The following is a 134,418-nucleotide window of genomic DNA, read 5'->3' on the forward strand; positions in this document are numbered from 1 at the left end:
TTAAATATAAAATAGCCCATCAACTATGTTACCGAAATATAGGCTTGGAAAGCAGGTAACATTTTTGTTGGTTTAATTTTACGTGCGTGGAAATTATGCGTTTCGTTTATCGTAACATAGAGGCTTTGGTGAAAATTACGGGACATCTTAAAAATAAGCGATTTTTGTGCATTTAAAGTACGCTTATGCATTTCTATTTAGAAATTTTTAAGCGATCATATATTTATAACTTACCTCCCAGATAGGCTTGGCCTGGAATATTGGAGAGTGGCGCACATATTTGGACCTGGCCGCCGCACGTTTGTTGTTGTCCTGCTTGTGGAGATGGAAAAATCGAAGGACTTTGGGTGAATTTTTTGCAAAGAGCGAAGGTAAACTTGCAAGAAGAGCGAACCTACACATTGTTACGGATTTCCCCGTAGCAAATCAAAAATCAACAAAGGAAATTTCTCTACCGTTCTGCCAAAAAAAAATAAAAAAATTTCAGACTATTAGCAGTTTTTTATTGTTTTCTCAAAACCATTGACATGTTTAAAAATTGTTCAAAAGACTGCAAACTTTAGTTCTTAAAATGCCTATTTTTCAGTGTTGTAAACAAGTGATTTTGAAGTGACTTAAGTCCTAGTCAAGTCATTCGTTAAATAACTTAAGTCCAAGTCAAGTGTTTTAGAATAAATACCAAATCCAGTCCCAGTCCAAGTCATCGGTTGCCCAAGTCAAGTCTCAGTCAAGTCAAAGTGAGAGCAAGTCAACTTCAAGTCAAGCCCTTGTCACCAAAATAAAACTTTAAATTATGAAAACTGGCAAAATCTTCCCATTATGAACAATAACTCCAGTAAAAAATAACATAAACGAAACATATAGCAAGCAAATTCTTTTAGGGGCAAAGATTAGAACAAATAACTCAATTTTATGAGTAATTGCTTAATGAAAACAATTTATTTTAACCAAAGTCATTTGCCCAAAAGACTTAAGTCAAGTCAAGTCATTTTGCCCAAAAGACTTAAGTCAAGTCAAGTCATTTAAAAACAGTGACTTAAGTGCACTTAAGTCAAGTCATTGACTTAAGTCATTACAACACTGTTATTTTTGCCTAGTGATACACATGACTGTTCTGTAAAATTTTGACTACAGCGAAAAAAAGGGATATTAAGCTGCAGAAAGCAAAGCCTTAAATCCTCGACACTAGCTTTAGTTCGCGAATCGATTTCCCATTAATCTCCAGTTGCAGGTGTACAGTTTTATACCTGTCGATCGTTGTACGAAACCGCGTGAAAATTGATTATTACAGTTGTAATCAGCGCGCCATGCAACGCGGCTGCAATTTAACTAACTCGTGGGCGCGTTTGGCAATTAACGTTGGAAAGGTCCTTGGGCAACGTTATGCTATAGGCGCAGTCTCGTTGCAAATGTGCTGCAGGCCAGCGATCAACTAGAAACAACAAGCAAAAACTTACCATTGTGCAAAATGATAAAAGGTGTTAAATAAATAAAGTCAAAGTTTACACAACGTGACTCATGATGGCATTAGAAATTGCCGAAACGTTTGAAAATAAAGCATGTCGCTTTTAACGTCTATTTGGGCCGTTATTTTCACCATTAAAGTTATGAACAGATCCGTATATAGTGTTCCAAAATAATAAAAAGGGTTTGTTTTATACTATAAGGTTGCCATACGTCCTGTTTTTTCGGACAATACTGAGTTTAAGTGCTACGCTTTTTATCCTTGAGAGAATGTTTTACCTTGACTGTAGTCAATTATCAAGCATAATTACACTGCGTTGTCCAATTTGACGTCACGACATACGTAACCAGTGTCCACTGAGGTGTGACCAGCATCCGAACCGAGCGTTATAGGCGTTTCGCAATAGATTGTAGGCCTACTTAATGCTATTCGATGAGATGTAGCCTGATGTAACTGCTCTAATTGCTCCGTTGTGTTTTTGTGTGTAGCCTACTGAGCTTTCTGAATATAGCCTATACCAGGGTTTTCAACTGCGGTCCTCGGCCACCCTGGGGGGCCACGGAGCGGTCGTTAGGGGCCCACCGGCATAACTCTCCAGCTAGATATTGCAAAAAACAAAGTGTCACTATTTTCAAAATTTACTATGGCTGTAAACTCTTCTTGTAACGCTTTGTACCACATTTTTCTGACACCTGCTTTGACTAGTCAGTAGGGATGTTTAAAGTAGAATATTGAATCCTTTTTATTCGTTTTATCGCGGAAAGTTACGCCTAATTGGTCGTTCGCGAGTGGCAAGTTTGGTTAGAGACCCGTCGCTGTGGCGAAAGAATTACTGTGCTGCTTTCTATTCATGTATCGTGCGTTTTTTCGAGCGGCCAATTGTTTTATTACTTGCCGAAATCCTTTGCCTAATCATTAGGTGTCCGACAAATGCTGTTAGGCGAGCAACTAGTGTGTATTGCCAGGTGCAACGGTTCGCAATTTCCTTTAAGGGCGTTCAGTTGCAAAAGAAACATTTCGCCGTAAAACGCATGTACGCTACCGGGTTATTCAAAATGTCATTTTTAGGCCAACATTCAGCGGTTTATGCAGTTTATTTGTCAAGTAGGCTAATAGTAACGCGCATTCATAAAACGAAAATCGAGTAATCATCTAGACCAGCGTTTCTCAACCGGGGGTCCGCAAAACATTTTCAGGGGGTCCGCAAAAACTTCAAAATATATCTTTAATAAATTAATTAAAGCTGGGATATGTGCTTAATCACATTCTTGGTAAGTGATAAAATCACATTATAACATGTTTTAAACCGTATTGAGTATGTTGTGATATAACCCAAATCTATTGTAAAATGAAAGGAAGCATTGCAACAGTTGACAGGTACAGGATTTTTGTTTAACTTTACGCTATCGTAGATGCAGCAGCAGAAATCACATTGAAATAAACGTGTCATAATAAAACAATTTGGAGTGTTCTGTTACTTTACTCAACATACGGTGCCCTACGCAGATATTCTGAACTATTAAAAAGAACCAAATGCACATACTGCATTACACCAGAAAATCTTAGGGGTCCGCGACTATTTGACGGCATCAAAAAGGGGCCACGGGTACAAAAAGGTTGAGAAACACTGATCTAGACGAATGTTGTGACATCGCTTGGCTTAGTACAAAACAGAGCCGAATATAAAAAAACCTTGGGGGCGTCGAAGAACAAAATTTGTAATGACTAGCTAAGTTAGTTTAAATTAAAATGCCTTATCTGTTAAATTTTTAGAAAGTAAGTCCATTTATTCGTTGATTAATGGCTGTATTGGTTATTAACTTAAAGAAGTAAAACAAGTGAGGCTAAAAACGACTTTAAACACAATGCTTGGTATTTTTATAAGCAGGGGGAGGGCACGAGGGTCGAGAGCCTTTCAAAGGAGGCCACGAGGCATAAAAGGTAGAGAACCACTGGCCTATACTCAACGATCAATATAAAATAAATTTATGAGTGAATTTACTCTGTTTGGAGTTCAAGATGTTAAGGACAGGTGGATTAGCGGCCTGCTCCTTTGGAGTCGTTACAAGGAACGTATAAGAGATCGACTAAGAACGTATAAGAGATCGACTATCTACCCGTAGCAACTAAACCAAATGGTGACACTTTGCTTTCCACTTAAATTCTGTTGACAGAGTTTTAAATGCAGTATGCATAAATGTTCTAAACACTGTCAACTATAGCTTGGATCATTTAGGTTTAGGTGTTTGGTAAAGGTGCTTTTCGCGAGAAGATAAATTGACTGCGTTAATCAGGTTAGTGTTTTGTGCTCCTAATAATAGGAAGGGATGTAACCATTGTATTCAACATATCCAGACTTACTTACAGAATCAAAACACGCTTTTGGCATAAAGAATCATGCTGTTTAGAAAGGTCACTGCGAATATTTACAAGTACAATTCTGTAAAACTGTGCACAGCACATTGGAAACATAGCCAATTTTGTTGACACATATATACAACTTAAATTGTAGTCTGTTTTAGCCGTAGGAACCCTTTTTAATTAATATTACTTAATAGGGTCGGTTTTCTATGTGATTGGTGTCAACAATCGAATACGGTTCCGTGCCTGAGATATTGAACATCTGAGATATTGAACAGAAAAGTTAAATTAATGAAATATACTAATGCAATCATACAAAATTGTAAATGCAAATATACACGAAAAAGGCATGCAACCCTTAACCCCTCATTATTTTACCACCCGGAACCATTATTTAAACAATGGGACACACTTCTGGAACGTCATAAGTGACGTCACCAAACAGCTCGACGTTCTGCATCGATGGAGCAATGACCTAATCAACTGGGCAGATGCAATCATGCGCAACGGCTCTAATCTCCACCTGTATGTGCACACGGCACTTTTAAGCCAGCTTATCATTCTCTGCACACGGGACATTTAATGAGGTATTTTTCGTGAAGTTATTTTCTTAATCTGACCTCTGGCGATTCTCCACTGGACTTGTAAACTTTCCGTCAATCTCGCAATAATGACTGCCAATCTCGCAAATAATGGCTGCCTTGTTCTGATCTAATCTGTTGGCTGGTGCCAGCCGTCCTCGGACCGAAGAGTAATTTGTTTTTCCCGCATCGCGTGCCATCGCTATTTTTACTATTCCTTTCAAACCGCGTAATTTCCAATAACTGGGTTTCTGTCGTCGACGCCCTTTTCGGCATTCCGGGTCTTACGTAACTGCTGTTTAGAAGGTGTCTATATTAATCGGCGTTTAAACGTCTTTTCGTCCAGTAGTTGGGAAGTGGGCCATTGCGATTAGCGGTCAGCACGTTTGTGTAGTGTTTTGTCTTGTAAGTAACTTTTGCTCACGTATTATAAGCGTTGGTGTGGTGTCTGACATTTTGCTCATCTAATACATGGTGGTTGCTTGGGTTAGTCGTGTGATCTGTAGAATAAACTTAAGTATTGAGGTAAATTAACTCCCGATTATTCTTAAAGAGCTCACTGCGGTTGCGTCCTGTCGGACAAGTATAGGTTAGGCATTAGATTCTAATATACTAGGGCGCGGCAGGGCGTAACACTACTGACATTCGTTGTTAACAGAACAATTGCACACAAGAATAGAAAAGTGTGAACTTTCAGAATTTTCGCCAAAAATGTCGTAACTTATTTACATCTTACCGCGACGTCATAAAGAAATCTACAATGTTAAAATCACATCCTAGCAGAGTAAAATTAAATTTTGTTGGGAGGCTATGTATACCTAGACATCTCTAGGTTGATTCCGAGAAGTGAAAAATTAAATATTTGGTATAGGCTCTATACGGAGAAAAAAAATTACAGTTTAGCGACACTAACATCGACTATTAACAATGATTTCACCTTACTGGAATTTCATTACCTGATAGGATATTAAACTGTCGAAAACGAATGTCTTCCTGTGTGTTTTCTCTTTAATTAGCATAAGTTTAGAAAAAACATTCTTTTTATAGCTTTAAAACGGGGTTATTTAAGAGTGAAGTTAAATTGGTTTTGCTTCATTGTTGTGAATTACTATGCGCACAATGTGCGTCGTACAACGTTGCAATATTTTTTCACACATAACGAAACAACTCGTTCCATTAACGAAGTCTCTCTCTTTGTGCAATCTCTACTATACGAAAACCTTTAAATTTGCATTTTTACCTAGAGGTGTAAAATCTCATTATTTAAATGCCAGTTGGTAGGCTATTCCAATAATTTAAAATGAAATGCTCTTTTTTGATTGAACCCAGTTACGAATTCGCAATACTTAGTTATTTTTCGCTTTCCGATAATTTCGATAACTCGTCCAAAATACCTTTTATTGTAAAAAAATTGGTTCAATTAACGATTTTCTCTCTTTGTATATAAATATATTATAAATATATATAAACATAGTCCAATAATTTCCTTAAATCTTACGTGAATGACTGGAAAGCGCCCAAACCCTCGGCATTTTTTGCACCCTGTTCGTGGCCATATAAAAAGCTTCCACCACTAGATGTTGCCCCTCCAGTGTAAGCTATTGTTTGTCGTATTTTACCGTTCACTGAAAATCCATGCTCATTTGACTCTGAATCGAACCAGGTGCATATGTGGACCTACAAATTGGGAAGGAAAATTTAGGGCTGCACGCCGGGAAAATTCGCAAAGATAAAAAAATGCCACCATCTTCGTAACAAATAAAATATAGTGTTATCGACCGGTTTCGATGTACATATAATGCACAAAGAACAACACGTAATGCATAATTCTTCAATGCTGAAATACCAGACCGTAACCTGCATGAACAAATATAATGATAGCAATTGTACATTTGACGTGTTTGACGGTTTAAAGACATTGGTTTCGCTTATGTTAGTTACTTATAGGGGATGCCACGTAAAGGCTGTCTTTATATATCCGGCGAGAGGCAGCGACCCTAGCCCTCTGTAGAAAAGCACTCTGCAACGAACAACATCTACTGCACAGAGTTCTCACTAATAAGACTTGCCATCAACGCCTAAAATCGAGGCACTCCTTTGCTGCCCAGGCAAAGACGATGCTACAGGTCGTCAGAGATGGCATGTCCAAGGACACCTGGGTAAAAAACCGATGGACGGAGAGGTGGTCAGCAGCACCACAAACAAGATTACATCGCTACATAGCCCTTATGAAGTAACAGGCCTGGACCTTCCACGGCGACAGTGGGTTAATCTTAACCGCCTCCGCACTGGAGTCGGCTGTTTCGGAGCGTCGATGCTGAAGTGGGGCTTGACCGACAATCCAGCTTGCATATGTGGCGCCCAACCCCAAACTGCGGACCACATCGTGGAGGAATGTACCACTTACCATCCACCCCATGGGGAACGAGGCCTCAGAGACCTCGACAATGACACTCTGAAATGGCTCTCGTCAACAGAGCTCCGTGTTTGACACACGAAAGAAGAACCAATTGTACCTAAAGTAATAATATACTAATAGTAGGTGTACCTCAACATTGGTAGGTAAAGGTATATTTGCTTCCGGTGATGTGCGGGTCGATTGTGTTTTGCTGTCCGCCGAAGAAAAAACTCGTTATCGTGGGCACCGGCGTAACTGGCGACTGCAAAGGAATGAGAAACATCGGTCACATTGATCCATGCTTTGAGACTAGGAACGTAGCCTCGGTACCAGACGTAGTCGAGGGTCTGGCGTTTGCGTGGAATCGTGAAGGTCAAGGAAGGGCAGACTAAAAACGATAAAACAACAGTTATAAACTGTATATCATAGGTGATTCGTTTTCCGAATTGTACTTTCATTAAATTTAAGATTCCTACTTAACTGTACATGTTTTATGCGTTAAACATATTCTAATATGTAAATAAATTAAGCGTTATGTTTGGTTATGCCTAATGTTCTCTTCAAGAGAAAAAACACGACATTCAAGGTACCTGATTTAGATTTATCCTTTAATGACTGCACCTCGTCCTTTATACGAGAACAAGACACTTAGTTCAGAAAAACATTCGATGCCATAACACCATGTCGTCACCTCACATTATGAGAGCAACATGTTAATATGAATTAAAATTACCAGAGGAGCTGTTTTTTCATTTGTATTACTATGCCTGGTAGCAACAGTTTATATATGTTAATATGAGCTTTATATTGGTAAAACGACTTCTATTATAATAATTTTATTCAAGTGTGGACAAAAAAACATAGCAAACTTTAACAGCAAACATGTTTTTTACACATCAAAGTAGAAAGGGATCATTTATGCTGCGTCTGACACTACAGAATAAAAAGTTATCGACATTTATATATCAACCAAAATTTTGCCACTCCAACGCGTTCTTTCCCACTATAAACCCGTACTGACCTTGAGACCTTCCGTCTCTTCCAGGAGATCCGGTCACCTTTTTGTCCCCTTAGCCCTGGAACAAATGAAAAAAAATCGTATCAATTAAAATTGGATATAAAATGACGCGCCAACTATGTTACGGAAAAATAGGCTTGAAAACAGGTAACATTTTTGCGGGTTTAATTAATCAATAGAATTTTACGTGCGTGGAAACTATGAGTTTCCTTAATCTTAGCATAGAGCTAAGGTTGTCTTAAACAAAAACATTTCAGACTATTAGCAGTTTTTTTTTTTTGAGTCTTCTTAAAACTATTGACCTATTTAAAAATTCGTTCAAAGGACCACAAGCTTTATTTCTTAAAGTGCTTAAGGCCTAATAACTGCAGAAAGCGAAGCGTACAAGTCCTCAAACACAAGCGTTGACTCGCGGCTCCATTTCTAACTAATCTTCAAATGCAGGTGTTCAGCTTAATACCTGTCAAACGAAACAGCGTAAACCGAGTAAAAATGGATTACAGATAGTGCGCACTGCGCGCCAATGGAACACGGCTGCAATTTAACTAACGGCGCGTTTGGCAATCAACGTTCGAAAGGTCCTTAGTCAATGAAAGTCAACGACGCCATGCTATAGGTCAGGGTTTCTCAACCGTGGCCCTCGGCCCCTTCCTGGGGGGCCACGGAGCTTTCATTGGGGGGCCACGAGCATAAGTCTGTAGCAATGTCGTGGTATTGCAAAACCGTGTCACTATTTTCAATTGTTTCAGTTAAACTCAAACGTGTACCGTTAAACCTTATTTGACCTATTGTAACGCACTTTTTCTTACATGTTACCACCAGCTGTTCGTGAGACGTTTTGCAACAGTGGACCTCAAGCCAGTGGCATAGCCAGCGGAAAATTTGGGTGGGGGGGGGGGCAAAAAGTTTGAACATTTTTGTTTAGCTTTTGTCATTGTATTAGCTGCCGTAACGAAGACAAATAACAATGCTAGCAAACCGTTTCGAGCAGCAACTGACTAAGTGTTAACGCAATACTAAAAAAGCAGTCAATGAGCAAAAACCGTCTAAAAGTAGTAAAACTACATTAATGTATAGGAAACGTTATATTACATACATCGTTTGTGACGTAACAGTTCATGACAATTGAAGGTGTGGCATGTCTGTGATCAACTGTTGTGATACTGCTCATAACTGCTAAAAACACAAATTATTAGGAGTAAAATATTTATAAATTTTTTTGGGGGGCATGGCCCCTCAGCCCCCCCTGACTAGGCCTCAAGCTTGCAATTCTTTGTCTGTCGCCTAATTGCTAAACATTGTACGTCACTTACAACCAACGTTATGTTTTTCTAGTTTACTCAGTTTTTCTTTGGAACGTTTTACCAGCATTCTAAGTAGACTGTAAACGGCAAGTTAGAATGATAGCAAAACTAATACAAGCAAGTTGAACATTTTTTTTACAAAACGTCAAATAACCATATTGCCATTTTGGCTCTTAGAGATAGATTTGTTGTTCCATTGATAAATTTTGTTGTAAAATTATTTGTGTTACGTGGTCAAAGCAAGCTTAACAGAACGAAGAATAGTTGAATTGCACATACTTTCAGAGGTTTACTATTGAAAATACGTTTTTACACATAGCTTAAACAAGGTTTTGTGTTATCAAATGTCGAAAATTTTGGCTTTACAAATGTTGGACGAGAGGGCAATAATTGTGCGCAGTGTCTGCACTGCTCGGTGGTGATGTCAAATGCATCATTACTACCCTCCAAACTTGAAAATCACCGTGATAAAAAGCATCCCCGAACAAAGAATGACGTCGTCACAAATTCTAGCTAATTTTTTTTATAATCGAGGGGGTCACGAAGATTAAAAGCCTTTCGAAGGGGGCCACGAGGCATAAAAGGTTGGGGACCGCTGCTATAGGTGCAGTATCGTCGCGATCGACTAGAAACAACAAGCAAGAACTTTCGACATTTTGCAAAATGATAAAACGTGTTTAATAAACAAAGTCATTGTTTACACAAAGTCTTTGTTTAATCTTATGCCAAGATACGAGTACATGCCCTACAAGTTGAAAACATAGTTAAACGCATCAGGTCATGCTTGAAATGTAGAAACATTAATAAAAGTGTTTCTTTTATGCTATAAGGTTGCCATACGTCCTGAATTTGCGGACATTACTGAGTTCAACTGCTACGCTTTTTATCCGTAATAGAATGTTTTACCTTGACTGCAGTCAATTATTATCAAAGCATTATTACGCTGTCTTGCCCAACTTGACGTCACTACACACTTAACAAGTGTTCACTGAGGTGTGACCAGCACCCGAACCGAGCGTTATCGGCGTTTCGCGATTGATTGTAGGCCTACTTAGTGTTATTCGATGGATGTAACTGCTCTAATTGCTCCGTTACGTTTTTGTGTGTACTGAGCTTTCTGAATATTACCTATACTCAACGAGCAATATTAAATGAGTGAATTACCTCTGTCTAGAATTCAAGATATTAAGGACAGGTGGATTAGCGGCTTGCTCCTTTGGAGTCGTTACAAGGAACGTATCAGAGACTGAGGCAGCCATCAGCTCGTCTTAAGAGCCATCGACTATTTACCCGCAGCAACTAAACCAAATGGTGACACATTGCTTTCCACTTTTTCTGTTGACAAAGTTTTAAATGCAGTATGCATAAATGTTCTAAGCACTGTCAACTAGCTTGGATCATTTAGGTAAGTGTTTCTTAACCTTTACAAACCTGTCGTATCCCAATGTTATTCTGCAAGCTTTCGTTGAACCAAATTTTGTTTTCGGGGGAGATGTCGCAGTACAGTTATGTTTAAACATTACGTCATAAAACAGTCAACCTTAAAAACACCTGTTGTTCTCAAGCGAAACTGAAATGTCGGTATAATTTAAATTTAAACAAAAATGGCTAAAATTGCCAAAACTGTCAATTTATAATGATACATGGCGCCTAAGGCACATTAAAGAGATTCGAATTTACCTTTAAATAACGGCTTTTATATACTTAATAGAAGTTGCACTTTATAGTGCTTTTAAGTCACAAGTCGTAATATGACATATGCCATGTGGTATGCATAGCGTTTATGGGATGATTAAATTTTCTTAAAACAGACAAAGACATAGTAATAAGGGATTAAAAAAGGGAGTCGAACCGGAACTGAACCGGAAATTTATGAACCGGTTTTGGGTCAATCTTTGCCGAACCGTAACCGAACCTGAACCGGTTTTTGTAAGATTTTAAGGAGCCGAATCGGAACTGAACGGAATATTTTGAAAGTACCTGAACCTTAACCGAACCCGAACCTGTAAATATAAGTGGTTCGCCCCAGCATGACGTCGCAACTTCTATTTTACAGAGTCGAGTTACGCCTTGTTCGCAATTTTATGAAAAAAATATGATAATTGAATAAAAAAACGTTGATTTTATATTTTTTAAATATTTCAATAATGAATTGCTGTTTTGACTTACAATCCAAAGATTATGACTTACAATTCAAAAATCATTCTTTACATTTATCCACCCACGTTTTAAAATTTTACGCAACTTATATTGTATCCGAACCGGAATTATGAACCGGTTTTGAAATAACGATGGTCGAACAGGAGCTGAACCGGAACTTTTAAATTCCTCCGAACCGAAACCGGAACTGAACCGTATTCCGAAAAAATCCTTGAACCCGAACCGAATATGAACCGGAAAAGTCAAACGGTTCGACTACCTGGATTAAAGTAAGCGCAAAAAGTATTTAGCCATAGTTAACCTTGGCAAAAAACATAGCTTGGGAGTGGCCATGACCGACTTTAAAATACAATGGTTGATATATAGGTTTAAGTGGGTCGTGTAAAAATGTTTCGGAGGACGTTCTCGCCGAACACTGAAACAGCTCCGTCGAACCCCAAGAATTCGATCAAACCCTGGTTAAGAACCACTGCTTTATGTGTTTGGTAAAGCTGCTTTTTTTTCGGGAAGATAAATTCATTGCGTTGAGCAGGTTAGTTTTTTGTGCTCCGAAGAATAGAAAGGGATGTGGTCATTGCTTTAAACTTATCCAGATTTACTTCATGATGTTTAATCATGCTGTTTAGAAAGGTCACAGAGAATATTTACAAGTACAATTCTGTAAAACTGTGCACGGCACATTGGAAACATAGCCAATTTGGTTGACACATATATACAACTTAAATTGTTGTCCGTTTGTCACAAATTTAACTATTGTAGAACGTTTGTGCCGAACTAATGCGTTTGGCCGCGGGAATCGCCGTTCGGGTTGGCTACCCGCCGCCACGGTTTCCCCTCAGGGATAGAACACGAATTTCGCAGCCTCAGTTTTCCCGGCGCTGCGTGATATCTTTGTGTGCGATTTCGTTTTGGATTGCGTTGTGTTGCATCATTATTCGTCAGGTGGATACCGAGAGAATCGGACGCATTTTGAGGACATTTTGCAATCTCGTTGGTTAGAGGCAAGCTGTAGCCTAATGCGAGCACTTGGTGTGCATGGTTATTGGCCGTACTGATTATCGTTCTGTCCAATAAAGTCTTGCTCGAGAAAGTAAAGTCATTCCTATCCTTTGCAGCTACTTTAGGGATTGTGTCCCGATGTAGTCTGCGACACCGTTTTAGCCGTATAAACTCATTTTTGTTAATATTACTTAATAGGGTCGGTTTTCTATGTGATTGGTGTCAACAATCAAATACGGTTCGGTGCCTGAGATATTGAACATCTGAGATATTGAACAGAAAAGTTAAATTAATGAAATATACTAATGCAATCATACAAAATTGTAAATGCAAATATACACGAAAAAGGCATGCAACCCCTTATCCTTCATTATTTTACAATCCGGAACCATTATTTAAACAATGGGACACACTTCTGGAACGTCATAAGTGACGTCACCAAACAGCTCGACGTTCTGCATCGATGGAGCAATGACGTAATCAACTGGGCAGATGCAATCCTGTGCAACGGCTCTAATCTCCGCTGACGTCAGAACACGTGGCCACATAAAGAAGTTCCCGATTGTACCACTGTTAAAATTTGTTCAATTTGTCATTTGTGTTCTTTTAATTAAAGGAAATGTTGATGTATAGGGTTTCTATATGGATGACATACTTAAAACACACAGCAAAAGCCTTGACGGGGACTTGGTCACTTCAAAATGACTGGTTTACATTACTGTATATAGCTCTTACGTGAATGATTGCTCAGGATCCAGATCCCCGGCATTCTTGGAATCTTGTTCCTGTCCGAGTATAAAACTGCCGTTGCTCCTAATTGCTCCTTCCGTATAACTCTTACTTCCTTGTATTTCCCCGTTTAATGAGAATCCAATTTGGTTCGACTGCGTATCAAACCAGGAACATACGTGGCCCTACAAATCAAACAGAACACTTAAAAACTTAAAAGAAGGTGGTAGTGTTGGGAATTTGTATTTTTGAGTTGACGAGCTTTCGCACAAACCTGCTTAATCATGTCAGAGTAAGAATAAATCAAAGGCGCAAGTAGGCACAGTTAAACTTTTACTCTGACCTGATATAGAACGGTTGCGCAAAAGCTCCTTAACTGAAAATAAATATGTTCACCCGAAAAACCAGATTGGCCAAAATTGAACAAATTACTATCACATTTTATAAATCAGCGGTTCTCGAACGTTTTTATCCTGCGGACGCTTTTACTTCTTAAAATTATAGCGGAGCCTATTAATTGTGGCACAAAAAACGATAAACAACAACCCAGGTATAAACACATTTAACTTTAATTGTTGTACGCCGGCTGTTAAACAATTTATTTAAAGGATGTTTCGCGGAACCCTTTTAACTATCCAACGGAAATGCCGGGCTAGTGTACAACAGTAACAATTGGTTTACCTTTAGGCCTCCTGGGACAAATAGTTGTCCAAATGAAACTTGTGATCCACGGACATATAAACTAAACGAAGTTAGCCCATTGGCAAGAAACAGAAACTCGTTGCTTTGGGCGGCGGCGGCGTAACTGAAGACCGAAAAATGATGAGAAACATCGGTCACGTTGATCCATGCGCAGGCCGTGGCTGCTTTGAGACTAGGAACGTAGCCTCGGTACCAGACGTAGTCGAGGATCTGGCGTTTGCGGGGAAACGTGAAGGTCAAGGAAGGGCAAACTGCAACAGGTAGGCCTACAACTGTTGCCGTTAAACGTTTTTGTGGCAAAGTTCACCAATAAATAATTAAAATATTTGTTTTTTCTGCGTAACTATAATGTTCATATATGTTGTTGTTATTGATTAAACGCATTACAAATACGAGAATGCACGGAAACAGAAAAGCATGTATCATCTGCATATAATAAAATAAAAAAGTTCTTGAAATTGTAAAACATATATGTTGATTTAACTGTTAATATGAACACGTTTTTTTCAGGCTCATATAAAAGGGATTGGTTATTATACTATTAAAAAAAGTTTTCTAAAATATTTGACTTACTGTTTTTATTTTATTTAAACCAATTTTCTCCATGCGTTATTCACTTATTTATTTCAGAAAACCTGTTAAAATGCAAACAAAATCTATTGTAGAAAAGTTCAAGAATATTAAAAGTTAAAAAATAATGATTTACTATAGGTTTTCCTAATGTTGCCTAATTTAGTCCATTTTTTATTTATATTAATCTATACTAGGTTATTTTTCAGGTAATAACCCTTATGCTTAAATATGTTTAACGCGATATATATCGAAATACATAACAATTTTACAAAAGTCACCTGTGTTGCGAAGACCTTGAATCGATTTAATTTGTGCTTTAAGAGAAGTCATTTCGTTTTCTATTCCGGATACGTTCAGTGGAGTGATATCTGGAGGTGTGCGGCGTATTTTTAATTTTGATTAGATATTTTATTATAAATAACGTTAATTTCGACAACTCCAACGTTATGTTAATTATAGATATCCAGAACGTGGTTTAACATTACCGAATAAATAAACGCAGAATTCGAGGTGAAAAGATGTTCTTATAACAAACATAATGGAATAAATAACTAGATATGCATTTGCTTGTTAATGTTAACAAAATAGATCGTTTGGTACAAGATTGTTGCGCAATAAGAATATTGGTTATGAATGATAAAACAAATTTGACGTAAATAATAACAAACGAACACAAATCTGAAGTAGCCCCAAAAAACTATTAAACATTAATAGCCCAAAAACCTGCAATTCGAAAAATTATGCACAATGTTTATATTTACTCAACTTTACATGTCTGTTTTTTATCAGCATTGAAGGCATAACAGCACGCGGACAGCTTTTGGCCATTAAAATAGCTCTACGCAATTAAAAGGGGAACTTTACATTGATCTATACATTACCACATACAGTCAATAAAATGCAAAGGGCTGGATGAAAGTTCATTACCTCCAGGTGGTCCGGCTTTTCCTGCCTGGCCGCGTTCTCCTTTCTGTCCCCTTAGACCTTTAACAAAAAAGACGTTTTAGTGTGATTTCAACCGATTTAAACAAATGCTCTATACTCAGTGATTCCCCACCGAAATGTGCTCAAGCGTGCTGAGAGCTATTTTGGAGCCTTAAGAATTCCAAATTTGCGCTATTGGTACGAAAGTAGGATAATATCGGATCAGAGCAGATAGCTTATGCCAAGTGATAGTGGGTAGTCTTCCGAGTACTAGGGTATCATCGCTGCCGATCCTGTGGCAAGTTTATTTGTTCGTTATAGTCACGTTTTTTTATCCCACGTAGGGTTTTCTACTGTGAACGCTAAATTTCGAAGATAAATGGGCTTTTCCATTTCCTAAGTTTGCACTATCAGTTTTGAAATTTGGTACTGCGCATGCGCACGTCAGACTCGGGTAGCTTTACGTGGCCTTACTCAAGTCCCGACTCCGACTCCAGCGATACAAACCGACTCTGCCGAATCCCGAGTCCCGACTCCGCAGCCCTGTTATGAACTATATAATAAATCGTTAACCGCCTTGGCAAATAATTTGTCTAGTGATTATTGAAAAGCAATTTTCCCACCTTCGAGGTTGGCTTCTTGGCCCGGCAGATTGGACAGCGGTGCGCATATTTGGACCTGGGCACCGCAGGCTTGTTGCTGTTGTGGGCGAAAGGGAAAGACTGGCGGGTTTTGGACGGATTCGTCACCTAGTGCCGCGAGCAAAAAGACCAGAAGTGCAAACTGACACTTAACCATATTATTTAATTCAAGTTAACCTAGAAAGTAAAACGTATAGTTATCTATAAACTTGGATTACCAATCAGAACAACTAAAATGCGTAATGTCTAAGCAACTTTAAAAAACATGCTAATGTAGCGAGTAAGTCTTCAATATGACCGTAGTGTTTCACTCACAGTGACTCGGAGTTTCTCAAACCCTAGTGGCTTGTTTTAATTTTTCAACGGCGCGCACATTAACTCTGTTTCGTATCTAAGCTTAATCGCGACACTAGAATGCAAACATATCACCATCTCGTGCTTGTGCATTGGAAATCACTGTTAAAAACAAATATACCAATTGATATCAACTTCTGACACAAACAAATAAATAAAATTTAGTAAAATTCTTAACGCTGCGTGCGTCGCAAGTCTAAAGTATTTTCAAAAGACGTCGCATGAAAATATATTGAGAACCACTAGACTGGGGAGCTTAAGAAGTTTAAAATATACAGACAAGACACTGAGCTACGACTGCCGAGGCAAGTCGGACGAAAACTTAAAAATTATTGAGTGTCGATGTTTAAATAGTTAAACCCCACAATTCAAGCTACATCTCTATAGCGTAAAACCTATTACGTGAGAGAGGTGGAATCAACAGGAAACCTAGGTGGAATCAACAGGAAACAAAATGCGTGGTCCACTGTTACTCCATTGGAAGGATGGATCGACATCTATTCAGCAAAATCGCGTTTTCCCAAATTTTCTGAGAAAAGGAACACCACCTGACAAACTTTTACAGTCACATTGTGCCAAAACGTTTTGTAAAATTTTCCCAAATTTTCTTAGAAAAGGAACACCACCTGAAAAACATTTACATCCAAATTATGCCAAAGCTGTTTTGTTAAAACAGAAGCGTACACTTCTAACATCAAATCAAATCAACAGGAGATTTGCCTTTAATCGACTTTAGCCTATCAGTTTTTCGTAAAATATTTGCACAAACGACCACAAGCAAATTACAGCATGAAATTTGGGGTACGCAAAGAGCACAAGAATGGCTGTTTTAAAACTCGGCATGTATAGGTCTCCGTTTGAGATATTATTATTGCACAGTTGACTTTATTATGCGACTGACGGACTAATTTGGAACGCTTGTTAAAAAACTTCTAATTTTTTTTTCATGTTTTCTGTTTTTTATGTGTGCAACAGCTCCATGATGCAAAACACATTTACTTTGTGTTAATGAACTTTGAACAATCTCCTAAACATTTTCCAATGTAGATCTTTTAGGTTGTTATGGACCGTGCTGTTGTTTTCCGTCACCATTTTAATTTTTTTAATTTGACAACATCTATATTTTATATAATTACGGCAAATCTACATTTTCTCTATGTATCTTGTTTAGGAAAAAACGTCTATTTACATTTTGGTCTTTAATCGAGATAGGTGGCTTAACAACACTAAGATTGAATCACTTTTTCCAACATGATAACTAGGGATGTTCAAAGTAGAATACCGAATCCTTGGATTCGAATCCAATTCTGCCGTTTATTTCGGGTAATTGGAACCGATATAATTTAATGTTTTACCGCGGATTGTTGCGCCTAATTGCACAAACGCGTGTGGTAAGTTGGCCTGTCGCTGCGGCGACCAATTTACAGTGCTTGCTTTAAATGTAACCTAGTAGTGCAGCGTCAGCGTTTTTTCGGGCGACTAATTACCGCGTCTCGCGATAACGTTCGTCCAATAATTAAGTGTCAATCAAGCGTTATTGGGCGAGAGGCGTGTAATGTCTGGTGTGGAGTTCGCAAATTCCCTAAATGCGTTAAGTTGCAAAAGTAACATAGCGTTGCAAAATGTGCTGGCCGTCCACAAAATGCGCTATGGGGTTACTTAAGGTCAACTTTAGGCCAATATTTAGCGAGGTTATGCAGTTATGCGCAGTGTAATTGTCAAGAATTCGTTAAGTTAATAGTAACTTTGTATTCTTTGCAGTACACTATTTGACTGCATACCAGATAACGTTAGTAAAAAAATAAGCCCCAAGACCAAACAATGCTTGAAAAAACAGGACCGAATTGCTTAAGACTTCTGTGTGCAGTGTTGCATTGTACTCACTATTGGCAAAAATATAAGTTTTGGAACAACCTGGACAGTTGACATATTAAAGTTTACACAACTGCTTCAAATGACAGTTGTTAAGAATGTTAAACATATGGCAGATTTTTTTTATTATAATGTACACAAGTTAGAAAATTGTTTCGGCGATTTATTGCTGTGATTGTGGGCCCTGTAGGGTAGATTAAGATTAATCCCTTCCCCAAACAAAATCGAGGTTAAATAATGTAATAAAAATATACTAGGATTCGCTATTCTGGATTCGTTATTCTGGATTCGAAACCTACTATTCTGGAATACCTTGGGATTCTACTTTGAACATCCCTAATGATAACACCCTAATGCGATTGGTGAAATGATTTGATATGTTTTTTTGTTCGAACCTCGCCATAAGATAGTTGTTTTTCTAGCCTGGTTTGCTTGCACTATAATCCAACTCAGGCTGACTGATTGCGGTTAGCCTTATGAAAGTCATCTCGCGTACTTTCTGTTGGGTGCCGTTGTATACGAGTCCTAAAGTGGAAAAGCGTTATGAGAATCCAGAGATTATCGGTCACCTTCAGGCTCACGTGATCAAGAAGCAAAGCATAGCTATGCGGGACACTATAAGAAGCTGCGTAACGACACAGGGGGTATATAACCAGTGGTGGGATTCAGCCGGTTCGCACCGGTTCTACATAGAACCGACCCACAAAATTTTAAGAGATACGCGAACCGTTTAGCATTCCTATGGTTACTGCCAGTTGATTTTTGCATCTTATCTGAAACACAGATTTTTAAGATCCATGTAGTTCACGTGTTTTTTTTTTCAAAATGTGCAATGGTTAAGGTCGCACGTAACAGTCATATATTGTGTTAATTTTTATAGTTGTAATCATTTTCCTTTGTGACAGTGTGTCTGAATATTCCATTGTTGCGTCATAAGTACAAGTCGTGAGGCGAATGCTGCTTTTTAGTGTGGCGTGGCTGTTAGCAGTGATGGGATGGAGCCGGTTCCAACCTTTCCTGGGTTTGCATCCTGTTATTGCAACTACTTTAATTATTTGGCGAAAATATGACTTTTTGTAACAGAACCGGCTGAAAAATATGACTTTTGTGATAGAACCGGCTGACAAAAAATTTGAATCCCACCACTGGCTATAACCCTGCTATTGGAGACAGTACGAAGGAAAAGTTTCATTTTATTTAAAGGGGTAGCAGTCTAAAAGTTCGGTCTAAACCAGGGTTCCTCTATGGCCCATCCCTGAGAGGCAACGGAGCAGGTTTTGGGACGACGAGCGTCACCAGAACGACTTCAGAGGGGCTTGATAACACAATTTACACCGTATAAATACATTTTGGCTGTTTCAGTTATTTGTATCGATCAAGTGCATTTTAAACTTTTTTCTGGACCTATATTTACTAATATTTTTTTACTTGATTAGTAGGTTGCAAATGGTCCTAGATTTGGTACGACTTTTACTTTTGTATGGTTTCGTCTTTGCTTTGTGTTATGACTGTTATTTGCCGAGTGACATACTTGGGGGAATGTACAAAAGCTATAATTGGACTTTTAAATCAGAGCAGAAATCTAGGTTGATAAGGCAGATTTATCAATTTATTTTATAAATAAGTTATAAATATTTTGGTTGTAGACCGGACATAAAACGACAAAAGCATACAAAATAAATATCAAAAAACAAAAAAAAATCTTAAGATATTCAAATAAATAAGATTTATAAAACTCGTTTTCTAAAGTACAGGTATACTCAAACAAACGTTAACAAGTAGCTTACAATACAAGGGAGTGAAACATTATCGCAAAAATCATAAAAAACACTTGGCAGTTCATAAATAAAAAATAAATAAACAAAATAAGCAACGAACAATACTAAGCAGGCACATTGGGCACGATGTGCACTTGTGAGGCTTAACAATGCAAGGTTGTGGGCTTTTATAAAAATGCGACTTTGCGGACATTTTGGCGAAATTGCGGGTTAAAAATGGCGCACGAAGATTTTGCGTCGAATTTTACTCCCTTTAACTTGCATTCCCGACGAAAGCGTTTCTTCAAGAAGGATCTCATCGTCTGTAAAAAAGGTGAGGGTGTTATAAAATGAGGGAGATTCACTTCCACGATATTCGGTAACAGTGTTGTAAAGAAGTAGTTTTGAAATGACTTGAGTCCTTCAAGTCAAGTCACAATTGGAGCAGGCCAATTTCATTTTCAGCAGACATCCATCAAGCGAGATAATTAAAAGTAACAGCAGCCTGATACCTCCTAAATCTATTTTGTACATTTAATAAAAGGAAGATACAATATATTCTATTTAACTGATCGAAAACTACTCTAACATAAACAAATTCAATCGAAGCATCATATTTCCGACAAAAAATTGATTGTTATAGACAAAAGTGTTTTATATACTCAATTAATGCTTATAAATAAATTTTATCTTTGGTGGTAGCATTAGTAGTTTACCTTACAACTTTTTTTCTTGTTTTCAAAGCAAGGCTTTGTTTTCTGTTTGCCAAGCAAGGTCTCAATTAGTTGATAAGCATCGTTTTGCAGATTTTGAAGGCAGCTGCTGTCCACGGAGAAAGGATTGCACTGTGACTATAAAACAGAAAATGTTTAATTGCCATTCAATTTTTAGTTAACTTTTCAACTTGTTATATAAGCTATTGCTGCCAGGCATAATATCAAGTTTGTAGAGTCAAATGTAATCTGGCAAATGTAATTGTAAAAAATGTAAATTACATTTGCCAGAAGAGCTCCACAAACTTTTTTTTTATAGGTTTTGTTATCTTTCGCTGCAAGGTTGAAGATTAAAATTTGATTCAAAAATATCTTTAAAAAATAGAAAAATACTAAAAGAAGATTTTCGCGCATCCAAAAGTGTAGGCCATTATACGTGCGTTTTGTATTATCGAGAATTTTTCAAGGTTTTCGAAAACATAAATCCAATATGCCTTACCTTTGTGTTGATGGCTCGCTTAGGTTTGCAGTCAAATGGTCGCTTCTGCAAAAAAATAAATAAAAGTAATTATCTAACATTTAAAGGAAACTTACACTTTTTTCACTGAACTATAACAAAAAGGTATCAAAGTTTGTTTTAAAGTCGTTCAAAATCTTATCAATATTTATAGGGACGCCAAACAATAGTTAATCAATTGGCACATATTCTTGAGGAATATTAAAGAAGCTACGAGGAATATTAAAAATTGCAACTTTAATTTATTTGGGCTTTTTTATTCGAGCTTCGACAAAACTTCTCGTGGAGAGGAAACGCAATTTGTTTTGTACACGAAAGACAACATTTCTAATTTGTTTTTGAAATATGTTTTTAGATGTTCTGCGTGGTAAAAATGTTTTCAATATGAAAAAAGATGATTTTCTTCAATACCTTTAGTTTGAGCCAGTTTAAAACTACGCGATACGAGTAAAATCGCAATCACGTGAAAACTATCAAATTAGCACAGGAAATCGAGATTCTCTTACCTTTAAGCTTTTGGCGACTTTGGCGTACCATTCTGCCAGCCTGAAAGTATTTAAAGCAACAACGCCGGCTTTTCCGTGTTTTTTCAACACTCTTTGGTACTTCTTCGACTTTTCGGTGAGGAATATTTTTTGGATGTTTTCCGAGGTGTTTATTTTCGTCTGCCTTGGCAACTAAAGACGTACAAGAATATCAACATAAGTTGGTTTTGTAATATATTTAGATGGTAATGCTTGGCCACTCCTATATATACTCAATTAATTCACAATAGTTTACCACAGGGCTCGGGTGGGATTCGAACCCGAGTTAGTGGAAATAAGTAAGTTTGACGGTTAGCTATTGTTAACAATTTTAACGCATTTTGTAAGACGGCTAATTTGAAAAGTTCAAGTTAAAGAATAGAAAAAGCCTTAAAGATAAAAAGTGTATCAAATTGCAAAATAACTTTTACTAAAGCAAGTTGATTCCTGTTGAAATATATTAATTGCTGCAATCAAAGTATTTGAGAAGACTAGAAAGGGTTGGTACTTTTTTCCGAAAATTAAAGAAAAAAAGTCAAAAACTTAGGCGCGAATATATGTGTACTTGACTTTGCACTTTTTTCCTAATAAAGCGTTTCTTTTACTCGGCAATATAAAAACGATATTTTACCTTTATATTGGAAAAGTTTTGGTGAATTCCCAGATGTTCAAGTTGCTTTCTGTATTTTGTCAAGTTACTGTCCTTGAAAGTCTTTTTCCTGGCTTCTGAGCTACTGAAAAACGTCGCTAACACAACTATAATAGCAAAGATCGGTAACTTTCTAGAACTCATAGTGAAGGTTTTTTCGTTTGAACTGTTTCTTTCTGTTTCTTATTCGAAGCTGGTCGAACGGTGCAATGTGCTCTACCCTGTCTCGCATAGTCCCTTATATATCCTCGCCTCACCACTTTTCACACGCAAAAATACATAGTGCACATTTAGATAAACATAGCAAAATAAAAAACTGACGGAAAGAGCTGCGAGCCGCAATCGCAAAAAACTACCTTTTTCCCAGGCCAAAATGAGCTACGACCTTTTTTTGCTCCGTACGATGTGTATTTACCTTCGTGTCATAAAAAGTAATCTATAAATAAAAGCGGCCGTTTCTGGAATATCCCGGCGACCTGTTTACTTTGGGTTTCTAAAACCGCGGCGCCGAATTATGTAGCATTCGGATTGATTTTGTCCGATCTGGTTTCGCTAACACGTGTATCACGCAAAATAATCCACTGTACGTGTGGAGAGCGCGCCAATACGCTAAAGTAGCAATCGGATTTTAGCCAACTCAACATTGAAAAGCCTAAATCAATAAGAGCCTGAAACGCAACCAGATATTTCTTTTTTACGGGCTATTCCCTTTACTAACAGAATTAGCGACAACGGAAGATATTGGATCGAATCGACATAAAGTTCGCGGTCAACAATGCGTCATACGTAATCGACAAGGGGGTCGCGGTCACTTCGATCCATATACGTCATTCGGTGCGTGCTAAAAAGCCTAGCCGTTAAAAAAAAACGTTTAAAAAGTCGCTAAACATACCGAAACGGGCCCAAATTCGGACTAAGATAGATTGAATGTATTTTCGTCGGGTTTTAAATAATACGCCTAACGAGTTTCACTTTACGCAACGGGAATAGTAAAACATTTTTGGCAACTGGTAACAAATAGAACCCTTTGGCCATTCATGTATAATATGTATTTAAATATTCTCGTCTTGTGCTACTGTATTTGAAAGAAAGCGTTTTAATTACTTTCCCATTCGTTCTAAATGAGGCATATATTTGGTAAATTTTGACTTGACAGGTTGTTTGTCGTGCATATCGAGAACAGGTGAAATGTTTGCCCTTGTCGTGTTCATTTATTCTGATAGTGATAACAATTTTACGATATTTGTTTAAAAAACTATAGAAACACAGAAAAGATGTCCGATGCTTACACTTTGAGGAAATATGATACCAAAACACAAAAACTATATACTAACAATCATATCCGGTAATATATTACGTCATTATTTTAATCAAATAAGGAAAAATGACTAAATTAAAACGTATACAAACGCGTTTTTTTCACGGTTGGTAAGAAAAAAGTTTTAGTGGCTGGAAATTTAGATGCTGGTATAGTTATATTCTGTTTAAAAACAAACTTGTGAAAAACGCTAAATTATCTAGATCAGTGTTTCTTAATCAGGTGAATGGTTCAACCCAGGGCGACTAATTTTTTTGCATGAGTGAACCAACCAAAAGGAGTGAATAAGGGTGAACCGCCAGAAATGGATAATAGCTTGCGAGCAGGGCTGACATTCCGGGCGTTCATTTTGTGCTGTACATATAGACGAGATAGATGCCAGGGGTGAACAAAACTAAAAGAGTTAAAGAAAGCACTAATCTAGATTATCTTGGTACCGTATCAGTACTGACACGACTATAGTCGGATGGGTATATCAATACGATCGCTTGGCAACGGGCATCGATTCCGATCTGATAGTATCGCACATCTCTGAAATAACGACGACAGAAAACGTAAAGCGTTGACGTAAGCGATGGAAATTGTCATTTGTGCGTAAAACTTGTGCGTAAAGAAATTGTTGAAACAGATTCCAACGTAAACTACAGCGTCAAACGTCAGTTGCTGGTTATAGTCGATTACGCAGCACCGAAGCGGCTTTACCTGACATAAAAATCACTTACTTTTTTCTGTTGACTTTCAGTTTTGCAGCTGGTGAAAATTGTCCCTGACGCAAACTTCAAACAAAACGTAAAATTCCGATCGCGACGCAAAGCCATTAAACTTGGGCCGGATTATTCTGCCTAACGCTAAAGCCGGGTTTGCGCAGCAAATAGAGTTTTATTGTTCCGGTGATTTTCGTGGTTTAACTCGGGCTCCCCCGTAGTTTACCTTGCGGTAGTAGTCGTGGCAAAGTTGACGTTACTTTTTTCCCTCAATATGATTGTCTGTTTATTGCTGTTTCTATGCCGACGACGTATTACACCTGTTTACCGCTATTTCCATGCCAACCAACTTTTTTTAACTTAAGGTTATGATGCCTGAAGCGATGGCATAGAGATATTTGAGATATTTGAGATATTTTTTTTTTCTTTTAAAGGCTTTTGGTTCAGCACAATTGAAGTATTATTGTAATATTTTTTGTATGGTTGTATAGTGATCAATTTGATTGCCTTTTCAACCGTGAACTCTGTTTACAGAAGTTTTACCGAAAATATGTTTGATCATTTCATCCTTAGACTTTGTTTACAAAGAGTGTTTACTTTTTGACGCTCCGCTTGTTTTTTAATGGCACCACGAATATTTGTATACAGTGGTTCGCCAAACTAGCGCATAGATGTTGTCGAGTTTAGGCTCAAAGTTCAAATTTGTAAAAAAGAATATTAATTTTAGTATACGCCAATTTTGATAAAAACGTAATATTTTTTTGCTCCCAGACACAAAATCACCAAGTAATGGTAATGGTATACAATTTTAAATAATTTGTTTCATAACTATTTGTTCTAAAAATAAATAATGGGGGTTCACTGGTTTACCAACGGTTTGACTTAAACCCTATTAAGCACATAAAAACACGCATATCCCGAATTTGATATATTTGGGTAAAATGCAGGACCGTTTATGTTATACAGTGCCTGACAAAATCCCAGGAGAAATTTTCATGGAAGACCGCCTTTATTTTTTTACCGATTTAACAGCCAATACAATAGTTACAAAAACTTATTTAAATCAGTGTACTTAAACATTGTGGTTCTCTCAATCCTCATTTCAGTCTTGAAAAACTAAAAAGACCCCCGATTCAGGTGTTTGATACATACATCACAGTCAATCTCAAATTGGAAGTTGTTTAAATTTTTTGCAATAAATGTCCGGATTTACGCCAACGGCATGCACTGCTAGATAAAAGCGATAGAAAAATGACTTCATGCATGTAAAAACCAAACGATTCTATTCAAACGGTGATTTACTTTAGGTTTGTATTTCTAAATCTAAATCTAAAGTGATCTTAATAAAGCCTAAGAAGATACTTTTTAGCAGTAATGTTCTAAAATGTGTTTTATATTTTTTCGTTTTTGTCTGAATTATTTAAGTGGGGAAATTGCGGGTCCAGAAGTTTGCTGTTAATGTTGTGTGCAAAGTTCGATGTAAATGTTGCTGTAAGAGTTTCATTAGTTGTTGCAAAAAAAAACAGGTCTTCAGGAGTTGAAAAAATGACCAGAGCTCCTATTTTCATTGGACAACAATATTTGACGGAAGCTATATTATTGACTCGTTGATTGAAAAGCATAATAGTGACGTCATTCACTGCTCACAATTTTTTAAACTGGTGTTTGCTTCTCCAACTTCTACTGCTAAACGTTTAGCCATACTGATTTTTTGGTTTGTGATTTTTTCCGTAAACTAATATAAACTATACGGCGACCCCAAGACAACCCCCCGCTACCAAAAAACTTAAACCAAATGAACAGAATTCATCGACAAAATTTAAATTAAATACTACAGTGAAAATTATACAGAAAGACACCAAAAATGTGTAAATTTCTATAAATATAAAGCTGTGTGGCTGTACTGACATCCGGGTAAGCCTGTATTGCCTTTTGACGCTCAGCTAAAAAAACACACTGATTAATAAACAATTGCTTCGCTTTAATTATGTAATCCGAATGAGTTTATTTTTTTGACAATTTTTTTATTTTGTATGCCCGAATTTAGTTCACGGACCCATATTTTGTCCGGGCGCGCTGTTATAGTACACAGGGGTCACAAACTTTTTTTCATGAAGGGATACATGTAAGTAAGGCCTGACGATTACGGGCCAAGTAAATTGATAAGTTTTGTGTCTTACTTCAACGTCGTTCAACAAATAAAATTTTATAAACTATGCAACAAAACTAAGTTTTGCAGTTACGAAATAAATTGTCATTCAATTTAAAATTTCTTCAAAATTTAGGAATTGCATTCGGCAACATTTTAAATATGTATTTTATCGTGATTTACAAAAAAGAGTAAAATAACTCTGCGTGCCAAATCTGTCCCGTGGGCCGTAGTTTGGTGATCCCTGCTGTAAAGAAACAAGACGTAATAATAATAAAATACCATCCGACATATATATATATATATATATATATATATACGCCCTAATGGCTTTCCGCATGTATTCGTAACTGATCCAGCCACTTGTTAGGTCGTACTGGCCCACGAGAACGGCTCTGTACTGTAAGAAAATGCCCCCAGTTTCCCTCAATAAGACTTTTTCGTTCGATACTGTGTCCAAAACGGGTGGCCGTATGAAAATAATAAATACGTGTAGCGGAAAGAATGAGCTTTCGGTGAACGGTAACTCGACTTTCCTGCGTTTATTCAGTGACGTACGGGCCGAGGCGTGTGTTTATTGGTTTAACCGGATACGCTCGAGTAGGTAGATTCTCGTCGATTTCCGCTGACCGCAGGATGGCGTATCTAAAAATAAACTCCGTTTCGTTTTTACAACGGAAGCGGCGATAAAATATACCTGGCCTTCCCGACCGAAACCAAAGAACAAAACAAGTATATTGCCTTTGGTTTATTTGATTAGTGACCATTGGTTCGTTTTGTGGGCGTTTTCGCGTTTAATTTACGTTCGTGACTTGATTTAAGCGCAACTCGAAAACGCGAAACAGTTAAACGCGACGTTTTTGCGTAAAAATATACTTGAGCGAGCTAAGTCGATATGGAATTAAGTTTGTTTGTGGTCTAATTTAGGTAATTTTTCCTAATCTAGAAAACATAAATCGATGTGTTTAGATTTAAAAATCAAATGTGTTTTACTTCTATGGAAGCATTAACAGTACTTTAAAAATACAACCACATTATTGTGAAACAAAAACACACGATCAGAAATTGGGAACGGAATCCCACTGTTTCAATAAAGTGTTTGCTGTCGTAAAGAAAGGAATAAAAGTAAGAAGTAAAGAAAGTATCCCCACGTTGACCTTGCAAAAAATAACAAGTCAATGTCATCTGTTTCCTAATTCAAGTTCCAGCCATTATTAGAGCAAGTCAACTCCAAGTCAATTTACTAACATAAATATACAAACGTTAAACTATTAAATGTAAACTCGTCGGATTATGAGCCATCAAACAACTTGCCATATACAGGGAGCAAATATTGCTTTCGGTGCCAAAAACGGCATAACTTATTTGATTTTAAGCGTTTTAAGTATTCACAACCTTCTATCGAAATCATGGCAACCGTTGGTTGAAAATTTTCGAACGCGCACAAAATGCGGTGTCGTCATTTACCTGTTGGTTCAGTTCAAGGCGTTATTTTCACTAACACAATTTTATTAAAAAAATATTTAATGAAGACAAATAATTTTAACCAAAGTTATTTGACACAAGGACCTATTCCAAATTAAGTCATTCGTCCAAAAGACTTAAGTCAAGTCACTAAAAATCAGTGACTTAAGTAAAGTCATTGATTTAAGTCTTTGCAAAACTTATGCTAATATGTGGCTGGTAATGTATATAGTTTGCGCCCTTTTCAAATCGACCTGTTACCATTAAAATGCTCGTGCCCCATCGAGTAAGGGTTCGAGGTAGCCTACTTAGAAGGGCACATTTTTCAGTTTGTGTTTTTGGAGGAAAGTGGGTGTTGGTTAAGATAAGTAGTTAAGGTTGGTTGGGCAGCAAATCACTAGGGAAGTTTCTCTGCTAATACTTGTCTGTTTCAGCAGAATCGCGCTTTTTCCAATGACAACCAATCTTAAAATGCGAAAGGATGCAATATTGATCACAAAGATAGAAAAAAACCGACAGGTGCTAAAGTCGGGTATAATAAAGCAAAAAAAAAACGTTAACGTATTTCAGTAAGTAATAACCTATTTTTTAAGCCGAGGTTAAACATTTCCATAAGGTTGAAAAAAAAAAAAACTTTCGCTTTCTTATCAGCCTTCCGCTTTGTTCGTGTCAAAATAACGATGGGCAAAATATAGGATCTAGCTTTCCGAAATAGACCGACCGTTTTCCACAATTATCGCCGAGATTTGGCGCTCGCAAATAACCTGCGCCAACCAACAAGGAAACGAGATTCCGGCAAACGATCGTTTTGAGCGCGATTCCTGGGAATCGCTGTTTGCCTTGTTACGTCACAAGACCGCTGCGCGATAATTCGCGAGTGACGATGAGAGTGGTCGCAGCGACACTTAAGGATTTTATATACAGAAAAGTAAATAAATCGCGGGTGCCTTTCTAGCCTTAATTGTTTGCTCGTTTATTGTATATTTCGACAAAACACTTCTTGTCAGTTATTCGCATCGTATTGTAACAGAATTCTTATGTTATTGAGCTTTATCGTATACAACAATTGCTATAATAATATGTAGTAATTCAAAGGTTATAAGATGCACTATTGAGCTTAGGAAACAGGGATGACCAATCTTTTAGGAGAATGGGCCGCATTGTAATTTTTATAAAGGCTGCAAAAGGTATTAAATTAAAGGGTAAAGTCATAAGTTTCGTCATATCGTAAAGTCATGAAGCAACTTAACTTATAAACACCCGCTCTTCGAGAGTGAACTCGTGCGCAAATATACAAGTAAATCTGGGCCTTTTCGAGCGAAATTAAATTTACATGTCGAATCATGCCGCTCCGCCAAATCACACATTTAGAACAACACACATCTTGCTTAACAATGGTGGGTGCACAAATGTTCGATGGATGTTGAAATGCGACATTGTTGAAATGCGACACTTGATTATAGTCTCACAAAAAATATAAAATTAGGCCTACATTAATTACTGCGCGTTCTACATGTTTTGATGATAGTCGAAACAATTGTTCTAAAAAAGGCTACTTAAAGTGAGAATAAGTGGTGGACCGGAGTGAACATCAGGCGGGCCGCAATGCGGCCCGCGGGTTAGACATCCCTGGCTTAGAGAAAAGGCGCAATATTTTTATCTACGGTCGTGTTGGGAATTCAAACTATTTCTGGTTTAAATAAAGGATGCGGAGTCGTTTTGAAACAAGTCGGACTCGACTCCTGGGCCCGACAAATAAACTAAAGTTTGACTCCCGAACCGTCTTAGGGCCAGTAAAAGTTACTCTTATAGGGGGTGGAAAAGCAGCAATCCAATTATATAAAGGGATGTCATTTACATCATGCAACAATAGTACGTCGGTGGAAAGCATTCTTTCCTATGTTGTTCTATTCTTACGATTTACAGCTTTGTCGATTGCAGACTGCCACAGAGCAAAATCAGTGGTTCTCAACGTTTTTAGCTTACGGACCGGTACAACGTAATTACGACAAAAGTATATGCAACTTAAAAGCAAAGAATGGAAACGTCAATTTAATAAGCAATTGCTGCTCTCTTTTTGATATCATACGTGTTTTACGTGGTTCATTGAAGTTTTCACCTACAACTGGTTTTAACGAAACAATAAAGTCCAAAGCAGACCATTAACTCTATGTTGCGTCACAATGCAGCAAATTACGGAACTGGCGAAGTTCTACATTTGATGGACAAGGTTTTAACATCTTGCATTTTGCAACTAAGATATAAAATTATAATATGTTGGGCGGACCGGCAGGAAAGTTGATGCGGACCTGCGGTTGAGAACCACTGCTCTAAATCGAGATATTGGAGATTTGTTCTGTCGCCACGGAAATGTCCGTTTCGGCCGATAGAAGCAATAACAGTGTCGTTCACCTCGTAAAACGAATGGAAGGTTTTTATCATCCGGTAGTTTGGTAAATACGTCAAGGCGAAACCATTCAACGTTCCTCAGATAACAAAACGTAACGTAATAATGCAGAACAAACATCATCGGTGTTACGTCATACCTTGGCGCAACCAAATGCGATCGATTTATATACATATAAATATATATATATGTTAATTTCAGACTCGCGACTCAATTTTGGAAACATAAAGGCGTTTATATTGTTCACTTAACAGCGTCATTTTGTTTCTTGCCTTTAAATCACAGCACTACGAGTTTCCCAAGAAAGTCCTAAAATAAATTCCACTTCCAATACTCTCAGAGTAGCAGCAGGTCCAGCCGTGAGAAAGCAATTTAACAAAAAGGCAAAATACATCCTCCTTAGGAGCTTGTGGGACTTTGTAAGTTCCACACATAAATCTCCTTTAAAACAATTCAAACTGCAGAACTTGATAAATCAACGTTTCATTACGATTTTAAATCATCTGATGGAACACAAAATTCATCACACCATTGTAAAACTAACGTGATACAAAATTATATATCAAAAATTCTATAATAATAAAAAAAGGTATGACTGTTTACATGGAAGACGCTTAAGACAAATTTATGGTACCCAAATACACACAGTCGATTTCATGAAGAAAAACTTGAATTAGAACACCAGGAGTAAAAAAATCAGTGGCTTCGTCAAGTGCTCTTTAAAAACGCATGGTTGTCTCAATGAAACTGATCATGAGGATAGTACATTACAGCAGATGGCATTTTATAGGAAAAAACGGGCCCGGACATGCATAGTAAAGAGGGACGGGCAATTAATTTGGAAACAACATGTTTAGACAAGTTTCATCGAAATTAGTTCACTACGTTTGGCCGATTTTGCACGAAAAATCAAAATAACACTTTAAAACTTCTATCACCAGACAGTATGTTTAAATATATCGTAAATTATTTTTCAGTTACTCCGCAACACGTATCCATGAAATGCTGAAATAGTTTTTTAGCGTACTGGAGATGTTCTTAACAAAAAACTGTTTAAGTTTAAAAGACTGAAACAAATAACTAAGATGAGATTTCGCATATACAATCCATTTTTGACTGCAACCTTGTTTCATGCGAAGGTCTAAAAATGCTATTCTTAAGACGTTATACGAGACTACTAAACCTAAACAACATAAACATTGGCCCGGCTTTTCAAATCTATGGCCTGAAGACTATTTATTTTTGGCTGTGCTACAAATAAGAAAAGTTTAATAATCTTGTTGGATATAGTTTAGTAAAGTTTAAGAAATTTACATTTTAGCATTGAAAAGGCTGTGTTCGGCGATTATTATTGACTTAAAAATGTTTTATTTCACAAAATGTTGACCTACTAGGAATAAATAGGTTTAAACAATGCATTGTTGTATTATGCAGTGTTTCTTAATCAGGTGAATGGTTCACCCCAGGCTGAATAAAATATTTGCAGGGGTGAACCAACCAAAAGGGGTAAATAAGGGTGAAACGCCAGAAATGAATGATAGCTTGCGAGCAGAGCGGATATTCCGGGTGTTCAACCTGTTCCAGTATATAGACCAGATCATGAGACAAGGGTGAATGAAATCTGGAGATATATGCTAGGGGTGAACAAAACTAAAACAGTTTAAGAAGCACTGGTATAAAGCACTAAATTAGCGTTTGTCGTCGTCAGTCATTTGTTTTTGATGTTTTACTGACAACCGGTGGTTCATTTTTCAGTTATTTTTCCGGGAAAAAGAGCTTAGTTGGTATTTTTGGCATATTAAGAACAAAAACAATTATAAAAAGGCCAAAGAAAAACAAGACATTGGTTATATGTTAGAAAATTAATGGGTACAGTCTGGTTGAAATAAAAGTTAAAGAAATGGTAAAAACAATTGCAAACAAAGACCTAACATATTTATTGAATTGGGAAATAAATGCAAATTATCCTCCAAAAAAAGACATAGTAAATACCGATCAATACTTGTCGAAATCAGAGATACACGACTATCCGAAGAAACACAGTTCGAGCCGAACCTAATGCAATGAGCCAGGCTTGTGTGGTTAAGTCAGCCGGCTTTCATGTTATTCCTCTATTAAGATATAATACAATTTAAATGATGTTGGGTGTAACCAACAACCAAATTTTATAAAATAATAAATTGAACGACAGTTTAAAATAGACCACTGCAGTTTTGGCTAAAACTATGTTTTAGGATTTTGTAAAAGTTTTTTGTAACCTAACGCGTTAAGTTTGACAAACTTTAGAATTTTTTGGACAAGTCAAAAAATAATCACCCTACTTAATACTAATCGTAAAAACCGAAATTATTAAAACTGAAACGTGAAAAGATTGGGTTAAATGTAAGGCTTGGTTTAAGTGCCGATACTACTACTATAAGTATCGGGTAACGATATTATTCCGATAATTTCAGACACCACTAGTTTCAATTTTTGTTCTGGTCTTAAAACCAGGTGAATCGAACCCTGATTTTTTTCACAGTGTTTAGGGCTTTAAGGCGCATGAATTAAGGTGCATAGTGTTGGTGAGTAAAGAAAAGTTAAAAAAATAATAGTCAACAATATTTTTCTAAAAAGTCGAGCTTAAAAACGTTAAAAATCTTGCTAGTTTTTTTTTTTTTTTTTTTTTTCACTAGTGCTGAAACGGTCTTGAACTTTTCGATTTTGCATAATATAGAAAATGTGTCACAGGCAGGTTTAAGAAATCGGCACCAGTCGGGAATAGCTCGCTTTGTCAGCGCTCTCCTTAATGAACCTCCATTCTGATGACGTCAAGTCGTGATCGTAAAGCCGAAGAAGGTCATCGTCACTGAAAATGCAGAAAAGTCAGAACGTAATTCAAAACATTTAAAATGGTATGTGGCTTGATAATGTATTGCAAAGCCAAAAAGGTCGAGTCATTTTGATTGATGTGATTAACTGAAGATGATACAAGATCGTATCGAAACGTCTTTATAATCAAGATGATGTCGATCTACTCAACCTTTTTGGCTTTGCAATACAATATCAAGTTAAATCAGCACAGTTTGCAATTCCGTGGTTCTAATTTTTTTTGCGAAGCCTTTACAAAAGTTTGTCGGAATTGCTACGCACCCAGCGACAGCAAATTTAGTCATTTTTTTATCTATTTGTTCATTTTAAAAATTTGTAAAGCATTCCTTATACAAAAAAGTTAAAAGTTTGTACAGGAAAGGGTAAATTTCAGGTTTAGAGATTAGTTCTACATATGGTTTCGGTATTTAGGTAATTCTAATCGTTTTTTTTTAAGTTTAAGAAGCCCTAATAGAGATTAGTGCAGGGGTTCTTAACCTTTTTTGTATGTTTTACCCCTTTAAACAAAGATGAATATCAGATTTACCCCCATTATATAAAATAGTTCTCATCTATTAGAAAAAGGAAAGTAACAAATTACATCAGGTATAATCAATGCGACGGGTTCCCTTGCTTTCGGCAACGAGTTGTTGTCAAAATATTCCAGTTTGTTCTTTTTTTTTCATTTCAGACTGGACAGTTTGGTCTATTTAACGCCAGTTTTTGCTCATCATAATTGGATGAGAATTTGCTAGGTGCCATTTTAAAGGAGCCGGTTTCATGGTACAGTTTAAAAATGTTTCCACCCCCGAGACACACTGAGGAACTTAAAGACCATTCTCAATAAGATATTTAAATCTAAAATTAAAATAATTTTTCTGGTACTTTCTCTTCTTTGGGACATGCCATTTTTAAGATTACATTTTTGTTACTTTTACAGACTATAATAACCAGTCAATGAGTTGTTTAAAGCCTTAATCATTGGACTAAAAAGAACAACAATAAACTAACTTGGCCCGTTAAGCCGTACCCACTACCCAGTGACAAAATTAGGCAATCACATGTATAACCAGCACTGACATTTTAAGGTCGATGGAAGTAAATAAAAGTGTAATAATAGTAATTAATTCCGTGTATTTATATCTAAAGTGTTAAATACATTCATTAGATACCTTCTTGTAAGTTCAACAATATTTACAACACACACAAACAATCAGACAATTTGTTATTGACTTTTTTGTTGATGCGTTTCGCAATTACGCATTCTTAACAAATATACTTAAAAAGCGTAATTCACACTGCATGTCGTACCCCCTGCCTTGGTGCTTCGTACCACCGAGGGGTACATGTGCCCCTAGTTAAGATCCTCTGAAATAGAAGGACAATAAGCCTACTCGATTTGAGTGAATAACGAAATATATTGGTACTAAGGCCTTGGTGGTGTCGGTAGCACCAATGTGTTTACCCGATTATAGCGATGACGATCTTCCCGTGCGCCACGCAAGCGTCTTGCAAACGAGCCACGTTGGTCAGTCCGTTTCCCACCACGTTTCCAGTTGACGAAGAGAGGTCGTACTCTTGCATGGCCAGCGTGTTGTTTTCTGAAGGTAAGGAAAAACGGCCATTCGGTCAACGACAGCATTTTTATTAAAGATGTAATTAAAGCACGGCGTTGACGTTTGTTTGTTGTTTTTAGGAGGAATAAACGATTGCATTTTTACTCGAGATCGTTAGTCAGGAGTCACTGAGGGGCCATGCCCCCCCCCCCCCCAAAAAAAAAAAAAAATTAATAAATGTTTTACTCTTAATAATTTGTTTTGTAGCATTTAGGAGCAGCACCACAAAAGTCGATCACAGGCATGCCACACCTTCAATTATCATGCATTGTTACGTCACAAACGATGTAGTTAGTATAAGGTTTGCTATACAATTATGTAGTTTTACTACTTTTAGACAGTTTTTGCTCTTTGATTGGTTTTTGAGTATTGCGTTAACACTTAGTCAGTTGCTGCTCAAAACGGTTTGCTAGCATTGTTATTTGTGTTCGCTACGGCAGTCAATACAATGACAAAAGTTAAACAAAAAATTCCAACTTTTTGGCTCCCCCAAAAAAATTTTCGGCTGGCTACGCCACTGCTTTGCACTAAATGTGAAATATTTGAAATAGCCTTAACTTTGATAAGTGACAGCGGTTGTCTAGCCCCGCAAGGTATCAAGGACTTATGCAGATGTTATGAAAGGTATCTATATATTTCGCCAGCAACAGCAGAATCAGCCAGCCTTAACTCGAAAACGAGTTTTATTGCATTAATATATTTTATATCAATATAAGGTTTGGAAATAGAATTTACATGGTCAAGTGAAACTACTAAATGCGGCATGTATACTTGTTATGACCTAGGGTTAAGATGTACATCTGATCGTTTACTGCGATGGCTTTTACACATCCAACCGGGAGAGAATAGATATCTTCGGTGGAATTGTTGGCGGGGTCAAATGCTTCACAGGTCAGGAGGTCGTAGTTCAGTGCAAGTAGATTCCCTGCGTAAAGAAATGGCGTTAAAAAAAACGCTGGGTAAAGGGTGGTTTATAAGCGTCAGCAATGCTGTTTTGACTTTTGAGTAAGTTAGTTAAGACTAATGGTTTATTAAGTGTGTTTCGCGTATTTCTCTGGCTAGACGAAGTAACTCTGATAGCTACAAGCTGTAATTAAAGTAAAAATAGGCGTCGTTATCAAATTGCGTTAATCGTAGCACGCGAAAAGCAGCCAACGAAAAATATGTTCGTTTAATATTTACAACCAAAATATAACGATTCTTTCCCGGTCTTGTCGGTTAGTTACAAAGTCGTAATTCTGCTTTTATGTAGTGTGTTGTAGCTGCGGCTTTAGCCACGCGATAAAGGCCAATCTAAAGAAATCAGCAGCTATTTAAAACTTTCAGCACGTCTGCCTATTGAACGAAAAAAATGATGATATGCGATGAAGTAAAGGTCTCAATAAACTTTACTGTGCATTAGATGTAAATATAGGAGAAACTAATTAAAACTGGTTTCCTCTTTTTCAAAATAATATTAACATCTAGTAAAAAGGCAGCGCTTATGATTTAGGTTTGAACCCTGCTACTTATAGGAAATTAGGAGACAAACGTGCTTGCGAAGCAGAGACGACAGATTCAAAGTTCTAAGTGTTGTTTATTTACAAGATGGAAGACTAAAATGTCCTTTATTTATTTAGATTTATTGAAATTGGTCTTTTCGCTTTAGAAGATTTTTGGGCCGTTAAGATTAACGCCAATTTTCAACAAAAATACTTCCGTAATGCTACAAACTTGCCCTTAATAAGAAATAAATCAACTTGCAATTGTATATTTCGTTTTCATACCCGGATTATCATTATGGAAAATAATAAAAACAAAACCTATTTTAAATGTATCCACAACATGGAGATCCACTCGCATAACTTGAATAACTAAACAGAATACACTTAGAAACGCCAGGCTTCATAAGTTAATTTGATCATATCTGACCAGGGTTGCTACTCAATTTCATGAAACAAAATTTGGAGACATTAACAAACTTATAAAAAACTTTTTCAAAAACTAAAATTTGGATCGCTTGACGTTTTTTGAAAATAATTTGAAACCAACACAGTATAAATGTCATGGTCAACACCATAAAACACACTTCTAGCTGTTTTTTTTAACAGAACACATGACATAAGCTAGACATAAATTAAGTTCAAAGACTTTTCGAGGACTTTTGGGAAAATCTAAGGTTTTAGAACGAATTTTCAATACGTAATCAATTCAAAGTCATTTCAAGACTGTTAAAAAATTAAGCACTTCGTGGAAACCCATTGACGCTATAACCTCTACAATAAACGCATACAAGAATTTCGGATAAAGTGTATCAATTTAAATTTGTTCGCCCCATGCACGGTCTTAATAAAGCACGTTTGTTAAAAGGGGTTGTTTGATTGAGCAAAGATAAACCACTGACCGTCGATGACTATTACGTCTTGTGCAGGTTTAATCAAACTACTTGGCGAACCAGCAGCCAGACAAGGTTTAGTTCGAAGTTGATGAGTGGAAGAACTGCCAAAGCCAAAGCTGGTAGAACCGAAACTGGAATCTGGATTGTTTTGTTGGAGACGTTTGATAATTTTATCTCCAACAGCCCAAATTTCGCCTGCAAAAAATGAAATCCTTTATTATTGAGATCAAGTGTTTTATATTTCGGGGAAATGTGGGTTCACAGGATTCCAGTAAAAAGGCGGAAATTGAAATCCCATCAGAATTAGACTAACGTTTAAAACGGAATAAAAACTATAGACCGCCAAATAAGATTGAAACAACCTGTCGAGCGTTCAAACCACGGCCTTCGATCGGCGATGCCAGTACGGCGGTGCACAAACGTCCAACATCTTAAGATACAGCCGAGAAAGGACTGTTTGGTTAAAATGGTTAAGGTTCAGGACTTATTCCTATGTACAGCCTATACACTATATGCAAGGTGAGAACATCAAATATCACCTAATACAAGAAAGGTATCGGTGCCTAATCCATTTTAGTAATGGTGTGCGGTCAAACGCAGCGTTTTTTACTTTAAAAAAGAAGGTTCCCGAAAAACTTTAAATACAATCGAAGGTGACTAAACTTCTTAAAAAACACAATCTTATGAATTTTGCTAATTTGACCTAAGGAATGACGTCATTTGATATCAGAACGCACTACCCTTTTTACCCAACATATCGGGTATAGGCATCAGTTTAAAGTACGAGTTATATCAGATATCCCTGCGTTGTACAGTAAGTTGCTCAGGTAAAAACAGTAACGTCGACACATTTTTTCATTGCATGCGTATTGTGTATTGTAATAGGGAATTACCAAAGTTATAAATAAATATATAAATAGCTATACGCACCTTCACAGTTGGTCGCAACCAACTTGCGACGTTTACAGACAGTAGGACCGGCTGATTCCCAGCCACACCGTCTACGTTTAAAATTCAGTTTCACGCAGGAATCTGTCCTTTCTTCGCCAACAATTCCACCGATCACGTAAAAATAGTCTCCGTGGGTTATTAATCCTGCGTCACTGCGCTCTTCATCGCGCCTCTAGTTTAGAATTACTGTTATAAATACCATAGTATACCCTATGAAAATTTCCTCCTTAGTTATGGTACAGGCCTGCACAACATACGCCCGGTGCAATCTTTTTTAATCAGCCCGCGACGTAATAAAGTCCGTTTAAAAACAATTGACGACTTGCTATTGCAAGATATCAACAAGTTATTGGTGGTAAGCTTTTAAGGCGTTTTTAATCCGGAACCTATATCGCTTGTTTAATGTTAAATGGCATCTGGGTCGAAATTAATTAACACGCTGGTTACGGCATTGGCGTTTTCTGCAATGTTTCATAACGTAACGATCGTTCTAAAAGTGCAGGGCGTTATTTTGGTCGCGTGAACTTGTTTACTAGAATTTTTTCTGTAAATCGAGTTTTTTTTTTTAATTTTCGCTCATCGAATGAGCAAGGCCAGGGTTCCTTATCAACTAGGTAGTTTTTTGGTTGTTTAAACTGTGTAATGGTAAAACTTTTCGCTGCCTTTACGGTCTACCTTTTTTTTGAGATTATTTTAGCCCATAACACATCTTTGATGGTAGAACAGTGTATAAATCACAATTTTTCCTAAAACGATATACAATAAAATGGTTGCATCAACGTTAACATGCGGTCCGTGAAGAATAATTAGGGGAGGTATTTTATTCGCCATGCCACCCCTAAACTATGTTGAAGTGTAAAGGCTTGCGCTTGTGTGTTTCATTTACCGTTTTTGCCATTTCTTCTTTTGTCAATAGATTGAAGAGTCGTAAGTCGGTGGAAGTATCATTCATCACAAAAATACATTGATTTAAACCTGCATATTCATATGATAACACGTTTTTAAAGATATATGTTGACAAATAGTAGGAGTTGTCTATCATAAATATTGCGATTTATATTTTGGTAATAACAGTATGCAATGCTATTTATCAGTTTAGTCAAGACCATTCACAATACCATATGCATTATGCAACAATAAATTATCATAGCAGGGTTGAACAATACACTTTTCTAAATAAAACTGAAAGTTTGAGTGCATAGGTTTTTGTAAGCTCTTTTCCATTTAGACAACACAACTTTATACATTTCTAGCATGGACAACCTTTTCAAAAACTTTAACAAAACTTCCAATTTCTTAATTTTAAATAATAAAATGTTAGTGTTAACAAATACCTATTTCTGCTTTAGTTTTTTTCACAATAGTAACAAGCTGGTTGATCATCAACTTCGCAAAACCTGACAACTCTAAACAATTTTCCTGTAGAGATTTATAATTGTATTGTAAAACAGGCCATCAGGGTTTACCGAGGTGTACACATTGTGTATTTTGTGATTAGGCCCTTCTGGAGTCGTACTGGCTAAAGATAACGGCAAACGGCACACATTATATAGTACACCTTATGCCTTTCCGAAAAGGCAAAATCAGTCAACCTGGTCAGGATTATAGTTTAAGCAAGGTCAGGCTAGAAAAACAACTAGCCTGGGGTGAGGTTCGAACTCACGACCTCCGGTCATACCGGAACACACCTGGGCGAAGTTGGCGCGCTGGATTGGTTTTGGGCAATATCTCCAAAAGTTGTGACGATACAAAGTTGAAATTTCTACACAATCCTTATATTGCTTACATCTTTCCAGCAATCACACTTTTAACGAAAAAATATTAATATTCATTTTTATGAATATTAATATTCAGCTATATTAACACCTAATTTTCAAACTTTCTCGCTAATTTTTTCACGAAATAAACTACAAGACATACTCTTCAAAATGAGCCATCGCTTGTAGTCAATATCAATCGGGCCTTGCTTTAATATGCGATCAAAAATTTCATAACTGCTCAAATTCGACATATGGCCTTTCGATTTCAAATGCCCCAAATACCATCTAATATTCACGTTAGAGATCTGAAATTTTCACACACGCCTTATAATAGCTTCAGCAATCCAGCAATCACACTTTCAGAAAAAAATATTAAAAAAATATTAATATTCATTTTTATGAATATTAATATTCAGCTATATTAACACCTAATTTTCAAACTTTCTCGCTAATTTTACACACGGGCTGGTTGTTTTTCTAGCATGGCCTTACTTGCAGTATAATCCTGATTAGGCTGACTAACGGTAAGCCTTAGTGATGGCGTCCGGTGCACATTGGGTATTAGGTTAAATCAGTGCTTCCCAACCTTTTTGGGCTTGCGGCACCCTAATTATGAATATTTCGCGGCACCCTTGCTTGTATATTTGCTGAGTGATTAACTGTAACGTTACAAAAAACGAGATTGAAACAGCACATTAATTGTGCAGCAAGGTTGATAATGTCTTATTAATAATTGGCACTTTTGTCCTACACAAAAAAGGTGTATCATGTAGCTTACCAATAGAGGAAAATTGGAATCTTAAAGAATTTAAAACATCTCTCTGCACCCTTGAGGGTTAAAAATGGCACCCTAGAGTGGCGCGGAACCCCGGTTGAGAACCACTGGGTTAAATTTATAAGTACAGAAATTTATTTTACACAAGTGAATTTTCTTTGTATCTGAAAGTTTAGATGAGAAAACACTAACAATGCGGGGGTTGTTGTGATCTAATACCTACTGCTTTTGTTAAGTTGTCCAATAGATACAGTTTTCTAAGTTTTTCAATATTGATCAGTGAGAATAATTCTGGAAAGTATTGCCTTCGACTTTCATCAGCATTTACCCATTTTTGAATAAAAGTTAGGGCGACTTCTTCAGATTCACACTGCATAGAAAGAGTATTAAGTTAACTGAGCTCTTCTGACAAAAAAAAAATAAAAAAATATTTGTTTATAAAAACATTTTGGTTAATACACATTTAGATGTATACTTGGGATACAACCATTAGGTAGTATTACAATTTAGTAATAAGGGTTGAAAATACACATTATAAAGCCTTCTTTTGACAACTTCTTAACATTAAAAATAGTTACAATGAGTAAGTGTACATCAGTGTAATTGTTTTACTTACACTGTCAGATTTCAACTGAATAAAACTTTGAAAAGTTTTGAAGTCCATATCAGACATTACATCGTTTTGTTTGACAATAGCAAAATTACTTCCAAGGTATTTTTCAATTTCAGATTCCAACTTTTCGTTTTGAACTTTTGTTGACCTTATCCATGACGACAAACAATTACAGAAATTCAGGTTCTGGATGACAAACCTTGAACATTGTTCTTCCAAATCTTGTGAATAGAAAAAAAGTATAGCTTGTTAGACATATTAGGCATTACTAATTTATTACCCAATATTATCAGAAGTAAACAATGCCTAAACAACATTATCCTGAAACAATTGCAAAATACTTTATTACATCACAAGTATTTTAGTTAATCATTGCTTACTATAGAAATTATAGGCGCCAAACTTTCAAAATTGGACGTAGCCTACACTAACACAAGCGGGTATTTCTGGATTATAGCGCTTTGTTTATTTGAAGGTGCAACACTTTTGCAGATGGTACTTCTCCCCATGTAATTCACATGTAGTGAAACTTACTGGTGGCATATATATATTGCGCTATCTTTATTATTGTGTTCACGGAAGTACATTTGCACCTTAATTGCACATGACACTTGGTCAAATCCAGGGTGTCAAAAGCACCCTGCACACCCACGTTCGGCGCCTATTGTAGAAATATCTCTAATGAGTATTTACAGGACAGGCATTGATAATCCTAACCTTCTATTGCTAAGTAATTTGCAACAGCATAAACATCAAATGCATTTTCTTCTGTTATGGCATAAACTCCGCTGTACAAAAATGTAAGAATCCCTTTCAAATCATCTGCACTGACCCCTTCAATTTTAAAGTTGCGTTGATATTTGTCATTCATCTGTAAGAACATTAAAAAATTACAGTTTTTAAATTTTATTTTTTAATTATTCTGTAAAACTGCAAAACCTAAACCGGTATTCAAGTATTGGCATGAAGTTAAAAAATTATAAGCTAACTATCATAAACGAAAAACAATGACAAGCAGTTACTAAAAAAAAAACTGTTTTTAACCAATAATCTTTTTTATAAAAACAGGTAAAACATAAAATCATTTCTTCAATTTTAACAGAAATATATATTCGCCTATAAGGCATCATCAGTTTCTGTACAAAAAGCAAACATGAAAAATGCCAAATATAGAAGTTCCTAACTACCTAAAGCAGTGGTTCTTAACCTGGGCGCTACCGCCCCCTAGAGGGCGCTGTTGATTTTTTAGGGGGCGGAAATACTCAGGGGGCGCTATATTCAGAAGGTGAAACAATATTTACCTCACTGTATACCGTACTCTTGCTTTGTATAGGCCTACTAGCCAATCTTTTTGTTACGTCATAATGCGCATCGTCCGGTCTGATGCTTACTTTATTCGCTTTTAAAACGTAGTTGGTCAGTCAGTTAGCTAAACTTCAGCTTCGGCTAGTTTAGGGTTATATATATTTTGTAGATTTGTACTATGTAATTGAGATATAATCTGCAATTGTGTTAAGTTATGAGTATAGTTTATTGACTATTATTTAACACACTTCTAATTTATTGCTGTTACTTGTAATTAGCCAAACCTAAGATGAGTAAGCAAAAGCGAAAGTGTCGCTAATACTCAAGTGAATACTTAAAATATGGTGTTATTCCTTCTGTGACTAATGGACAATTACCAATGTGTTTAATATGCGAGCAAACTTTTACAAATGAAGGAATGAAACCTTCAAGAATGATTGATCATTTGAAGGCAAAGCACCCCGAAAAAGCGAACAAGGATGTTGCATACTTTCGTGATCTGAAAGCAAAATTTGAAAAACGCCCCACCATAGGAGCACTATTCAAATCATGCGGAAATGAAGTTGAGAAAGGACTTGTTGCATCTTACAAAGTTTCAAAGCTCATTGCAAAATGTGGAAAACCGCACAATATTGGTGAAACTCTTATTATACCAGCAGTGAAAGAAATCATCAGTACTATGATGGCCACTCAAAAAGATGTAACACCTTCGATTCCACTGAGCAATAGTACTGTGTCTTCCAGAATTGATGAAATGGCAAATGACATTGAAAATAAACTTTGTGATGAACTCAAAACAACACAGTTTTCTTTACAGCTTGACGAGACAACACTACGCGACAATGAAGCTTTGCTAATGGCTTATGTGCGCTATATAAATGCCAGTCGTAAAGTTATTGAGGAGTTTCTGTTTGCTGAACAATTAGAGGTTGACACTAAAGGCTCAACGGTTTATAGGGCAGTTGAACAATTCTTTAAACGGAAAGGAATTCCACTTTCGGATGTTATTGTGTGTGCAACAGATGGAGCACCATCAATGATTGGACGCCATCGTGGATTCCTGGCACATCTCAAAAGAGAAGTTACAAACATATTTACAATCCACTGTGTCATTCACAGACAGCATTTAGCTGCAAAGCATCTCAGTGACAGATTGCATAGTACCCTGCAAGCTGTTATCAGAGCAGTGAATAAGATCAAAGCCCATTCATTGAATGACCGCATATTTCGCCAGCTTTGTCATGAAAATGAAGAAGAATTTAAACGGCTCTTGCTACATACAGAAGTCCGGTGGCTTTCAAAAGGAAAATGTCTACAACGCTTTTATGACCTCTATGATTCTGAAGTTTAAATTATTGGATGAGAAAGTGAGTTCAGATTTGGAAAGCAGAAGAGCAGACGTTGCTTATTTGTCTGATATTTTCAACAAATTAAATGAGGTCAACATTAAATTGCAAGGAACCAAAATGTGTCTCATCAAAGCAAAGGGAATAATAATGGCATTTATTTGCAAATTAGATTTGTACAAAAATTGTTTACTAAGGTTAGACTTAAATCAGTTTCCTAGCTTAAAAGCCGTAAAGGAAAACCAAACCGATGATTCATGTTTGTCGGACACTGATCTAGACTGCTATTCCTCTCATCTTCAAGCATTGAAAGAAGAATTGTTGATCAGATTTAAAGATCTCAAAGAATTAAAAATACCAGAGTGGGTTGTAAATCCATTCCAGGCTGATGCAAACAATGCTGATCCAAATCTAGTTGAAGAACTTGTAGACTTGCAAAATGACTTTGAAGGTAAAGTGTTGTTTCAGCAGATTGGCTATGAAGCTTTCTGGCCAAAGGAACAAGTTAAATATCCTCATCTTTGGGAAAAAATCAAGTTATTACTGTTAGCATTTCCTTCATCATACCTGGTAGAGAAGGGATTCAGTTCGGTCTTGCAACTCTTAACTAAGCAGAGAAATAGATTGCAAATATGTAAAAGGGGTGATCAGAGGCTCTGTTTATCAAATATTGAACCTGATATAATTAAGTTGGCAAATTCTCACCAGGCCCAAGGTAGTCATTAAATACATTTTTCCTGCTTTATAAATGTGTATTTTTGTATATTAACCATTCTCTTATTATTTCTGTTATAATATCGCTTCTCTCAAATACAAGGCAACCGGATTGGTGATTAAGCCGGTCTTTTCACTATACTCATCATTTTTAACACAGCCCTTTCATTATGGTGGGCGGCAGACTATGGAAACCTCTGAAAAGGGGCGCTGGAGGAAAAAAGGTTAAGAACCACTGACCTAAAGTGTTTCATCTATTTTTAACCAAATGTAAAAAACAACCTTAGTTTCTCAACCTAATTCTACTGCTTATTTTACCAACCACAATTACCTCAGTGGTGAACAGTTTATCGAAAAAGGTTGACAGCATTGATAAAACATTTTTATGCACAGGAAACTCTTGGTCGTCGCACAAAAGTGTAGCATCGCAATGCTTCTTTTCTTGCAACCTATCTCTAAATTAAAATAAATAATTCATTTAAAGGGCAATTTAAAAAAAACATAAAAATATAAACATGGTATGAATCAGAAAGTTATTTTTCAATTTATACATTATACGATTTATAGTGTAAGTTTGCTTTATTCAAACAAAGAATCAAGACCATATCAAAAGTTGCTCACTCAAAATAAAGTTATTATATTGGAAATTCAAGAGACAGTTTTATGCATCATATTTAAAAAAACAAGACCTAGCACATTCATAGGAACAAATTACGATTTTTACCCCAGACCATTAAAAGTTTAAATAGAGTAGAAAATTATTATTTAAAGTGAAAGCCTTTTTAAAATATTATAAACTATAAAATATAGATGTTAAGAGAAAATTTCCCAAACTTACAAATTAAGTTTATTCAGAACTTTACTTCCATGTTCAATAGCAACGTAGTCCATATTAAGAAAATAAACTACTCTTCAGGAATGAGGTTAACCTTGAAAAATGTTTTGGAATTTACTTACTGTGCTCAAATAATACTATAAAAATATAAATCTGATAAGTTGATAACACAAATAACTTTTTCCGTTGAAGCGAAACCTATAGGTCCTCTATGGGGCTTTCCCTAAAATACAAAGAGTCGCAGTTTTTTTTCGCGAGTTTAATAAATGTTGTTTTATGAACTGCGAATCCGAAGTTTATAACATCTAACTTTGCACATAGCATCACTTTTACTGTAAAACAATCGAGTACAACTTCGTTGTTTTGATTAAGTTTTATTAGTTTACCAATAACATGGTATTAATTCTCAGAATCGAAGTTTTTCGAAATCTTTTGAAATTGACTCCGTTTGACATACAGTCAAGGGGGGCTACTTTGAACACTTTTTAAAGTTATTTTTCTGTATTTTTTTACTTTTTATGCTAATTATCTGAAATTTGGTCAAAATTGGGGCTGTGTATAGATATTTTAAATGGTAGTTTTTCTTGTTTAAAATATCTCAATTTGGGGGATTTCCCGCCAAATTTCTATGTGTTCAAAGTTAGGTAGGGGCCATTCTAACTTTGAACACTACATATTACAAGCACTTTAGGGCTTAATTGACAAGCTCTGTTCAAAGTTAACACTTCACATAGCATTATTAGTAAAACAACTTGGGTATTTAAAACAGGTTTAGTGAAATAATTGCCAAAAAAGGGTACTTTCAAGTAAGAAGGGCCGCACTTTCTAAAAAATCAAATCCCCCCCACACACACACAAAATGACACCGGGTGGATAGAAAAATAAATATTTTTATTTAACAAAAGTTCAATAACTATACATCTAAAAGAACAACGAACAGCTAAAACAATTGCTTATGCAAACACAATATTTAGGGCCCACTCAATTTTAGGATCAGGAAGCCCGAAAAATCCGCGTTTGTTAATGCTGGTATCTACTATGTTGTGCTTCTTCATCCCACTCATAGTCAACCTCGTCGACACAGTATGGCCATCGCCAACCTTTACCATACTTTGCTAAGGTAGAAACCTTGGCACCTTCCTTAGCCATTTCTATCACCTTTCAAGGGAATTTTTTTTTCGCAGTTTTTCGAAATTGACTCCGTTTGACATACAGTAATAATATCATTTGTTTTGGTCTTACCTTGGGTAAGTGTTGTAACCGCAGAACATTTAAAATAAAAAGCTTACAATAAGACTGACCAAAACCAACTTGCGCCGAGTTATTTCTACATGACACTGTCTATTATGCTAACTATTCCTCAGACATATAAATACCGGTAATAAGCTAAATTTATGCTTGTTCCATTATAAACCAATATAGTAGGCAACAGCCATTGTCTTTTGTGGTTGGCTAAGCGACTGAGTGGGACACGCAAACGTAGGATACCGGAGTCAGACAGGAAGCGTGATAGGCTACGTAGACATATACATGCTAGGCCTCTTCTAGAGCTTAAACCAGAACACTTATTCCACCAACCAGTCAGCGGATATAGAATTTTCTAGATCCCGGTATTCAGAAATAACATCATGAATACCTAAAAAATGGCCCTGTAGATGTCATTAAAGCGCTCGTGTGAATGTGCATTTTGTGCAATTAAAAATTACAAGGAATAGGAAGTTAAAATTTTACTAAACAAATTTTCTCCGCGCTATGAGAAATTCGCCCTTGTTGCAATTTTGGTAGAATTTCTTATTACGAACCATGGTCCTTATAGTTCAATTAAAAAAAATATTTCCAAGTAAGCTATAGTCATAAAATGGATTTGTTCAGACACAAATATTGACCGAGCTTATAGTAAAGATGTTGGCCAGTGGGTAACTTTTGACGTTTTTGCATCGGCAGGTTTTATATGCCCCGTAAAATGGGATCAGGAAGTCTGAACATAAACTTTATCCATCCTTTAACATACAACAGAATTTAACGTAAAATATAAGAAGAGAACAGTTGCTTATTTTGCATGCAAATAATGCTACTCAAGTGAACCAATACTTGACCCACCCTAACCCAAACGCTAAACCCGCACCCTAACCCAAAGAATGTGTGTTGTGGGAGGATTCTAGACCAGCCCCTAAATTTCTAGTACACAAATTACAGATATACAGTCGATTTCACGAAGTAAAACATGAACATATGAAATGGATATAAAACACCAGGAGTGAAAAAGTGGGTGGGTTCGTCGGGTGTGCTTTAAAAACTTATCGTTGTCCTTAAATCAACTGATAGTAAGGAGAGTACAGTACATCAGGTTGCGTTATATTGGACAAACAACAGGCCAGGACACGTAATGTAAAGCGCAATTAATTTGAATCACCTGTTTCGATAAGCTTCATCGAAATTGGTAGACTTCTTACGAGGGCTGAGGAGTCGTTTAAAATAAATCCGAGTCCAACTCCGGCGAAATGTGCAATTTCGTCGAGTCCAGCTGAGACTCTACAGCCTGTATTTCACTCATTTACGTAACTTTTCACTCATTTACGATATTGAGGTGGATTTTCAGCAATTCAATCATAGGGGTGTCATATAATTGTCCAGCAAAACAAACCGAAGGTGTCGAGCCCCGAGTTCGGCGCGCTGCTACTTACAAAACAAGCTATTATAAGATTAGAGAGCAAGTTTTTAGTGTGTCGTACATTATATTTCTGTTAATTCACAGCGTATGCATGAAATAATTCATTCGCGTACTGGAATGGCTCCTAAAAAATGTGGGCAGAATCTGTTTAAAATACCTGAACAAATAACTGAGGTTTTTACATGCATAGGCAAAGATGAGAATTCGCATATATGATCAGTTTTAAACTTCAACATCGTTTCATGCGAAGGACTAAAAATGTTATTGCTAAAATGTTACGAGACTACTAAACCTTAACAACAACATAAACACCCGCTTTTCAAATCTATGGCCTGAAGACTAATTGTTTTTTTAATTATTGGTTGTGCTACGAATTAAGCAAAATTTAATAATCATTGTTGAATATAGTTTAGTAATGTTTAACAAACTTACATTCTAGCATTAAAAAGGCTGTATTGTTCGAGAGATTATGTTTGACTTAAAAATATTTTATTTGACAAAATGTTGACCTACTGGAAATACATTGGTTTAAACCTGTGCTTGTCACCCTGGGGTGCTATTTCTAATCTTAAGGGTGCCGCGACATATTTGGGAATGTTTAAGAATCTGAATTTTGCTCAACTCTTACAACTTTTTTTGTGAGATTAGTCTGAAATAAATTCAATTAAAACTTCCTACGTTGTGCAGAGTTGATGTGTGTTATTCCAGTTCCGTTTATTGTGACATTCTAAGTGAATACCTACGGATAAATCTTATAGGGGTTCCGCAATATATTTACTATTTCGGAAGGGTGCCGCTAGCCATAAAAGGCTGAGAAACACTGGTTTAAACAACGCATTGCTGTATAAAAAACTAAATTGGCGTTTTTCGTCGTCAGTCATTTGTTTTCGATGTTTTACTGACAACCGGTGGTTCACAGTTTAGTTATATTTCCGGGATTATGCAAAACACTTAGATAGCTTAGTTGATATTTTTGGCATATCAACTATAAAAAGGCCAAAGAAAAACAAGGCATTGGTTATGTTAGAAAATTAATGGGCACACACTCATGGTTGAAATACAAAATAAAGAAATGTCAAAAAAATGGTAAAAACAATTACAAACAAAGACCTAACATATTTATCGAATTAGGAACTAATTGCAAATTACCAACGAAAAAAAGACACGGTAAATACCGTTCAATACTTTGTCGAAATCAGAGATACACAACTATCTAACGAAAAAACAAAGTTCGAGCTAAACCTAATGCGATAAGCCAGGCCTGTGTGGTTAATTCTGCCGGCTAGCGTGTCCCGAATATTCCTCTAATAAAGATATAATAATATAATTTAAATAATGTTGGATATAAACCATATCTAAATTTGATAAAATAATAAATTGAACGACAGTTTAAAATAGATCACTGCAGTTTTAGCTATAACGATGTTTTTGCATTTTGTAAAAGTTATTTCGAAACGATGTTTTTTGCATTTTGTAAAAGTTATTTCGAAACGATGTTTTTTGCATTTTGTAAACGATTTTGACTTGAAATAATTTTGAACTAACGTGCAAACTTTTTTTTTTGCAAAGCCAAAAAATATTCGCGCTACTCTATATTAATGGTAAAAAACGAAATCATTGAAACTGAAACGTGAAAAGACTGGAAGACTATGTTAAATATAAGGTTTGGTTAGAATGTCGGTACTATCACTTAGTATCGACTTACGATTCTGTTCCGATAATATTGGATACTTCTAGCCTCAATTCTTTTCTGGTCTTAAAACCAAGTAAATCGAAACCTGAGTTTTCACAGTGTTTAGGGCAGGGGTCGGCAACCATTTTTTTGTCGCGGGCCATAACCAAACTCAGAAAGGTCTCTGCGGGCCGCACAAAATGTTAACTGATAATTGTGTTATTAAAATGTTAGAACCGTTGTCAGGCGGGCCTCGGATAGTTTTTTGCACTTTTATATTTAATTACATTTAAGGAGGCAGTAAAGTGATGTCGGAAATGGCAAAAAAAGCGTTTGTTTAGTTTAAAATTCGGGGTCACACGTCATCATCCATACTACTAATGAAAATTAAATAAAACTACTTTTGAGGAAACGCGATAACTTTAATAGTTAATCTAGTACAGTGTTTGTTATCTTTTCAATTCAGGCATGCCTGACAAGCGAAGCAAGCGCGATGTCTTTTTGGTACACCGATATTTCTTTTAAATTTCTTGCAAGTTTTCATTACATTACCGAAAATAAAAAAATGTTAAAAAATATATGTCCAATATTTTTGAATACATTTTACGTTTGTCCGCGACGCACTTGGCAGCCTTCCACGGAGCAAAGGTAAAGAAGCGCTGATCTATATTTCAAAAGAATTTTTCGCACTTACGTAGTTAAAATAGCCAAAAAGTATTTAAAATGGACTCATGTCTAGTTTGTCAAAGAGGCGGCGGGCCGGATGAATTACATTGGTGGGCCGATGCGACCCGGGGCCGTAGGTTGCCGACCCCTGGTTAAAAGCTTTTGGCGCATGAATTAAGGTGCATAGTGTCGGTGAGTAAGAAAGGTTAAAAAAATAATATTGAAAACTATTTTTTTTAAAAAGCGGGCGTTCAAACGTTTAAAAATCTTCGTAATTTTTTTTTTTTTAACATTTTTTCACAAGTGCTAAAACGGTCTTGAACTTTTCGATTTTGCATAATATAGAAAATGTGTCACAGGCAGGTTTAAGAAATCGGCACCAGTCGGGAATAGCTCGCTTTGTCAGCGCTCTCCTTAATGAACCTCCATTCCAATGACGTCAAGTCGTGATCGTAAAGCCGAAGGAGGTCATCGTCACTGAAGATACAGAAAACTTTAAGCGTAATTCAAAACCGTACAATGGTATAGTGATAAAATTCTGTGGTTGTCAACATTTTTTAGCGACGCCTTTTAAAAAGTTTGTTGTAATTGCTAAGTACCTAGCGACAAGAGTCTTACTAATTGTTTATCTATTGGTTCGTTTTTAACAAAACATAAAATATATCGATGTTGATTTTTTGCATCAATTATTTTGAATGCACGTATCACAGGATAACACGAATTGCAAGCTTTTTTTGCGCATTTAAGTTTGGTACGAAATACACTACTCATTTTGCGACTTCTTTAAAAATTGAAACGACACATCAGGGCGTTGCGACGCACGGTTAGAGAACCTAAACATAAAATGACATAGAATTGTTTCTGATATGATTAGCGACTAGGTTGTGTGCTTTAAATTCAGTTTTTATCTAATTTTCGTTTCACAATAAATTCTACTTTGTTCAATGGTATAAAATACTACCAACGTAAAATATATTATACGATAACTAAACTTGACTTGATTTAAAAGAAAATAAGTTCAGGTGAGATAAAAAAATAGTGAAGCGTTCCTTATACAAAAAAGTTAAAAGTTTGTCCAGGAAAGGGTAAATTTCAGGTTTAGAGATTAGTTTTACATATGGTTTCGGTATTTAGGTAATTCTAATCGTTTTATTGGGTTTAAAAAGCCCTAATAGAGATTAGTGGCTACCATTTTTTAAATTCAGAGATGATTAAAACTAGATTTTGAGTGAATACAAATGGGAGAGCGAATAGAACAAAAAATTTTCATTGGGATTCTTAGGAAACTTCATCTTTACATAAAAATAATCCTTTGCGAAACATTTGGAATTTTAATACCGAAAAAAAGAAGAATTGTATTCAGAATTTAAGAAAACCTTCCCCTGGTTCTTATATCCTATCGTTGAGAAACTTCGCCAAAAGAGAGGTCAATAAGAATAGAAAAAGGTGACAAATCCAGGAAAAAAACAATTAACAGAATAGCCTGTAGATATAGATACATCTTATCGCAAAAAAAATCGGTCTTGGATGGCACTTTATCAACAAAAAATATTAAGGACAAATACTCGATTTTAGCCTTTAACGAAAAATGACAGTGCTGGTGCCAACCAGAGTTGGGTCAATTACATTAATTCAGTTCAATTACAATTACAATTACTCCCTTAAATGTTTCAATTACATTAAAAATTGTAATTAAATACATCAATTACAATTTTCGGCAATGAAACCAAAATTTTCTCAATATCAATGTATTGAGCCAAAAGTTTAGCAAATTACAATTACAATTAGAATTACACAGAATACAAATGCTTTAATTGCAATTAAAATTACATTAAAACCTGTAATTAATTACATCTATTACAATTAAAAATTACAATTGATCCAACTCTGGTGTCAATGCCTTGGTGGTGAGCACCAATGTGTTTACCCTATTATAGCGATGACGATCTTCCCGTGCGCCGCGCAAGCGTCTTGCAAACGAGCTACGTTGGTCAGTCGGTTCCCCACCACGTTTCCAGTCGACGAAGAGAGGTCGTACTCTTGCACGGCCAGCGTGTTGTTTTCTGTAGACAAGGGAAACGACAACAATTTCATTAAAGATTTTATTTAGGGCACGGCATTGGCGTTTTTTTGTTTTTATGCGGAATAAACGTATTTAAAAATAATTCATTATCACGTTTTTATTGCCAATGTTAGCCAGGATAAACTTTTGATTCCTTAATAACAAAGCCAAGCAAAGACATTGTTTTGATAGTAATTTAATGTCCAATATTGTTAAACTGTAAAAGGTGTTTTAGGTTTTTAATTTAAACATCTTAACCGGCTAGCACGAACTGAGGTGATACCAGAAACAAAAACAACAACCTTGCGTATTATAACAAAGAAATAATTAGTTTCATTATGTTTTCATATTTTTGAAAATTATTTTTGATATAATTATTTTAAACCCGACAAATATTTAAAAAAAATTTTCATCAATAAAAGGTTGGAACATATGGAGCCCTACATGGCAATTATGAAACTAGCAAATACGGCATGCACTTGTAATGACCTAGGGTTAAGATGTACATCTGATTATTTACTGCCACGGCTTTTACACATCCAACCGGGAGAGAATAGATATCTTCGGTGGAATTGTTGTCGGGGTCATATTCTTCACAGGTCAGGAGGTCGTAGTTCAGTGCAAGTAGATTCCCTGCGTAAAGATATAACGTTAAAAATATCTATAGAAAAAGATGGTTTGCGAGCAAAAGAAACGCTGTACTGTACACTTGTGAGTTGAGACTTAGCCAATTTGTTGATCTTGGTTATTTACATCAGTGTATCTCCGCCGATGGGTCGCGACACACAATTGGGTCGCCGTTCAGATGATTAGATTAATTGGGACTGGTTCTGCGCAAGTTTTGTCCAAAGACTAAGAAAAAACGGAAGCACTACGCAGTAGCTCATGTTAAAAAAATTTGAATTTTTTTTTTTTAATAGAATATCACGAAACGTTCAGTTAAAAAGAATTGTGTCGCCAAAGTTTTGCAGTTATACATTTGGTTGCCCGCAAAAAAAGATTGAGAAACCCTAATTCATAGAATGAAACACACCGGGCAAGTTACAACTCAATGTAGCGAACAAATTGCGGTATTGGTGCGTGTTTGGACAATACCGGGGAATCCGGGGATAGACTATTTTCTTTTACAATGAAACCTAATCAATCCACATTTTTTTGCACCAATCGGAATCCCTTGTTTTTATACGCTTATAGAGACCCCTTAAACTGCAGAATTCGCATAACAAAACAGAGTACGCTCCATATGTTAGTTTTCTTTTAACTAGTCCCAACACTACACTTACAATAAACGCAAAACTAAAATATGTTTAGTAAACCTCCACGAATTTCGAATAACGTCGACAAATTTCGACTTGGTAATCCAATGCGTTATACCAGTTTTTAATAAATGAGTATATCTTTATGGAATCCAAAACCGCTGGCAGCAGGTTTCTGCTTGTTGATCACTGTTCCACTGAGGCATATATTAAAAATTAAACCCAACGTTTAAACACAGAGCTCGAATTTAGGAACTGACTATGCCAGTATAGGCGAAATACATATTCATTTAAAAAGTCTGTATCTGTGTTTTACTCGGAATTTTAAACTTTGAGATTTGTTTACGGTTTAAAAAAGAGCCATTGTTGATAAGTGGTTGTTAGATTGAGTATAATAACTAACTGTGGATGACTGTCACGTCTTGTGCAGGTTTAATCAGTCTCCTTGGCAAATCATCGGGTGTACGTTGAGACGAACCAAAAGCAGGTTGAGGAACAGAACCGAAACGAAAACTAGATGGTGCGACAGTGTGAGTATGACCGACAATGCTACCGTGTTGTACAGCAGCCGGCTGCTGTGGAGTTTTTGTTGTGAGACGTTCGATAAGTTGATCCCCAACAGCCCACATCGAGCCTATAAAACAAATGAAGTTATTTTCATAGTAGGTTTCTACTTAAAATGTAAAGGTTTTTCCTAATAGAAATTTGGAATAGCAACAACGGCAAATTCGTAATAATACCAGAATTATACAAATATCTAAGACTGAATAAAAAACTGCCCCCCAAAAACACTTGTTACAGGTCTTATTCCGATAGGTAGTTCCGCTGGATCTTGTTGCTTTAAACGTCTTAACAATTTAACTGTATTTAGACTTTGCTGTATTGTACTAGGGCTGTGCGTGTTATGGGGTCACAGCCCATATACCTCGCAAGATCATAATATCAAAACTCACAAATGCTGAGGTCTCGGTCTCGGTTGCAAAATGAATATACACATTTTAGCGAAGGTTAAAATGACTTTTACCCAAAACATCGGTATTGGTAACATTTAAAATACCAGACATCCTCCAGTAAGTGGAAAGTTGATAGGAAAATACTATCGGCAACACATTTTTCTATTTCTCGTGTATTGTAAAATTTGTAATGCATATTTACCAAAGCTTATGATAAATAACTAAATAGCTACGCACCTCCAAAAGCGGTCACGACAAACTTGCGAAGTGTGCAGCCAGTTAAATCAAGTGATTGCCAGGTACTGCTTAGGTATTGTAGATTCAATCGCATGCAGGAATTTGACCTGGTTTCCCCCATAGTTTCACCGATCACGTAAAAATACCCTTCGTGGCACAACAATCCCGCTTCAATTTGCTCTTTATTGTGCATCTAAAGTTCATAAACATAATTTTACGATAAGCAATGTCCACCCTTGTAATCTGTAGCGCTTTCTATTTACCGTTGCTGCATGTTCTTCGTTTGACAGCAGATTGAATGATCGCAAGTTAGTTGAGGTATCGTTCATTACAAAAATACAGTCTTTCAAATCTGCAGATTCGTTTGATTATACGTTTTTATTAAAAAAAAACAATGTTAACAAACATTAACAAATCACAAATATAAAACTGTATTCTTTGACCAGCTATAAATATTGCAGTTTTTAAACAAATTTGCGAGAGGACCTTTCGCAAGCCATTTCTCTAAAATGAAGCACAAAGCGAGCCGACAGTTCGTTCAAACATAAATTTGAAAAGTTCAAACATGAATTGAAAAAGATAACTTTTCTAAAATTACACTTCTCAAAATTATTATTTGCTAATTTATTTATTTTTTTTTATTCAATTACATTGAAATAAAACAAATATTACTTTTCAAAAAAAGCAAATTTCTTAGTTTCAAGTCACATACATGAATTTTTGATTGCTGAAACATACCAGTTGGTGGTTCAATGTCTTTTATTATTGCAACCAGCTTGTTGATCATCAACTTTGCACAACTTGAGAATTCAAATGAAATCCCCTGCAAAAATTCGCCAGTGTATTGGAATATATGCAAACACATTGCTAATATTAACTAAGTTATCTGCAGAGCAATTCGATTTGTTTTACCAACTGAGTAACTCAGGCTTATCGCCTGATAGCCTGCATAGCTCATATATATAGTAACAATTTCAGAATGGTCAGGGTCGTAAGTTAGAATCTCACCGCAGGCATGTTTCTTGTGGCCAATGTCTTGCTTAGAACATAATCCCTACAAGGCCCATTGATTTGTGTGCTAATAGTGAATTTTGGGTATAACAATTTGGTATAACAATGATACGGGGTTGTTATTGTTGGCCAGTGCAACTTCTAACATGGCTGATCCAAGCTAATAATATGCACATATATGTGTATTATCCTAACCTTAAATAGATACTATGTTTTAAGTTCAAATAATAAGTTTATATATGTATTAACATAATTAAAGTTCCTTTGTATATTAAGGTTATGTGGTACTGATACTTCTGTGTTGATTGCATTCCAATACTTACTGTTTTTGATAGCTTGTCCAACAGATACAGTTTTCTAAGTTTTTCAAAGTCAATCAGTGAAAATAATACCGGAAAGTATTGCCTTCGATTTTCATCAGCTTCTACCCATTTTTGAATGAAAGTCAAGGCGGCTTCTTCAGATTCACTCTGCATACAAAGTAATAAGTTAACGTTGGTAAAACAGAGACAAACCAGTGACAATTGTAAATAATTTCTGTCATGAATAATATAAAAGCCATATTTTTTAGGAAAACATTTTGGATTAATAGACTTTTAGATGTAAACTGGTGATACAAGCATTAGTTAGTATTACAAACTAGCTATGGAGGTTGAAAATATACATTGTAAAGCAATGTTTTTAGGGCAACATTACCAATAGTTACAATGGTTAAGGGTACATCAGTGTAATTGTTTTACTTACACCATCAGATTTTAACTGAATAAAACTTTGAAACGTTTTGAAGTCCATATCAGACAATACATCATTTCCTTTGACAATAGCAAAATTACTTCTAAGGTATTTTTCAATTTCAGATTCCAACTTTTCGTTTTGAACTTTTGTTGACCTTATCCATGACGACAAACAATTACCGAAATTCAGGTTCTGGATGACAAACCTTGAACACTGTTCTTCCAAATCTTGTGAATAGAAAAAGTATAGCTTGTTAGACATATTAGGCATTACTATTTTATTACCAATATTATCAGTATATTATCAGAAGTAAAATATTATCAGAAAGTAAACAACGCCTAAACAACATTATCCTGAAACAATTGCAACACAATTTATTACATCAAAAGTATTTTAGTTAATCATTGCTTACTGTAGAAATTATAGGCGCCAAACTTTCAAAATCACAAAACATTTTTTTGAACCAGTAAAAAATGTTTACTCATCAGTCATCACCAACAAAACGTAACATCTTTTCGAAAACCTATTTTGTGATTCTGCGCTTTATCTGTAAAACAATGCGTTCTTTCTCTTGAAATTTCGTCAGGATAAATTGTTGTTAAAGCAAATGTGCTTGTTTGAAGGGTCGAAGTTATAGTGACAATGTACTCCGCACATAATAAAGTGGCCTATGCGCTGTCCGACCCTAAACTTCTTCCAAAACAGGATTATTTAGTCACAATATGCAATTTCAAGTCAATCTTGCCGACAAAATCGTAGTCCCTTGCACTGATTTTGGAGTAACCGTCTTAATTTGGAGTTACCATCATGATTTGGAGTTACCATCATGATTTGGAGTTACCGTCATGATTTGGAGTTACCGTCATGGTGAGCAAAGCGAGAATGAATTTTTTTAAGATATAAGACAAACAAAATTGGAGACAATTTTTTAAGGTAATCGAATAACCAGTGCGAGAAATTCTGCTTTATTAAACAACAACCTTTATATATATGATTGGCGTTCGAAAGCTCATACATAAGAATCTAAGTTTATTTAATATTTTGAGTGACCAAATATCCCAGCCTTTTAACACTGGTAATTGTGACGCCAGACAAAGCACGGTGTTATACGGCTCAAAAGTTAGGAAAACAGATTAACACTAGTCAGACTCAGTTGATGGCTTAAGACATTTATCACTGAATTTTTTTCTAAACTCACAGTTCTTAGACGTAATCTACACTAACACAAGCGGGTATTTTGTGATTATAGCGCTTTATTGATTTGTAGGTGCAACACTTTTGCAGATGGTACTTCTCCCCATGTAATTCAGGAAAATTTTGCACATGTAGTGAATCTAACCCGTCTTACTGGCGGCATATATATATTGTGCTATCTTTATTATTGTGTTGACGGAAGTACATTTGAACCTTAATTGCACATGACACTTGGTCAAATCCAGGGTGTTAAAAAACTCTCTGCACACTTATGTTTGGCACCTATTGTAGAAATGTCTCTAATGAGTATTTACATGCATTGATAATCCTAACCTTCTATTGCTAAGTAATTTGCAACAGCATAAACATCAAATGCATTTTCCTCTGTTATGGCATAAACTCCACTGTACAAAAATGTAAGAATCTCTTTCAAATCATCTGCACTGACCCCTTCAATTTTAAAGTTGCGTTGATATTTGTCATTCATCTGTAAGAACATTAAAAAATTACAGTTTCTAAATTTCATTTTTTTAATTATTCTGTAAAACTGCAAAATCTAAACCGGTATTCAAGTATTGGCATGAAGTTAAAAAACTATACGCTAACTATCATTAACGAAAAACAATGACAAGCAGTTACTAAAAAAAAACTGTTTTTAACCAATAATCTTTTTTATAAAAAAGGGTAAAACATAAAATCATTTCTTCAATTTTAACAGAAATATATATTCGCCTATAAGGCATTATCAGTTTCTGTACAAAAAGCAAACATGAGAAATGCTAAAAATAAAAGTTCCTTACTACCCAAAGTGTTTCAGCTACTTTTAACCAAATGTAAAAAACAACCTTAGTTTATCAAACTAATTCTACTACTTATTTTAGCAACCACACTTACCTCAGTGGTGAACAGTTTATCGAAAAAGGTTGACAGCATTGATAAAACATTTTTATGCACAGGAAACTCTTGGTCGTCGCACAAAAGTGTAGCATCGCAATGCTTCTTTTCTTGCAACCTATCTCTAAATTAAAATAAAAAATTCATTTAAAGGGCAATCTAAAAAAAAACATAAAAATATAAACATGGTATGAATCAGAAGGTTATTTTTTAATTTATACATTATACGATTTATAGTGTAAGTTTGCTTTATTCAAACAAAGAATCAATCCATATCAAAAGTTGCTCGCACATTCATAGGTACAATTTAAGATTTTTACCCAGACCGTTAAAAGTCTAAATAGAGTAGAAAGTTATTATTTAAAGTGAAAACCTTTATAAAATATTATAAACTATAAATATAGATGTTAAGAGAAAATTTCCCAATTTATAATCTATATTGATAGGATATGTATAATATGAAAAACTTACAAATTAAGTTTATTCAGAACTTTACTTCCATGTTCAATAGCACTGTAGTCCATATTAGGAAAATAAACTACTCTTCAGGAATGAGGTTAACCTTGGAAAATATTTTGGAATTTACTTACTGTTCTGAAATATTCCTAAAATATAAATCTGATAAGTTGATAACACAAATAACTTTTTCCGTTGAAGCGCAACCTATAGGTCCTCTATGGGGCTTTCCCTAAAATACACAGTGTCGCAGTTTTTAGTTTAAGAAAATGTTGCGAGTTTAAGAAATGTTGTTTTAGGAATTGCGAATCCAAAGTTTAAAACATCTTACTTCGCAAATACTGCAACATCACTTTTTAATTGGACATTGGAGAGCAGTGCTTTTCCACCCATGGATCGCGAAACAATGTTGGCTTGATGATTGCAGCTCTCACAAAGAAATTCGTTGTTAAACTTATGCGTAGTAGGCTAGGCCCTATTAGGGTCTACTACAGGGATGACCAATCTTTAACCTGAAAGGGCCGCATTGCCACTTAAAAAATTCGAAGGGCTGCAAAATCTATTGAATTAAAGTGGTGACGTCATAAGTTACGTCATATCGTGACGACATAAAACAACTTCTTATAAACACCTGCTCTTCGAGAGTGAACTGATGTGCAAATATGCACGTAAATCTCGGCCTTATCGCAAAGCGCGAAAAATTGAGTTTATCAATACCGTATCATCCCGTGGTACGACCAGTGCCGGGTGCATCTAAAAGATCGCAAGGATCGCAAAGGATCGCAAGGATCGCAAGGATCGCAAGGATCGCAAGGATCGCTAGGATCGCTCGCAAGGATCGCAAGGATCGCTCGCAAGGATCGCTAGGATCGCTCGCAAGGATCGCAAGGACCGCAAGGATCGCTAGGATTGCTTGTAAGGATCGCAAGGATCGCTCGCTCGGATCGCTCACAAGGATCGCAAGGATCGCTTGCAAGGATCGCTCGCAAGAATCGCTCGCAAGGATCGCAAGGATCGCTAGGATCGCTCGCAACGATCGCTAGGATCGCTCGCAAGGAACGCAAGGATCGCTAGGATCGCTCGCAAGGATCGCAAGGATCGCAAGGATCGCTCGCTAGGACCGCTAGGATCGCTCGCAAGGGTCGCAAGGATCGCAAGGATCGCAAGGATCGCAAGGATCGCAAGGATCACAAGGATCGCAAGGATCGCAAGGATCGCTAGGATCGCTCGCAAGGATCGCAAGGATCGCTAGGATCGCTCGTAAGGATCGCAAGGATCGCTAGGATCGCTCGCAAGGATCGCAAGGATCGCAAGGATCGCTTGCAAGGATCGCAAGGATCGCTCGCAAGGATCGCAAGGATCGCTAGGATCACTCGCAAGGATCGCTAGGATCGCTCGCAAGGAACGCAAGGATCGCTAGGATCTTTTTACATAGCCTATATTATATGGTTGGAAAAAATAGTAAATTGAGCAGGGCCGTTTATTTAGTTATCATTTAAAGCAGTGCTCCGCAACCTTTTTTTCACTTGCGGCACACCAACAGAGCTAAAAATATTCGGCGTCACACCAATGATACTATAAATGGTATTATAGTATCAATTGGTCACACCTACGAAATATATGACAAACGACAATAGACAACATAAACGCACCGAAGGCGCCTATAATTTGGCTTTTTACGTCCTATTATTTGCAAGTTTTGTGGTTTTACGCTCTTTCTAAAATATCCTAATACGGCCAAAGGAACACCAGCCATAGGACTGAAATTAGAACAACACCAACGTCAGAATAAAACAAATTTCGGAACTATAATACCTATCGTAATAACGTCTAAATCAGAATAAGTCCTAAACCCGTCGGGATGTTAGTTAAAAAAATGTTTTCAAGTTCGCTCTCCGGCGATTGGACGTAACATAGGTTTTAAAAAAGTTTTAACTATGAAGGAAAGTTCATAAATTTACATCTGGATTATTGCCAACTTGCCAAGGTTTTCTGTAAAATTTGCCGGCTAAAAGTTCAAACTTAAAAAACATCACGAAGCACAATTTGTAATTTTATGCCTACTTTTGAATAGCATTATATTGCCCCTTGCTGTTAGAGCGATTATAAGCATGTAACCAATATAGAACAACTATCCCCAGAGATTTATTGATACAAAAACTAACAATTTTTTTTTTTTTTTCTTCAGTAAAGTTCTGTTTTTTAAAACGTAATTATAGGATTGTATTGAAAACTGCTGCGTTATGGGACGTACTCAATCCACTTTTAAACACCAAAAAAAATTGCGCCGGAAGTGTCCATCTTACTTTTCTATACATATTTATAATTTTGTCTGTTTTTAGACGGTGCACAACGGAAATTACGGTCATAGGAATATTGCTGCCAATAAAGGCTTGCTACCCGAACAACCGTTTTATACGCATTCGACAGTTGGTTCCCAGCCAGAAGACCCGTTTGTTACTGCTATTTTAACGATGCTTGGCAGAAAAGTGGACACCTCTTCCTACCAGTGATCCTTGCGATCCTAGCGATCCTTGCAATCCTTGCGATCCTTGCGATCCTTGCAATCCTTGCGATCCTTGCGATTCTTGCGAGCGATCCTTGCGATCCTTGCGAGCGATCCTAGCGATCCTTGCGATCCTTGCAATCCTTGCGATCCTTGTGATTCTAGCGATCCTTGCGAGCGATCCTAGCGATCCTTGCGAGCGATCCTAGCGACCCTAGCGAGCGATCCTTGCGAGCGATCCTAGCGATCCTTGCGAGCGATCCTTTTATCCTAGCGATCCTAGCGAGCGATCCTTGCGATCCTTGCGAGCGATCCTAACGATCCTAGCGAGCGATCCTTGCGATCCTTGCGAGCGATCCTAGCGATCCTTGCGAGCGATCCTAGCGACCCTAGCGAGCGATCCTTGCGATCCTTGCGAGCGATCCTAGCGATCCTTGCGAGCGATCCTTTTATCCTAGCGAGCGATCCTTGCGATCCTTGCGATCCTTGCAAGCGATCCTAACGATCCTAGCGAGCGATCCTTGCGATTCTTGCGAGCGATCCTAGCGATCCTTGCGATCCTTGCGAGCGATCCTAGCGATCCTTGCGATCCTTGCGAGCGATCCTAGCGATCCTCGCGAGCGATCCTAGCGATCCTTGCGATCCTTGCGAGCGATCCTAGCGATCCTTGCGAGCGATCCTTGCGATCCTTGCAATCTTTGCGATCCTTGCGATCCTAGCGATCCTTGCGAGTGATCCTAGCGATCCTTGCGGTCCTTGCGAGCGATCCTAGCGATCCTCGCAGGCGATCCTAGCGATCCTTGCGATCCTTGCGAGCGATCCTAGCGATCCTCGCGAGCGATCCTAGCGATCCTTGCGATCCTTGCGAGCGATCCTAGCGATCCTTGCGAGCGATCCTTGCGATCCTTGCGATCTTTGCGAGCGATCCTAGCGATCCTTGAGAGTGATCCTAGCGATCCTTGCGAGCGATCCTAGCGATCCTTGCGAGCGATCCTTGCGATCCTTGCAATCTTTGCGATCCTTGCGATCCTTGCGATCCTTGCGAGCGATCCTAGCGATCCTTGAGAGTGATCCTAGCGATCCTTGCGATCCTTGCGAGCGATCCTAGCGATCCTTGCGAGCGATCCTTGCGATCCTTGCAATCTTTGCGATCCTTGCGATCCTTGCGATCCTTGCGAGCGATCCTAGCGATCCTTGAGAGTGATCCTAGCGATCCTTGCGATCCTTGCAATCCTTGCGATCCTTGTGATTCTAGCGATCCTTGCGATCCTTGCGAGCGATCCTAGCGATCCTTGCGAGCGATCCTAGCGACCCTAGCGAGCGATCCTTGCGAGCGATCCTAGCAATCCTTGCGAGCGATCCTTTTATCCTAGCGATCCTAGCGAGCGATCCTTGCGATCCTTGCGAGCGATCCTAACGATCCTAGCGAGCGATCCTTGTGATCCTTGCGAGCGATCCTAGCGATCCTTGCGAGCGATCCTAGCGACCCTAGCGAGCGATCCTTGCGATCCTTGCGAGCGATCCTAGCGATCCTTGCGAGCGATCCTTTTATCCTAGCGAGCGATCCTTGCGATCCTTGCGATCCTTGCAAGCGATCCTAACGATCCTAGCGAGCGATCCTTGCGATTCTTGCGAGCGATCCTAGCGATCCTTGCGATCCTTGCGAGCGATCCTAGCGATCCTTGCGATCCTTGCGAGCGATCCTAGCGATCCTCGCGAGCGATCCTAGCGATCCTTGCGATCCTTGCGAGCGATCCTAGTGATCCTTGCGAGCGATCCTTGCGATCCTTGCAATCTTTGCGATCCTTGCGATCCTAGCGATCCTTGCGAGTGATCCTAGCGATCCTTGCGGTCCTTGCGAGCGATCCTAGCGATCCTCGCAGGCGATCCTAGCGATCCTTGCGATCCTTGCGAGCGATCCTAGCGATCCTCGCGAGCGATCCTAGCGATCCTTGCGATCCTTGCGAGCGATCCTAGCGATCCTTGCGAGCGATCCTTGCGATCCTTGCAATCTTTGCGATCCTTGCGATCCTTGCGATCCTTGCGAGCGATCCTAGCGATCCTTGAGAGTGATCCTAGCGATCCTTGCGATCCTTGCGAGCGATCCTAGCGATCCTTGCGAGCGATCCTTGCGATCCTTGCAATCTTTGCGATCCTTGCGATCCTTGCGATCCTTGCGAGCGATCCTAGCGATCCTTGAGAGTGATCCTAGCGATCCTTGCGATCCTTGCGAGCGATCCTAGCGATCCTTGCGAGCGATCCTTGCGATCCTTGCAATCTTTGCGATCCTTGCGATCCTTGCGATCCTTGCGAGCGATCCTAGCGATCCTTGAGAGTGATCCTAGCGATCCTTGCGGTCCTTGCGAGTGATCCTTGCGATCCTTGCGAGCGATCCTAGCGAGCGATCCTTGCGATCCTTGCGATCCTTGCGATCCTTGCGATCCTTGCGATTCTTGCGATCCTTGCGAGCGATCCTAGCGATCCTTGCGATCCTTGCGATCCTTGCGATCCTTGCGATCCTAGCGAGCGATCCTTGCGATCCTTGCAATCCTTGCGATCCTTGCGATCCTTGCGATCCTTGCGATCCTTGCGATCCTTGCGATCCTTGCGATCCTTGCGATCCTTGCGATCCTTGCGATCCTGTATACTTTAGATGTACCGCCAGTGCCTATATATTGATAGTCAATATATAGGCACTGGTAGGCCTACCACTGCTTTGGGCTGCTATATTTTCTTAAAACGGTCCGCAAAAACACACATCTTGCTTAATAATGATGGTTGCACAAGTGTTCGATTGACTTTGAAATGCTACACTAGGCTAGATTATAGTCTTAGATATAAGATTATACATCATTATAGGCCTACACCAAATATACTGCGCGTTCTACACTTGGTCGCGGATTGGACATCCCTGGTCTACGAAAAATGTTGTGTAGAATTACTGCAAAAACAATCGAGTATAACTGAAAAAATTATCTCTTTGTAGTTTTTGTTGTTTTGATGGAATAATATTAGTTTACCAATGACATGGTAGTTTACCAATGACATGGTATTATCTTCTCAGAATTATTTAAATTATTATTTTTTTTAAAGTTATTTAAAATGTTTTAAAAGTAACTCCGTTTGACATAATAATAATACCTTTAGTTTCGGCCTTTCCCTGGATAAGTAACCGCAGACCCTTTAAAACAAAAAGCTTACGATAGGACTAACCCAAACTAACTTGCGCCGAGTTATTTCTACATGGCACTGCCTATTATGCTAATAATCTTCAGACATATAAATACCGGTAATAAGTTAAATTTATACTTGTTCTATTATTATAAACCAAAAGAGTAGGCAACAGCCATTGTCTTTTGTGGTTGGCTATAAGGCGCTAAGCAACTGAGTGGGACACACAATCGTAGGAGACCGGAGTCAGGCAGAAAGTGTGATAGGCTACGTAGGCATATACATTAGGGTTGCTATACGTCCGGATTTCCCCGGACATGTCCGGAATTTTAGTGATCAAACTGCGTCCGGGGGGAAATGCCTAAATATGCTTAAAAGTCTGGAATTTTTTAAAATTGTTTGTTACGTTGCGGGTAATAATTTCATTGTTACGTTAAAAACGACAATACAGCGCTCTATTTGGGATACATGGATGAGTGGAGCTGGGCTAGTAGCTGAAGGCCTTATATCTTGGTCGATATTGCAAAATTTAGAACATGTCTGAAACAATAAGAGCGTATGTTTGCTGAAAAAATTTATAAAGCAGTAGAAAAATAGCGCAACAAGAAGTCGGTTGCAGACCAAATAAGAATACCAAGGAAATTGTCGTTTTGTTTAATGCTTATTGAGAACTTGCATTCGTGTATTGCAATACAACATTTCTTTTCTGTTTGTCTATAGTTTCGTGTTTATCCTTCTTTCACAAAAAAAAAACAATGGCGGTAAAGTACTTTGGTAATATTCTAAAGTTGGTCAATGCAACTGAGGTAAATTTGTTATGGATTGCGCATTATCAAATATCGTAAACCTGGCCTAGAGATCACCAGAGGTCAAATCAGAGATGGCCCAATAGTCTAGTGAATTCACGATACTATGTTCAAAAATCCGCCCGGTATACAATGGATAGGCAAAGCATTGCCAGTGTGACGTCATATAGACAGACAATGTGTTCATATCTCATTTTAAAAACCGCTAGTGTGGACTGTCCGGATTTTAGGCCACGAAAATATGGTAACCCTAATATACATGCTAGGCCTACTTCTAGAGCTTGAACCAGAAAACTTATTCCACCAACCAGTCAGCGGATATAGAATTGTTTAGATCCGGGTACATTTTGAAATGACGTCACGAAAACCTAAAAAGTGGCCCCGTGGATGTCATTAAACCTGTGGGGTTCCTGACGAAATTGTAAGGGATTATCGCAACTTTTTTTGATTTAATTTGCGCTGGACATCTTGCTCATTTATTCGAACCTTGGAGTAATTTATGATTATTTTATTTTTAATTTCTTTTGTTAGAAAAATGTAGGATATGGTCTTTAAAATTTTAAACGAGTAGCAAAGGGGTAGGTCAGGTCAAGAGAACCACCGCACTAAACAGCCAAGCTAATGCACCACATCCGTCAATAGTTACACTTGGCTCATCTCAGCAGCACTCCTTAGAAAAACTTAATTCGACGTCTATATTAATAAGGTTTAAAAGCTTCTTAATCAGCGATCCGGCCATTCAATGTAATTCGTCCGCCATGCGTCCTGCGATTGGGCAAGTACCTAATTGCAAAAAAACGAGCTTAATCTTGTTTTACTTTGAAATATATTTACATCTTCAAAAAATATTTTCAGTCCGCCTTTTCTTCTGATATGCAGTCCAGCGTTTATGATATACATATTAAAATAAATAAGGACCATGCGAATCTTTTCGATTTGCCAAATGTCTTACGTCTTCCTCTAAATCAAAAGTTTGCCAACTTACACCAATCAAACGCATTTTTTGCTGACCTCTTGATTAGAATTTGAGCAAGTTTTATTAGCATAAAAATAAGTTACAGTTATTATAATAACATTTTCAAGAGCCACAAGTTTTTATAACAAAATTGTTAGTGGAAAGTTATTACGGGCAGGAGACCTTACTGAGTTTGGTTTTGGCCAGCGACTAGAATAGGGTTGCCGAACCCTGTTCCAAATAGTACATTTAAGTAGCCCATTTGACGTTTATCTTTTCCAATGACTTTCTAGCAAAAAAAATTACTAAATTAATCAAGCAACACTTTTATAAATGTTTCCTGTTTTTGCAGCACAATTATACACTAATATTTACTCAACTAAAAGTCCAGAATGATAAATTACGTTGTTCACACAGCTGAATAAATGGACCAAAAGTGCAACACAAAATAAAGAAGTGATAATTACACTGAAAATTCCTAAACAAAAGTATGACTGTTATTAACACAACATCACTCCAAAGTTATTAATATGTTACTAAAAATGTATATGTATAATAAATTCAACACTCAATAAAGTGTATGTATTTTGTATTAGCTCATGTCACTGGCATTAAAATGTATATCAATACTACTACCATAACTTAAAACAATAACTTTATGTTCTTATTTTGTATACCAATAAAAAACAAAAAATAATAAAAAATAGAAATTATATTATATTTATTTTACTAAATAAAATTTTGTTTATATTATATTAAAGAGAAGTTACATTAACTAAAAAAAAGCACAAACAATTACAGAAACCAAACATCACTTCATATCGTATATGGAACTTATAACTATAAGCATACAGGTGTAAATATGCAATTGTAAACCGCTACAAAATACATTCATATAAAAAAGTGTGAATTGTGATTTTAGAAGTAACTGTTCTAAAAATCTACTGGCTGCACCATAATATAAATAAAGAACAGGTTAAATAATACACCGGTAAGTAGAAATAAAAACTTAGCCACTGATAATAAACAGTAAATCAAAAAAACAGCTTTGTGGCAGTTTGTAATACAAAAATACTCTCAATTTCTCTAACAGGCAAAATGCTTGTTGCAAGAAATATAAATCTTGACAACCGAATTTCACCAAATATGCCAAGTATATTGTTACTCTTTGCTTGATATGTTTGCGAAAAAATTTCAATTTAGCAGTTGGATTCAAGTAGTAGCAGATTTTAAATATTTTTTAATTAAAGAAACAAAATGCACTGCCAAGAAAAAAGGATGACAACACGACACAAATTAAACAGAATAAAACAAATTACTATTTTTTTGGAAAAGCAAAAGACAAACATAACGAGATTTTTTTTTTGATATTTCTCTAGGGAAAAAAAACAGTGGCAATACAGCAAATGCCCATATTCACAACGTTTTGCACATGTTTTATATTAGTGTTGTGATATCCATCTGTCTAAATGAATAGCTTTGAAGAAATAAAATACGAAATAAAAAAATAGAGAAACTTCAAATCACAAGTTCATTGGAAGTTTTATAGGGTGGTCGTTTTTAATTACCTATACAGGTAAAAATTATAAACACCAATGTGAAAAAAGTTTTATGTCAAGAAACATACAGCAAAAATAGTTTATATATATATATATATAATAGTATATATTTAAAAATGAAGACAAGTCAATAAAAAAAATAAACAAAAAAACCTGAAAAAATATACAACCGAAAGAAAAAAAAACTTATTCTCTCCAGTTTCCAATCTAAATTGTGGCTAAATAAGTATATTTAAGGAAAATTTAAACTAAAAAATCAAATAATAAAGTTTGCACATCTTAACAGAGCAAATGATTTCAATGCTTAAATCAAAGACAGAATAATTAAAAAAGAATTATGAAATACCACATTAAAATGGGTAAATTTCTATCCACTTTGTTTCTGCAATAAACATAAACAAATTATGCAACACTGAAAAAACATTAAAAGCTATGAATATAGAGTTGAATATATAAACTAAAACTAACATATCACGAATAACATTTTTTTAAATGGTCATAAGTATTGATAAGCTCAAGAAAACCACATCCAGAAAAGTTGCCTTACAAATATCTCAAAAATGGTAGAAATTGTTTGGGTTATTGAAAAAACATATTGTTATATTTTTGCAAAAAGTGTGCCGATACTAGCCAACTAAACATTTAAATACAAAAAAATCTAAATGATTGTATCAATTAATAAGTTGCAGCTAGGTGTTTTTAGAGTTAAAAATTACATAAACAATCAGTAAACTTTTTAACAGTAATAAGCACTTATTATAAAGTCGCTTGACAGAACCCAATTTGCTATTGAATGGTTTTTCTTTTTGTAGCGCTCCAAAATACCTAGTGAAAATATTAAATAAAGCAAGTGAAATATAAAATAACTGAAAGATATAGGCACCCCAATAAAGCAAAAAAATGTTAAACACCAAAGTTTAAGCAGTGGTTGTATGTTTGTTTCACTTCAATATTGAGGTCTATGTAAAAAAAAATCTTGAACAGGTAGTAAACCATTTAAACACATTTCCACAGACAAGTTGGATATTGCGCAATTCTTTGCAAAATGTTATTAATAGAAAATATAGGTTTGATAGATTATGTCAGGATGGCAGTAAACAGTGATTCTAATTATATCTTTGTACAAGTGCTGGCTTGTTTTACACTCTTTTTATATAAAAAACACATTGAGACCAATAGAAAAAATAAAGTTTGTTATATTTTGACAGTTAAAACTATCAAAATGTAGCACCTCACAAATCAAAACTGTGTTTCACAGTCCAGTAAATAATTTGTTACAAAATCTATTAAAAAACAGAAATTGTGACACTTTCTGTCCTCAAATTCATAAGCAAACACCAGTATAAGCAGCATTATTTTTTCTTTTTTGTGTGAATGAAGAGTCGACAAGTAGGATTGCAGGATAGCAGTTTTACAAGAAAATTAAGAGGCACTAAGACAATGGCGCGCACTTGCCCTTGCATAATTAAACCGGTAACGGCTCAAAAATCCTCGGTCACGAACCCTTGTCCTCTTTAACGACTTTAAAAGATTTGGCGCACTCAGCAAAGTCGGAATTATGCAGTCGCTTCCACATGGCTACCATCTCGTCACTGTTGAGCTTGTGCAGAGTCATTATCTCGTGGTAAATGCAAATGTCTTTGGGCCGATTGACACCCCAGCTCTTGAAGCCCTTGTGATTCTGTGGCTTCATGCCTAGCTTTTTTAGGCAAACACCTAGAAAGGCGTCGTCGATTGGAATCAGCGGCGTTACCTTGGTGACCTCGAATATCTTTTTGGACATGAGTGATGACATTACGAAGCCACCGCCGGATACATAGGGCGGATAGTACTTTTCGTTCCAAAGGTTTGTCGAGACGTAGTATTTGCTTTTGGGGTCGGTGATTCTTGGCGACGGGTACAATACACTTCCGGCAAACAGATTCTTGGCTTGCTCCGGCTTGAGGGACATCAGATAATCAACAATGTTGTGAATGTTGACAAACACATCATCATCTCCCTGAAAAACAAAAAAACAATTTAACCCAAAAATAATGCATCAAGAAATTTTAGAAATTAGAAACTAAATAGATTTAATGGGTAAAAATCAACTTAAAAATAAATTTGAAATAAAGAATTTGTGATTTTAAGACCAGACCATTTTTAAACTTTTAACTAATAGCCTAAAATAAAGAACTTAATGGAAAGATCAATGACATGTATCATTTTTTAAGTTATATCAGAAGTTAACTGGTTGTGTACGGTGACAGTGGTATGTGTATGGAACAACATAGTTTAAGAAAAATGTATATTAATTGCCGTCATGCCATGAAAACACTTTTATCCTGAAATAAAAATAAAAATATAAAACGCCCTTTGAAAAAAACCAACAGTAGACAGTGTTCTTGTTTAACAATGGTTGATCAGTTGAATGGAACTTTATTTATTTAAAGGCAGTAGTGTATGCACACAGGAAAATTAATTTCCGTCAACTATAGCTACCAAACAATACAAACTAAACCAACTGTGTCCTAAAAAAAAACTGGCTAACCTCTACTTCCTTTTATTAACAGCGAGACTGTTAAGTAACGCATATTCCAAGTATGGCAAGCTTGGGCCAAACCCAATCTACTTACAATACATGAAAGAATTTAAGTGACAGGCATTGCCAATACAGGAAAGCTCTGATATTTATTGTTCACTAAAATAGACTGTATTCCAAAGAAGTTCTGTGTACCCAATGGTTTCAGGGAGTGCGAGTCAATTTGCAGTTACTCAAGAATAACATGAATACAAATCACATAATTTCAGGACACGGAACTCTAACAATGTACCAATAAATTTTATAGATATGCAGTAAATAAAAGATTATTCCAAAAAATAATTTTTTTTAATATGCAAAGTTGGCCTTTTTACTGTATGAAACTGAACGATTTTGTTAAAAAATATATAAAAATGATTGTTTATCGAAAATCCTTGTTTGACGACTATGCCTAACCTAGTGTCTAGTAAAGTGAAAGGCATGCGCAAAGTTGAAATAATATGAACTAAACTTTCTAAAGTACTCACATCTAGCGGAAGGTGAAGAAGTATTTCATAATTAATTTTTTTAGGTCACTTTACAAAATTCACACAAACAAGGACAAAGTGTTATTTTACCAACTTTGGGTGTATAGATAGTTCATAATTATACAGAGATGCTGAGTTACGTTCTACCACTGACTGATTAATTTTATTAAAACCGTATCTGGTTTCTCACTTAGGTGAGAAATATAACATTGAAGTGGGAAATGTATGTGAGTTAAATTCATATGTATTAGGTTCGCAATGAACAAAACCAAGCTAGTATTACCTTTTTAATAAAACAAAATATCCTTTCAATATATTTAATTGTTTACACGAATTACAAAAAGTTGAATTTTTTTTTCAAAAAACATGAAACAATTTTTTTCGAAAATAATAAAAAGATAAAAAAATAAAAAGCTTTTATTTTATTTTAAGCATACAGTGGTTAAAAAAAGGATGTACCTATGTACATTCTATGTAATCAAATCCTATGTAATTAGGAGGTGGAAATAGTCATTTTTCTGCCAGAAGCACATTTACACAGGAAACCAATTACCTACAATATCATGCAATGCAGCCAAACAAAATGTTGCATGCTTTAAACATGAGGCTCTCAAATTCTTCCAACCACTGTGGTGTAACCTTTTTAATAAATAATCTGCGTTTTTAAACACTCAAATAGAACCATTTATACCAATGATAAAGGACCTTTCAGATAGTAGTGACTAGTGAACCATCTTTAGCACGATTATTGTTACTAAGTATGAAATTAAGTTTTTAGAGCTACATAAAAAAAACATTTATTTGTGTTTTCCAAGCCCTTATATACATTTTGTTTGAAAAAGTAGAAGAGGTATTAGCTACAGGGGCAAAACAAATTTGATGGTAATAAAATATATATCTATTAAATACTAAACTATACAGGAATAATATATATACCATGTTTACTTAGATTGGCATGGAAAACACTAAGCAACAAAATTAATGTAAACTTAAGTGTCATACCTTAAAATTACACCCCCAAATTACACTGATCAATAAATAGCAGTAATATCATTGGCATATCAACAGGCATCATAGATAGTGTTTTAGTAAGTACATGACAGCATTAAGATAATCACATGCCTTTAAACCCAACAGACTGTTCATATTTGCTAACTATATATACAACCAGTAATATTTGTTAACGGTATACTTCCTGTTCAAATCATCAAACTGTCCATGTGTATGATGAGGACAAAGCATATCAATAATGACACTCATTGAAACTGTACATTCTATGTTGTACAGATGGTGTTATAATTCCATTGAAAAGAAACTTACAATAAGTATCAAATAAGCTAAAATAGCAATTTGTAAGTTTTAAATTTACATATTTTACACAGAACATTAAAAAAAATTGACAGAAAACACAATACATTAAAGTGTTTATTGTTTAATAACCTGACTGGGTAAAATCCAAATTTCTCACATATTTTTAAAAAAACAATTTTAATCTGAATACACATAGTAAGAATAGGTTTTGGAAACAATTAAAATTATACTTTTCTGGGGACATGGACAAATACATTAAAGCTAGACATACATATTGGTTTAAAAAATATATAAATATATTGTTAACACATTTTCAAGAATAATATATAAAAATTGCATATTTGAATTGTTTATGGCTTAAGCAATTAACTGTGCTTATATGATTATAATTATATATATTTTATAGTAGTAATTAACATTGTTTGTAGCCGTCATGGTAATTATCCTTGTTATGTTAACATAATATAATTTTAATTTCCGAATGATCTTTTTAAAATGCCTCGTCAGTCCCAAAATCAACAACAAAATAATGGACCATTATGCATTTACTGTCCAACGAATAATGGACCACTGCTTGTAAATTTAGTGTACTTAGGCTTACTATCATTTTGGGTAAGTGGTTTTACAATGGTGTAACAATAACAAAATTGAAACAACAAACACACGGACTGTGTACAAACTAGGAAAAGCAAATAAATGTATCAAGGCGCTTAACAAAGTAAAAACGAAATCCTGAAGAAAAAAATATAACTTTTTTCACCATTTAGCTTTAGAATTGGCACCCACGAGTGCTGCGACAACCATGAGAACCACTAAATTTGAGATATGGACATAGTAAGTTAAGTATACAATTTTTTTGAGTTGTATTACATCCCAAATTCAATGAAATAAGTTTTTCAGTTTAACTGTAAAATTTGAATAAATGTTAATTTTCACAAAATTACAAAATCAATTAAATAAGTTTTTCAGTTTAACTGTAAAATTTGAATAAATGTTAATTTTCACAAAATTACCTTTAACAAAACATAACTAAAGCAAATGCGTGATAAAAATTGAGGCTGCAGGACCTATTTTTATTATTTGTCATACGGTAAACATTTGGTTACCGTTTCTCTTATTGTTCAAAAATGTATTGATTTTTTATTCAAACAAAAAATGAGACACCGCAGCCCTGTAACTAAACATTTGAGTATTTTTATAAGCTTGTCTAAATGCGTGTTGGCTAGTTTTACAACCACACATAATACAATCTAAGAAAACTAGTATTAAATTGGATGAAAACACAAATAAAAGGCAGACAAACAAAGGTTTTCCAGTTCCAGTGCAATTTGAATTAAACGACTTTACCTTAAATATGAACTTCGCTTGTGAACAGTATGTTGTTAGCCAACGCATAAACATGATGTCTTTGATTGTAAGGTTACGGAAGGAATCATGAAAATCGCCCTGGATGATGTCGTGATATTCATTAACCTCTTCCTGTAACAGCGCCTGTTTCTTCTCATCATCAGACTTTGCTACAAGGAAAATTCTGGAATGGAATTTAGCATTTTCATAAATACATATATATACTGGATAATACCAGGTCATCTAAAATGTAAGATAAGCCTATGAAACAAAAAAAATCCTTTACAAAAATTGTTTCGAGTTTGTTGATATAAATAGATTTCACAAAGCTACTTGGTATTTCTAATGCTGGTTTGGCAATAAAACATTTCTTTATTTCAATTTAAGTTAACTTTATATATCAATATAAATAAATAGATACAAATATGCTTGTAGGCTACCAGGTTATCTAAGATTTAGGATAAACCTATGAAACAACAAAAACTTTACAAAAAAGGTTTAGATTTTGTTGATATAAATAAATATTACAAAGTTACAATGGGTTTAATATCCAATTACTTAGTCATCAAATTGAAACGGGTCGAGCCACTTTGCTACAATTAGTGTGAGCATTCACCGCAGGCGGTTGTATAAATTATTCATCGAGTAAACCAACAGTTACGTCGGAACAATTGCAAGACAGCACAGGTCTAAAAGTCATGGGGAGGCAAAACAAACCTTCGCATTACGATGCCATCTATGTTCGATTCGTTGCCCCAGGTGCAGCGAATGGATTTCCGCCGATCGAATTGAGCTGTTGTGGATTTTACGACTATGAGAAGGAACAGGGGCAGGTCCTCACCGTTGGCATCTTTGCATTTGTCCGGTTCATTAAAAATGTATGGGTAGTACTTTTTCTGCAAGATGAGAAAATGTTTTTAGTCACATTATATATGTCATATTATAAGGGTCTCCAATTTGCACTGAATGTCCATCATTTCGATCGAAATGTATACTCTTTTATATCATTATTACCTGGTAATAATGAAGGTAAATGCCACACTATCCAGCACTTTATCCTAAACTTTTTAAGTTATATTAATTTTAAGTTAGTTCAAATTACACACTTTTTGTTGTTCTTTATTTTCTTTTAACATATATAATTGTTGAGTAACTTAAGTTTGAACAGAATGGCCAAAACCCTGTATACTTGTAAGTGTCACTAGCAATTGCATTCCAAACTCTTGTCCCCCGAGATCATTTAGAAGAAAAGCTTGGCCAGAACCCAGCCAGTGTACACTAATACAGTGAATAAAAATTATGAGTTGCATGCATAATATTTTTGGCTTGTATAGGTGCTTACATATATTTGTTTTTTTTACTTAATAACCTGTGAATAAACCAGTTGAGGTTTTTGTGGTTCGTCCTCTTTTTTTGGCTTCACATTTTCCTCTTTCGGCGCTTTGCGCGAAGAATCAGTTAAAGCCTGGTTTAGGACAGATTTTTCATGCTCGAGTTTTTTCACAGTGTTCGACAGCTCGACGTAACGCACAGCAAAGTAGAAAAGGTTTGAAGCAAAGAGGAACAGCACAAAGAACTTAAAAGCACCGGCTCTGTATCGCCAGAACATCAGAAGCATCGGAGAATTACCGTTGCCACTGACTTGGGCACCGTTTTTTGCAGCCATTTTTCTGTTACCTGAAGTTACATGTTTTCTTAACATAAGTAATTTGTCATTACAAAATACTTAATTATCAAAATCTAAACAAGAAACAGATATTTATTTCTTTTAAATTATTCAATTAAATTTCCCATGTTATACAATTAGGGGCTGGTCTAGAATCCTACCACAATGCACATTATTAGGGTTAGGGTGCGGGTTAGCGTTTAGGTTTGGGTAAGTTAAGCAATATTATTAAATAATAATACTTGACCCACCCTCACGCAAACACTAACCGACACCTTAACCCAAATAATGTGCATTGCTTTACTAATCATTTCAACGCTGTGGTAGGATTGTAGACCAGCGCCTACATTTATTTAAAAAATCAGCTGTCCAATTGTGATTTATTACAAGAATCATTGCCTTATTGCGCTGTACAGTTAAGGAAAATCAACTTATCTACTACATCATCTGTACATTATTCAAGTGAATATACAACATCACACACTCTACCTTATAGCTCATGGGCTATCAACCTATCAATAATAATGCCAACTTAGTCTAGGTATAATTATATGCTGTACTACCGGTTGACTTAATTACGCGCCCTGTGGCCTTAAGCCTAGGCCTACCATATGTCCTCTTTGAGGAGTCCTCCGAGGACAGTCAAAAATGCTCAAATGTCCTATTTTTTCGCATTGCAAGTTACTTGCTTATACTTTCAACAAGACTTTAAGGGAGACGTTGTATTTATTTCCAAAAATATACTCTAGCCGTGAAACATGCTAAATTGCTGGTTTAAAAATTGAAAATTGATCTTGTTAAAAAATGATCATTTTTTATTGGCAAAGGTTAAGGGAACCGCAAAGTAATCATGGGCTGAATCTCAAAAATAAATTTTACCTGATGTTTTTGTGTCTGTTTTTTGTAACTAAAACATCATCAAAGTCAAACGTAACAATTCTACTTTCGTTTCACTTGCCGGCAAAATATGTCCTCTTTTGGGGTGCTAAAAATATGGTAGCCCTATTAAGCCTGACATAGAAGTCGCAACAAACAAACTGCTGGTATTATACACGTTTAAACTGTAACAATGTAGGTTGGTCTAACTTCCTTCGCTGGTTTCGCTAAGCGCGCATGCGAACGTAAGTCGGTATCTTAACTGGCTGCCAGTTTAGTAGAATTGACTTGCTATGACGTCACGTTGCTATCAAGGCAATGACTCATGTCTAAGGACGTATAATGTAAACTTTCCGTTTTCCAACCACACCGGTGTTTCCTCGCAAAGTCATTACTTTGAACGTTTCGACACATCTATCGATAAAATTGGAAATAGTAAACAACAGCTGATTAGTCGTGGTTGCACAACCCTAATCAAAAAACATTGTATTGGGGATTGGAAATTATACAAACTTTTTACGTTGCTGCTATATGCAAATATCATATAATTAACAGTGTGTCCTGCCTATACACCTTTCATCAAACTCTTAAAAACCTAAATGACGTCACTGCTTTAGCGTCAGACAAGGCAGATGATTGATCGCAGGGAAAAGAGCATTTGTCGCTTTACGCAAATCTGTAGTTGTTCAACGCAGTAAAGCATTACGGCGCCATTTTGTGTCACAATATAAGTTCAATTATTTATTTTGTAAAGTAAAAACAGCAAAATTCCGGGCAAAATTTCCACCTTAAATGCTGACACAGTTATTTTTTTGCATTATTGTTGTTTTGTGTAAATACACAGGCACTGAAGGAAATAATTGTGAAACGACAAGTCGCGAGGTCTTTAAAGCCTACAACCCTTAAAAAGATTTATTTCGACTCTTGCTTACGTAGTTGAAAAAGATCGTTTTTTACAACACACAATACAGCAGTTTAGTTCAAGGTGCAGATAAAAATTCTAACATATGACGTCACAAGCTACGCCATAGCGCAAAGAAAAATAAAGTTATTTTACAGAACGCATTATTTTCCAAAGAACTTGTTTGCTAAAAGCCACGTAAATCGCAAAAAGTCCAAAATATGTGTCTATTTTGGGATAAAAAAGATTGCACGAAGCCTGAATAAGCAAGCATTGCGCTGGACTTGTTTTAAAAGTTGGATAGGTGTTACTCACGATCAGGGCTGCGGAGTCGGAGTCGGTACTCGAGACTCGAGGAGTCGGTTTGTTTTTGCTAGAGTTGGACTCGGGACTCGAGTAAGAACTTGTAAAACTACCCGAGTCCCGAGTCCGACATGCGCATGCACAGTACCGAATTTTAAAACTGATATGGCCGCCAAATGGAAATTGTAAAGGTGGAATATTATATTGCGGAATTTTTCCAACAATGTAATGTGAGTGAATGAATTATACGCCAACCCTATGAGTGGATTGCTGAATATCCACGTTATTTTAGGGACGTAAATTGGTGAAATACAGGCTGTAGAGTCCGGGCCGGACTCCGGCTCGACAAAATCGCACATTTGACCGGAGTCGGACTCGGGTTATTTTTAACCGACTCGGCAGCCCTGCTCACGATACAATGACCACATTGCGAAGCTGTACCAAAAATTGCATACTATGGACGTAGGACAAATAGAAAAGGTAAACAAAGAACACGGCGCTTTATGCTGAAAATATTGGTATTCTGCAATCTATAGCATACTAGAAAACTAAATAATATTCGCGTAAAACGCAAAACATTTTGCGTTTATTCATGGTTTGAAAGTTGGAATATTTAATTATTGGGAGGCACGTACAGCAGAGAAATAAAAAAAGCAAACACGGCAATGTGGCTGGGCGAGGAAATTGCGGACCAGAAAAATAAGTCCAAGGGCCACATTTGGCGGGCGATGCTATTAAACTGCGTGATAATTAAAGGTGTTAGGGCGTCAATCAAACACAAAGTCATACTCAATAGCTTTATTGGCATCATCTGACAACCAAAAGCACAATTATTAAGCGCTAGTGGGCAACAAAGGGTATATGTCAGAAAGGATAAGTGAAGATAGTTGATTTTCTGTTGTTGGCAATAAATTTTTGGATTGCTTGCTGTTATGTGCGCGTTTCGTTATATATCGTTGTAAGTACGCAAAGACATAACCGACAATTTCTATGTTTGTTTTTATGATCAAGTCTATAAAACACTCTGAGTATATCTGTGCTTTAAATCCTAAAAATCTCAAAATTTAGAAAATTAAGTGGGCTGGCCTTTAGCCCAACCTTTCGCTGATTGATAGCTGCTATTTTTTATTCTCGTCCGTCTTTCTATTTTGTTGTTTCAGCATAATAATAAAAATTAAAAAAAAAAGAATGCTGGTTTTGCCACCTGCAACGTTTAGTGACACACTTTACCGATTTGGTGTATAGTTTCGATAAAAATAGAAAAAATCTATGATGTCTATAGGTAACCATCCATAGCGTATAAGAAAAACTGCAAGAAAATTGTCTCATCTATTGGGTCTAACAAATAGCGATACTATAATACGCCACTGTAATTACCTAAAGGCGGATCTATGGACACGAGAATTTTCCTAGAAGTCATAATCTGATAACAGGTAACCTAAAAAAACGAACTTGAGCGCAAATGTGAAAAACTATCTCGTTTACGTTGGAAAATTTTTAGTTTTAAAACGACTTTGTTACCAAAAAAACAATGCACATTTTTCGAAATGTTCCAGTTATGGGGACCATTGACCGGGAGATGCAGGATTTTTGTTCGGAATGGGCCATAAAAAATTCACAGCACAAAGTTACGTTAGAACGTGACGTCACAAAATCACTCCAAAGCGTATCGTAACAAAAAAGTAACCTTAAGAACATCACATATTTCACTTGAGTTTGGTAAAGCTTTAGGTAGGAGAAAACTACAATATATTATGATTCACGCTAAGCAAAAGAGCCTTTATATCGTTGAATTTAACAAAAAAATATTTTCGAGGTAGCAATGAAACGCACGGAATGAAAAGATTTCATTAAAACGGGATAATCATAATACTAAAGAAATTAGGATTCTCTCTAGGCCTGAAAATAATTTGCATTTACTTAGTTCAATTGGGCAAAAATACAGTTTGCAGCGAGGGGAATATGACCGTGTACCTCCACACCGGTAGTTGTATATATGCAAAGAAACTATGTAGCGAGTGCGTACCGTGCGTTGCTTTGTTAAAGCCAGATATAGTGATAGTTTGACAATCTAAATGTTACTATACAAATACCAAAAAAAATTACATTAAGCGCAAAAATGAATACTTTTGCCATAATAAGTCGTCAGAAATTGTTTTTTTTTATATGGAATCTTAGTCCTTATGAAGCTATCGGAGTAGACGCCGGCTCATGCCACTAATAAGTTGTTGAAGAGCCTTCGCCTTTTGGAAAGTCTGCAACCTATAAAATCTATTAATTTGACAATCTAATGCAAAGACGGGCAACTTCTCAAGTCGGCGGGCCTGATATGGGAAATGAAGTACTTGGTGGGCCGGATACCTAATCGATATATTAATTGTACTGCCTACATGTTTTTTCGCACACGGCAACACTTTCATTCACAGCAAACATACAGCTTTCTTGCCTACTTCAGTGAAAAACTACCGGTACTTCAATCCTTGTTAAATTTGCAACTTTACGTTTCTTGGAAAAATCCAAGGGAAAATGTTGATTTTAAATTCTAAATCTAATTTGGGAACACACAATAATAAGCAACAAAACCTAAAGCAGAAAAATCAATAATACCATAGTATTAACACCAACGACTTAATAAAGCCAAATACGCAGTAATACCCACGACAGAATAAGGACTTAACCATCTGAATAAGACATAAATCTATCGGAATAAGCCTTAATTCTTGAGAATATGGCCAAAATAGCACCTGAAACTATAGGAAGAGGGTATGGGACGATCAGGGCCATGGGAATGGCACCGGCCGTATTGGTGCCTAGTTTAAAGGACGCCGTTATGGCGCCGCTGTTTTAGCCTCATGGCGCCGCTGTTTTTTAGCTCGCCGTTATGGCGCCGCTGTTTAGATTTTCTGGCCCTGTTTACGGTTATTGGTGGTTAAGAGTTGACATTGACATTATTAGAGAAGTTAGTAATGTACTTAGGGATGGGGTTTAGGGTTAGGTAAAATGTTTTATAGGCCTGATTCTGGTCATTTAAGTCTTATTGCGACTCGTTTATAAATTATTCCGATTTAGATGATATTAGGCTACCGCTAGGTATTAGTCCTATTTTAATCTTATTCCGAACTGCGTGACGTTGACGTTGTTCTTATTTTGATCTTATGGCTTGAGTCTTCTAATTTTAACCCGAAACAAATAAATGAAAAATAACTAACAATCACTATTATTTGACGTAGTAAGCAAGTAGTGGGGGATTGCGGCAGACTGTTGCCGCGGGCCACATTATGATGTAACACCAGAAACTGTCTGCGGGCCGCTTAAAATCCCCTAGCGTGCCGGACACGGCCTGCGGGCCATATGTTGCCCGCCCCTGATCTAGTGAGTAGTGAACATTATTAAAATTTGACCCGCTGGCCAAATGTATGTCATTTGCTTCTATACGGAGTTTGCACAGAACTCATTAAAAGGCTATTTTAAGGCAATCGCTTTTCGTTTTTACTGACGTCCCGATAGTTTTATGCACCTAGTGAAATCGGAGCTCAAAATTGACAAATCTACGTCCTTAATTATGTGTCAGTGGGTAAGGTTTTCACTCAAGTTGACAAATGGCTAACGATTTGCGATATCATTAGTTGTTGCTATTTATGTTTCGCAAGCATGCACGTTACGCTCGCGTGTGTGCGAAGATTGCTTGCCGTACGTCATATAGTCGCCCTTTTTCTATATTGAATATATAGGTAAATATTTAGAATTTTAATAAATTAAATCTAGAAACATCAAGATTTTTCGTAGAGAAATTGTAATATAATCTAAAAAGGATTTAAAAAAAAATTCAATAAATTTCGACAAAAAATCAATATTTATATCTTAACGCCGTTATAAAGTTGCATAAAGGGTCTTGCTTGAAGCTTTAGGTCTAAGGTTTTCTGTTTCAAAAAACATTTTACCAAATATGACCAGTTATTGAAACTTTGATTTTATAGCTTATTAATTATATGTTTAAATTAGCAAAAAAATTAAAGTACTAAATAAAACTACTAAAATATTTATCCTCGATGGTGAATCTGTTACCAATTTAGATTGCAGAATATTTTTATAATAATTTAAAAAAACATCTAACATCTAGATCTAAATTAAAATAATCTAGAATGGCAACTTTGCCGTACGTTTCTTTGTTTTAACCTAATCCGTTTTTTTGTTGTTGGACGTTGTGTCAACTGAGGTTTCGCCGGCTAGTGACGAAATAAAAGCGAAATGGGTTTCCGTCGAAATTACAAGTAATTCTTCCCACATTTGCACGGAAAAATAGATCGGCCGTGTTCTAACATCCAGCCAACCTTAAACATACGAGTTCAGCTTAAATGATCGTTTAATTATAGCTCCATAACACATGTCCATCGTTCAATTTAGTGGGAACTAATGTGCCATTGTGACGTCAAACATGCCCATTTCCGCTTCACGTGCTGCAATTGTGACGTAACAGTGCGTGGACGGTTTGTTTGGCGCTGCATGTAGGTGAAACGACTATAGGCGCAACACACCTGAGGTTATTAAAACCGATTTAGTGCGTTTCGGCTCGAATGTTAGCCGAGGGACTCAACATTTAAGTCTGTGATTCCCTTTATTTTGGAAAATGTTCATGTCGACAGTGATAGATAAAACACTTAGGTTGCTGTTGCACATTTCGCCGTAACTGGTTGACCAACCCCTGATATAGAAATACCCGTGCTATTTAACTGATTTTAAAAACCGAACCATGCCAACGGCAATATTATTGGGTGACCTGACGGACGTTGTTTAATTCCGAATCTTTTTAAACTTTTCCATTGGCAAACCGCTAAGCTTAGAAAAGTGTTTGTTAAGTTTAAAGATCCTAGTAAGCCCAGGGTAAGAAGCAAATAGATTTAAATTATCCAATTTTAAAATTAAACAAAATAACCTACAATTATATTGAGATCTACAAAACACGACAAGGATGTTGTAACAGCCTATTTTGCATGTTATTGTCCAACAAAATGGTAAAACCAGGCTGATTCAACTATTTCACCATGCAGTAGGCGGAATAACGGATTACAGGTGTGCGGGAAAACCAACGCACTGCTATTTTTGCAATGCACCAGCGTTTTTTACAGTTGACATTTCCCGGTTTTGGTAGGCTGTTTGCAGTCGATTACCTGATAGCTGCGTTGCTTAGCAACATGGCCTTGTTTGTCGCTGTTTATGCGCGGCTGATACGGTCGGAAAGCTTCACGCTGGTTTAACACGCCCCTCGTTAAAAGTTTCTTCTGAGAAATCTTTATATTGAGCAGTCAACACGTGACTGTTTTAAAGCAACCGTAAATGCATAAAAGCTAGTACAGCCCCTTTAAAACATACCAGCTTTCAGTTATTAGAATCAGCGTAAATAAACTATTGGAATTTGCGTAAAATGATACCGAAACACGAATAACTCTTTGTGTTTTTCAATGTGTGCGCTTAATCCGGGTTTTTGTTGAATCATGATAGATACGTAAATGATTCTGCAATTGCTGGAGAATCACAGTTTTCCGGCCAATGGTTTAATGGTCTGATGCGCATATTTGTTTAGAGGGAACGCTGTCATCGATTTCTATAAAACCATTACTGATCGTTTGAAAGAATTCGTAGGTGTCGGAGTGATAACAAAACGCTGTACAAACGTTACTTACTTCATAAAATATACAGAAAGTTACTGACTTTGCCTTAAATAACGATTACTAAATTGGATTTAATATTAAGGTTCTACCTGTGCCAAGGCTTTTTATTATTGATTGTTCAAACCATGCTAATGTATCTAACGTTTTCGGAACAGCGGTTTAAAAAGTCGTTTCTCGGCACAACTACAGTAACTGTTAATAATTTCAGTTTATGTACTGCCTCGCTGATGACGTATGCTCTTTAGGAAAGTTTGGTACTTACGCCAAAAATCCGAAATGTGTGTATAGGGTAAAGTTCACACTTTTTTGCAGATAGAACAACGTTACACCCTTCAACTTAAAATACCACCGGTCTTGTTTTTCCTATTTAATAATTTAAGGGAGTTCACCATGCTTACTAATAAGTCGAAACTTGAGTAGTGCTGTAAAACAATTTGTGATGCCCAGTAATACAAGAATAAATAAAAAGTGTAATTGAGAGAAAAATATAGTTAACTGCGTTTAATATTAAACACACAAACAACTGTAAAATATGTTACTTTGTGACTTCCGTAATGACACATTACCTCCGGAAAAACACATTCCCCAATTGGAAAAAAACATTTGCTTTTGCGTCAGTATAAGGCAGTCAGCTGTACACGTAAAAAAATGACGAGCATGGGGAAGAAAAAGGGCAGTCAGGCTTTCAGCAAAAATGCCTGGTCACGCTGTAAAAGAATATATTAGTCTGAACCCAACATATCAGTTCATTTTGGAAGTAGGTCGCAAGCGTTAAAGACAGAAAAAAACACGTTGATTTTTTAGATTGCACAGGTATATTTTCGGTTGCGTTTGGCTGCAAACATGTCATATTTTGAAGATATATGACTTGGGATTACAGGCAGACTTGCCGACCGATTTAACCCCTTCCCGACTCCCCGTGCAGTATAGTCGAGCAATACGTGCAGCCATAGAGAAAAAGGGTTGTTATTCTCTCACAGTTGCGCAATCCCATTATTAAACTCGGATTCTCCGTTCAGCAAAGGCGAATACGAACGGGACTTGTTTTTCCAGGCGTAACAGAATAGAGCTGCTCAAATATCGCTCACGGGACGCGATTGTGTAGAGTGACGATCCACAATATAGCCTATTGTCGCAGGTAGGCGGAACAAGACCTTTGCCTTACAAATAGAATGACTGGGCAGAAACGGCCATTTAAATAGAGAGATCATTACACAACAGTAGTCCCTCTCAGCTATGCGTATTGTAAGGTTGTTGCGTAAGACTAACAGCATTGTATTTTAATGTAATTAGGTTAGTATATTTAATGTAGGTATTGTTTAGAGATAGACTGTACTGGTATACATTAAAGTCAGCCAATTATGCGATTTAAAATATGGATAGCCTCCTATTTTAAAGAACAAAATGTGTAGTCTTCTATTTAAATACATTCGAAATACAATTATTTTTTGTTCTGCACAAACAACAGACTATGATGTTACTTCAACACTGTGTGAATTTTTTTCCCCAAAGTTTAAAGTCTTAGAAGGTCTAGACATATGTTTTAAAAATATTTAGTTTGTTATCTTCACTGGATTTGAAAGCGGGAAAGTGGTTTATAAAAGGAGAACTACAGGACTAGACTTCCGCTTTTATTACTCCTTAGTAATAATAATTTTATATTGTTAGTTGTTGTAAGTTGTAACATCACAGTACAGTCTGTACAAAAATAAACGGTAGTTGTCGAACAAAACTAGTAGTGTTATTGTTAACAAATACTTATACGGATTAACAGCCCACTGTGGTAAATACGTTATCTTCATAATTTTTTAGCAACTGATTAGCAACTTGATAAAATGCACATCGAATAACTGATGTGCAAAGCATAATTTTGACAGTTTTTTGGTATTTGTGTACCCCTTTTTGCTCAATACCAATCATTTCTGTATAAGCTTATTTTTAGTAACCTAAATTTTGCGTCTCTCTCCTAATAATTTGTGTGCTGCGCTATAATTGTTTTGGTATTTTCTTGAAAAAAGCGTTTAATTATTATTTTTATGTGGTAAAACGTTAGCTAGTAAAAGTACCCGGCAATATTAGGCGTGCATTACTCAATCTTATCACTAAAGGCCTGTGAATTGCTGGTTAATGCAAAGTTCGTGCCTAATGTTTTTCCTTGGCAATCAATGCCCATCATTTCCTGTGAAATCAAACTCTCTTGCATAACGCTTTATTCCATGTAAGGTTTTTCAATCGCGCGCAAACGTTTTTCTGAGAGTGATTCTCGTTAAGTAACCAAAACATTACGACGAATGGTGTAACTATAATACGAGAATTTAAATTCTAAGCAAGTAGATTTTTTAAAATGCTAAACGTGTCTAGCATCAACCTTAAGCAATGTAAGCATTTTATGATAATAATTTGTTTTACACAATAACTTTGCAAAACCAATCATTTCGGTAACACCGACAAAGAAAAACTATTGTTTGGTTCAAGGTGGGTATGATGAAACTAATCAATTACGTAAAGCGCTGTAAAAACATGAACACGATTGGAAAAACAATAATAAGCCTGCCACGGTACACTGGTACAGTAATTCAGCACCGATCTGGGTTCCAGCAGACAAAGGAAATTATTTATAGCCCTTCGTGGAATCTTATATGTCGTAACCTTTACAAGTCAAATTGAAAGGCTATTTACCCGTCGTCATGTACTGTAGGGCTGGGCTGAGCTTTTTCTTTTTAACTTGCAGTGACGAGGTTTGAAATCAAAGCGTGTGTTAAACCTTTTCTTGTTATCAACTGGAAAAACTGAAGTTGGGTCCACCGTTATCCATTAACGTATATTTAATGTAGCTTGATAATGGATATCAATGCAAAATATATTGACCTAACTGTTCTAAATGACCATGAGGCAAGTATGTGTAAAAACGTCTTCATTAAAATGACGACAAATCTCGCGAGATTTTTGACTTTTATTCATTTGAAACGAAAAAAAGTGCAATCTATTAGGCAAATATTTGGTATTACAAAGATTCAAGCAAGAGTAAAATGACGTCCGATTTTATTTGTTCTGCCCAGGTTTAGGAAACTTGTTACTTTTATTTCATTAAACCTATAAAAAAAAGAGAAAAGATGGTTGTTGAGGTTGCCGGCGGCAAGAAACAAGATGGCGGAAAAGATCTGCCAGGTTATACCGAGATCGCTTTGTCGCCGTCCGAGGTAAAGTTACAAATTAGTCGGTCTTGTTAATATATGTATTAGATTCGATTTCGAACCTTAAAATTTTTATGCTGCTTTAATTTAAAAACAAAATGATTTTGGTATTTGATTTAATTAAAATTGAACTTTCCTATTGTTTACTGTATTTTTCTTTTCTGAAGACCTGTGCGCCTACACAGGCTATTTGTATTTTTTTAAGGTTTGTAAAATACATGAATAAAATGAAAACTTGAAGCTATTTCGGAGATTAATTATTTTTCTTTTTTGATTTTTTTCTGAAATTTTGAATGTGGCCTAGACTGCCGTAATTTCAATCTTTTTTTTATTTGAATTTGATCTCTCTTTAGATATGCATGATTCATTATTTAATTTGTTTTTATTGCAAACAACTTGACTATCATTTAATTTCTCATTTCAAAATGATTTAAAGTAACGCTATTACACAACTGGGAAAACAAATGTACAACAAATCCAAAATGAACAGCCCCGATTAATTGGTCCTAACTTTAAATAAAATAAATTGAGCAAGCGAAAAGTACATCTAAACCGCGGGACATTGTAGAGTTAGTATTTAGTAGTTTTAAAATTGTCATTAAAACTTTATTACCTAATTTTTTTACCTTTTTGATTCCTTGACACGATTGTGACCAATTATTAAAACTAGGAAAATTTGTACTCATGTTGATTTATTGGGTCAATGAGAAAATGTGCTCTGGCTAACGTAATTTATCAGTCGGAAAACTTCACCACGGTTTCAATTTAAAGAAAACTTTCCTCACAGACTCTATAGTTTAAAAATACGAGTACGCGTCTTAATTATGCTTGCTGTTCTTGCATGTTGTTTACTCTGTTTTATGTTTCACTTCTTCCTCTGCTTCACACCTAAACGAAATCGCTCAAACTGGGCCAGGTCGGAAAGCCAGCCAGCAAGGCGCGACACTGTTGGGGCGGCCGAAGGTTCTGCGCTGAGGTTTGCTGCTCATGCTTGACGATTCCCAAACTTTTAATTTTAACTCGCTCCAATGGTTGCAGGTGGCAGCGGTTCCGGTTGTGCGCGGTAAAAAGCGAAAGTATTCCTGTTGCTTCCTATACTTGCTCCTGATCTGCGCCCTTGTCGGCACCAGCATCTACTTCGGCGTGATGTCACAGAAATACAAGAAGGATCTGCATCACATGAAAAAGCAATGCCAGGCGAATGACGGCGTAAGTATAGCAGTTTGTTTTTTGACAATGCTTTTCAACCCTAATTTTTCCAACTTGCGGCCCAGTTTCGCACATGTCATGCTGGGTCGCCTTTTTTTTTTGGAAAATCTCGGGCACATTTGTGATAAGTAGGCTAACCTTCTGTAGAGAGGCTATTTGCTCAATTTTTTTAGATACCGAACACCCTATTCTAATTTCCCATTGTATTGGGTTTCTTAAGCCGAAAATTCCCTTGCGGACACAAAGCGAGTCAATAAAATTCCCGACATGTGCTGTATTACCCGGATTTGTGAAAGTTTTACTTGATTTAAGGTAGTTCGCGCTACGATTTAAAAGTGGGCAAAGTATTAATTTAATTCAATAGAAAGTATAGTAGCACGAGAAATGTTTTAAACTATTTATTAACGTTCTTCCACGAACAAAAACATTATTTCGACCAAAATTTACACTTAAAATTATATATAGTTCTACCAAAAATTTATCAATTACCATTTAATTGTAACACGAGACTTTTTCCAACAGCACTTAAGTTCAAGTCAACTCTTTGGAATTAAGATACTGGTAATGCTTTTAGTAGCGAAATATATCTATCACACGACATGCAAACAAACTGATTTTTGGTTTACTAAGTTCTGTACTTCTTAAATCTTTAAGTTCAAGTCAACTAACATTTCCGAAAGAATTACAAGTTATTTTAAAACTGTGTCTTACATTCACCCACTAATTGCCGGCCATATCTTTTACGCTTTTCTCGGTTAACGTTACTGCAAATTGTAAAACGTTAAAAAAAAACCTAAATCATTTATAAAGTTTCCGATGCCGAATCGCGACGACGGACCAGACAATGAAACCCAATCGCCCCAGAAGCCCAACGGCGACAATCGTCCTGGAGGAAGGCCCAATAGACGTCCGAATAAACCCCACGGCGGTCACGGAAACCATGACAACGACGACAAGGATGATGACGTAAGCAGTATATTCAGACTTTCGATTTTTTTTGATCGAGCGCATAACTCAATCTCGGTATTTTAACCACCTAGTTGAAATCAACATTAAAAGCCAAGTTCATTTTTTTTTCTAAATCGAAGTTTAACGTAATTTGCTAAATTTCGTTTTGCGGTGGTTTTTATAAAATCTATAAACCTTTTTTTAGACAAACCAACGCACCAATAACGTTGGTCAAAAAACACCTTCAGAAGGGTTAGATCTCAGTTGTTAACATACTGTGTGGCATGTTTCATTGAATAAATGATATGATACTGTGGATCCCCTTAAATATGAAGTTTCTTGTACTGACAGATTGAGAAAGTATTGGGGTATGGTTGTTTCTCGACTCGTTCCTCTCTGAGCTTGTATAGCTCAGTTGGTAAGCGACGGTCCGGGCTTGATCGAAGGTCGTGAGTTCGAGCCTCACTGAAGGCTACGTGTTTTCTAGCCTGTCCTGCTTGCATCATTAATCAACAGATTCGGTGAATCTGCGATGTCATTCGGTGCATTTCATCAAAATAAAGCCTAAATTACCGAAATTAAGCCAGAAACCTTAGCGAGAGGGTATTGTGGGCGATCGTGGGCCATCGGCCATGTGGTGTCTGACATTTGTCACACAATAAAGTTTTTTTCTCGCTTGCCCTGCTGGCATCATTAATCAACAGATTCGATGAGTTTGCAATGGCTTTTGGTGTACGAATCAACCAGTTTCGGTATTTTAACCAACAGGTTTTCGACACCATCGCTGAAATTCTTGAAGACTGCGTCGATATTGAGAATTTGAAGGAAGTCTTGGCTGGCGGAGGAGAGTTTGACTTCGATCTTATTCAAGTGGACAAACGTTGCGTTGAGGACAAATGGCAAGAGATCAAGGGACCGCGTAAAGATTCTTAGATTATCACTCTAAAACTCAAGTTTTCTTGAACAAATATGGACACTTTTGTATATTTACTCATTTCTCGTGTTCTATTATTTTTGTCGCTCAGAAAAATTTCCTGTTTTTTTTCATACCCTTGGCCTTTTTGTAGTTGTAAGTGAATACTTTGTAGAACTACTTGGCACTTTTGGCCTGTTTCTTTTGATAAGGTCCATCGCTGTAAATCAGCTAAATATAAAGTAGTATTGGTAGTTTCAGGTAAATTTACTTTTGTTATATAGTGTGCGTAGAGAGTGTGATGACATGCATTGGTCTTTAACTTTTTTACCTGCATTGGTTTTTAACTTTTACTTAACTTTTCAAGTTTTCTTAGTTTAAAACTAATATATCCGCTCTTGTTTAATTTCACCTTTAATCCAATCATTTGTTTATCATCAAGTCGTAAGCATACGCTTTGTTTATTTACTTTGCAATTGTTTTAGAACACGTTGCCGTATGGGGCTTGACATGCTTAATATTAACAATAAGTTTCCTGTGATTCTTCAAAGTTCACTTTTCCCCCTTGGTTTGCCTTCCTGTACAAATTGTAATATTTTATGCATTTAAAAAAGTCTTAAGCTTGGGACAAAACATATTTAAAAGCACTTATTTTTACTCCAACAATGTCACGGTCTTTGCACCACAGCTTAACAAAATTAGTTGGTAACAAACTATTTTGTCGTTAGTTTTCTAAAGACAATTTTTGACTGCCTATTGAAGCAATGACATCTAATTTAAAAGTCGAATAAAAAAAGCATACAAGCTGTGTTTTTGGTGCGTTTTGAACTTCAAACAAAGCACAAAGAATTAGATCGAAAATAAGGAAGATATGAAGTTGTTTTGAGGTTCCAGAGAGAAGCAAATTATTTATTTAATATGTAGACTTTTAATTTTTTTTAAAACAGGCTAAAATGATTAAATATGCAAAAAGCGTTGTTTGATTATTTGCTTGTGGAACACCCAGTAATAAGCATAATTCTTAAAAATGCCACCCAGCGGAAAATGAATTAAACATGTGCAGCCTTCAGATTTTGCAGCCGTCAGAAGCACAGGTTTGGTGAAGAATTTGGTGTTTTTAAACGAGGTTCAATGATCACAGAGTACCGTTAAAAAGGAAAATAATTTAGTTTCCTCTGTTTTGGGTTTCATTTTTTCTCTTACAGAGCCGTATGCGCTAAGAATTAGTTAACGCCTGGTTCAGGAAAGATTTTTCGTGCTTGAAATTTTTCGCAGTGTTCGACAGTTATGTATAGTCGTAACGCACAGCAAATAAAAAAGTTTGAAGGAAAGAGGAACTGCACAAAGAACTTGAAGGCAGCAACTCTGTATTGCAAGAACATCAGAAGCATCGGAGAATTTCCGCTGACACTGACTTGGGCACCGTTTTTTTGCAGCCATTTTTCTGTTACCTGCATTTACATGTTTTCTTAACACAAGCAGTTTGACTTGGCAAAATACTTGTTTTCAAAATCTAAACAAGAAACAGAAACTTTATTTCTTTTGAACTATTCAATTAAATTTTTCATATAATTCAACTGCCGATCCAGGAGCTCGAGAATTTTCCTAGATGACGTAACAAAAGGAAGTCATAATCTGATATAAAGTAACCTAAGGAAACCTGCTGTACCCGGTCGAATTCGTGCTCAAATGCGTAAAATGATTTCTCTTACCATGGAAAATTATTAGTTTTAAAACGACACGTTCGCTGCGATCCCGAATTTCGTTGATTTCTTGTGTTGCGATTACCTTTAACTTTCTGTACCGCTAGCTGCCGCCAGAGCTTTCCCGCCAAATTTCGTCGACATGTTTTTTTCGCTTTAAGGAGTTCTTTTAGAGAATTTAATCGTTTGGACACTGGTGGGTCAAATCGCATTAAACATCAAGTATATTGTAGCCAGTGCGATTTGACCCACCGGTGGTTCGCATAATTTTAAGCGTCTTATAGAGTAAAGCTTAGCTATTTGCTTGTGTGATAGATCGTAGGTAATATATTGTTAGGAATTTCTGTTTTAATCGTTGCGAAATGAATCCTGCATCGTTTTATGGGGTTGCGGTTGTCGTATATTTTGTCAGGGAGTATTTTTTAGGGCCTTATTTTCATGGGTGGTTCAGTAATAGGGTCCGTTTAAATAGGGTTATTTACCAGGTTATTTTTTGTAATATTATATATTACAGTTTGGTTTATTTGTTTTACGGTTTTCAATATTTTTAAAATTTAATTTTAAACCCCCTTCAAAAAATGCACCCCCAACCCTTGTGCCCAAACCACAAAAATCTACAACCTTCTTGATAATTTTTTTATCTAAATTCTATTAAGAACAACCGACAGTTTTCTTATAAATCAATTTTTTGTATTAATTTGCCATAAAACCATCCAAATGTTAGGTTATTCACCCCTGAAAAACAAACAAGGGATTCGTAATACTATATGTATGGTTTACTATCGATTTGGTTTACATCAATAGCACTTTGACGAACATTACAAACAGGAGATATATTGCTAAATATTATTGTCGCTATGTAGGGGTGGAGAGCTACAAATAACTTAACATCACACTATTTTATAGCGAAAAAATAGGATCCGCATATAATTTTAAACCAATAAACCCAATTACCATAATAAACATAAATTTTAAAAAAGAAAGCCGAATATGTAAGTTTTAAAGTTTAACTTTATAAGTACAAAATTATAGACCCTAAAAACTGTTATAACATCGCATCGCCGTGAACGTGAAAAAAACAGTATTTTTTTCGGGACGACCCACCAGTGGGTCACATCGCAGTAGCTGAATTTTACGCATGACCCTCCGGTGGATCGCTTCGGAGTGAACGTGTTAACGACTCCAGCCATAAGACTGAGATAAAAACAACACCAACGTTAGAATGAAACACAATTCGGAATAAGGCCAAAATAGGCCTAATACCTAATGGTATTAATACCGTCTAAATCGGAATAAGTCTTAAATCCGTCGAAATAAGACCTAAAAGGTCAGAATCAGGCATAAGCAACACTTTAACTAACACCAACTCCACCCATATAAGTACATCACTAACTCCCCAAAAAATTTCAACACTAACCCATTTTCTAACCCCAAACAGGACCAAAAATCTTGTGCCAAAACAGCTTTTATTTAGACGATTCGATCTTATGCTGTGCTGGATATTACTGGGTATTTGGCTGTATTATGTTGTTATAGATTTTTCTGATTTATGTATTGTTGCTTTTTGTTCTTATCGTGTGTTGCCGACTTAACGTATTGATTTTACCAAAACCCTGCGCATTGTTCGGAACGTTTAAATTATGAAGTTCATTGATTTTTGTTTGGAAAGGTACATAAAAAATAACACACAGTTACGTCAGAACGTGACGTCACAAATTCACGTCAAAGCGTGACGCCACTAAAAGTAACCTTAATAACATTGAGAATGCGATGAAACACACGACCGTTTTGTACTAAAAGAAAAAGAATTATTAAAACGGAATAATCATTTCAACAGAAACACTAAAGGCATTATAGTTGGTAAAATCGACATTTCGCGGTTTACAAACGTTTCACAACCTTAAGACGCGTATGAAAGAACATCAATAGTCGCTCAAATGGGAGGTTTGTGCTCATCTCCTCGCCAATCCTAACCATAAGGTTAATTTCAATCAACCTGGAATATTGGATTCAATTCATTCTTTTGACAGATACCGCTAATTGAGTCTCTGATAACAAAAAAAAGCAAGACGTCACAAAAAAGTAACTTTAAGAACATCGAGGGTACAATGAAACGCAAGGCGCCTTGGACTGAAATTATTTTATTAAAACGGGGTAATAATAACACTTACAAAAAAATTAATTAGGATTCTCGCGGAGACCGAAATTAATTTTCCGTTAAGTTGCTAAAATGGAGGGGTGGTGTATGACCACGTCCCCCCGGACCCGCCCCCGAAATTGGTACACATCGATAGTTGCATTTGCACAGAAACCTTGTAAAGAGAAGTGTTGCTTTGTTATAGCCGAACAGTGTTTTAGAAGAGTTGTTACTAGACAAATGCCATATAGATTTACTTTCAGCGAAAAAATAAATACCTTTAATATAATAAGTCGGCAGAAATTGTTTTTTTTGTTGAATCTTAGGCCATACGAAGCACCGAGAAATAGACGCCGACCCATGTCACTAAGATAAGGAGCCTTCACATTTTGGGAGGTCTGTACACCGACGAAAACTATTGACTTGACAACCTAGTAAAAATTCTTCACATTTAAGCCACTGGTCATATTTATGTTCTTTTCTTCCATATAGATTTTGTACAGAAGACAGAACTCATTAAAAGGCTTCTTTAAAGGTCATCAGTTTTGATATTTTTTTGAGGTCCCAAAGTTTTATGCACGCAATGAAGTCGGACTTTGAATTGACAAATCTACGTTCTCTGTTATGTGCCAAAGGGTTAGGTTTTACTCAAGCTGATAGATGTGCAATAGCATTAATTGTGGCTATTGTTTCTCAAGCATGCACGTAGTACCGGTACTGTGTGTGGGTGTTGCGCTATATTTTTATCTCTGCTTGACAGCCTGTACTGACCGGGTGACGCACTCAGATTTACCATTAGTGTTTATCATCAGAATAGCTGTGTGGCTCGAATGCTAGCACTAAGCTCAATCTGCATCACATCGGCTAGCGCATATGCTTGCACGCTTGCTCATAACTCCCACTGCCATGATTAACACAACGCAAAAAAAACAGTCTTCCTGGGTTCTTTTAGCTTTTGCAGTTGTAAATGCTTTAAAATAAAAGCGGAAAAGCATTAGTGGTCATAAGATGAAAGCGCGAACGTAGAAAAGCATTATAACAAATAAACTGAGGTGAAGTGAGTTGAACTAGGCCTACCATAATGTCCTCTTTTAGAAGGATTTCTCCTCTTTTCTCAAGAAAAGTGAATGGTCCTCCGAGGACGCTTAAAAATGCCCAAATGTCCTCTTTTTTCGCATTTCAAATTATTTTCTTGTACTTTCAACAGGAGTTTCAGGCGAGACGTTGTATTTATTTCCCAAAATTACTGTAGCCATGAAACAAACATGCTGAACTGCTGGTTTAAAAATTGCCCTACCAGCCCTAACTTCTTGATTGTTATTGCCAACATGGCGCCAGAAAAATTGCAACAGAACCTCATATGTAAAAGGCTCATTAATAAAGCAAAGGATCAGTGTTATCGTATGATTGGCTACGTTCTTATTTATTACCGAAGCTTGTCTATCTATACCAGGGGTCGACAATCTACGGCCCGCGCCCCCCGGCCCGCCGCCCCTTTGACAAATTAGAAACGAGTCCATTTCACATACTGTTTTACTATTTTAACTACGTAAGTGCGAAAAAATATTCGCGCTTCGCGCTAAATTATCATTCTACATCCGGTTTGTTTACGTTTCGATGCGGTCTTTCTTTATAGATCAGCACTTCTTTACAGTTGCGTCGTGGAAGGCCGCCAAGTACGTCACGGAAAACGTATTCAAAATGTTGCACATATATATTTTTACCATTTTTTATTTACGGCAATGTATTAAAACTTGCAAGAAATTTAAAAGAAATGCCGGTATCCAAAAAAAAATCGCGCTCGCTTCGCTCGCCAGTTGTGCCTTGACTTTAAAAGGATAACAAACACTTGCACTTTAAAAGTTACGCGTTAACTCAAATTACACTCTTCTTTAGAAGTATGTATGACGACGTGTGAACTCCAATTTTATACCAAACAAACGCCTTTTTTCGCACTTTGCGTCAACATTTTACTGCCTCCTAAAATGTAATTAAAGACGTTTTTAAGTGCAAAAACGATCCGAGGCCCGGCTTATTCACAGTTGTTCTAACATGAAAATAACACAATTCTCAGTTAACATTTTGTGCGGCCCGCAGGGATCTTTCTGAGTTTCGTTTTGGCCCGCGACTAGAAAAAGGTTGCCGATATTTCGTGTAAACAATTTCACGACCTCGTTAAAAATGAACATTCCTTATTGGCAAAAGTTAACGGAACCGCAAAGTATTCATGGGCTGAATCTCAAAAATAATAATTTGTTATAAATTTTGCCTACAACTACCAAGGAAATGTAAAACATCATCAAACTTAAACGTAACAATTCTACTTTCGTTTTACTTGGCAGCAAAAAAAAGTCCTCTTGTTGGCGCTGAAAATATGGCCCTAGTTAAACAAAACAAAGTTAAATAAAGCAAAGTAAAATATATAATTTTGCATTACATCCGCAAAAATTGCTATGCTGTACGTTTCTTTGTTTCAACGTAGTCGATTTTTGTTGAATGTTGTGCAAATCGAGGTTTCGCAGGTTTGTGACGAAACAAAAGTGAAGTGGGTTTCTATTGAAATTACAAGTAATTCTTCCCACATTTGCACGGAAAAACAGATCGGACGTGTTCAAACATCCAACCATCCTTAAACACACGAGTTCAGCTTAAATGATCGTTTAATTATAGCTCCATAACACATGTCCATCGTTCAATTTAGTGGGAACTTAAAGTGTCATTGTGACGTCAAACATGCTCATTTCCGCATCACAGGTTGCAACAATGAGATAACAGTGCATATTGAAGCGTCATCTATTTTTCGCTGTACAAAGGTGAAACGACTGGGCGCAGCACACCTGAGGTTATTAAAACCTATAGGGCAGTGTTTCTCAGCCTTTTATGGCTAGCGACAATTCTCAGCGAAAATAAATAGATTGCCGCACCCCTACAAGATTTTTCCGTAAGTAATTTACTATACTGTCGCACTAAGGGGAACTGGAGCAGCACTCATCAATTCTATACAACGTAGGAAGTTACAATTGGATTTATTTCAGTGTAAACTTACACAATAATTTGTCAGAGTTGAACAAAAATCAGATTCTTGACGATTCTTAAATTTATCTCAGCCCACTTGAGAATTAGAAATGTCACCCAGGGTGCCGCGGCAACCCGGTTGAGTACCACGGACCTAGGGGGTAAGCGCTCCACTTCAATATTTAACTTTTTGTAATGATTTTAAATCGCAGTTAAGTAATTTAAATTCTTGAATACTTTTAGGTATTTTTACAGTATAGTCTTGTTTATAGACTTAATGCGAGTTCAAAAACAACAAGGCTTTTAAAATAGGGATCGCGTAAGAAAATACGCGGGTATACGCGAGCATTGAGCAAGTCCATTTTACTGGAACTGGTACGATTTTCCAACCGTAATTTAAAAAAAATAGTTACTCGGCAGAACTACAGTAATGGTTGGGAATGTCTGTACATCTACTGCCGCACTGATTATGCCAGGGTTATTTAGGAAGTTTGGCACTTACGCTAAAAGCACGAAATTAATGTATAGGGTAAAGTTCACACTTTTATTGCAGATAGACCAAATACTTCCTAATAAATCGAAAAGGGAAGGCGCTAAAATAATTTAATATACCCCGAAATACAAGACGAAATCAAAAGTGTAATTGCGAGAAATAGATACTTAACAGCCTTTAATTTAAAAAATATGTTACATTTTGACTCCTGTAATGACACATTGTCTCTGTTAATTGGAAAGGCATTTGCTTTTGCGCCAGTAAGGCAGTCAGCATTCAACGTAATAATTACAAGCATTGGATAGGAAAAAGGCAGCAGTAAGGCTTTCAGCAAAAATGCCTAGTCACGTTGTAAAATAATAAATTAGCTTGAAACCAGTATTTCAGCTCATTTCGGACGCTGGTCGTAATGGTTAAAGACAGAAAGAGAAAAACACATTAGTGTTTTAGGTTAACTTCTCACAAATAACAGACTATAATGTTACTTCAAAACTGTGTGAATAACTTTTACCTGGTAAGTCTTAGAAGGGCGAGGCAAAATACTACCTTGATTGTGTCGCAATAAAGCGCAAGCGGCAAATTTTTCGACTAAATTAACTCCGAAATATGCAGCCATATTTTCAACAAATAAAAATCGAGGTTTAAAACCCCCCGGAAACACAGAATTAGGACGTTTTCAAATGTTTAATTGTACTATTTTAGCCGACCCAACTTCAAATCTCATTTCCTGCCACGCGAAACTTCTTAATCGTTGTGTTGGTGGTTTACGACTTTACGTAAGTTAATTTTAACGTTTTAACCCAGCGTTAATTAGGCAATTCTAGAAGGGGGTGCGAGAATTGTTTGGTGATTTGAAAGGGGTGCAGCAAGGAAAATGGTTGAAATCCGCTGTTCTAAACGGTAACGCGACAAGCAGGTATATAAGGCTCTTCATTAAGATGAATACAAGATTCTCGACATCTTAGCTTCTATTCATTTAAAACGAAAAGAACAAAAGTCAATCTGTGAGGCAATCGATATAGAAATAGTCGGGCAAGTTGGTATTTTTTAAGTGAGAGTACAAAGATGTCCGGTTTTATTTGTTCTGTTCAGGTTTAGGAAACTTGTTACTTTTATTTCATTAAACCTCGAACAAAAGAGAAAAGATGGTTGTTGAAACTGCCGGCGGCAAGAAAGAAGATAGCAAAATCGTTTTTCCAGGTTATACCGATATCGCTGTGACACCATGTGAGGTAAAGCTGCGAACACCGGATTAGTTAGTTTTTAGTCAATTATTTATTGAGGTTCAATTTTAAACTTTAAACAAACAGTCTTTTAAGCGCTGTTCTTATGTTGCTTTATTTTTAACAAAAATGATATTTGATTTAATTTAAAATGATCTTGACCCGCCTTTATTCATTTTTACTAGTTTTCTTTTCTGAAGACTACAGAAAGTACTCAAGCGATCATTTTTCTACTTTGGTAACGATTATAAAGTACATGAACAAAATAAAAGCTTTAAGGTTTTTTCTGAGATTGATTCGTTTTTTCTGAAATTTCAAATGTGTCCTGAACTAACATAATGGCATGTTTTATTTTCTTTAGTTATGCCTGATTCATTTTGTAATTTGTTTTTTTTTTTCAACACAAGCCGGCTGGCATTCAGGCGTGGTGTCGATTTTCGATTTTCTAATTATTTGCAAAAAATGCTGTTAGAAATGCAACTGGGTAAATAAATGCACAACAATTTTAAATAAGACAGCCCTGATTAAAGGCCCGTTTACACTACAGCTGCACTGAGCTGCGCTGGGCGTAATTTGCATTTAAATTCTATTGTGGCGAGCTTTGCTAAACTCGAGCCCCGTGCAGCTGGAAAAAAATACGCTTTGGAGCGATTTCCACGCTTTGCTAAACTCAAGCCCAGTGCAGCTACAGAAAAACATTACGTTTTGTCGCGATTTTTACGCCCAGCGCAGCTCACTGCAGCTGTAGTGAAAACAATTCCACACCCAGTGCAGCTGTAGTGTAAACGGGCCTTAATAGTCCTAAGTTTTAACAAAATAAATTGAGCAAGTATATCGAAACTGCGGGGCAATGTGAAAAATTACTATTCTGTGGTTATAAACTTATAGTTGTAAGGTCTTCATTACCCAATTTTTTAACCCTTTTGCTCGTTGACACGATTGTGTACAACTTTTAAAACGAGAAAAATTTGCAGGTGGCAGCGGTGCCGGTAAAGGGCGGTAAAAAGGACAGGCATTCCAGCTTCTTTTACCTGCTTCTGGTCTGCGTCCTTATTGGCACAAGCATCTACTTTGGTGTGATGTCAGAAAAATACAAGAAGAACCTGAATCGCATGAAGATGCAATGCGGGACAATTGACGGCGTAAGTAGCCTATAGCAGTTCATTATGTGAAAGTGCTTTTCAATCTATTTTTCTCCCTGCGGCCCACTTTTTCCACTTCATGTTCTTGTAGTAGGGTCGACGTTTTTTTAAAGGAAAAATCCCGGTTGATGTCAAGTAGGCTAAACTACTGTAGAGACACAATATGTTCTATTTATGTAGATTTGCTTTGAATTGTTAACCACCGAACACCCCACTCTAATTTTACCATTAATCTGGATTGCTCAGGCTAAAATTTGCTAACTTCTTCATGGACTCGTATTAATAAAAATCCGAACATGTGCAGGAATACGCGGACCTATGGCAATCCTAGTTTGTACATATAAAGTGATTTGCTTTAGGATTTAAAAGTAGGCAATCTTTAGAAGGTATTAGGTCAATACAAACGCAAGTAATTGGCACGGAAATATGGTTTGAAGCATTGTTAACCGTATTCCTCGAAGAAAATACATCAAATTGAAATAAGTTACACCTAAATTGATCATAATTATCTCGACTAGTTTTACCGATATTTACCAATTAACATTTATTTGTTACCCTAAACCTCGACATTTTCCACTAGTACTTAAGTTCTTAAATTCACCCTAATAGCCGGCCATATCTTGTCCGCTTTCCTCGGTTAACCTAACAGCAAATAGCAAAACGTTAAAAGTTTCACAAACCTAATCATTTATAAAGCTTCTGTTGCCGAATCGCCGCGACGGACCAGACGGAGAGCCCAACGACCCCAACGGCCCTAAAAGCCTCAGTAGACCCAAACGTCGCGGGGGAAACCGCAATGGAGGACCGCGTGGAAGAGGCCCTGGACCCCAAGGTGGTCATGGCAATGATGACAACGATGACGTAAGTAGCCCCTGTAGTATTTTCAGAGTTTCGATTTTTCTCTAATATATGGTCGGCCGATAAATATCAGATCGGAGACTAGACCCGATATCAAGTGCTGTTTGTATCGGTACTAATGAACCGATTCTATAGCCAGTTGTTCTTAAACTGGGGGTCGTGTGAGGTTCACAAGGGGAGCGCGAGAAATTGACAAACTCTGTATAAGTTATGACTAAACATTAAGGCGAAGTGGTATTTCCCTGCTACTAATCCTCGAATTAAACATTTGGTTTTCAAAAAAAACAAAACAGTTACATCCTTCGCATTGATGCAACTTACCTGGAAGTAAATTGCTGTTCTGCTATATGTTTTTCGATTTTGAAACAAGGTGGGGTGCGAGGTTTGCTAAAGTTGTAAAAGGGGGGCGTGCCTCAAAAACTTTGAGAACCACTGCTATAGACTGATGCGGTGATGTGATGTGACGACGGTCGTAGTTTTCTTAGAAAATTGGGTATTCCTTTCAAAATGAAATGCATTTTACATTGGACTACTTCTAACGTCACATTTAATTATTTAGGCGAGTTTGTTAATAAATGTTGACTATGTGTAAAAGGGCGTTTATTTATAGAATCCAAATCATTGGTAGCAGGTTTCTGTTTGTCAATCACTGTTCCGCTGACCCTTATATCATGATAAAACTTAGCGTTTAAAAACCCGAGTGAAACCAGGATATTTTTTAAAGGAAGATATATTTCGCCTATACTGGTATCGTCAGTTCATATAAGTAAAGTGAAATACATATACTTAGCAAAGTAAAAATAAAGTTAAAAAAAATCAAAAGCATATGAAAGTACAGATTAGGTAAAAAGTTTAAAAACAAAACAGGCTGTCGGAAGAAACCTATATGGCCTTTTAAAAAGTGATGTAATGTAAAGCAGCGTCGGGCGGACAAGGCAGCCTGACGCCACATTCCATTTAACAAGTCGATATAAAAAAGAAAAAAGACAATGGCCACCAATACATCGGAATAATCGGTTATAATTTCGTAGCAAATTACGTCAAAAACGATAAATCCTATAGCGTCTGAACAGGTCTTTTGAAAAGATTAAATTCTAGTAAAGACTATTACAAATAAACCACAAGGCATGTCAATTTTTCAACGACTATTAATTAAATTTAATAGCAAGTATAGTTATTAGCATGAAAAATGTTTTAAACTATTATAGAACGGTACTCTCGAACAAAAAATATCAATTCGAAAGAAAGTTACACGTGAAATGATATTAACTCAAGTATAGTTTTACTGACAGTTTATCATTAACATTCAATTGTTATCCGAAACATTACGCAATATCACTCAAGTTCATGTAAAGTAACATTTCAGAAAGATGGAAAGGGTCGTTTTAAACCGGTAACTGAAATCCTCCTATAATTGCCGGTTATGTCTTATCCGTTTTTCTCTATTAACCTTACGGCAGTGGTCGGCACAATTTTTTGTCCCGGCCCAGAGTAGTTTTTTGAGAGCAGGCCCAGTACGAATACAGTGGCGGATTGAGGATATATTCGTTTTTAAGTCAAATTATTACATTACGCCTTGATGGTTAAAACACGGCCACGCCATAATATAAAAGGTATAACAGAAAAATAAGAATATACGCGCGAAGCGCGAAGAATTTTGGGAATTTTCATATAGTAAAAGATGGCCAAAAATACAGTTCGACAGGTAGTCAGGACCATATTTGGCACGTGGGTCTGAACCACGCGGAGACAATATAAAAATTCTAAGCCACATGTATTTCTAAAACAAAGTGTCTAAAACACAACTACATGATAACTTTAAGCTATTCGAAAGTAACTCGCGGCCCACTAAAATGGCTCTGCGGCCCACATTGTGGCCACGGCCCACAGTTTGCCGACCACTGCCTTATAGCAAATAGAAAAACGTTAAAAGTTGCAAAACGCAATCATTTATAAAGTTTACGATGCTGGAAAACGACGACGGACCAGGCCAGAAGCCAAACGGCCCGAACGGCCCCAATCGTCGAGGGGAAAACCGCAAAGGAGGACCCCGTGGAGGCCAAGGACCCCATGGCGGTCATGACAGCGATAAAGTAAGTAGCCCCTGTAGTACAGGGTGCGCCAGAAAAACCTATCACATCTTAAATGATCACTGTACCAAAGCTGTAGCAGTCTGACAAGAGGTTGAGTTGAAACTTTGCAGCAGAGGACCTACCATTTGTATTTTCAGGTTTTAGTTTTTATAAGTAAATAATGTTTTGTGGAAAGTTTTAAAACTTTGTTTCTGTATGTAAAATACCCTGGACTGGTGAACACTGTGCATTTACTGTGGAAGATTTTGTTAGAAATGAGGAATCTGTGACTCGAGGGCGCCATCTACATGTAATCTTTAAAACATAAATAGATCAAATGGTAACATTTCGACTTTGAGATGAGAAAATAAATGGTTTGATTGATTATAAATTTTGTTTCTTTTTCCTAGTTTGAAATGTGTTAGGTTTTTCTGTCGCACGCTTCACCGGTCCACGCCATTTTACATGCAGAATCAAAATTTTTTTAAATTTGCTTAACAGATTATTCACTTATAAAAACTAAAACCTGAAACACAAGTGGTAGGTCGTTTGCTGCAAAGTTTCAATTAAAATTCCTGTCAGGCTGCTACAGCTTTGGCACAGTAACAATTTGAAATGTGGTAGGTCTTTCTGGCGCACCCTGTATTTTCAGAACTTCGACATTTCTAATATACGTATTGCCGATAAATATTCGATCGGAGACTAGACCTGATAGTAATTGTTGGTAACGATACTATAATGCGAATTGTATCGGCTGGTATCGCTGGCCGTCCGAAACCGATAGATTCGTGCATTTTAGCCACGATCTGTGATGTAACTCAGAGTTTTCCACTTTACAACGTTATTTTGTTTGGAAAATCGCATTAACCGTCATAAGTAGGCTAACTATGTTTTCCGCAGGTCTTTTAAAAGATTAAATTCTGATCATGGCTTTTACAAATTAACTACAAGTCAAGTCAAATTTTCAACAACTATTGGGCCTAAGTCAATTTAATAGCAAGTATAGTTATTCGTGGGGCAATTATTTTTTGACTAGTAAAAAAAAGTCAAAATTTCGTAAAAAATTACAGGTAGGTCAAAATTTGTCAAAATTATTTCAATTCAAACTCGGTTAAAAATGTATAAAAATCGTTTACAAAATAAAAAGACTATAAAGTAATATTTTTAAAGCCCAAAGGTACCAAAGGTCGCGGGGGGAACCGCAATGGAGGAGGCCCCCGTGGAGGCAATGGACCCCGCGGCGGTCATGGCAACGACGATGACGTAAGTAGTCCTTGTTCTATTTTTTAGTTTCGGATTTTATGATATACGGATGGCCGGTAATATCAGATCGGAGCCTAGACCGATATCAAGTGTTGGTATCGGCAGTGTAGCAATGACTTGTCTTAACTTAAGTGCACTTAAGTCACTGTTTTCAAATAACTTGACTTGGGCAAAATGACTTGGGTTGAAATAAAGCGTTTTCCATAAGTCATTGTTATAAAATTGAGCGATTTGTCCAAATTTTTGCACTTAAAACAATTTTCTTGCTATATGCTGCGTTTTTGTCTTATTTTTGAGTTCAGTTATTTCATATAACCGTACGAGTTTAGAAATTACAATAGTTTAACCTTTTATTTTTACAACCAGGACGTGACTTAAACTTGACGTGCTCTAATTATGACTTGACTAGGACTTAAGTTATTTTACCAAAAAACACTGCCACGCCAGAAACAAAATTTAAAAAACTTGCACGACAGATTATTTTACTTATTTACTTGCACAACAGATTATTTACATAAAAACTAAAATCGGAAACACAAGTGGTAGGTCGTTTGCTGCAAAGTTTCAATTAAACCTCCAGTCAGACTGCTACGGCTTTGGTACAGTAACAATTTGAAATGTGGTAGGTTTTTCTGGCGCACCCTTTATTTTCAGAACTTCGACATTTCTAATATATGGATGGCCGATAAATATTCGATCGGAGACTAGACCTGATATTAAGTGTTGGTATCGATACTATAATGCGAATTGTATCGGCTGGTATCGCTGGCAGTCCGAAACCGATAAATTCGTGCGTTTCAGCCACGATCTGTGATGTAACTCAGAGTTTTCCACTTTACAACGTTATTTTGTTTGGAAAATGGCATTAACCGTCATAAGTAGGCTAACTATGTTTCCCACAGGTCTTTTCAAAGATTAAATTCTGGTCATGGCTTTTACAAATTAACTACAAATCAAGTCAATTTTTCAACGACTATTGGGCCTAAGTCAATTCAATAGCAAGTATAGCTATTAGTGGGGCAATTATTTTTTGACTAGTAAAAAAAAGTCAAAATTTCGTAAAAAATTACAGGTAGGTCAAAATTTGTCAAAATTATTTCAATTCAAACTCGGTTAAAAATGTATAAAAATCGTTTACAAAATAAAAAGACTATAAAGTAATCTTTTTAAAGCCCAAAGGTACCAAAGGTCGCGGGGGGAACCGCAATGGAGGAGGCCCCCGTGGAGGCAATGGACCCCGCGGCGGTCATGGCAACGACGATGACGTAAGTAGTCCTTGTTCTATTTTTTAGTTTCGGATTTTATATACGGATGGCCGATAATATCAGATCGGAGCCTAGACCGATATCAAGTGTTGGTATCGGCAGTGTAGCAATGACTTGTCTTAACTTAAGTGCACTTAAGTCACTGTTTTCAAATAACTTAACTTGACTTGACTTGGGAAAAATGACTTGGATTGAAATGAAGCGTTTTCCATAAGTCATTGTTATAAAATTGAGCGATTTGTCCAAATTTTTGCACTGAAAACAATTTTCTTGCTATATGCTGCGTTTTTGTCTTATTTTTGAGTTCAGTTATTTCATTTAATCGTACGAGTTTAGAAATTATAATATTTTAACGTTTTATTTTTACAACCAGGATGTGACTTAAACTTGACGTGCTCTAATTATGACTTGACTAGGACTTAAGTTATTTTACCAAAACCACTGCCACGCCAGAAACAAAATTTAAAAAATTTGCACGACAGATTATTTTACATATTTACTTGCACAACAGATTATTTACATAAAAAACTAAAACCGGAAACACAAGTGGTAGGTCGTTTGCTGCAAAGTTTCAATTAAACCTCCTGTCAGACTGCTACGGCTTTGGTACAGTAACAATTTGAAATGTGGTAGGTTTTTCTGGCGCACCCTGTATTTTCAGAATTTCGACATTTCTAATATACGTATTGCCGATAAATATTCGATCGGAGACTAGACCTGATAGTAATTGTTGGTAACGATACTATAATGCGAATTGTATCGGGTATCGCTGGCCGGCCGAAACCGATAGATTCGTGCAGTTCAGCCACCATCTGTGATGTAACTCAGAGTTTTCCACTTTACAACGTTATTTTGTTTGAAAAATGGCATTAACCGTCATAAGTAGGCTAACTATGTTTTCCGCAGGTCTTTTAAAAGAAAATTCTGGTCATGGCCTTTACAAATTAACTACAAGTCAAGTCAATTTTTCAACAACTATTGGGCCTAAGTCAATTCAATAGCAATTATAGTTAATAGTGGGGCAATTATTTTTTGGCTTGTAAAAAAAGTCAAAATTTCGTAAAAAATTACAGGTCAAAATTTGTCAAAGTTATTTCAATTCAAACTCGGTTAAAAATGTATAAAATTCGTTTACAAAATAAAAAGACTATAAAGTAATATTTTTAAAGCCCAAAGGTACCAAAGGTCGCGGGGGGAACCGCAATGGAGGAGGCCCCCGTGGAGGCAATGGACCTCGCGGCGGTCATGGCAACGACGATGACGTAAGTAGTCCTTGTTCTATTTTTTAGTTTCGGATTTTATGATATACGGATGGCCGGTAATATCAGATCGGAGCCTAGACCGATATCAAGTGTTGGTATCGGCAGTGTAGCAATGACTTGTCTTACAACAGTGTGGTATGCCGGCTGTAGAATGTTAGACTTTAACAGTTATTTGGACAAGAAACAGTGTGTTGATCTGATATTGTTGCAAGTCGTCACGATCACATAACATAGTAGAGAATAATATTTGTTTGCTTGGTCTACAAGCGATGTTTTAGTTTTTATCGATTTTTATAGAGGTTTTATTCGTCTATCGAATCTCTGGGAAATATTCTATTCCACTAGGTTAACTAAAGCCGTTTTAAGCCACAAATAGGAAAATTGGTAGGCCATAAAGCAACTTGGGTCCGTCAACTCCTGGGCGTTAGTGAAAAAGACAAGGTTCTGCATAACATATCCTATTTATAAAGGCGATAAATTAAAGGCGGCGATAAATTATTCAGTTTTAGTTAATTTTAATATAAATAAATTATTTATATTTATACCATTATTTCGCCTCAAAAGTAAATTTCCTTATTTTTTTGTAGAAGGATTTTTTACAAAGTAGCCTAATCGGTTGCAACCTATTTGGAATCAAAATTTAAAGCAATTTGATTTTTTTCTTAAATCACAGGTTTTTAACGTAATTTGCAAATTTTGTTTTGCGATAATTTTCAAAGAAATCTTTTAACAATTTTCTATATATCAAACCACGTGAAAAACAAATTTCCTTTTGCGAGGAAGGTTTTTTATAAAATCAATGAACCTTTGTTAAAAAATCGAACATATCAACCAGTTTCGGTATTTTAACCATCAGATTTTCGACACCATCGCTGAAATCCTTAAAGACTGCATCACTATTGAGGATTTGAACGGAGGGATTGACTTGAATTCTATTGGATTGGATGGAGGTTGCATCAAGGACAAATGGTCAGAGATCAAGGAAGCACGTAAAGGTTCTTAAGTAATCACTCCAAAAGTCATGTTTTCCCTGAAAAAATGTGGACACTTTGGTATTCGTATATTTACTCATTTCTTTTGGTCGATTAATTTGTTGCTCGGAAAAACAGATTTCTTTTATTTATACCCTTTACATTTCTGCAATTGTAACTGAATACTGGTAGAACTACTTGAACTTTTGGCGTGTTTCTTTTGATATTTTCGTCGCTGTAAATCAGCTAAATATAAAGTAGTATTGGTAGTTTCAGGTAAATTTGCTTTTGTTATATAGTGTGCGTATATAGTGTGATGTATCTTTTACATTTATATGTCGGTAAATTTACTTTTAAGCTTCCTATGTTAAAACTAATATTTTTGCCCTGTTTAATTTCACCTTAAATCACAACCTTTGTTTATCATTAACTCGGAAACATACGCTTTGTTTATTTACGTTGCAATTGTTTCAGTACCAGACATGTTACCTATGGGGCTATATATGCTTAAAAATATTTTTAGTATTAAAAACAAGTTTCCTGCTATTCTTCAAAGTTCACTTTTCTTACTTAGTTTGCCTACCTGTACAAATTATATTATTTTATGCATTAAAAAAGTCTTAAGCTTGGGACAAAACATATTTAAAAGCACTTATTAATAATCCAACAAAGTCATGGTCGTTGCACCACAGCTGAACGAAATCATTTGTCAACAAACAATTTTGTCGTCATTTTTAAGACAATTTTAAACTGCCTAGATGCATTAACATGCAACTTGAAAAATCGAATAAAAATATATACAAGCACTGTTGAGTCCTTTTTTAAAACCTTAAGCAAAGCCCAAAGAATTATACCGCATAAAACATTATATACAAAGCTGCGGTTCTTTAAAGCAGCAGAATAGTTATTTTGCATTTAAAGTTTTTATTTTGTTTAAAACATACTTAAACGACCTCATTAATGAACATAATGCTTACTAACTTCACCTAGCGGAAAATAAATTAAACAATGATTATGCAGCCGTCAAAGACACAGGTTTGGTGTAGATTTTAACATCAGCAAGACCTTCGCATCTTTTAATATAACTTTCAGATCAAATAGAGAGTTCTCCCACATATATTGAATATCGTCACGCTCATAACCAAATTGCCTAAGTCATTTTTTTACAGATTTTCAAAGTTATTGATTCAGTCACTCCTTGTTACCATCCCCATCCGTAGAAAAAGTGCTTGGGTCATTTTTAGGTCATTTCCCACTCCCTTGTGCAAAAAATGACCTTGGTGCAAAAAAATGAGGCACATTTTCTATGGATGGAGAAGGGGCAACAATGAGTGACTTAGGCAAAAACTCTAAAAATCATAAAAAAATGACTTAGGCAAATTGGTTATGAGCGTGGCGATATTGAAATGACATAAAATCACTAAATTTTCTTGGTTTGAATATCGTTTTAAATGCTGACATATGCTTTTGTCCGTCAAGCATCCCTCCCAAAATTGTAGGCTTTAGCTTAAGTACAATGGTTTGTAAAACACAAACAATTTATACATCAAAGAATCTTTCCAAAACTATGCCCATCTTGCAAGCAATACTATAGCAGTAGGGTAATAGTTTTTACCACTACTACAACTACCAAGTTAAGCTTAGCCAACAAGTTTATTACCGAAATTTAACAACAAGTAAATGTATCAGTAAAAAAAATATTTTTACTCCTCGTGACAACTTTTTTTTGTTACTATCTAAATTTTCGCAGTCATCACCAGTATATGATTCAGGATCCACTGGAGACAAGGGATTTGGTTAAGTAGAAAAACAGAATGGGAGAGTAAAAAAAGTTGAAGTGCATTTATTATAAACTAAACAAAATAAATCTACTTTGCTATTACAAACACTTAGGTATTACCACAGCACATATGTTTGCATCAGGTAAAGTAAACCCTACTAGTTTATAATTTAATTCTTTAAAAAAGTTACACTTAAGTTTATTAAAAACTTATCACAAAACAACCATGATAAAATTGACAACATTTTTTTAACCCTAGTTTGCGTTTCAACGCGCCGCGTTGCTTGTTTGTATCAGAATCTTTGGGTATGGTTTAAAAACTTTTATTAAATAGGCCTACGCTGCTGCCCTTTTTCATATATAATTTATGATGCGTTTTTTCTTAAATAATTTATTAAATTTTAAACATTTTAGTGCCTATTCTGCTCAGTAACGCAGTAACTGGAGTAGACAAGTACGACATAGCCTATAATTCGTTGTAGTTTTATAACTGTAGATGTCATGGAACAATACACCTATTCAATCATGAGCATTTTATATGTTGACTATAAAGGTTTAAGCTTATCTTTTCACTAGTCGTAGACCAGGCTGGACAACCCTTTACTGCTTCCTTATGTAGCACCTTTTTCCACGTTGCACCGGTGGCAGTTGTGTGCCTATTAGCAAATACACAAGCAGCGTTCAAGGTATTATGCAGAGTTTGGGAAATGACCGCCAGTGTAAAACTATTAATTCGTATCACCTAAGTTAGATTCACTACTTGCCAATTAAATCAATGTATAATCTAAAATTTGCTGCTAACACAGAAAGAGAGATTTTTCGCGTTAGTGATATGTGTCCATTATCGTAATGTCACTTTCCTTTTATAACGCTGATGTATTTGTGCATATTGTTTATTGCAAAGCGAACAGCAAACACAATACTAGAAGTGTGTCGCAAGTTTAATCATACAAGCCACTCTCGTGTCGTGTTACGTGAACATAGCACGTGCCAGACTCATAACCCGCTGCACAAAGTACAAAATATGATCCTTTAAGTATTTAAATCCCTCTATTCGGCGCATACGCGGTATTCCCGGTCTCCCTCATATGACTTGCCACGGAAAACATCATAAACGGGTTAGACTCGTCACAACAATGGTGTGAGACAAGTTTATCTTTACAAGTTACACCCATGAATCTGCTGTACATAACCAATTACTAAACCATTGTTGCATTGTGTCACAAATTTAATTATTGTAACCCTTTGAAGCATAGCTAATGTGTTAGGCCGCGGGAACTGCCGTCCGGGTCGGCTGCCCGTCGCCATGGTTTCCCCTCAGGAATAGGACATTGTGTGAATTTCGCAGCCTCGGTTTTCTCGGCGCTGCGTGATATCTTTGTGTCGATTTCGTTTGCTATTGCGTGTTGTCGTTTTGATATTATTCGTCGTGTGGATACCGAGACGCATTTGAGCACGGTTTGCAATCTCGTTGGTTAGAGACAAGCTGTAGCCTTATGCGAGCACTTGGTGTGCATGGTTATTTGCCGTATACTGATTGTCGCTCTGTCCAATAAACGTCTTGCTCGAGAAAGTAAAGTCATTCCTATCCTTAGCAGCTACTTTGGGGATCGTGTCCCGATCTAGTCTGCGACACATTGACCAGTTAGTTAGTCTGTTTTCAAAGTAAAACAAAAATGGGTATAATTATTTTGTACAAAAGTACTCTCTTTGACTGATGTCGAATTGCAAATTACTAGGATTAAAGTGTAGTATTTTAGTTCAAAGTAGTTTTGATGAATCGAAGTATTTACTTCACTTTATTGCACAAAACATTGCTTTTGCTGTTTGATTTGCTGGTTTCTAGGTGAAATAAAGGCTAATAATGGAACGAGTTTATTACCTTTTTAATTTTCGACCTGGATTTACAAATAACGACTTTGATTGGGACTTGACTTGTAAGTTAAAAGTTAGACTTGAACGCGACAATTTATTGAGAGTGACTGGAATTGGAGTTATATTGCAAAATGACTTGACTAGGACTTCAGTAAATTCAAAATATCTTACTTACAACTTGGATTCGTAGAATAAATGTTTAGCGTAGAATATACGAAAATGGGATTCGTAAAATAAACGTTTTAAAATAAAAGTAACTTTCGGGCTATTGATGACTTTACTTTTCAAAACAACGCTCTCAATCAGTCTTTCCAAAAAATAACTGTTTCTGCTTTCTAAATTTGAGCCATTTAATTGATGAATCCCGTTTCCCGTCTTAAAAACGCTATGTGTTGCGTGTATAATTGGTCGACTGTGATGCAATAATCCACTACAGTTGCCAATACGAAGCAAATATGAACGAGAAGAGGCTACGAGATAGACGGCATGTTATGCGATTATTATGGGCGTTAGCAGATGTGAAACAGCTGACAGGCTAAATTGTAAATCAGTTGACAAGTATTAAATTCTGTTGTCATGCACTGCGCACATGCGTTCATTTTTCTGAAGGTCAATGGGGGCTTCAAACGTTTGCGCAATATGTTTGTTTTAAAACAAAAATTAACTTGTTGTGTAGCAGGCCTGTAAAAAATGTTAAAATAACATCAGCTGGTGCTTGAACACTTACCAATGGCTTTCAAGAGGTTAGCGGCGACAGTGTTGCGTACATTAAACTACTAACCGTGCTTAATGAGAAAACAGCACGCGTCGGCTAAAGGCTAGGTGTTGCGCGAAAGGCTTCCTACTTAAGGAATAGCTAAATTGTTGTATGTGCAGCAGGCATGTGCGCTGGACCATTACAAGTGACCAGCCTTGTCACAACAGTTTGGCAGATGACAAATAGTCCAGCAGTCATAAAATACACTTTGTAATACATTTTTTTTTTGGTAAACCAAGCAGACACGAGTTTGGTTGATATAATAGGAGTTCCGAAGGGGTTATCGCACTTAACTTAGACTGCCTCCAGGCTTTCTAAAAGCCAGCTGTTCTAATTCACTGGACTTGCAGTCTGTCGACGTCATGACAGGATACAGTCGATGTTGGTCAGCTACAGTTAGATTTATGTATAGCCTACGCCTTCCAGGTCTATAACCACTTGTTCCAAAACTGCAGGAACGTATAAAAGCATTAGAACCGTAAAAATGCGACAGGGTTACTTTCTTGTTGGAATAGTTTCACTGGCCATCTTTGGGTTTCTGTTGATTTACTACATTCAGGATTGCCGTCAAAGCCAAGGAGAAGTAAAATCTCTAAGAAAAAGAATACAGGCCTTGACGTCTGAGGTAAGAAAAAGGAAAGGTGCCAATATCGTTGGCCTGTAGTTGCCTAACCTAATACTAAGACTGATTAACTGTATACTTAGCTGTTCCAATTATTGTCACGGCAAAATGAAGGTAGATACAGAGGTTTACACACGACTTTACATTGCTCTCTAGCGACACTACGCTATACGATACAGTAAACGTAGTTCAGATTAACTAACCTACTGTCATGTACGCGCTAATGGGCTCAAGTACAGATAGACCAAACCTACAGCTTTTAAATCGCGCGTTTTGCGCGAGCCCGCGCGAGTTCTCCCACATATATTGAATATCGTCACGCTCATAACCAAATTGCCTAAGTCATTTTTTACAGATTTTCAAAGTTATTGATTCAGTCACTCCTTGTTACCATCCCCATCCGTAGAAAAAGTGCTTGGGTCATTTTTAGGTCATTTCCCACTCCCTTGTGCAAAAAAATGACATTTGTGCAAAAATATGAGGCACTTTTTCTATGGATGGAGAAGAGGGCAACAATGAGTGACTTAGGCAAAAACTCTGAAAATCATAAAAAAATGACTTAGGCAAATTGGTTATGAGCGTGACGATATTGAAATGACATAAAATCACTAAATTTTCTTGGTTTGAATATTGTTTTAAATGCTGACATATGCTTTAGTCCGTCAAGCATCCCTCCCAAACTTGTAGGCTTTAGCTTAAGTACAATGGTTTGTAAAACACAAACAATTTATACATCAAAGAATCTTTCCAAAACTATGCCCATCTTGCAAGCAATACTATAGCAGTAGGGTAATAGTTTTTACCACTACTACAACTACCAAGTTAAGCTTAGCCAACAAGTTTATTACCGAAATTTAACAACAAGTAAATGTATCAGTAAAAAAAAATTTTTACTCCTCGTTACAACTTTTTTTTTGTTACTATCTAAATTTTCGCAGTCATCACCTGTATATCATTCAGGATCCACTGGAGACAAGGGATTTGGTTAAGTAGAAAAACAGAATGGGAGAGTAAAAAAAGTTGAAATGCATTTATTCTAAACTAAACAAAATAAATCTACTTTGCGATTACAAACACTTAGTTATTACCACAGCACATATGTTTGCATCAGGTTAAATAAACCCTACTAGTTTATATTTTAATTCTTTAAAAAAGTTACACTTAAGATTATTAAAAACTCAAATCCCAAAACAACCATGATAAAATTAACAACATTTTTTTAACCCTATAGTTTGCGTTTCAACGCACCGCGTTGCTTGTTTGTATCAGAATCTTTGGGTATGGTTTAAAAACTTTTATAAAATAGGCCTACGCTGCTGCCCTTTTTCATATATAATTTATGATGCGTTTTTTCTTAAATAATTTATTAAATTTTAAACATTTTAGTGCCTATTCTGCTCAGTAACGCAGTGACTGGAGTAGACAAGTACGCCGTTGGCAGTTGTGTGCCTAGTAGCAAATACGCAAGCAGCGTTCAAGGTATTATGCAGAGTTTGGGAAATGACCGCCAGTGTAAAACTATTAATTCGTCCCACCCAAGTTAGATTCACTACTTGCCAATTAAATCAATGTAAAATCTAAAATTTGCTGCTAACACAGAAAGAGAGATTTTTCGCGTTAGTGATATGTGTCCATTATCGTAATGTCACATTCCTTTTATAACGCTGATGTATTTGTGCATATTGTTTATTGCAAAGCGAACAGCAAACACAATACTAGAAGTGTGTCGCAACTTTAATCATACAAGCCACTCTCGTGTTGTGTTACGTGAACATAGCACGTGCCAGACTCATAACCCGCTGCACAAAGTACAAAATATGATCCTTTAAGTATTTAAATCCCTCTATTCGGCGCATACGCGGTATTCCCGGTCTCCCTTATATGACTTGCCACGGAAAACATCATAAACGGATTAGACTCGTCACAACAATGGTGTGAGACAAGTTTATCTTTACAAGTTACATCCATGAATCTGCTATACATAACCAATTACTAAACCATTGTTACATTGACCAGTTAGTTAGTCTGTTTTCAAAGTAAAACAAAAATGGGTATAATTATTTTGTACAAAAGTACTCTCTTTGACTGATGTCAAATTGCAAATTACTAGGATTAAAGTGTAGTGTTTTAGTTCAATTTAATTTTAATGAATCGAAGTATTTACTTCACTTTTTTGCACAAAACATTTTTTTTGCTGTTCGATTTGCTGGTTTCTAGGTGAAATAAAGGCTAATAATGGAACGAGTTTATTACCTTTTTAATTTTCGACCTGGATTTACAAATAACGACTTTGATTGGGACTTGACTTGTAAGTTAAAAGTTAGACTTGAACGCGACAATTTATTGAGAGTGACTGGAATTGGAGTTATATTGCAAAATGACTTGACTAGGACTTCAGTAAATTCAAAATATCTTACTTACAACTTGGATTCGTAGAATAAATGTTTAGCGTAGAATAAACGAAAACGGGATTCGTAAAATAAACGTTTTAAAAATAAAAGTAACTTTCGGGCTATTAATGACTTTACTTTTCAAAACAACGCTCTCAATCAGTCGTCCCAAAAAATAACTGTTTCTGTTTTCTAAATTTGAGCCATTTAATTGATGAATCCCGTTTCCCGTCTTAAAAACGCAAGCGTTGCGTGTATAATTTGGTCGACTGTGATGCAATAATCCACTACAGTTGCCAATACGAAGCAAATATGAACGAGAAGAGGCTACGAGATAGACGGCATGTTATGCGATTATTATTATGGGCGTTAGCAGATGTGTAACAGCTGACAGGCTAAATTGTAAATCAGTTGGCAAGTATTAAATTCTGTTGTCGTGCACTGCGCACATGCGTTCATTTTTCTGAAGGTCAATGGGGGCTTCAAACGTTTGCGCAATATGTTTGTTTTAAAACATAAATTAACTTGTTGTGTAGCAGGCCTGTAAAAAATGTTAAAATAACATCAGCTGGTGCTTGAACACTTACCAATGGCTTTCAAGAGGTTAGCGGCGACAGTGTTGCGTACATTAAACTACTAACCGTGCTTAATGAGAAAACAGCACGCGTCGGCTAAAGGCTAGGTGTTGCGCGAAAGGCTTCCTACTTAAGGAATAGTTAAATTGTTGTATGTGCAGCAGGCATGTGCGCTGGACCATTACAAGTGACCAGCCTTGTTACAACAGTTTGGCAGATGACAAATAGTCCAGCAGTCATAAAATACACTTTGTAATACATTTTTTTTTTGGTAAACCAAGCAGACACGGGTTTGGTTGATATAATAGGAGTTCCGAAGGGGTTATCGCACTTAACTTAGACTGCCTCCAGGCTTTCTAAAAGCCAGCTGTTCTAATTCACTGGACTTGCAGTCTGTCGACGTCATGACAGGATACAGTCGCTGTTGGTCAGCTACAGTTAGATTTATGTATAGCCTACGCCTTCCAGGTCTATAACCACTTGTTCCAAAACTGCAGGAACGTATAAAAGCATTAGAACCGTAAAAATGCGACAGGGTTACTTTCTTGTTGGAATAGTTTCACTGACCATCTTGGGGTTTCCGTTGATTTACTACATTCAGGATTGCCGTCAAAGCCAAGGAGAAGTAAAATCTTTAAGAAAAAGAATACAGGCCTTGACGTCTGAGGTAAGAAAAAGGAAAGGTGCCAATATCGTTGGCCTGTAGTTGCCTAACCTAATACTAAGACTGATTAACTGTATACTTAGCTGTTCCAATTATTGTCACGGCAAAATGAAGGTAGATACAGAGGTTTACACACGACTTTACATTGCTCTCTAGCGACACTACGCTATACGATACAGTAAACGTAGTTCAGATTAACTAACCTACTGTCATGTACGCGCTAATGGGCTCAAGTACAGATAGGCCAAACTTACAGCTTTTAAATCGCGCGTTTTGCGCGAGCCCGCGCGAGTTCTCCCACATATATTGAATATCGTCACGCTCATAACCAAATTGCCTAAGTCATTTTTTACAGATTTTCGAAGTTATTGATTCAGTCTCTCCTTGTTACCATCCCCATCCGTAGAAAAAGTGCTTGGGTCATTTTTAGGTCATTTCCCACTCCCTTGTGCAAAAAAATGACATTTGTGCAAAAATATGAGGCACTTTTTCTATGGATGGAGAAGAGGGCAACAATGAGTGACTTAGGCAAAAACTCTGAAAATCATAAAAAAATGACTTAGGCAAATTGGTTATGAGCGTGACGATATTGAAATGACATAAAATCACTAAATTTTCTTGGTTTGAATATTGTTTTAAATGCTGACATATGCTTTAGTCCGTCAAGCATCCCTCCCAAACTTGTAGGCTTTAGCTTAAGTACAATGGTTTGTAAAACACAAACAATTTATACATCAAAGAATCTTTCCAAAACTATGCCCATCTTGCAAGCAATACTATAGCAGTAGGGTAATAGTTTTTACCACTACTACAACTACCAAGTTAAGCTTAGCCAACAAGTTTATTACCGAAATTTAACAACAAGTAAATGTATCAGTAAAAAAAAATTTTTACTCCTCGTTACAACTTTTTTTTTGTTACTATCTAAATTTTCGCAGTCATCACCTGTATATGATTCAGGAACCACTGGAGACAAGGGATTTGGTTAAGTAGAAAAACAGAATGGGAGAGTAAAAAAAGTTGAAATGCATTTATTCTAAACTAAACAAAATAAATCTACTTTGCGATTACAAACACTTAGTTATTACCACAGCACATATGTTTGCATCAGGTTAAATAAACCCTACTAGTTTATATTTTAATTCTTTAAAAAAGTTACACTTAAGATTATTAAAAACTCAAATCCCAAAACAACCATGATAAAATTAACAACATTTTTTTAACCCTATAGTTTGCGTTTCAACGCACCGCGTTGCTTGTTTGTATCAGAATCTTTGGGTATGGTTTAAAAACTTTTATAAAATAGGCCTACACTGCTGCCCTTTTTCATATATAATTTATGATGCGTTTTTTCTTAAATAATTTATTAAATTTTAAACATTTTAGTGCCTATTCTGCTCAGTAACGCAGTAACTGGAGTAGACAAGTACGACATAGCCTATAATTCGTTGTAGTTTTATAACTGTAGATGTCATGGAACAATACATCCTATTCAATCATGAGCATTTTATATGTTGACTATAAAGGTTTAAGCTTATCTTTTCACTAGTCGTAGACCAGGCTGGACAACCCTTTACTGCTTCCTTATGTAGCACCTTTTTCCACATTGCACCGGTGGCAGTTGTGTGCCTAGTAGCAAATACGCAAGTAGCGTTCAAGGTATTTTGCAGAGTTTGGGAAATGACCGCTAGTGTAAAACTATTAATTCGTCCCACCTAAGTTAGATTCACTACTTGCCAATTAAATCAATGTATAATCTAAAATTTGCTGCTAACACAGAAAGAGAGATTTTTCGCGTTAGTAATATGTGTCCATTATCGTAATGTCACATTCCTTTTATAACGCTGATGTATTTGTGCATATTGTTTATTGCAAAGCGAACAGCAAACACAATACTAGAAGTGTGTCGCAACTTTAATCACACAAGCCACTCTCGTGTTGTGTTACGTGAACAAAGCACGTGCCAGACTCATAACCCGCTGCACAAAGTACAAAATATGATCCTTTAAGTATTTAAATCCCTCTATTCGGCGCATACGCGGTATTCCCGGTCTCCCTTATATGACTTGCCACGGAAAACATCATAAACGGATTAGACTCGTCACAACAATGGTGTGAGACAAGTTTATCTTTACAAGTTACATCCATGAATCTGCTATACATAACCAATTACTAAACCATTGTTACATTGACCAGTTAGTTAGTCTGTTTTCAAAGTAAAACAAAAATGGGTATAATTATTTTGTACAAAAAATTGGTATAATTATTTTGTACAAAAGTACTCTCTTTGACTGATGTCAAATTGCAAATTACTAGGATTAAAGTGTAGTGTTTTAGTTCAATTTAATTTTAATGAATCGAAGTATTTACTTCACTTTTTTGCACAAAACATTGCTTTTGCTGTTTGATTTGCTGGTTTCTAGGTGAAATAAAGGCTAATAATGGAACGAGTTTATTACCTTTTTAATTTTCGACCTTGATTTACAAATAACGACTTTGATTGGGACTTGACTTGTAAGTTAAAAGTTAGACTTGAACGCGACAATTTATTGAGAGTGACTGGAATTGGAGTTATATTGCAAAATGACTTGACTAGGACTTCAGTAAATTCAAAATATCTTACTTACAACTTGGATTCGTAGAATAAACGCTTAGCGTAGAATAAACGAAAACGTAATTCGTAAAATAAACGTTTTAAAATAAAAGTAACTTTCGGGCTATTGATGACTTTACTTTTCAAAACAACGCTCTCAATCAGTCTTTCCAAAAAATAACTGTTTCTGTTTTCTAAATTTGAGCCATTTAATTGATGAATTCCGTTTCCCGTCTTAAAAACGCAATGCGTTGCGTGTATAATTGGTCGACTGTGATGCAATAATCCACTATACAGTTGCCAATAGAAAACAAATATGAAAGAGAAAAGGCTACGAGATAGACGGCATGTTATGCGATTATTATTATGGGCGTTAGCAGATGTAACAGCTGACAGGCTAAATTGTAAATCAGTTGGAAAATATCAAATTTTGTTGTCGTGCACTGCACACATGCGTTCATTTTTCTGAAGGTCAATGGGGGCTTTAAACGTTTGCGCAATATGTTTTCCCTAAAACAATAATTCACTTGTTGTGTAGCAGGCCTGTAAAAAATGTTAAATAACATCAGCTGGTGCTTGAACACTTATCAATGGCTTTCAAGAGGTTAGCGGCGGCCATATAGTGACAGTGTTGGTAAAGCGTACATTAAACTACTAACCGCGCTTAATGAGAAAACAGCACGCGTTGGCTTAAGGCTAGCTGTTGCGCGAAAGGCCTCCTACTTAAGGAATAGCTAAATTGTTGTATGGGCAGCAGGCATGTGCGCTGGACCATTACAAGTGACCGGCCTTGTTACAACGCGTTATGTGTGAACCGGACGACGTTAGCCGTTAGACGCTAACGCTTGACGTTAACGCGTCTAGTGTGAACCAGACTGCCTCCAGGCTTTTTTAAAAGCCAGCTGTTCTAATTCACGGGGCTTGCAGTCTGTCGACGTCATGACAGGATACAGTGGATGTTTCTCTACTACAGTAAGATTTATTGATAGCCTACACCTTGCAGTACAGGGCAGGTCTAACCACTCACCACGCTCATTTTGTTCCAAAACTGCAGGAACGTATAAACGCATTAGAACCGTGGGCTGGCAAAAAATGCGACAGGGTTACTTTCTTGTTGGAATAGTTTCACTGGCCATCTTTGGGTTTCTGTTGATTTACTACATTCAGGATTGCCGTCAAAGCCAAGGAGAAGTAAAATCTTTAAGAAAAAGAATACAGGCCTTGACGTCTGAGGTAAGAAAAAGGAAAGGTGCCAATATCGTTGACCTATAGTTGCCTAACCTAATACTATAACTGATTAACTGTATATTTAGCGGTGTCAATTATTAACACGGCAAAATGCAGGTAGATACAGACAGTGTTTTTTAAGGTGTTTTGGGGGACCGAAACGGTCCCCCAAATTTCTCCAGCGGTTGCCCAAATTTTGGACTTGCAACTTTTTGGTATTTAAATGAAACACTTGCGGTCTGTTAAAACTACTTAGCGGTCACCCAAACCAAACCTCAAAAAAAAAACCTGGATTTAGAGGTTTAAACACGGCGTTACTACGCTACGCGACACTACGCTACGCTACAGAAAACGTAGTTCCTACTGTCATGTACGCGCTAATGGTCGCAAGTACAGATAGACCAAAGTTACAGCTTTTAAATCGCGCGTTTTGCGCGCGGTAAACAAAATAAAGAAGTACTGAACGTCATAAATTTCAAATCGAAAGGGTACGAGGTTAAAAAAAATTAAAGAACCCCAGGTTAAAACAAATTGCAATAATGGCCACCCTATGCGACTAACGCCTATGCAATTTTTAAAACAAGATAACGCAATATGCGTTTTTGGGTTTAGTTCGAACTTTAGACGTGATTTAAGTGCAGCGTTTCAGCTGTGGAGTCATTATGTCATTATCTCACATATATATATTGAGCAATGCTCGCTAGCGAACGACACGCATCTTACTATTACATGACTTATGACGGCACGTAATAAAATTAATTTTCCCAAAAAACTGCAACAGGCGTTCAACTGAATATCTACAACTTGCAAGTAAAACGAAAACAAAATGTTATGCTGTTTTTCAGATTTATTCCAAAGAAAAGAACTTAGACCAGGAAGAGATCAAAGTAAGCACCATCTTACAATAGTCCTATGTTTATAGGTTTTTGTGTATAAGATAGTGTGTTGCCAAATTTTGTTTGGATAAAATGCCGCCCAGGCAGACTTATTTTTACAGTTCCTGAGCTTTGCCTATCAAAACGGCTGACCTAGGCCAGTGCTTCGCAATAGTTAATTCAAATCAAGTCATTCACAGTAACTTATATGCACTTAACCTATAACTCATTAACGTCTGTTGCCTTTTAAATGCAATTTATTCAATATCATATTCTTAAACTGCATTGAAAAAGGTAAAAGGTTAATTAGTTTGATTTAAAAACAGTTTATCAGAAAATGGGCTAAAGTAAATTGCTTTTTGCGGGCCGGGCCCGGCACTAGATACATGCATTGTGTTAAAAGTACAAATAAATACATCGCATTTGGTATGAAACAAAGATTTAAAACCTACCCAACCCACGTGTTTTACGCTTTTCCACTAACGCTCCAGCATGAGAGTGTTTACTGCAAAATACTGCTCGTGGAAAATGTTAATCTGGGTACCCCGGTGTGCCGCATACGTTGTTTCAATTGATAATACTCGGAAATGGTTAAGGATGCGGTTATTTGTTATGCATCGCTATAGATAGGGTGTACAACTGTACGTACCAGTGTTTCTCAACCTTTTTCACCCCAGGGCGCACTCGTAAACCTTTAAAAATGTGGCGGCGCACCTGACGAGCGAGTCGACTGCTAACTTCGTTTGGATATTGTGTTTTTTGCTGTCAGTTTTTATTACACCAGGCTCCTAATTTTATTATCTATAAAGAAGCTTGCGGAGTCGGTTAAAAATAACCCGACTCCAACTCTCGAGTTCGACTCCGGCCAAATGTGCGATTTGGTCAAATTCCGAGTCCGGCTGCCACTCTACAGCCTTTATTTCGCCCATTTACGTAACCAAATTAAGGTGGATTTTCAACTATCCCCTCATAGGGGTGTCACATATCTCATCCACCCACAAACCATTGCTGGAAAATATCCACCATGATATTCCGCCTTTTCAATTTGCTGTTGGCGGCATTATCAGTTTTAAAATTGGTACTGCGCACGTCGGACTCGGGACTCGGGACTCAGGCAGTCCGACTTCAGCAAAACAAATCGACTATACGATACGTAGAGTCCCAAATCTGACTCGACTCCACATTTAAAATACGATGTGCTTAATAAGACAGGCCTAAATAAAAATAAAAAAAATAAAATAGGCCTTTTATGTTGTAAATTATCAAAACACAGTTAGTTAGAGCTCGATGGAAACACAGAAGAAGCCCCAAAGCAACAACATCTAACTCGGAATAAATCCAAAATTTAACTGAATAAGACCTAAATGGACAAAATAACGCCCAAAACAGTAAAAACAGGATATGGCCTGGGACGGTTAAGGGACATCTTCTTGGCATCGGCCGTTTTGGTGTCGACGTTTGGGTGCCCTAGTTTAAAATGCCGTTAGGGCGCCGCTGTTTTGGCACTGCATTGGTTGCCTCTGTTTGGGGTTAGGCGCGAGTTATGGGAATTTGGTTTATGGTTTAAATTATTAGTGGAGTTTTTGTTGAAGTTTTGGGTGTGGTTTGGGGTTAGGTAAAAAGTTATAAAGGCCTTATTCTTGGAATTTAGGCCTTATTCGGACGAATTTTTAGGCCTTATTCGGACGAATTGTCTTATTTTGATTTAAACGTTATTACAAGTATTAGGCACTAGTCCTATTTTTTCTTATTCCGAAGTGTTTTTTTATGCCGAAGTTGATGTTGTTTTAATTGCGGTCTTATGGCGAAAGCCCCGCTAGATATGTTGCAATAGTTGGGTGTAAAACGATTAGGCGCCGCCACAGCCTTATATGGGCCATGTTTTTTAAACGGCGGTGTTTGTAGACACTGTTTTGAAACTGGACTGTTGGTCCGATAGGGGTTTGGGTATGTTTTCTATTGGTCCTCTTTCGACGTTGATGTTATTCTAATTTTGGTCTTATTGCTGGAATCCACTTTTAGTCGCAAATTCTAAAATAATACAGAATTTTTGTAACATTTTTTCCCATTTTCTCGCGGCGCACCTGGCAACCTCCCGCGGCGCATCAGTGCGCCGCGCCGCACCGGTTGAGAAACGCTGGTACATACAGTCAAGAGTCATACACTCATTAGTGATTATGCATTGATTTGGATTAGGGTTATCAAAATGCTTAGGGTGATATTATAAAATTTAATTTCCTGAAAATTCCACTTTTCTAATGATTTATTCCCCAATCCATTTAAAATACTTCGTTAACCGGGTAAATAGACTCAATAATGCTTTTAGCTTATTTGCCCGGCTCGTTCGTTATCGCGTACACACCCCTTAGCTTGAAAGGCCTCTGTACAACATACGGCCAGCGATGTAATTACATTTTTCGATTGACATACTACAGTACTTATATTTTAAATAAGTGCGGGCTTGCTTTTGTATTGCGCGATTACACAAAACTGCTGTATGTTTGGCGAAATCAACAAGCGCAGAGTTTAGTCACGGGTTTAATAGAAGTAGATGTGTAAGCGTGTAATAATTCTTGATCAATTCATAGCTGAGCAAACGTTACAGCTCGCGAGTCGCGTTTTAAATGTAGTGCTTTAATAAACGGTCGCGTAAAGTGGATAAACGTGTTGAGAACTTTGCCACTCTTCTGTACGCGGATCTGTGAGTTTGTGGGCTGCAACACAGTGAGTTTGTAAAAACATAATCACGATCTGCTCGGCAATGAGGCAAATTTCAAAAACAATAGTTCCTGCTAATTTGTCTATGTAAATCTTGTTTGTTTAAACTTCTATCCGTTTTTATATGTTTTTGTCCGTTATCTATCCGACCCAAAAGCGCTATTCACACTATGTCATGTTGCACCGTGTGGCTCATAAATCCACCAAAGTGCAGTTTCTGTCAAATTAGACTACGAATGCGAGTTTCAAGCGAATCCATTTATGTGCCTAATTTATCACATATCCTTTTAAATTAATGTATTCTAATATTAGCGCGTGTTCTTCCAACTGGCTAGACATAACGTGTTAATTATAATCCAACCTCTGTGTAATGCCACAAACAAAGTGCATTTTGCGTCTCTGAAGCGGACCTACACATACCTATAGTAATAACACGCGATACTCGTTCCGTTTCTAGCTGGAAGACATATGGAAAGGCGTTATGGACATGGCCAACAGGGCCTGCCTCTCGAAACACCTAAAAAGTCTGGTTCTGAGCTCAGCTGAGCGAAACGAGCGCGCCAACTGCATACGCCACTTTGGAGACATCATAAAAGACGTGGTAGAAGACATGACCCACACCTACCAGCTCTAACACAACCTGGCGTTTGTAGCGCGTCATTATTCGACTTCGAAAAAATATTTTCCTTCTTCGAAGAAGATTTCGCAGTGGGCCGTGGTTTGATGGTCTCTGATATCTAGACGGGTGCCATGCTACAAATATCGAACAAAACGAAACACTGCTCTATCAGGCGTGGTTTTCAGGTTGTTAACATACTGTGTGCGTTGTATGTATTAACAAATGACCGAGCCGAAGTTGCTGTGTGTAAACATACAAACCATGTTATAGAGCAGGGCTACTCAACTATTTTAGCCTAGGTTCAGTTACAAAAGTGTAAAATTTGCTAAGGTCTGTTATAACTCTCATGAAATAATTTACAGTCATAGAAAATGTATTCCGGTCTAATTTGCATATGCTCTTCGCTTTAACAGAGAATTCTGTAATGTCCGTTACCAGAAAAGCGTTACTAGAAATTTTCAATATACAGCAGCAATTGTTTGCCAAGAGAAAACTCATCAAATCGCGTTGCTAAGTAAGTACTGAGACATATAAGGTCCGGATTCAACACTGAAAATGTCCGCATTTGGACCGCGGTCCAGCAGTTGAGTAGCCCTGTTATAGAGGGTGTAGCCCACTTAGGTTTGATTGCGATCGACAGAAAAATTTTTTGAGGCTCGCGATTGACTGGTTAAAAAGTCACAAGAATACTTACTAAACATTTTGAGCGTTAATTTCCAAGCCAGCGATGGAGGTTAATTTGTTACGGCAAAAAACGCTTTTTTAAGCTTGTCCAGACAGCAATTGGTCATTTTAATGATCCACATGTGTTCGACAGCTGCTGTAATGACGTAGCAAATATACGACGCAAGCGACCAGGTGAAATGTGGCTATCGACCGGTCGATCGCGATTGACATGTTGGCTACCACTGTTATAGAGCAATTGTGTGTAATCTTTTTTTTATCACGCCATTCTTTTGTAATAGCCACGCCTTGCCACGGTATAGGTATAAAATATGTATCATACTTAAACGTTTTGGTAGGGTGAGATAAGTACCATCAAGATATTTGTGATTCAGTGTTAAGTTTACTAGTGCACAGCTAGGTTCGGACGTAGGATATTTTAATTTGTTGAAAAAGGGCCGTTTTATGCCTCAACGGAGACTTAAACATCAATAAAAAAGCACACAATAGCCCGAATGGTAAAAATGTTTTCGCACTCTTACCAATGTTGTAGACAAATCATTTTAAAATGACTTGAGTCACGGTCAAGTCATTTGTGAAATAACTTAAGTCCAAATCATATCTATTAACAAAATAACAAGTTAAGTCCCAGTCAAAGTCACCATCAGTTGACCAAGTCAAGTCACTAGAGCAAGCCATCTACAAGTCAAGTCAAGATATAAAATAGTTAAACTCTTAAACTCTTCTGATTGTTATGAGCAATTGCTCAGCTAAAAAAACAAAACTAAAGCAATGTTTTGCGTGCCAAAATTGAGTAGCACTTTTTGATATTCAAATTTTAAAAACTAAAATCACCTAGGTCAGGAGATGATTTTTCAGGGCACGCCGAATGATTTAACGCGACCATTATATCACCATAAGAAAGTGCAACCATAACATCACTAACAGTCTACCACATCATTAAAATTCTTATTATATGATTAGCTCTAACTAAATGGTTGCACATAATTTCAGTTTATCTCACGAATAAGTGCCTTGACTGTTGTATTTAACTTTTTTTGTGGGCGTTAAACTTGATGTTTACGACTAACCGTTCATATTACGTCACAATGCCCCATAAGTGGCGTGACAAAGCAGGACATTCTACATCAGTTGTTCTCAACCGCAGTTTCGCGTCAAATTTCCTGCCGGTCCGCAATATATATTTCAATCTTATATCTCAATTGCGAAATGCAAGATGTTGAAGGCTGCTTGTCCATCAAATTTAAAACTTCAGTTCCGTAATTCGCCAGTTCCGTAATTGGCAGCATTGCGACGTAACATAGAGTTAATGGACTACTTTGGACTTTATCGTACGCCACAATCCTGCAAGTGTTGTGCCCAACTGTTTAAAATTAGGCTACAACTTGTTCAAGTCTTATAAACTTCAAGTCACTGGACTTGAAAAACTTCAATAAAACCACGTATGATATCAAAAAGACAGCAGCAAATTTCTCATTTCATTGAAGTTTCCGTTATTTGCTTTTAAGTTGAATACTTTTGTCGTAATTACATTTTGGCTTGATTTTAATTTTTGAAGGTCAAACGGTCCGCAAAACTCGATTGAAAGTTTTACCGGTCCGTATGCTAAAAAGGTTGAGAACCACTGTTCTGAGAAAACAGCTGAGAAACCAACTTAAAGCGAAACTAATAGTTAACACTTGTAGGTATCGGCTGGTAAGCATCAAAGTATTTTCCAAAAAGATAGGTAATTAGATGTAAGATCTCAGTAGGGCTGCGGAGTCAGACTCGAGACGGACGTGTGCGGCATGCGCAGTACCAAATTTCGAAACTGATGAGACAGCATACTGTAAATTGCTAAGGGGGAATAGCATATGCTGGTGACATATTTTCCATAAGCCCTATAAATATATTGCGGAATATCCACCTTGTTTAAGTTACGTAAATTGGTGAAATACAGGCTGTAGAGGGACTCGGTGAAATCGCATATTCGGCCGGAGTCGGACTCGGGTTGTTTTTAACCAACTCCGCAGCCTTGATTGCCAGCGCAAAGCTAAACAAAGAAAATTGTTTGGCACGCGAGTTGTTGATATTTTGACATTATTCATTATCTTAAGTCCAAGTCAAGTCAAGTCAAGCCAAACATTACAGAAAGCAAACAAAGAAAAATAGGAACGTTTATAATTGTGAAAAATATATATATGTAATACGTTTCGTGTCCCTGTTAACCCTTGGATCCGCCCCTATTCATAGAAATGTTGATTAAAGTGTCAACACCATTATGATTGATTGCTTGGTTCCCGACATGTGTATACTGATTCCTACCCTTTGTGTATAGCGTTCGTGATAACAATTTAATTCAATGAGAACGGCCAGCAATATGTTTCTAGTCACGTCAATAAAAATAAGGAATTTTTTTAGGATAAAGAGCTAGGACTACTTAGTGTTGCAGACAACTTTTGTTTTCGACTGATGTGGTAGCTTAGATACTGGACAGTGATCCGATACAAAATGTATCCAAGTTTTACCAGGCTAGCGATTTCAGGCGGGGGTGGGCAAGCTGCGACTTTTTGACAGGATTTTTGTCTCTTTCGGCGAAAGACGACTAATGTCAAAATTTAAAAAGTGGTCTGAAGTTCAATGTTTCCTCTATCAAGGTATATTTCATCGTCAAACATGAGCGTTGCTTTTTCACACCCAACTAAGCTACCCTTTGTAATGTAACATTGCATTGCGACTGTTTTGCATTTGTGAAACCATACTGGGACTATGTTCGGCGGTTGCAACAAAATGTGTTATTTAAATACGGTGTGTTGTACCCAGGGTTTTAGCTTTGTCAGTTGAGACCCTCGGGCAAACTATACTCAAGGGCGCCCAGGTGCGGATATTAGTTTATTAGTTTTTTCGAAAGGCCAGGAAAAATGTTTAAACACGACGGCGTAAGTTACGCCAAAACACGACGTTGTTTAACAACTAATATTATAAACACCTGCCCTTCTCGATTAAATTCGTTCACAAATGTCAAGTAAATCTCTGGTCGCGCGAAACGAGAAAAACTGGGGTCAGCACACGGTGCAACATGTCATGGTACGGAACCTTTGGGTTGAACATATTTACACGGTCAAAAAACGTAGAACAAGTGTGGTTTCTCGCAAAGCGTGAAAAGGTTTTGCCTTTCTATTAGAGGAATTCAAATAAAAATTACTTCTGAGGGGGTCGTGGCGTGGTGACCCCTCTGGATCCACCTCTGGAGGCATCCATTCTTGGTAATATTCAGTTAAATATTTTTTTCAGTTTATAGTGTTGTAGCGAACCTACCGATGTGCATCCACGTTCATCGAAGCGTGCAGATCGCCTTTTTCCTATTTCGCAATTGTACATTTATAAACGCGTGTTTGTGCTTTTGCTACCTCTTTACCTTAACTTAACCATGTCGCAGCTACACAATTAAAGCACCAACCGCTTTACTGGTGACCCCGCGTCTTCAAAACGTTTTTTGAAGGTCAAAAGAAGAAATTGAACAACTGGAGTCTAAACAAAGTTAGTTGAATGACTATCGCCTGTTCTACAAAGCTTCCCACGTTCTGGGAAACACAGCTAGGATTTTGGCTACTCGGCTCGACACAACGCAATCGAAGAGCGCTTGCTTTCGGCATCTGCGCTTTCCCGATAGGAACGCGCAACGCAGCAGCTAATCAGCATGCCTTCACTTTGGGACAACCAAGACGCAATGCTCTTCGCTTTAGTTGTTTATTCTTTCCCGGCAGGAACGGCAGCGCAACTATTCAACTTCAATCAAGAGGCAGCGTTCATTTCTTCCATTTTCTACCCGTTCCCGGTAGGAACATAAAGCGCGACTTTTTGTTTATAAACACGTTTTCTCGGGCGAACAGAAACACCTGTTTCACGAGAGTAGATGCCCGCTCTACTCGAGACGTTTTCTCGTTGGCACACTCGTCCCTGGTGGCTACAACGCATGCCGGAGGATATTCGATTGGCAAGGCCGCAGAAGAAAGCTGCTGCTTTCACGCTCGTCTTGAACGTCGCACAAACCCTTCAAAGGATCCGTTCCCAAGACAGCCCATGCAAGCTCGCCAACTATTTTCGCCGTCCATGCAACCCGCAATATTCACTACGTCACCGACATGGTGTAGTTGAGAGCGAATTGAACTCGCCCACATGCATTTAGTCGCTTGACCATGGCCAATGTTCTCAAAAGTGACTAACGAAGCAACCCGACGAACTTCCCTGCAACCTACGCAACTTCACACATGCCCGCTTCTGGAGGGGGTTTCTGTTGGGAACCTACCGATGTGCATCCACGTTCATCGAAGCGTGCAGATCGCCTTTTTCCTATTTCGCAATTGTACATTTATAAACGCGTGTTTGTGCTTTTGCTACCCCTTTACCTTGACTTAACCATGTCGCAGCTGAGCAATAAAGCACCAACCGCTTTAGTGTTTCTGTTCTTGATAATATTTTCGAAAAATATAAATAAGTTCAATTATTTATTTTATTGCAATTATAAATATATTTGCTAAACTCAGTAAGTTGCTAAAATTACTATCTTAAAAAGTTCCATATGTGCAAAAGTGTTTGAAACAGCCCTTACTGGTGGTTAAGACAAAATTGTTTACCAGGGCGCCCATTTTTCAACAATATTCAGTTAAGATAGTTCTCTAAGCTGAAAAAAGGCGTTTCTATTATCAACAATGTTTCCGAAAAATGCAAATAATTGGAGTTATTATTTTACTTATTTTATTGCATCTCTAAAAAGTAATTATTGCGAATACTAAGAAGAATAATTTACTGTTGTTTTAAACCTGCCAGTTTTATGAGTGCAAAACTGTTTGAAACAGGATTCGTGGGAGGTAAAAAACAAACAAAAAAAAACAGATAAAAAATATATTTTGAACGAACTATATGCGCCAGAAGGTTCCGCGTGAATATTCCCAATAAAAAACAAACAAGTCCACAATAGTTTTAGGTTTTAACTCTATTATTTTACAATAAATTCCAGCAAAGTGTTGTCCTAGCTTCGAGTGAATCAGTGTTATAGTTACAGCCCTGGTTGTTGCACGGCCTATCCTCGAATACTCTGGCTTGGTTGTTCAAAAAATTCATCATAACTAAACCGTCACCAGCACGCGGTTCTTTTCGAACTACCGAAATTCCAGAAGCCATTCGCGTTTTAAAATATAAATATTTCGCGTTTCATACCTGTGATGATGATTTGCAGTGTTGCAATGGCTTACGTCAATTTAGAGTCACTGTTTTTTTTTTTTGATTAACCTCTTTCAGAAATAACTTGATATGGAGTCTTTGAGTCAAATGACTTAGGTTAAAATCAAAGTTCTCATCAATTTTTATAAAATTGGGTTATTTATCCTAATTTTGGAAGCAAACAATTTCTTGCTGTATGTCGCATTTGGTTATTCTTTGATTTATTGCATAAATCGAACGAGTTTGCCTATTTAAATAGTTGAAAGTTTGATTTTTGTTCCGGACTTGGAATGCCATGGGCACTAATGGCCAGCTGATGACTTGAACTGAAGCATAGCACTGCAGTGTTGATTGAACTTTAGTAAATTTAAAGTGCGTTAAATTTTACCGCAGTGTTTATATAGGAGCATACAGCATAGACTACAACATTTTAGAGGTGACATTAACCAGGTGTCTTTCGATGCGGTCTCCCTCGCATTTTGCATCTATAGTGATGACGTCATTTAGTATTGGGTCGGCAAAACGTTTGCGTAAAATATCCCATATCAGAATGAAATTCGAAGTACTATACAACCCTACATTTAATGCATAAGGAAAGGCTTACAACTATTCCAATATAGCTGTGGACTCTGAACGGCCGACCTGCAGGCTAAGTCACAAAAAGGAGGTTGTCACGTGTAAACGCGCACCTTGTCCTAACGTATAATGACGTCAGTCTCCAAATCCTGGGGTAATGACGCCAAATTCACACAGAACAAACAAGTAGCAGCGAAGCACGTAACACAGCATCGAATACTTTCATGTGGCACGATAGGACGAAGCACGGTTTCTAAACAACAAAGTCCACTGCTAAGCAACGAACATAAACGTATTCACAGAGTAAAATAAACTTACAAATTATTTAGCGACGCAGGTCTATTCAATTAAATTCAGTTTTCCACATTTGCTTATTTGTTTAAGTTTCGCTAAACACCTATTCCAACAATGAGTTACTTATTAGCAAGGTACAGCACAGCTTTTCCAACTTATTTAGCAAATAAACGGCAAACATAGCAATTGAGAAAACAAAGCCAATTCCAAAACCTTTGTTACGTCGGGTTAGAGTTACGCAGGCCAGTAAACAACAACATCGGTATAACGTGAATTTGAAAATGTAACAATAGAAACTAAAGAATATCGACGTCTTGTTTTATTTTGTTCGTTTTTGTTATGCCAATAGCCCGTGTTAAATTGGACGTCCCTGATTTTTTACAACAGCCCTTATCGAATTTCAACGTCCCGTAAGCAGCTCTTTTGAAATGTACGCTATAGTGCCATGGTATGCGTGGCTAAAAAGGATTCCTCAAACAGACTCTAACACACCGCCAAGGCAAACACGATTTACGCGAAACTCAAACGATTCATTGCGTTAAGGTCGTTCGTAAACGAAAGCAGAACGTCAGCACCCGACGGGCGTGTCATATTACGATTGAGAAAAGGCTCGAATGGTGCAATCACAAATTGTCAACCCGACAATTTGAGGAACTAGTTTTTTACATAGCGCATCACTTGGTGTGCATTGTTTGTAGGTCTGTGCCGGATTTTAGGAAATAAAGGTGGTATAAACTGATTTGTACGTACAGCGGTTAGACATTTTTCCTAAAAACTTAATCGAATGGAGAATAGTGCTGGAATACCATTGGTAAGCAGCGTTGATGGAAGGTTTCAGGTAAGACATACATTAAGAGACAAGGTTGGTGCAAAACTGGCACTGGGGTTGATTTGCTTTTTATCCATTTAAAGTGCAACAAATGAAAAATAAATGCTAACAAACTTTGTATTCAGATGTAATGCGCCTGTATTGTAAGTAGTTTAAATAATACTGCTGGGCTTTACTCTTTTAGATCAAATGCAGTGTTTATAAAATTCAATAGCTCGCCTATTAGTTCAAATAAATTGCGACGTATAAATTTGACTGAAATGTGTTTTAGCCCCGACATTTTGACGATTAGACATTACACAGACATCTAATGTAGTCACATTTATTCCAAAATAAATCATAGCGACATGATATACATGACTATATAGCAGGGGTTCTTAAACTGGGGTCCATAGACCCCTTGGGGGTCCGTGAGCTAGTTTTAGGGGGTCCATGAAGTCGTAATTAAAATGTTAGTGTATTTCTAAAAGGTAATAATTTATTCAAAAAATACAGTTTAATTGAAAATAAAACGGTTTTGCGCTAATTGTATTTAGACTCCATTTCACTTTCACACTTTTTAAACTGAAATCAGCAGATTTATAACGTCTATTTGCATTGTGACGTTTATTTATGACGTCATTTTGGAAAATCTTTTACCTACCGTGGTCCACGTGAGGCAAAACAAGTTTAGGGGTCCGCGGTAAAAAAAAGTTTAAGAACCCCTGCTATATAGGGATGTCCGAAAGTTTTGGATCGTAGTCAATACTTAATATAAGTGTTGTTATCAGTACCATACTATCTCAATAGGGTATTTCGGTGTCGATCCGATATCAAGTTAAAACACGAATAAAATATCTAACGTTGCGGTTCTCCCTCGAAAGGGAAGTTTATCAAAAAAAAAACAAATTAATAACTAATCAGTCAAAAAAATTATTTAAACCAAATTTGGAATAATAACCTGCGACGAAATTTCTCAACGTCATGTATTTGCTTCTTTGTGCATATAAGTTGTGTCGTCATTTGGTATTAGATCGGTTGGCGATGTTTATTGTTTGAAATGTTGAGTATCGATCTAGAAATAAACAAATTGCTAAACCCATACCCTCAATTCCCGCTGAGCTTGTGTATAATGGATTTTGTATTCTTCCTATTGTTTTTTATTTAAAACCTAGTTGCCAGACTCAGCAAACAAGGTACATCGTAAAAATGGGTTTAATAAAAACTCCTCATTTTCGAATTGTATTAGGTTTTTTTTAATTGCAGATCACTATATTTCATATTCTTCTCTAAATTGCTCTTCCACAAGACATATGTTCCTAATAATTAAAAAAAAACGAATAAATATCTTACAGGGTCTTGAGTGTTGTTGCAGGCATCTCAAACAACAAGGAGTGCATCTTCCAGCAGAATGAACTGCTTCACAGTAGTTCTGGTCGTTATTTTGCTCTTGTTAGTCGCTTTGACTGTCTTATACCTGAAGCGCAAAATGCTGTGAAGAACATGATAAGATAGTTTTGGAGCAGCCTGCCGCAAACAACATCGTTGGTATAGAATTGCGTTTCAACTGATTGACGGATATTACAATTCTTTTATAGTAAACGGCTGACATCGTGTTTTCAGCCTTACGCATTTTGCTATGATGACGCAATTCATAAAACTTGGCTCTGCAAAAAACAGGGAAGCTGCGTCATTGGAACCGATACCTTAACAAATGTCTACTACCGTGGTTGACATTGTCACTGGAAAACTAGTATCGCTTTCTCGAAATAATTACATGGCTTACGTTAAAATCTGTACTCACCCAAACTACTTGCTGAATACAGCGAGTCAAATATATACTCGATACAACTCTATGGAAAGAATGGGCTCTGGCTTGTGTCAGTCAACTGATGATATTGCATCATACCTATTGAACTATTCCATTTCACTTCAAGAAACACTTGTCTCACAATGAACATGACTTTAAACTCCAGCTATAATATAAGCGAAGACGCCGGTTCTCTCCAATACGACAAGTCCCAAAACACCGAACACATAAACAAGACTGTATGCACCACCTAATGAATAAACTCCATAAGTTATTTGAAATGGAAACATCTTTGATTTGCCTTCTAAAGAATAAATGTCAAGGCACAGTACACTGTGAAAGCATCCCCGGCGAAAACTATTCTTCCAATCTCGGCGGAACCTATTACTGGAGACCCCAAAACAATGCCCTCTTTATAAACGCGAATGTGCTAATATTGTAAAATGTCCTACAACTATTGATTTTTTTAAGCATTTTCGCTTTAAACAATTTTCTGCCAGCCTTTCACTTTAAGTAATAAATGAGCATAAACAAACGACTTTTATAAAATTTCCCACTGCTTTTTTTTGGTTATTTATACTTTTATTTGTTTAACTATAATCTAGTTATAAAGTTGTATACAAAGTTTACATTAAAAGTTAGTAAATTATAACTACAATAGTAGAAGGAGTGTTGGTTCATTTTAACAAGGCATCGTCTTTATTGTACAGCCGTTGTTCACATCTCGTTTTATTTTGCCCATTTCGTTTTATTTGCATTTTTCAGAATAGCAGACATTGTAAATTGTTTAGGCTTCCGATTGTAAATATTTCTCTTTGGGTTCAGCCAAGGGAAAAAAAATGCAAAATAAAATGTGTTTATCGTTTTGGCATGTTCTTCTCACCGGAATATTGCTGCAATCATTCGAACCGGAAAACTCGATACAAATTGTTTGGATTATTTTATTTTATGTGGTAAGCCAGTTCGTTTGTGCAATGAAATATCTGCACCCGGATACGTGGTGTAAAAATGGCTCGCATGTATGACAAAATACTGTTAAGCCTGCGCTATGCCTGTTTATTTTTGTTTTTCAGCTCTTTACGTGGCACTAAACAAATGTAAAACTGAAATCAACCTAAACCTTAACTAGAAATAAAAAATAAGGCCTAGTTTCAACAAAATGTTGGTGAATCACCAGTAGTGTGCGATAACCAATGAGTTATGTTCATAAGAAAAAAAAACACATCAAGGATTTTCGAACAACTAAATACAGCTTTAAGAAAAGTACCTACATGGGTAAACAAAAAAAACGCTTCAATATTAATGAATTCTATACACCTCGTGGAGTTTAA

General features: G+C 36.6%; 7 protein-coding genes across 9 annotated transcripts; 3 read left to right on the forward strand and 4 right to left on the reverse strand.

Moving 5' to 3' along the window:
• Window positions 1–12,267: 12,267 nt before the first annotated feature.
• Window positions 12,268–16,027, reverse strand: LOC146145630 (C-reactive protein-like). Its single transcript, XM_083390631.1, has 6 exons — window positions 15,838–16,027; window positions 15,218–15,274; window positions 14,569–14,658; window positions 13,697–13,989; window positions 13,022–13,200; window positions 12,268–12,856 (listed from the first exon to the last, which is right to left on the reverse strand). Exons 1-6 carry the CDS (start codon window positions 16,010–16,012, stop codon window positions 12,682–12,684), a joined length of 969 nt encoding a protein of 322 aa, XP_083246757.1. The 5' UTR covers window positions 16,013–16,027; the 3' UTR covers window positions 12,268–12,681.
• A 15,296-nt stretch (window positions 16,028–31,323) lies between these two features.
• On the reverse strand, window positions 31,324–45,611 carry LOC146145631 (kelch-like protein 12). 2 transcript variants are annotated; one of them, XM_083389651.1, is made up of 12 exons: window positions 45,429–45,611; window positions 44,922–45,045; window positions 41,943–42,096; window positions 41,229–41,446; window positions 40,836–40,982; window positions 39,412–39,496; window positions 38,964–39,052; window positions 38,057–38,249; window positions 37,133–37,321; window positions 35,531–35,674; window positions 34,599–34,734; window positions 31,324–33,131 (listed from the first exon to the last, which is right to left on the reverse strand). In XM_083389651.1, the coding sequence occupies exons 1-12, from the start codon at window positions 45,479–45,481 to the stop codon at window positions 33,020–33,022; spliced, it is 1,644 nt and encodes a 547-aa protein (XP_083245777.1). In that variant the 5' UTR covers window positions 45,482–45,611; the 3' UTR covers window positions 31,324–33,019. The 2 variants fall into 2 exon arrangements, with proteins under 2 accessions (XP_083245777.1, XP_083245778.1); XM_083389652.1 differs by lacking the exon at window positions 39,412–39,496 and having other exon boundaries at window positions 40,832–40,982.
• A 3,397-nt stretch (window positions 45,612–49,008) lies between these two features.
• On the reverse strand, window positions 49,009–59,419 carry LOC146145632 (uncharacterized). Its single transcript, XM_083389878.1, has 12 exons — window positions 59,248–59,419; window positions 58,777–58,900; window positions 58,216–58,369; window positions 56,698–56,915; window positions 56,277–56,423; window positions 55,681–55,765; window positions 55,206–55,294; window positions 54,943–55,135; window positions 54,156–54,386; window positions 52,986–53,129; window positions 52,362–52,497; window positions 49,009–50,911 (listed from the first exon to the last, which is right to left on the reverse strand). Exons 1-12 carry the CDS (start codon window positions 59,298–59,300, stop codon window positions 50,800–50,802), a joined length of 1,686 nt encoding a protein of 561 aa, XP_083246004.1. The 5' UTR covers window positions 59,301–59,419; the 3' UTR covers window positions 49,009–50,799.
• Window positions 59,420–68,390: 8,971 nt separating this feature from the next.
• Window positions 68,391–75,670, reverse strand: LOC146145633 (beta-1,3-galactosyltransferase 1-like). The gene is made up of 4 exons (XM_083389410.1): window positions 75,305–75,670; window positions 74,653–74,831; window positions 73,936–74,119; window positions 68,391–70,228 (listed from the first exon to the last, which is right to left on the reverse strand). The coding sequence occupies exons 1-4, from the start codon at window positions 75,635–75,637 to the stop codon at window positions 69,725–69,727; spliced, it is 1,200 nt and encodes a 399-aa protein (XP_083245536.1). The 5' UTR covers window positions 75,638–75,670; the 3' UTR covers window positions 68,391–69,724.
• A 10,720-nt stretch (window positions 75,671–86,390) lies between these two features.
• Window positions 86,391–90,422, forward strand: LOC146145634 (uncharacterized). 2 transcript variants are annotated; one of them, XM_083389992.1, is made up of 5 exons: window positions 86,392–86,550; window positions 87,461–87,520; window positions 87,583–87,753; window positions 88,564–88,719; window positions 89,470–90,422. In XM_083389992.1, the coding sequence occupies exons 1-5, from the start codon at window positions 86,464–86,466 to the stop codon at window positions 89,632–89,634; spliced, it is 639 nt and encodes a 212-aa protein (XP_083246118.1). In that variant the 5' UTR covers window positions 86,392–86,463; the 3' UTR covers window positions 89,635–90,422. The 2 variants fall into 2 exon arrangements, with proteins under 2 accessions (XP_083246119.1, XP_083246118.1); XM_083389993.1 differs by lacking the exon at window positions 87,461–87,520 and having other exon boundaries at window positions 86,391–86,550.
• A 6,965-nt stretch (window positions 90,423–97,387) lies between these two features.
• On the forward strand, window positions 97,388–103,524 carry LOC146145635 (uncharacterized). The gene is made up of 6 exons (XM_083390632.1): window positions 97,388–97,476; window positions 98,055–98,194; window positions 99,160–99,327; window positions 100,024–100,188; window positions 102,144–102,278; window positions 103,435–103,524. Exons 2-6 carry the CDS (start codon window positions 98,108–98,110, stop codon window positions 103,522–103,524), a joined length of 645 nt encoding a protein of 214 aa, XP_083246758.1. The 5' UTR covers window positions 97,388–97,476; window positions 98,055–98,107.
• Window positions 103,525–119,366: 15,842 nt separating this feature from the next.
• On the forward strand, window positions 119,367–123,728 carry LOC146145636 (uncharacterized). The gene is made up of 3 exons (XM_083390633.1): window positions 119,367–119,507; window positions 120,347–120,388; window positions 123,552–123,728. Exons 1-3 carry the CDS (start codon window positions 119,367–119,369, stop codon window positions 123,726–123,728), a joined length of 360 nt encoding a protein of 119 aa, XP_083246759.1.
• The last annotated feature ends 10,690 nt before the right edge of the window (window positions 123,729–134,418 follow it).

Source organism: Ascidiella aspersa, chromosome 5, assembly GCF_963924565.1.
Source record: "Ascidiella aspersa chromosome 5, kaAscAspe10.2, whole genome shotgun sequence".
Classification (NCBI taxonomy): domain Eukaryota; kingdom Metazoa; phylum Chordata; class Ascidiacea; order Phlebobranchia; family Ascidiidae; genus Ascidiella; species Ascidiella aspersa.

Excerpts from the sequence above, each read along its gene's own strand:
- LOC146145635 (XM_083390632.1), top strand. The coding sequence starts at position 98,108 with ATGGTTGTTGAAACTGCCGGCGGCAAGAAAGAAGATAGCAAAATCGTT. Across the intron at positions 99,328-100,023 it reads AATGCGGGACAATTGACGGC|CTTCTGTTGCCGAATCGCCG; the intron begins GTAAGTAGCCTA and ends TCATTTATAAAG. Across the intron at positions 100,189-102,143 it reads GCAATGATGACAACGATGAC|TTTACGATGCTGGAAAACGA; the intron begins GTAAGTAGCCCC and ends TCATTTATAAAG.
- LOC146145633 (XM_083389410.1), bottom strand. The coding sequence starts at position 75,637 with ATGTTAAGAAAACATGTAACTTCAGGTAACAGAAAAATGGCTGCAAAA. Across the intron at positions 74,120-74,652 it reads GATGGCATCGTAATGCGAAG|AATTTTCCTTGTAGCAAAGT; the intron begins GTTTGTTTTGCC and ends ATTCCATTCCAG. Across the intron at positions 70,229-73,935 it reads AAGCGAAGTTCATATTTAAG|GGAGATGATGATGTGTTTGT; the intron begins GTAAAGTCGTTT and ends TTTGTTTTTCAG.
- LOC146145630 (XM_083390631.1), bottom strand. The coding sequence starts at position 16,012 with ATGGTTAAGTGTCAGTTTGCACTTCTGGTCTTTTTGCTCGCGGCACTA. Across the intron at positions 14,659-15,217 it reads AAAAGCCGGACCACCTGGAG|ATATCACTCCACTGAACGTA; the intron begins GTAATGAACTTT and ends GCACACCTCCAG. Across the intron at positions 13,990-14,568 it reads TCAAGGTCTTCGCAACACAG|TTGTAGGCCTACCTGTTGCA; the intron begins GTGACTTTTGTA and ends TAACGGCAACAG.
- LOC146145634 (XM_083389992.1), top strand. The coding sequence starts at position 86,464 with ATGGTTGTTGAGGTTGCCGGCGGCAAGAAACAAGATGGCGGAAAAGAT. Across the intron at positions 86,551-87,460 it reads TCGCTTTGTCGCCGTCCGAG|GTCGGAAAGCCAGCCAGCAA; the intron begins GTAAAGTTACAA and ends AAACTGGGCCAG. Across the intron at positions 87,521-87,582 it reads GCCGAAGGTTCTGCGCTGAG|GTGGCAGCGGTTCCGGTTGT; the intron begins GTTTGCTGCTCA and ends CAATGGTTGCAG.
- LOC146145632 (XM_083389878.1), bottom strand. The coding sequence starts at position 59,300 with ATGGACTACAGTGCTATTGAACATGGAAGTAAAGTTCTGAATAAACTT. Across the intron at positions 56,916-58,215 it reads AAATTACTTAGCAATAGAAG|ATTTGGAAGAACAGTGTTCA; the intron begins GTTAGGATTATC and ends TCTATTCACAAG. Across the intron at positions 52,498-52,985 it reads GATGTACATCTTAACCCTAG|AAAACAACACGCTGGCCGTG; the intron begins GTCATTACAAGT and ends CCTTGTCTACAG.
- LOC146145631 (XM_083389651.1), bottom strand. The coding sequence starts at position 45,481 with ATGGACTACGTTGCTATTGAACATGGAAGTAAAGTTCTGAATAAACTT. Across the intron at positions 45,046-45,428 it reads GTTCTGAATAAACTTAATTT|AGATAGGTTGCAAGAAAAGA; the intron begins GTAAGTTTGGGA and ends ATTTTAATTTAG. Across the intron at positions 41,447-41,942 it reads AAATTACTTAGCAATAGAAG|ATTTGGAAGAACAATGTTCA; the intron begins GTTAGGATTATC and ends TCTATTCACAAG.
- LOC146145636 (XM_083390633.1), top strand. The coding sequence starts at position 119,367 with ATGCGACAGGGTTACTTTCTTGTTGGAATAGTTTCACTGGCCATCTTT. Across the intron at positions 119,508-120,346 it reads TACAGGCCTTGACGTCTGAG|ATTTATTCCAAAGAAAAGAA; the intron begins GTAAGAAAAAGG and ends GCTGTTTTTCAG. Across the intron at positions 120,389-123,551 it reads TAGACCAGGAAGAGATCAAA|CTGGAAGACATATGGAAAGG; the intron begins GTAAGCACCATC and ends TTCCGTTTCTAG.